We start from the raw sequence: 117,500 nt of genomic DNA, 5'->3' as shown, positions 1-117,500 counted from the left end.
TACTGTAGGATGACAGCAGTCAACCTTTTCTCAATAGGGGGGCGCCATTTCGACTTTGTAAAAATTCGTTCCCAAATTAAACTGCCTCGTACTCAATTCTTGCTCGTACAAGATGCATATTATTATTACTATTGGATAGAAAACACTCTCTAGTTTCTAAAACCGAGTAAAACAGAACTCATTTTGCAGCAAACTTCCTATCAGGAAGTGAGAAATCTGAAATCGGGCACTCTGTTCCAGGGTCAGTTTATTAATTTGCATGTAATCTATGGGTCGACATGCACTGCATACGCCTTCCCCTAGATGTCAGTAAGCAGTGAGAATTGGAATGGAGTGTCTAGGTAGATCTGAGGCCGTACAAAAGCTCTTGGAACCGGGGGTGCAATATTTTCAACGTTCGTCATGACGCGAGACAGACCTCAGGATTGCATTCTGAAAAGCTCTCGTTATAGGAGTTAGATTTATCCGGCTCTGATTTTATTCGATATAGGTGTTAAAAACATCATAATGTAGTTAATTGAAACCGAGTTATATCAGTTTATATCAGTATATTGCGATTTTCGGTATTTTGTTTGTGCTGCGTTATGGTGAGTTGGACACGTTTGCGCCACATGGCTAATGTTTGCTGCTAATTCCAAAGTTGAAGACGACAATCTACAACCGAGCAACGATTATTCTGGACAAAGGACAACTTGCACAAGATTCTGATTCAAGCTCATCAAATAGTAAGAACTATTTATGATGTTAATTCGTTGTTCTGTTGAAAAATTTTAAACTATTATTCCGCCATTAATTTCGGTGCGGTCTCGCTTTAACGCACGCTGTATGTCGTAGTAACGTTAATTTTAAAAATCTAACACAGCGGTTGCATTAAGAACTAATGTATCTTTCATTTGCTGTCCAACCTGTATTTTTTAGTCAAGTTTATGATTAGTTATTGATTAGATTAGGTTCCTCTCCCAAGATTTCTCCCGACATTTTGTTTGCAGTTTGGCTACTATTCTCATTGTATAACCATGATTTGTGCCGCTAAATATGCACATTTTCGAACAAACCATATACGTATTGTGTAATATGATGTTATAGGACTGTCATCTGATGAAGTTTTGAGAAGGTTAGTGAAAAATTTAATATCTTTTGCTGGTTTATTCGCTATCGCTAACGTGCATGAATCAATGCTGCTGTGTGGTTGGCTATTGTAGTAAGCTAATATAATGCTATATTGTGTTTTCGCTGTAAAACACTTAAAAAATCTGAAATATTGGCTGGATTCACAAGATGCTGGTCTTTCATTTGCTGTATGCTGTGTATTTTTCATAAATGTTTTATGATGAGTATTTAGGTAATTCACGTTGGTCTCTGTAGTTATTCTAGCTGCTTTGGTGAGATTTTGTGATGGTGGCTGCAATGTAAAACTATGATTTATACCTGAAATATGCACATTTTTCGAACAAAACATATGCTATACAATACATATGTTATCAGACTGTCATCTGATGAAGTTGTTTCTTGGTTAGTGACTATTTATATCTTTATTTGGTCGAATTTGTGATAGCTACCTATGCAGTAAAAAAATGGTGGAGAAAAAAAAGTTGGGTCTTTTGCTATCGTGGTTAGCTAATAGAAATACATATTGTGTCTTCCCTGTAAAACATTTTAAAAATCAGAAATGATGGCTGGATTCACAAGATGTGTATCTTTCATCTGGTGTCTTGGACTTGTGATCTCATGATATTTAGATGCTAGTATTTACTTGTGGCGCTATGCTAGGCTATGCTAGTCAGCTTTTTTACTGATGAGGGTGCTCCCGGATCCGGGATGAGTACCAAGTAAAAGTTAACCCTCTCACTCCCGAGACCCCAGCCGAAATCAGCATTTTCATTTATCTGAATGTCCAGCCTTTATATTTAGCCTCAAGATGAAGTGGTTTACCGTTTTATTCTCAGAACAACCAGGGATACAAGTAAAACACAAAACAATTTGACATCAAACAGTTGCATTCATGATCATTGGTTGACAATATGTCAATAAACAAAAGGTCAGCCAAAAACAAAAGCCTAATGAAAATGAAAATGTATTTATATGAATGCTGTAAGTACAGAAATTAAAATTAATTGATATGAATGCTGTAAGTACAGAAATATAAATAATTTATATGCATGCTGTAAGTACAGAAATATAAATAATTGATATGAATGCTGTAAGTACAAAAATAAAAAACCAACAAGTCAGTGACAACTGTGTGGAGTTTGTCACTGCAGCTACGTGAGGTTTTTACAGTATTATAGATGTACTATGATCTATGTAGAAGAACCCCTTACAGTATTATAGACACTATGTCCTGGGATCTACTATCATCTATGTAGAAGAACCCCTTACAGTATTATAGACACTATGTCCTGGGATTTACTATGATCTTCTATGTAGAAGAATCCCTTACTGTATTATAGACACTATGTCCTGGGATTTACTGTGATCTATGTAGAAGACCCCTTACAGTATTATAGACACTATGTCCTGGGATCTACTATGATCTATGTAGAAGAATCCCTTACTGTATTATAGACACTATGTCCTGGGATCTACTATGATCTATGTAGAAGAACCCCTTACAGTATTATAGACACTATGTCCTGGGATCTACTATGGTCTATGTAGAAGACCCCTTACAGTATTATAGACACTATGTCCTGGGATCTACTATGATCTATGTAGAAGAATCCCTTACTGTATTATAGACACTATGTCCTGGGATCTACTATGATCTATGTAGAAGACCCCTTACAGTATTATAGACACTATGTCCTGGGATCTACTATGATCTATGTAGAAGAACCCCTTACAGTATTATAGACACTATGTCCTGGGATCTACTATGATCTATGTAGAAGAACCCCTTACAGTATTATAGACACTATGTCCTGGGATCTACTATGATCTTCTATGTAGATTAACCCCTTACAGTATTATAGACACTATGTCCTGGGATCTACTATGATCTTCTATGTAGAAGAACCCCTTACAGTATTATAGACACTATGACCTGGGATTTACTATGATCTTCTATGTAGAAGAACCCCTTACAGTATTATAGACACTATGACCTGGGATTTACTATGATCTTCTATGTAGATTAACCCCTTACAGTATTATAGACACTATGTCCTGGGATCTACTATGATCCTCTGTGTAGAAGAATCCCTTACTGTATTATAGACACTATGTCCTGGGATCTACTATGATCTATGTAGAAGAACCCCTTACAGTATTATAGACACTATGTCCTGGGATCTACTATGATCTATGTAGAAGAACCCCTTACAGTATTATAGACACTATGTCCTGGGATTTACTATGATCTTCTATGTAGAAGAACCCCTTACAGTACTATAGACACTATGACCTGGGATTTACTATGATCTTCTATGTAGAAGGATCCCTTACAGTACTATAGACACTATGACCTGGGATTTACTGTGATCTATGTAGAAGAACCCCTTACTGTATTATAGACACTACAAACACCGCGGCTCTACAGATGCAGAAGAAATAGACAAATCCAATGGTACTACCCAGAAGCCTGTAGCTCAAACACACTATGTTTATTATAAGGGGTTAGAAGCGTGGGTTACGGTGGGGGTCGTTGGGTTAAAATATGGGATAGGAGAGCTGTAAGAGAACCATTTTGGAAGATAATTCGTGATGTGTTTGATACAGGTTCTTTAGCATTGTGTGTAGAAAATCTTCTGCTCTCTTCTTCTTTGTCTTCTTCTTTATCTTCTTCCTCTTCTTCATCTTCATCTTCTAACATAGGCCAGGCCCTGTTGTTACGTCATATCCCAGCAATAATGCCTTATATTACTGCTGGGAAGAAAACACTTGAATTTGCTCAGCTTGCTATTGGCCCAACATACTCCATGGCCATTTGCTCAATTTACCCCATGGTCATTGGCTCAACTTACCCCATGGTCATTGGCTCAATTTACCCCATGGTCATTGGCTCAACTTACCCCATGGTCATTGGCTCAATTTACCCCATGGTCATTGGCTCAATTTACCCCATGGCCATTGGCTCAATTTACCCCATGGTCATTGGCTCAATTTACCCCATGGTCATTGGCTCAATTTACCCCATGGTCATTGGCTCAACTTACCCCATGGTCATTGGCTCAATTTACCCCATGGTCATTGGCTCAATTTACCCCATGGCCATTGGCTCAATTTACCCCATGGTCATTGGCTCAATTTACCCCATGGTCATTGGCTCAATTTACCCCATGGTCATTGGCTCAACTTACCCCATGGTCATTGGCTCAATTTACCCCATGGTCATTGGCTCAATTTACCCCATGGTCATTGGCTCAACTTACCCCAGGGCAAACATTTTGACTATTTTAGCCAACACAGCTACAATGATGCACTTTCATGCTAGGTTTAGGACGTCATATTGAAGTTTATAGAGACCCCAACTGATGTACGGAACAATCATATATGTGCTTTGGTTTAGATACAAGCATCATGAAACCTCTAACACAATATATTTGTTTTTTTGGACATAACTTGCTTCCCAATTTTTTCCATGTGATTTCTTCCTTCATAGACTCCCTGAAATGATGACTTCTTCCTAATGATTCGTTTTTGGTGTATGGTTTCCTTGAAACAATACCTCAACTTACCCCACTGTCTCCTATGTACCAAGCCTGCTGGTTACAGTGGCCCCACTGGTATAGGCTTGTGTAGGTAACACCTTTATGTTGATACAGGTGGAGGTGAAACCTCACCTCAGTTGTGTTGTCACCTGTCATCCACCAGCTACTGATGCCAGACAACAAAACCCAGGCATGTAGGCTACATATAGCTCACTGTCTCTGTCTCCTTCTGCCTCTCACTCACTCTCTTTCTCTCTCTCTCTCCAACACACAAACACACACACACACACACACACACACACACACACACACACACACACACACACACACACACACACACACACACACACACACACACACACACACACACACACACACACACACACACACACAGTCATATAAATCCTTTTCCCATCGGCATGGTGTATCTATTGTGTCCTGCACCAGCCAGCCTCCCTTCACACAACTCAGCTCCATCCATCAGCCAGCCTCCCTTCACACAACAGCTCCATCCATCAGCCAGCCTCCCTTCACACAACTCAGCTCCATCCATCCATCAGCCAGCCTCGCTTCACACAACTCAGTATCCATCAGCCAGCCTCCCTTCACACAACTCAGCTCCATCCATCAGCCAGCCTCCCTTCACACAACTCAGCTCCATCCATCCATCCATCAGCCAGCCTCCCTTCACACAACTCAGTATCCATCAGCCCACCTCCCTTCACACAACTCAGCTCCATCCATCAGCCAGCCTCCCTTCACACAACTCAGCTCCATCCATCCATCAGCCAGCCTCCCTTCACACAACTCAACTCAGCTCCATCCATCCATCAGCCAGCCTCCCTTCACACAACTCAGCTCCATCCATCAGCCAGCCTCCCTTCACACAACTCAGCTCCATCCATCCATCAGCCAGCCTCCCTTCACACAACTCAACTCAGCTCCATCCATCAGCCAGCCTCCCTTCACACAACTCAGCTCCATCCATCAGCCCACCTCCCTTCACACAACTCAGCTCCATCCATCAGCCAGCCTCCCTTCACACCACTCAGATCCATCCATCAGCCAGCCTCCCTTCACACAACTCAGCTCCATCCATCAGCCAGCCTCCCTTCACACAACTCAGCTCCATCCATCAGCCAGCCTCTCTTCACACAACTCAGCTCCATCCATCAGCCAGCCTCCCTTCACACAACTCAGCTCCATCCATCAGCCAGCCTCCCTTCACACAACTCCGCTCCATTCATGTGTGCCTAACCCATTAACCTCAGTTTCCAGGTCCTGCCTGTCTGGCTCCATGATAAAGCATATGGGTTTTAGGCTGTTGTGCTGTCCCAAACTGATTCTACACACATCACTGGGAGGTAATAGCATGGAGATAAAGATGATGTAGATAGCTAGCTTTGTAACACACACACACATGCACACACACGCAAGCCGATGTATATGGCTAGCTCTGTAACAGACAGCACTGAGTATGAATGGGTTTTACAGTAATAGACAGCACTGAGTATGAATGGGTTTTACAGTAACAGACAGCACTGAGTATGAATGGGTTTTACAGTAATAGACAGCACTGAGTATGAATGGGTTTTACAGTAATAGACAGCACTGAGTATGAATGGGTTTTACAGTAATATACATCACTGAGTATGAATGGGTTTTACAGTAATAGACATCACTGAGTATGAATGGGTTTTACAATAACAGACAGCACTGAGTATGAATGGGTTTTACAGTAATAGACATCACTGAGTATGAATGTGTTTTACAATAACAGACAGCACTGAGTATGAATGGGTTTTACAGTAATATACATCACTGAGTATGAATGGGTTTTACAGTAATAGACAGCACTGAGTATGAATGGGTTTTACAGTAATAGACAGCACTGAGTATGAATGGGTTTTACAGTAATAGACATCACTGAGTATGAATGGGGTTTACAGTAATAGACATCACTGAGTATGAATGGGTTTCACAGTAATAGAAACTGCACTGAGTATGAATGGGTTTTACAGTAACATACATTGAACTGAGTATGAATGGATTTTACAGAAATAGACATCACGGGGTATGAATGGGTTTTACAGTAACAGACAGCACTGAGTATGAATGGGTTTTACAGTAACAGACACTGAACTGAGTATGGCTGGGTTTTACAGTAACAGACACTGAACTGAGTATGAATGGGTTTTACAGTAACAGACACTGAACTGAGTATGAATGAGTTTTACAGTAACAGACACTGAACTGAGTATGAATGGGTTTTCAGACTGTGAAAATTAAGGTTTGGTCTGAGTCCCAAATGGCACCCTATTCCCTATATAGCGCATTCCTTTGACCAGAGCCCTATGGGGGTGGCGCACTACATAGGGAATAGGGTGCCAATTGGGTTGTAGATTAGTCTACCAGCAGCTTCCAGACAAGACCAAAAGCTTGGTAATGTGCCGGCCAGTTGGCTGTCTATTTAGGAACAGATTGGAATGGAAGAGTGAGTTAGTCACTATCATTCATTGATGTTCAATATGTGCAGAATAGCATTCAGCATCATCACTGTCTGAAAGGGGAACCACGATGATGAGGAGGAAGAGCTTTAACTAATTCAGACCAGCTTCTGTCTCTTGGTTGCGTCGAACTGGTACTCTGAAGACCTCCCATTGGAGAACCCTTTTTGGTTACAGGTTGAACCCTTTTTGTTTCCATATAGATCGCTCTGTGGAAAGGGTTCTACATGGAACCAAAAGGGTTCTACCTTGAACAAAAAAGGGTTCTTCAAAGTGTTCACCTATGAGGACAGCCTTAAGAAATCCTTTAGGTTCTAGATAGCGCCTTCTTTTTTTTTAAGGTAGTGTCAGACAGGAAGGAATGGGGAGTAACAACACCAGCAGGGCGAGACAAAGCTTATCCAACCAATTGTATCCAGTATGAAGGTGCATTGTCTGTGGCCAAATCATGCCCTCCATGACGTGAGTGTGGAGGCATGTAGCGTAGCGCCAAACAGGAAGGAATGAGTTGAAACAACAGTGTCATTATGACAGCCAGCATGGCAACACAAAGCTAATCCAGCATGGACCCTTGAGGAGAGTGCTGTGTTCAACCATGCCCCAGTGCTTCCTGGGACCACAGACCTGCTGGTTTATTCATGGGGAGGGGGGGACTATGTGGAAGCCAGTGGGGGCAAGAGGATGAAGAGTGAGTGGGTGGAAGGAGAGAGAGAATGAGAATGAGTAAGAAGCGAAAGAGAGAGGGAGAGAGGAGAGGAAGGGGAAGGAGTAGAGAGAGAGGTAGTAGAGAGAGAGAGGTAGTAGAGAGAGAGAGAGAGAGAGGTGGGAGAGAGAGGGAGGTAGGAGAGAGAGCGAGAGGTGGGAGAGAGAGGGAGGTAGGAGAGAGAGAGAGAGGTGGGAGAGAGAGGGAGGTAGGAGAGAGAGAGAGAGGTGGGAGAGAGAGGGAGGTAGGAGAGAGAGAGGTGGGAGAGAGGGAGGTAGGAGAGAGAGAGGGAGGTAGGAGAGAGCGATGGAGACGGGGGGAGAGAGAGGGAGGTAGGAGAGAGAGGGAGGTGGGAGAGAGAGGGAGGTAGGAGAGAGAGAGAGAGAGAGAGAGAGATGGGAGAGAGAGGGAGGTAGGAGAGAGCGAGAGAGACGGGGGGAGGGGGATTAATAGGGGAACCACTTCGGACTGAAAACCTAGAGACTGACGTAAAAATGAGGGATAGTGAGCTGTGTGGTCCCCTGATAGTGTTCCCAGGCTGTGGTGAATGAGGCATGGATAAAACACAAGGGTTTAGAAGGTCACTGGATACATAATCAATGACTGGCTGCTTCACTTCCATAGGCAGCCAGCCAAGCAGGCCAGACCTACCCCAGATTCCTTTACTTATTCATCTAGTACTGAATGTTTATGGCAGATACATGGTAGTTATGGGATACATGTATACCATGGTAGTTATGGGATACATGTATAACATGGTAGTTATGGGATACATGTATAACATGGTAGTTATGGGATACATGTATAACATGGTAGTTATGGGATACATGTATGACATGGTAGTTATGGGATACATGGTAGTTATGGGATACATGTATAACATGGTAGTTATGGGATACATGTATAACATGGTAGTTATGGGATATATGTATAACATGGTAGTTATGGGATACATGTATAACATGGTAGTTATGGGATACATGTATAACATGGTAGTTATGGGATATATGTATGACATGGTAGTTATGGGATACATGTATGACATGGTAGTTATGGGATACATGGTAGTTATGGGATACATGTATAACATGGTAGTTATGGGATACATGTATAACATGGTAGTTATGGGATACATGTATAACATGGTAGTTATGGGATACATGTATGACATGGTAGTTATGGGATACATGGTAGTTATGGGATACATGTATAACATGGTAGTTATGGGATACATGAATAACATGGTAGTTATGGGATACATGTATAACATGGTAGTTATGGGATACATGGTAGTTATGGGATACCTGTATGACATGGTAGTTATGGGATACATGTATACCATGGTAGTTATGGGATACATGGTAGTTATGGGATACATGTATGACATGGTAGTTATGGGATACATGTATAACATGGTAGTTATGGGATACATGATAATATGGGATACATGTATAACATGGTAGTTATGGGATACATGTATAACATGGTAGTTATGGGATACATGTATGACATGGTAGTTATGGGATACATGATAATATGGGATACATGTATAACATGTATATGTGTATAACATGGTAGTTATGGGATACATGTATAACATGGTAGTTATGGGATACATGTATAACATGGTAGTTATGGGATACATGATAATATGGGATACATGTATAACATGGTAGTTATGGGATACATGTATGACATGGTAGTTATGGGATACATGTATAACATGGTAGTTATGGGATACATGTATAACATGGTAGTTATGGGATATATGTATGACATGGTAGTTATGGGATACATGTATAACATGGTAGTTATGGGATACATGGTAGTTATGGGATACATGTATGACATGGTAGTTATGGGATACATGTATAACATGGTAGTTATGGGATACATGATAATATGGGATACATGTATAACATGGTAGTTATGGGATACATGTATAACATGGTAGTTATGGGATACATGTATGACATGGTAGTTATGGGATACATGATAATATGGGATACATGTATAACATGTATATGTGTATAACATGGTAGTTATGGGATACATGTATAACATGGTAGTTATGGGATACATGGTAGTTATGTGATACATGTATAACATGGTAGTTATGGGATACATGGTAGTTATGTGATACATGTATAACATGGTAGTTATGGGATACATGTATAACATGGTAGTTATGGGATACATGGTAGTTATGTGATACATGTATAACATGGTAGTTATGGGATACATGGTAGTTATGTGATACATGTATAACATGGTAGTTATGGGATACATGAATAACATGGTAGTTATGGGATACATGTATAACATGGTAGTTATGGGATACATGGTAATATGGGATACATGTATAACATGGTAGTTATGGGATACATGTATAACATGGTAGTTATGGGATACATGGTAGTTATGGGATACATGTATAACATGGTAGTTATGGGATACATGTATAACATGGTAGTTATGGGATACATGTATAACATGGTAGTTATGGGATACATGTATAACATGGTAGTTATGGGATACATGGTAGTTATGGGATACATGTATAACATGGTAGTTATGGGATACATGGTAGTTATGGGATACATGTATAACATGGTAGTTATGGGATACATAATATATATATATTTTTATTACCTTTATTTAACTAGTTATAGGACCAACTCAGTGGCCTTGTGGTTAGAGTGCCCGCCCTGAGATTGGAAGGTTGGAAGTTTGTGCCCCTGTCATTTCAAAAGACTGTAATAATGTGACCCACTGCGTATCTGCTTGGCACTCAGCATTGAAGTACCACAAGAGCAGAAATACCAGAACTTACCTATGATGTTGCACAGTGATAGAAGTCAGCAAGTTGGAATTTTAGCCAAAGTAGGATATACTGTAAGTGGGAAATCTGAAGTGGGGACTACAGACTTTTTCTGTGTCAATGCCATGTGTTTCCCCTACGATATGACGTGCTAATATTTTTCAGTCTATGTTTCTTTTCAGGGTTGGGTGTTATTTTAATGTTACCACCCACCAGCAAGGCATTGTTTAATAATCAGAAACACCTGCAAAGTATTTCCTCTTCACTATCCATGACTGAGCTGAACCTAATAGCTTTTCGCTGTAGTTTACACCACGGAGCAAATTAAAATACAAGGTGTATGTCTTTGCACCTCCACATTTTTACCAGAAAATTAACTATCCATTGGGTCATTTGTAAATGTTCACTTATTTTTGAGCTAGTCTGTATAAAAAATGTAACATCTGACCATTTTATAAATGGTATATTTGCGTGGTATGATTACATTTTGCAACCCTGCTCCCACCGTCACCGAAAGATTAATGGTTTTAACCACTAAAGTCTTGCTTCACTGCTTTGATTGGTGCAGCTAAACCACAAGTGTCTATCCTGTAATGAACAGGCTCACGTGATATAAAATTCAAGGAACCGGTTTATCTATACTGAACAAAAATACAGGACCAGTCAAAAGTTTGGACACACAACTACTCATTCAAAGGTTTTTCTTTATTTTTACTATTTTCTACATTGTGGAATAATAGTGAAGACATAAAAACTATGAAATAACACATATGGAATCATGTAGTAACCAAAATAGTGTTAAACACATCAAAATATATTTCATATTTGCAATCTTCAAAGTAGCCACCATTTCCCTTGATGACAGCTTTGCACACTCTTGGCATTCTCTAAACCAGCTTCACCTGGAATGCTTTTCCAACAGTCTTTAAAGAGTTCCCACATATGCTGAGCACTTGTTGACTGCTTTTCCTTCACTCTGCGGTCCAACTCATCCCAAACCATCTTAATTCGGTTGAGGTCGGGTGATTGTGGAGGCCAGGTAAACTGACGCAGCACTCCATCACTCTCCTTCTTGGTCAAATAGCCGTTACACAGCCTGGAGGTGTGTTGGGTCATTGTCCTGTTGAAAAACAAATGATAATCCCGGATGGGATGGTGTATCGCAGTTTGGCGTCGTAACCGACTTCCGTGGGCAAATGCTCGCCTTCAATGGCAACTGGTACGCTGGAGAAGTGTGCTCTTCATGGATGAATCCCAGTTTCAACTGTACTGGGCAGATGGTGTTGTGTTGGCGAGCGGTTTGCTGATGTCAACGTTGCAAACAGAGTGCCCCACGGTGGCGGTGGGGTTATGGTATGGGTAGGCATAAGCTACGGACAATGAACAGAATTGCATTTTATCGATGGCAATTTGAATGCACAGAGATGCCGTGACAAGATCATGTGGTCCATTGTCGTGCCATTCATCCGCCACTATCTTTGAAATTGTTACGTGTTGTGTTTATTTTGTTGTTCAGTGTATTTTGTTGTGCTCTTGTTACATTTGTATTGGTGTTTCATGACTGATGCTCTCAGGTTGTTGTTAAAGTCATTGAAGCCTATCATTTCACTTCCCTTGTAAGAACCATGAGCACGGGTTGACTTGGCTTTGCTCTCCCGCAGCCAAAGCCTGCCAGCAGCCTACCTACCAAAGGTTGCCCTGTGTCCATTACGATGTAGAAAAATGCATGTATTTTATGGAAGATGCCAAAACTTTGGATATAACAATAGATGGCGAAGTCAAAGTTTACTGGTTTTCGTCTGAGGCGAAGATTTCACTAAATGCTTATGACAAATCCAGCTCCAGAACCAGAACCAGAACCAATTCCAGCTCCAGAACCAGATCCAATTCCAGCTCCAGAACCAGCTCCAGAACCAATTCCAGCTCCAGAACCAGCACCAGATCCAATTCCAGCACCAGAAACAATTCCAGCTCCAGAACCAGCACCAGAACCAGATCCAATTCCAACTCCAGAACCAGATCCAATTCCAGCTCCAGAACCAGATCCAATTCCAGCTCCAGAACCAGAACCAGCACCAGAACCAGCCACAGAGCCAACTGGCTTATGAATATGGTGTAGTTAAAGAAAACCCAGCAACAACAGAAAACATTAGCTAGCTAGATAAGGTTAGCATGAAAGCTACATAAGGTTAGCATGAAAGCTAGATAAGGTTAACATGAAAGCTAGATAAGGTTAGCATGAAAGCTAGATAAGGTTAGCATGAAAGCTAGATAAGGTTAGCATGAAAGCTAGATAAGGTTAGCATGAAAGATAGATAAGGTTAGCATGAAAACTAGATAAGGTTAGCATGAAAGATAGATAAGGTTAGCATGAAAGCTAGCTAAGGTTAGCTAGCTACGCTGACAGCTGTCAGTTCCCCTATTTTATTGATGTTCCTCCCCTCCACGTGGAAAGCACCATGACGATCTTTCCCACCCCCAATTCGTGAATATGTTTAAGTAGCCTGCATCATCGTTAAGAAACCGTTTTAACTAGTCTGCTAATATTGTTGCACTTGCTAAGTCTAGCGGTCTTAGGCCTAGTTAACTGGTCGGTAACCTGAATGAAAGTGTGCAGGGAGACAGCAACCTTACCTTAGGTCCAGGGACAGCTCTGTCTTGACTCCTTTGGGAAACCAAGAGGATACATCTGTTCAGATGGTGACGGAAACAAATAGATACAAAAAGGAAAACAACGAACAGGCATGCCTAAACTAAAGATACAAAAACAAACGAAAGGTCTCGTGGCCACCAAACCAATCAGCAGCCTCACGACTCGCAAGCCGCAACAACAACTGACGATAACCCTAATTGGCAGCACCGTAATGTGCTTATCCACCAGGCTCATCACCTAGACCTAGCACCTGCTGCCCCCTGGGGGACGGAGTGTGGAAGTGTTTCATGGATAGTGTGTTTGACTATGTCCTAACACTAACCTTCCCCAAGTTCCCCCATATCATGACAGTCATTCTTCGGAGGTGGAACTTAAACAAGCATTTCTGCTCTAGGGTAGGAATTACCTATAAATAGGGGTGGCATTGCCCTCTAGTGGGCACCTTTAAGGAGATAGATTGGGGGTATGGCCCTGCGATAGACTAGCGTGTTGTCCAGGGGTGTACTGGTACGTCAAGTGAATGATAGCATCAGTGAGTGATAGCATCCATCCTCACTCACTCACTCACTCACTCACTCACTCACTCACTCACTCACTCACTCACTCACTCACTCACTCACTCACTCACTCACTCACTCACTCACTCACTCACTCACTCACTCACTCACTCACTCACTCACTCACTCACTCACTCACACACACATATATAAACACATGTATACACACACACATATACACTTATACACACACACACATTTATATATATATATACACACACACATATACACTTATACACACACACACATATACACACACACACACATACACACACATATATAGTGGCTTGCGAAAGAATTCACCCCCTTGGCATTTTTTGGGGTCCATGGCCAGGAAACCTTAATCCCATTAAGAACTTGTGGTCAATCCTCAAGAGGTGGGTGGACAAACAAAACCCCACAAATTCTGACAAACTCCAAGCATTGATTATGCAAGAATGGGCTGCCATCAGTCAGGATGTGGCCCAGAAGTTAATTGACAGCATGCCAGGGCGGATTGCAGAGGTCTTGAAAAAGAAGTGGGTCAACACTGCAAATATTGACTCTTTGCATCAACTTCATGTAATTGTCAAAAAAAGCCTTTGACACTTGTAATTATGCTTGTAATTATACTTCAGTATTCCATAGTAACATCTGACAAAAATATCTAAAGACACTGAAGCAGCAAACTTTGTGGAAATTAATATTTGTTTAATTCTCAAAACTTTTGGCCAGGACTGTATACACATATACTCACACACACATACATATACACACATACATATACACACACACACACACACACACACACACACACACACACACACACACACACACACACACACACACACATCTTGCTGTAGTATATAACTACGATGCCTCTGTTATTATGAAGCAGGTTCCAAAAGTTGTGCTTTATGGGATTGTGTGTATGAGTGTGAGAGTGAGTGAGTGTGTGTGTGTGTGCTTCTGCACACTTCTGTAGGTTTCTTCATGTTTGTTGAGCAGGGAGGCAGATTGAAGTGTGTGAATAGCGAGACACTTGACAGGTGTTGTGAGGTTTGCAGCTGTGGGAGAGGAGAGCAGGCAACCTGTAATGAAAACGGAGTACAACGTGTTGGGAGAACTCGTGGTGGATGTTGTATAGATGTCTAACATTTTGAATATATTCTTGTGAAAGTGTTAAAATGCAGTGTTGTCTCTCTCTAGCCCAGTATGTGTTTACACCAGTTTCACTGAGACGAAAAAAAAAACCCTGATCAAACTGTTTACTAACTCTCCTCTCCTTCCCACTCTCTCTCTTATCCTCTCCTCTCTGCAGCTCTCTTCCCGTTGAGCAACATCAGTAGCTGTCACCTCCCTCTCTTCTCCCTCCCTCCCTCCATCCCTCTCTCCTTCCGTGAGGTCCTGTTAAGCCACTCCCACTGAACCCCTGACACCTCGTTGCCATGGAAAGCCTGAGCGAGCTCCAGAACCCGCTCTTGGACAAGAACAGCAAGCACGTCGTCAACGGTTACGGGGGCGACTTCCCTAACAACCAGTACCAGGAGAATATTATCAACTACTTCGTAACCGGCGGGAACGGAGAAGGAGGTGGAGGAGGTAACAGTAACAGCGGTGCGGTGGCCCACGTGGGACAAAACAACAGCAACGGCAAAATGAAAGCTCAACAACTCCTGGACGCCACCTCCCTCCATCTGGCCGTCGAGGCCTTCTACAGGCCTAACTTCATCCTGTACAAGGAGGAAGGGGGAGGAGGCGGCGGCGTCAAGGCCAAGGATTATAAGAGCGAGTGCTGCGAGACTACCTTCACAGAGAAGAAGGAGAAGGAGAGGGAGGCGTCTGTAGCAGTGGAGACCCCCGGAAGCACAGAGGACCCTCAGGCCAAGCTGCTAGAGGACGGAGACAACGTGAAGATACAGACTGTCTCCTATGAGGTGGAGGAGGAGGAGTATGTAGAGTATGAGGTAAGACCATAACCCTACTGTAGTTAATGTGATCATGATAGACAGTAGAGGTGGAGGTAAGACCAGAGCTATACTGTAGTTAATGTGATCATGATAGACAGTAGAGGTGGAGGTAAGACCATAACCCTACTGTAGTTAATGTGATCATGATAGACAGTAGAGGTGGAGGTAAGACCAGAGCTATACTGTAGTTAATGTGATCATGATAGACAGTAGAGGTGGAGGTAAGACCAGAGCTATACTGTAGTTAATGTGATCATGATAGAGAGTAGAGGTAGAGGTAAAACCAGAGCTATACTGTAGTTAATGTGATCATGATAGACAGTAGAGGAGGAGGTAAGACCAGAGCTATACTGTAGGTAATGTGATCATGATAGACAGTATGTAGAGTAAGAAGTAAGGACATACCTACACTCTACACTCATACCTACACTCATACCTACACTCATCATCCCATAGTTTATTTTAATGTCTATGAGACATTTGTTTGTCCCTTGCACCTGTAGTGTTATTGGATGTACTCACTGTGGCACTAGCAAATATTGTGGTGGCTGGGGGAACCAGTGGGATTGGTTAGGGTTTGGCCATAGTGCAGAGCACTGGGTTGGTAGTCCAGAGAACAGGGACTCTCTCACACACACTGACTGTATCTCTCTCTCTCTCACACACACACACTGACTGACGCTCTCTCTCTCTCTCACACACACACTGACTGACGCTCTCTCTCTCACACACACACACTGACTGACGCTCTCTCTCTCACACACACACACTGACTGACGCTCTCTCTCTCTCTCACACACACACTGACTGACGCTCTCTCTCTCTCTCTCTCTCACACACACTGACTAACTGTATCACTCTCTCTCTCTCTCACACACACACTGACTAACTGTATCTCTCTCTCACACACACACTGACTGACGCTCTCTCTCTCTCTCTCTCTCTCTCACACACACACACTGACTGACGCTCTCTCTCTCTCTCTCTCTCTCTCTCTCTCTCTCTCTCTCTCTCTCTCTCTCTCTCTCTCTCTCTCTCTCTCTCTCACACACACACACACTGACTAACTGTATCTCTCTCTCTCACACACACACACTGACTGACTGTATCTCTCTCTCTCTCACACACACACTGACTGACTACTGTCATGACGTTGGCCTGGGGGTAGGTTTATGACAGTCATAAATACCTCTTCCCCCCTTTTTAACTCTCTCTACCCTACTGATGTGAAATTTGAAAACCCCTTTGTTAACATAGAGATTCTGGGAACATCAGAAAGGTGGGGGGAAATGAACTATATTCTGGTAATCCGACCAATTGAACATATGCGGTGGTACTTAATGTATATTATGACAGTTCGGTTGTCATCTGGCACATTCTCATCAATGATAGAATGACATAAACTCTACAGTGGAAAGTCTACACATCAGAGTTATCGGATTCACATGGAGTTGTTGTTCAATTCAAATGTTTGAATATGAAATTATTCATGATGGCATGAAATGTGATTTTAGCTTCTAAAATGTGAGAATTGGGTTTTCATGAGTGAAGTAGGCCCGACTCAGTGGCCCGCCCACGTGAAGAGACATAGGTTGTAAATTATGAAACACACCCCTTTTCTCCCTCCACTATATAAGCCATTGACGAAAATGTAACCTCCTGTTCCAAGGATGTGAGGTCTGCAGCTTCTGCGTTAAAATGGACTAACATGTCAACTACAGAACTAAGCCAACATCAGCGTGAGCTTTGAACTCTTATTCACTATAGAAGTGATACCTCCTAGACGTTGAGTTAGCAACAGCAGCTGCAAACGTATATTAGGATAGGACAGACAGAGTATCCCGTCTACCACACAACGACGTTACTACAACGTACCCAATTGACCTGCAGAGACATTCTTCAAAGGACAAAGGACTCGGTTGGGCAACACGGCCTTCCATCTACCACCAACCTACCGAAGCGCAGCTCAGAGTAAATATTTATTGCATTTTCCTTTTCCAAATGGGCGGTAATTTAGAATGCATAAGATACTGTATTTATGATAGCACAGATTCGCCCTTTGTTCCTCAGTCTTCCCGCTCTTTCACTCAAACCCAGCCCTTTTTTTTGGTGTAACCAGCTGTCATATCTGTTCCGCCCACTAGGGACGTTTTCCTTTATGACGTAATTTGTAATCAAGGTATGATTCATTCTGTGTATATGTGATTCTGTGTGATTAGTTAGGTATTTAGTAAATAAATAATTAAACCCAATTTTGTATTGCTGATTCAACTTGTTAGCCAGGGTTCGTGAAGACAACCAAGAATTTACAACTTTCAGATGAGACTGAAATAAGGTGACGATTAATATTGACTGCTATTAATGTAAAATATTATTAGGTCTTTAAGAGTTTATTCGGAAGATAACAGCTCTATAAATATTATTTCGTGTTGCCCCGACTTTCTAGTTAATTACATTTACATGATTAGCTCAATCAGGTAATAGTTATTACGGAGAAGGGATTTTATAGAATAGCATGTCATATCACTTAATCCGGCATAGCCAAAGACACGACACTGTATCTCTCTCTCTCTCTCTCTCTCTCACACACTGACTGATTGTCTCTCTCTCACACACACTGACTGATTGTCTCTCTCCCTCACACACACTGACTGATTGTATCTCTCTCTCTCACACACATTGACTGACTGTATCTCTCTCTCACACACTGACTGACTGTATCTCTCTCTCACACACACACTGAACTTTGCTCAGTACTTTGTTGAAACATCTTTGGCAGCGATTGCAGCCTCAAGTCTTCTTGGGTATGACGCTACAAGATTGGCACACCTGTATTTGGGGAGTTTCTCCCATTCTTCTCTGCAGATCCTCTCAAACTCTGTCAGGTTGGATGGGGAGCATTGCTGCACAGCTATTTTCAGGTCTCTCCAGAGATGTTTGATCGGGTTCAAGTCCGGGCTCTGGCTGGGCCGCTCAAGGACATTCAGAGACGTTTCCTGAAGCCCCTCCTACATTGTCTTGGCTGTGAGCTTAGGGTCGTTGTCCTGTTGGAAGGTGAACCTTCGCCCCAGTCTGAGGTCCTGAGCACTCTGGAGCAGGTTTTCATCAAGGATCTCTCTGTACTTTGCTTCGTTCATCTTTCCCTCGATCCTGACTAGTCTCCCAGTCCCTGCCTCCAAAGAGTTCAATCTTGGTTTCATCAGACCAGAGAATCTTGTGTTTTCATGGTCTGAGAGTCTTTAGGTGCCTTTTGGTAAACTCCAAGCGGGCTGTCATGTGCCTTTTATTGGCTTCCGTCTGGCCACTCTACCATAAACACCTGATTGGTGGAGTGCTACAGAGATGGTTGTCCATCTGGAAGGTTCTACCATCTCCACAGAGGAACTCTAGAGCTCTGTCAGCTTGACCATCGGGTTCTTGGTCACCTCCCTGACCAAGGTCCTTCTCCCCCGATTGCTCAGTTTGGCCGGGCGGCCAGCTCTAGGAAGAGTCTTGGTGGTTCCAAACTTGGTGGAACCAAGTTTCTCCAATCAAGTTGTAGAAACATCTCAATGATGATCAATGGAAACAGGATGCACCTGAGCTCAATTTCGAGTCTCATAGCAAAGGGTCTAAAAAAATGTAAAAAAGAGTTTCTAATTTGTATAATTTTTTTTCTTTCTAAAACCTGTCATTATGGGGTATTGTGTTTAGATTGCATAGGAAATTGTTTTATTTAATCATTTTTCGAATAAGGCTGTAACATAAGAAAATGTGGAAAAAGTCAAAGGGCCTCAATACTTCCCGAAGGCAATGTAAGCAGGTTGTTGAATTTGTCAATCCGTCTGTCACGGATTCAGTCCATGGATTACCATTAATATTCTCAGTTTAGGCAGGGATTCTCTCTCTCTGCATACAGTCTAGACAGCGCTGTCGGGTTCCTACCCACACGTTTGTAGATCAACGACCGGCTCACCTTGTTGTACTGACATCCTCTACTCTATTTCACCTAGGTGAAGGAGGGATGTTAGGGGGATGGATAAAACCGGGGTCAATTAAGGATCTAATTCACCGTTTTGTGACATCATCAATATTATTCCTATTATTTTTCAACTTGGCACAGTCACAGGATGCCACCTTCTCCAAACAAGTCAGTTCGTCAAACGTATACCCTGCTAGAACTGCCCCGGTCAACTGTAAGTGCTGTTACTGTGAAGTGTAAACGTCTAGGAGCAACAACGGCTCAGCCTACCTCTTTGTTTGACATCATGGCAAAATCAAAAGAAATCGGAGACGTCAGAAATAAATTGTAGACCTTCACAAGTCTGGTTCATCCTTGGGAGCAATAAAAACGAGTCCTATATCGACATAACCTGAAAGGCCGCTCAGCAAGGAAGAAGCCACTGCTCCAAAACCTCCATAAAAAGCCAGACTACGGATTGCAATGGCACATGGGGACAAAGATTGTACTTTTTGGAGGAATGTCCTCTGGTCTGATGAAACAAAAATATAACTGTTTGGCCATAATGACAATTGTTATGTTTGGAGGAAAAAGGGGGAGGCATGCAACCCGAAGAACACCATCCCAACTGTGAAGCACGGGGGTGGCAGCATCATGTTGTAGGGGTGCTTTGCTGCAGGAGGGACTGGTGCACTTCACAAAATAGATGGCATCATGAGAAAGGAAAATTATGTGGATATATTGAAGCAACATCTCAAGACATCAGTCAGGAAGTTAAAGCTTGGTCGCAAATTAGTTTTCCAAATGGACAATGACCCCAACCATACTTCCAAAGTTGTGGCAAAATGGCTTAAGGACAACAAAGTCAAGGTATTGGAGTGGCCATCACAAAGCCCTGACCTCAATCCTATAGAAAATGTGTAGGCAGAACTGAAAAAGCGTGTGCAAGCAAGGAGGCCTACAAACCTGACTCAGTTACACCAGCTCTGTCAGGAGGAATGGGCCAAAACTCACCCAACTTATTGTGGGAAGCTTGTGGAAGGCTACCCAAAACGTTTGACCCAAGTTAAACAATTCCAAGGCAATGCTACCAAATACTAATTGAGTGTCTGTAAACTTCTGACCCACTGGGAATGTGATGAAAGAAATAAAAGCTGAATTAAATAATTCTCTATACATTTATTCTGACATTTCACATTCTTAAAATAAAGTGGTGATCCTATCTGACCTAAGACAGGGAATTTTTACTAGCATTAAATGTCATGAATTGTGAAAAAGGTCGTTTAAATGTATTTGGCTAAGGTGTATGTAAACTTCCGACTTCATCTGCATATACCTTCTATGCTTGCTTCGACGCAAGCAACACTGAACCATGCATGAGAGCACCAGCTGTTCCGAACATCTGTGTGAGCACTCTCTCCATAGCCGATGTAAGTAAGACCTTTAAACAGGTCAACATTCACAAGGCCGCAGGGCCAGATGGATTACCAGTATGCATACTCAGAGCACACGCTGACCAGCTAGAAAGTGTCTTCACTGACACTTTCAACCTCTCCCTGGCCCAGTCTGTAAAAGCTACATGTTTCAAGCTGACCACCATAGTCCATGTGCTTAAGAACGCCAAGGTATCCTGTCTTAATGACTATCGCCCCATAGCACAAACATCTGTAGTCATGACATTCTGTAGCCATGAAAGGCTGGTCATGACTCACATCAACATTATAATCCCAGACACCTTGGACCCACTCCAATTCGCATACTGCCCCAACAGATCCACAGATGACGCGATCTCTATTCAAGAAATGGAAGGCCGAGCACACCCCCATCCACATCGATGGGGCTGTAGTGGAGCAGGTCGACATCTTCAAGTTCCTCAGTGTCCATATCACTAAGGAAATATAATTGTTCAAATACACCAACTCAGGTGTGAAGAGGGCACAACAGCACCTCTTCCCCCTCAGGAGGCAGAAAATATTTGTCATGGGCTCCTTGGATCCTCAAAAAGTTGTACAGCCGCACCATTGAGAGCATCTTAACTGGCTGCATCACCGCCTGGTATGGAAACTAATTGGCATCTGACCGCAAGGCACTACAGAGGTTAGTGTTGATTGCCCAGTTCATCCCGAGGGCAAAGCTCCCTGCCATCCAGGACATCTATACCAGGCGGTGTCAGAGGAAGACAATAAAAATTGTCAAAGACTCCGGCCACCCAAGTCATAGACGGTTCTCTCTGCTACCACACTGCAAGCTGTACCGATGCACCAAGTTTGGAAGCCAAAGGATCCTGAATAGCTTCTAGCCCCCAGACCATTAGACTGCTAAATAGTCAGTCCTGGTAGCTATTAGTTAACTATTTAACTATCTGAATTGACCCTTTTTGCACTAACTCTTTTGATCACATACTCTTCTGCTGCTGTTTATTATCTATCCTGTTGCCTAGTCACTTTATCCCTACCTATATGTACATATCGACCTCAATTACCTCATACCCCTGCACATTGACTCGGTACTGATACCCTGTGTATATAGCCAACTTATTGTAACTCATTGTGTATTTATTGCTTGTGTTATAATCTTGTATTATCCAAAAATATATATATATATATATATATATTCTCTGCATTGTTGGGAAGGACCCGTAAGTAAGCATTTCACTGTTAGGCGAGAGAGAGAGAGAGAGAGAGAGAGAGAGAGAGAACAGACAGACAGACAGACAGACAGACAGACAGACAGACAGACAGACAGACAGACAGACAGACAGACAGACAGACAGACAGACAGACAGACAGACAGACAGACAGACAGACAGACAGACAGACAGACAGACAGACTAAAAGAAATAGCACAAAAGGATGAGAAAAGCTAAACATATCCTGTTAGTAAGAGACTGAATTGCTCCGTTGAAGGGTCCTCATCAGAGCACGATGGCCATGGTTTTCACCGTGATGAGTGTCTATCTTAGGAGGAAGTAGGGCACTAAAGTGGATCTACTTTCATCTCCGTAAAGATGATGATGAGACAGTTCACCATTAGCTTCATCTCTGTGTCTCAAATGGCACCCTATCCAGAGCCATGGTCAAAAGTAGTGCACTAGGTACAGAGATATAGGACCTTCATAAACATTTGTAAATTCCACTTTGAAATTTCAGACTTGATTTGCCCTAATGAAAAATGTATCAACCCCTGTAAAAAGTTGCATGAATTATATTCAACATAATTCACATTTCCTGTTGCTGCAGGAGACTTTTTTCCCGGCTGTAGCAAACTAGCTCAAATTAAGATACTACATCTGTAGGGAATAGGTTGCAATGTGTTATTCCAAGCAGGAAACTAGAGATGGCCGGAGACGGACAGGAATACATACTATAAGGCATTTGCCAATGTTTGGCTGGCATCACATGTACAGAATTAGAATGAAAAGAAGAATGGGATTCTTCTCCAGAATGGTTTTCCCACCGGCCACCCAATGGGGTTGTGTCTCAAAGGAATGTTCATGTACTGTAGAACACTGAGAAAGGATTCTAGAATTCAGTAAAATTATGTTCAGTTTCCAGATGGTACATCCAATATGGCCACTGGTCCACACACCACAGAATGTTACTTTGAACCTGGATGTTTGCTGTATTCTGATCCTGTGGCCATATGTACAGCACAGATGTAGGATCTTAATTTGAGCCAGTTTGCTACATCAGGAAATTAATCCTGCAGCAACAGGCAATGTGAATTATGATGTTGATTATAATTAATGGATATTTATGTAGGGTTTGATACATTTTTCCGAAGTGAAAATCAAGTTTTTCATTTCAAAATGGAAATTACCAACGTCAGAAGCCTTTTAACCCCTAAAATACACAACCTTTGTTTTTTGTTCCTGTTCTCCTCCAACAGGGTGATCAAATTAACATCTGTAGATGCACTGTTCTAGTGGCAGTAAGTCATAAGTCTTATCCCGTCAGTAGAGGATGCCTGGATATTTTTTTTAAATGCCTTCCTCACCATCTTGAATAAGCATGCCCCATTCAAGAAATTTAGAACCAGGAACAGATATAGCCCTTGGTTCTCTCCTGACCTGACTGCCCTTAACCAACAGAAAAACATCCTATGGCGTTCTGCATTAGCATCGAACAGCCCCCGTGATATGCAACTTTTCAGGGAAGCTAGGAACCAATATACACAGGCAGTTAGAAAAGCCAAGGCTAGCTTTTTCAAGCAGAAATTTGCTTCCTGCAACACAAACTCAAAAAAGTTCTGGGACACTGTAAAGTCCATGGAGAATAAGAACACCTCCTCCCAGCTTCCAACTGCACTGAAGATAGGAAACACTGTCACCACCGACAAATCCACTATAATTGAGAATTTCAATAAGCATTTTTCTACGGCTGGTCATGCTTTCCACCTGGCTACCCCTACCCCGGTCAACAGCACTGCACCCCCCACAGCAACTCGCCCAAGCCTTCCCCATTTCTCTTTCTCCCAAATACAGTCAGCTGATGTTCTGAAAGAGCTGCAAAATCTGGACCCTTACAAATCAGCCGGGCTAGATAATCTGGACCCTTTCTTTCTAAAACTATCTGCTGAAATTGTTGCCACCCCTATTACTAGCCTTTTCAACCTCTCTTTCGTGTCGTCTGAGATTCCCAAAGATTGGAAAGCAGCTGCGGTTATCCCCCTCTTCAAAGGGGGGGACACTCTTGACCCAAACAGCTACAGACCCATATCTATCCTACCCTGCCTTTCTAAGGTCTTCGAAAGCCAAGTTAACAAACAGATTACCGACCATTTCGAATCCCACCATACCTTCTCCGCTATGCAATCTGGTTTCAGAGCTGGTCATGGATGCACCTCAGCCACGCTCAAGGTCATAAACGATATCTTAACCGCCATCGATAGGAAACAATACTGTGCAGCCGTATTCATTGACCTGGCCAAGGCTTTTGACTCTGTCAATCACCACATCCTCATCGGCAGACTCGACAGCCTTGGTTTCTCTAATGATTGCCTCGCCTGGTTCACCAACTACTTCTCTGATCGAGTTCAGTGTGTCAAATCGGAGGGTCTGTTGTCCGGGCCTCTGGCAGTCTCTATGGGGGTGCCACAGGGTTCAATTCTTGGACCGACTCTCTTCTCTGTATACATCAATGATGTCGCTCTTGCTGCTGGTGAGTCTCTGATCCACCTCTACGCAGACGACACTATTCTGTATACTTCTGGCCCTTCTTTTGACACTGTGTTAACAACCCTCCAGGCGAGCTTCAATGCCATACAACTCTCCTTCCGTGGCCTCCAATTGCTCTTAAATACAAGTAAAACTAAATGCATGCTCTTCAACCGATCGCTGCCTGCACCTGCCCGCCTGTCCAACATCACTACTCTAGACGGCTTTGACTTAGAATATGTGGACAACTACAAATACCTAGGTGTCTGGTTAGACTGTAAACTCTCCTTCCAGACTCACATCAAACATCTCCAATCCAAAGTTAAATCTAGAATTGGCTTCCTATTCCGCAACAAAGCATCCTTCACTCATGCTGCCAAACATACCCTTGTAAAACTGACCATCCTACCAATCCTCGACTTCGGTGATGTCATTTACAAAATAGCCTCCAATACCCTACTCAATAAATTGGATGCAGTCTATCACAGTGCCATCCGTTTTGTCACCAAAGCCCCTTACACTACCCACCACTGCGACCTGTACACTCTCGTTGGCTGGCCCTCGCTTCATACTCGTCGCCAAACCCACTGGCTCCAGGTCATCTACAAGACCCTGCTAGGTAAAGTCCCCCCTTATCTCAGCTCGCTGGTCACCATGGCAGCACCTACCTGTAGCACGCGCTCCAGCAGGTATATCTCTCTGGTCACCCCCAAAACCAATTCTTCCTTTAGCCGCCTCTCCTTCCAGTTCTCTGCTGCCAATGACTGGAACGAACTACAAAAATCTCTGAAATTGGAAACACTTATCTCCCTCACTAGCTTTAAGCACCAGCTGTCAGAGCAGCTCATAGATTACTGCACCTGTACATAGCCCATCTATAATTTAGCCCAAACAACTACCTCTTTACCTACTGTATTCATTTATTTATTTTTGCTCCTTTGCACCCCATTATTTCTATCTCTACTTTGCACTTTCTTCCACTGCAAACCAACCATTCCAGTGTTTTTTTTACTTGCTATATTGTATTTACTTCGCCACCATGGCCTTTTTATATTTTTATTTATTTTTATATATATTTTGTTTGCCTTCACCTCCCTTATCTCACCTCACTTGCTCACATTGTATATAGACTTATTTTTTCACTGTATTATTGACTGTATGTTTGTTCTACTCCATGTGTAACTATGTGTTGTTGTATGTATCGAACTGCTTTGCTTTATCTTGGCCAGGTCGCAATTGTAAATGAGAACGTGTTCTCAATTTGCCTACATGGTTAAATAAAGGTGAAATAAAAAATAAAAAAAATAAGCTGTGGCCCTCTTTGATCTCCTATGAAACATTCAGAGAATTCCCAGATGTTTCTTAGAGTTACGTTTTCCTCCAGTACGGAACATTTCAGTCGGTCTGTTAAGGCTAGTGAAGGGAAGTGCTACAGTATACAGTGTATGTAGACACCTCTTCAAATTAGTGGATTGGGCTATTTCAGCCACCATCCATTGCTGACAGGTGTATATAATTGAGCACACAGCCATACAATCTTCATAGACAAACATTGTCAGCAGAATGGCCTTACTGAAGAGCTCAGTGACGTCTAGGAGCAACAACGGCTCGGCCGCAAAGTGGTAGGCCGCACAAGCTCGCAGAACGGGACCGCCGAGTGCTGAAGCTCGTAGTGTGTAAAAATTGCCTGTCCTCAGTTGCAACACTCACTACCTAGTTTCAAACAGCCTCTGGAAGCAACGTCAGTATAATAATTGTTTGTCGGGAACTTCATGAAATGGGTTTCCATGGCCAAGCAGCCTCACACAAGCCTAAGATCCTCATGCGCAATGCCAAGCGTCGGCTGGAGTGGTGTAAAGCTCACTGCCATTGGACTCTGGAGCAGCGGAAACACGTTCTCTGGAGTGATGAATCACGCTTCACCATCTGTCAGTCCGACAGAGGAATCTGGTTTTGGCAGATGCCAAGAGGAGGCTACATGCCCCAATGCATAGTGCCAACTGTAGAGTTTGGTGGAGGAGGAATAATGGTCTGGGGCTGTTTTTCATGGTTCGGGCTAGGCCCCTTAGTTCCAGTGAAGGGAAATCTTAACGCTACAGCATACAATGACATTCTAGACGATTCTGTGCTTCCAACTTTGTGGCAACCGTTTGGGGAAGGCCCTTTCCTGTTTCAGCATGACAATGCCCCCTTGCACAAAGCGAGGTGCATACAGAAATAGTTTGTTGAGATCGGTGTGGAAGAACTTGACTGGCCTGCACAGAACCCTGACCTCACCTCCATCGAACACCTCTGGGCTGAATTGGAACGACGACTACGAGCCAGGCCTAATCGCCCAACATCAGTGCCAGACCTCACTGACCTCACTGCTCCATTGTGACTGAATGGAAACACGTCCCCGCAGCAATGTGCCCACATCTAGTGGAAAGCCTTCCCAGAAGAATGGAGGCTGTTATAGCAGAAAAGGGGGGGACCAACTCCATATTAATACCCATGATTTTGGAATGAGATGTTGAAGGAGCAGGTGTCCACATACTTTTGGTCATGTAGTGTATTTGTCTGCCATCTGCCACATCGTATCTAATGCATTAAATTAGCATTTTTAGGCAGCTTTCAGATGTCCATTTCTTAGATGGAAATGTTTTATGTGTAGTGGGAATGCAGTGATCTTTTCATGGAAATGGCCCTGCTCCAACTCCAACCTCTTGCTCTTGGCAATTTCCAAAAAACACAGACACACTCCAATGCAGACTTCACCAGAGCATGATCAATACAGGATGCGTCCTAAATGACACCCTATTCCCTATTAATGGGCTATAGGGCTCTGGTCAAAAGGAGTACAGGAAATAGAGCGCCATTTTGGACACACCCACATAAATCCATTTTTGAAACAGATGCATTAAAAAGTAACTTTTCTCTGTTCTCTATTCTCTGGTGCAGTGTTGATCAGAACCGGTTTGGAAAGGGGGAAGAAATGGTACCGTTATCCATTCTGTCTCAATCTGTTCTCTATTCTCTGGTGCAGCGTTGATCATAACCGGTATGGAAAGGGGGAAGAAATGGTACCGTTATCCATTCTGTCTCAATCTGTTCTCTATTCTCTGGTGCAGTGTTGATCAGAACCGGTTTGGAAAGGGGGAAGAAATGGTACCGTTATCCATTCTGTCTCAATCTGTTCTCTATTCTCTGGTGCAGTGTTGATCAGAACCGGTTTGGAAAGGGGGAAGAAATGGTACCGTTATCCATTCTGTCTCAATCTGTTCTCTATTCTCTGTTGCAGCGTTGATCAGAACCGGTATGGAAAGGGGGAAGAAACGGTACCTTTATCCATTCTGTCTCAATCTGTTCTCTATTCTCTGGTGCAGTGTTGATCAGAACGGTATGGAAAGGGGGAAGAAATGGTACCTTTATCCATTCTGTCTCAGTCTAAAAGGGATGCAAATAGACCTGGCTTCTTCAGAAAATCTTGAATGTTCCTCGCTCCACTGCTCCCATTTCATTCCCTTATAGGCTAGCGAGACGTCCCAGGGAAATCTTTCAGGGATATCCCCCCCTCCTCCAGTTTTCATTTAGAAGCAAATGACAAACCAATCGTTCTGTACCAGTTGTAATCTCTCAAATAGTTTGGATTTGGCATCGAGAGGGACGGATCTGTTGCGTTTCAATGGCCTTCGTTTATTGGTAAAATGTCAATCAAATCAAATGTATTTTGTCACATGCGCCGAATACAACAGTTGCAGTAGACCTGTGAAATGCTTACTTACAAGCCCTTAACCAACAATGCAGTTCAAGAAATAGAGTTAAGAAAATATTTACTAAATAAACTAAAGTAAAAAGTAACATAATAAAATAACAATAACAAGCCTATATACAGTGGGTACCAGTACCTAGTCAATGTGCAGGGGGACAGGTTAGTCGAGGTAATTTCTACATGTAGGTAGGGGTAACACTTTGAGTGTTGGGTTTCTGTGTCTTCCTCGTAGATTAGTTGTAAGAGAACAATGCACTCAGGTTTTCCCAGATAGCAATAAGTAATATGCTTGATATTGAGGGCTGATACTGTCAGTGTAGCCTCCACTAGAAAGAGATTTGATCACAAAACGCTCTCCTTAACGCTCTCTTTTAACGCTCTCCTTAACGCTCTCTTTTAACGCTCTCCTTAACGCTCTCCTTAACGCTCTCCTTAACGCTCTCTTTTAACGCTCTCCTTAACGCTCTCCTTAACGCTCTCCTTAACGCTCTCTTTTAACGCTCTCCTTAACGCTCTCCTTAACGCTCTCTTTTAACTCTCTCCTTAACGCTCTCCTTAACGCTCTCTTTTAACGCTCTCCTTAACGCTCTCTTTTAACGCTCTCCTTAACGCTCTCCTTAACGCTCTCCTTAACGCTCTCCTTAACGCTCTCCTTAACGCTCTCTTTTAACTCTCTCCTTAACGCTCTCCTTAACGCTCTCTTTTAACGCTCTCCTTAACGCTCTCCTTAACGCTCTCTTCTGCAAATGCACTTTGCACTTTGCAAATTTCACATCAGATGCTAGTAAACAGTAGAAGTTAATTAACCTCACATGCATTCTCCATGCTTCACACAAACACTCCCATACGTTCTCATACAGCTGTCCCAAACACTCCCATACGTTCTCATACAGCTGTCCCAAACACTCCCACACGTTCTCATACAGCTGTCCCAAACACTCCCATACGTTCTCATACAGCTGTCCCAAACACTCCCACACGTTCTCATACAGCTGTCCCAAACACTCCCACACGTTCTCATACAGCTGTCCCAAACACTCCCACACGTTCTCATACAGCTGTCCCAAACACTCCCACACGTTCTCATACAGCTGTCCCAAACACTCCCACAAGGTCTCATACAGCTGTCCCAAACACTCCCACACGTTCTCATACAGCTGTCCCAAACACTCCCACACGTTCTCATACAGCTGTCCCAAACACTCCCACATGTTCTCATACAGCTGTCCCAAACACTCCCACACGTTCTCATACAGCTGTCCCAAACACTCCCATACGTTCTCATACAGCTGTCCCAAACACTCCCACACGTTCTCATACAGCTGTCCCAAACACTCCCATACGTTCTCATACAGCTGTCCCAAACACTACCACACGTTCTCATACAGCTGTCCCAAACACTCCCACAAGTTCTCATACAGCTGTCCCAAACACTCCCACACGTTCTCATACAGCTGTCCCAAACACTCCCACAAGTTCTCATACAGCTGTCCCAAACACTCCCTGCATATACAGCACATTAGTAAACAAACACTTCCTCTTTTCTTTGTTGGTAGTGTGTCATCTTTCAGCTCAAGTTCAGTGGTAGAAAAAGTACCTAAATGTCAAACTCGAGTAAAAGTAAAGATACCTTAATAGAAAATGACTCAAGTAAAAGTGGAAGTCACCCAGTAAAATACTACTTGAGTACAATTATAAAAGTATTTGGTTTTAAATATACTTAAGTATCGAAAGTAAAAGTATAAATCCCTTCAAATTCTTTATATTAAGCAAACCAGACGGCACAACTTTCTTGTTTTTTTAATTTACAGATTAAAACTCCAACACTCCAACACTCAGACATAATTTACAAACAAATTGTGTTTAGCAGTGGTGTAAAGTAATTAAGTAAAAATACATGAAAATACTACTTAAGTAGTTTTTTAGGGTATCTGTACTTTACTTTACTGTTTATATTTTTTACAACTTTTACTTTTACTTCAATACATTCCAAAATAAAATGATGTACTTTTTCTCTATACATTATCCCTGACACCCAAAAGTACAAGTACTTATTACATTTTGAATGCTTAGCAGGACAGGAAAATTGTCTAATTCACACACTTTTCAAGAACATCTCCGGTCATCCCTACTACCTCTGACCTGGCAGACTCACTGAACACATGCTTAGTTTCTAAATGATGTCAGAGTGTTGGCGCGAGCCCCTGGCTATCTATTTTAAAAAACAAGAAAATGCTACCGTCTGGTTTGCTTAATATAAGGAACTTTAAATGATTTATACTTTTACTTCTGATACTTCTATTTTAGCAATTACATTTACCTTTGATACTTAACTTCTTATGGCTGCAGGGGCAGTATTGAGTAACTTGGATAAAGGTGCCCATTTCAAACGGCCTCGTACTCAATTCTTGCTCGTACAATATGCATATTATTATTACTATTGGATAGAAAACACTCTCTAGTTTCTAAAACCGTTTGAATTATATCTGTGAGTAAAACAGAACTCATTTTGCAGCAAACTTCCTGATAGGAAGTGGAAAATCTGAAATCGATGCTCTGTTCTAGGGCCTGCCTATAAATGGTCTTCATATATATCAGTATACATGCAATTCATACACCTTCCACTAGATGTCAACAGGGAGTGAGAGAAGAAATGGAGTGTATAACTTGATCTGGGGTCGAATAAAAGCTCTTGGCATGACGTGACCCCAATTTCCTGTTTCCTGGAACGCACGAGAAGGGACCTGGTATTGCCTTCTGTAAAGCTGTCGTTATAGACGACTAATATCTCCGGCTTTGATTTTATTTGATACATGTGACAATATCATCGTAAAGTATGTTTTTTCAATATAGTTTTATTCGATTATTGAAATTTTTTCGGGACGTTAGGCGTGTTGCTTTGTCTGCGTATGTTCAGGAAGGAGAGCTTCGCGCCACTTTGCTAGCTTTCCGTGCTAATTGACTGGAGAAGAGGACATTCTAAATCCAAACAACGATTGTTCTGGACAAAGGACCCCTTGTACAACATTCTGATGGAAGATCAGCAAAAGTAGGACCCATTTTATGATGCTATTTCATATATCTGTCGAACATGTTGTACTAGTAGTTTGCGCCCAGATTTTGGGCACTCTCTCGCTATAACTAAACTGGATGTCGTAATGAAGATATTTTTAGAATTCTAACACAGCGATTGCATTAAGAACTAGTGTATCTATCATTTCCAATACAACATGTATTTTTTTAGTAATGTTTATGAATAGTTATTTGGTCAGAATATGTGAGTGTCATAAAAATATCCGGACGTTGTGGGAAAAAGATGCTACGTTAGCACAATGTATAACCACTGATTTCAGCTCTAAATATGCACATTTTCGAACAAAACATAAGTGTATGTATAACCTGATGTTATAGGACTGTCATCTGATGAAGCTTATCAAGGTTAGTCAAAAATTATATATCTTTTGCTGGTTTGTTACAATCGCTAACTTTTGCTGCTGGTAAATGGCTTGTGTTTCTGGCTATTGTGGTAAGCTAATATAATGCTATATTGTGTTTTCGCTGTAAAACACTTAAGAAATCGGAAATATTGGCTGGAATCACAAGATGCCTGTCTTTCATTTGCTGTACACCATATATTTTTCAGAAATGTTTTATGATGAGTATTTAGGTATTTGACGTTGGTGTCTGTAATTACTCTGGCTGCTTCGGTGCTATTTCTGACGGTAGCTGTGATGGTAGCTGCAATGTAAAACTGATTTATAGCTCAAATATGCACATTTTTCGAACAAAACATAGATTTATTGAATAACATGTTATAAGACTGTCATCTGATGAAGTTGTTTCTTGGTTAGTTTGGTTGGTTCTTGGTTAGTTAGGTTGGTTTTGTGCATGCTACCTGTGCTGTGAAAAATGTCTGTCCTTTTTTGTATTTGGTGGTGAGCTAACATAAATATACGTGGTGTTTTCACTGTAAAACATTTTAAAAATCGGACATGTTGGCTGGATTCACAAGATGTTTATCTTTCATATGCTGTATTGGACTTGTTAATGTGTGAAAGTTAAATATTTCAAAAAAATATATTTTGAATTTCGCGCCCTGCACTTGAAGTGGCTGTTGTCATATTGTGCCCGGCTTCGGGCTTGCAGCCCAAAGAATTAAGTATATTTAAAACCAAATGCTTTTACTCAAGTAGTATTTTACTAGGTGACTTTCACTTTTACTTGAATATGACACATGGGTACTTTTTCCACCACTGATGTCTAGGGAGTCCACCAGATCAGAGGCAGTAGGGATGAACAGGGAAATTCTCTTGATAAGTGCGTGAATTGGAAAATGTAACGAGTACTTTTGGGGTCAGGGAAAATGTATGAAGTAAACAGTATATTATTTTATTTAGGAATGTAGTGAAGAAAAAGTTTAATTTGTCAAAAATATCAAGTACCGTAATTTCCGGACTATAAGCCGCTACTTTTTCCCACGCTTTGAACCTAATTTATGGATTTTTTTCGCAAGATTCATGCCGCCAAAAAACTGTGCACCGTCACATAATGTGACGTAAATCGAGCGCGCTCAAACTTCCCATCATTCTGATTACGGTAGTCATTTTGTCACCCTCATCATGGCAAAGACACGAAGAAATGCATATGATGCAGCTTTCAAGTTGAAGGCGATCGATCTGGCTGTTGGAAAAGGAAATAGAGCTGCTGCACGGGAGCTTGGCCTTAATGAGTCGATGATAAGACGTTGGAAACAGCAGCGTGAGGAACTGACTCAGTGCAAAAAGACAACAAAAGCTTTCCGAGGGAAGAAAAGCAGATGGCCCGAACTAGAAAATGAGGCTTGGATGACAAGTGGGGAGAAATCCTTCAATAAAACGGGTCGCATGCGAAGAGCAACTTATGGTCAAGTCTGCCAGTGGGTCCTGACAGCGTGGAGCATTGTCAAAAAATCCACTATCATCAACGGGTTTCGAAAGGCTGGACTGCTGCGTATTGAAGAGGGCAGCATGAGCTCAGCGGGGAATTTGCCTCCGGATGAAAGTGACGAGAGCGACAATGAAAACGATCCAACATCGGATGAAGCAATTCTGAGGCTATTCAACTCTGACACCGAAGGAGATGACTTCAGTGGTTTCAGTGCACAGGAGGAAGATAGTGACCAATGACTTTCTTGGTAGGCTACTGTTTACTGCTATTTTTTTTATTTTTGTTACAAGCCGTGTTTCGTTAAAGCCTATTTATTTTTGTTACAAGCCGTGTTTCGTTTAAAGGCCTATTTATTTTTGTTACAAGCCGTGTTTCGTTTAAAAAGCCTATTTATTTTTGTTACAAGCCGTGTTTCGTTTAAAGGCTGTATAAAGTTCATTTGTTTCAATGTACCGGTAGGCACCTGCGGCTTATAGACATGTGCGGCTTATTTATGTACAAAATACATCTTTTTTTTAAATTCAGTGGGTGCGGCTTATATTCAGGTGCGCTTAATAGTCCAGAAATTACGGTACAGATACCCCCACAAAAATACTTTTTTACTTTAGTAATTTACACCACTGCTCAAGATGGCCAATCACTCAGCACAAGTTGGTGAGGGAGAAAGAGAGAATTAGGCAGATACCAGCTAAAAAAGCTGTTAAATTCTACAACCACCTAAAAGGAAGCGATTCCCAAACCTTCCATTACAAAGCCACCTACAGAGAGATGAACCTGGAGAAGAGTCCCCTAAGCAAGCTGGTCCTGGAGCTCTGTTCTCAAACACAAACAGACCCCACAGAACCCCAGGACAGCAACAGCAACACAATTAGACCCAACCAAATGATGAGAAAACTAAGAGATAATTAATTGACACATTGGAAAGAATTCACCAAAAAACAGAGCAAACTAAAATGCTATTTGGCCCTAAACAGAGAGTACACAGTGGCAGAAAAGCTGACCACTGTGACTGACCCAAAATTAAGGAACTCTGACTATGTACAGACTCAGTGAGCATAGCCTTGCAATTGAGAAAGGCCGCCGTAGGCAGACATGGCTCTCAAGAGACGACAGGCTATATGCACACCGCCCACAAAATGAGGTGGAAACTGAGCTGCACTTCTTAACCTCCTGACAAATGTATGACCATATTAGAGACACATATTTCTCTCAGATTACACAGACCCACAGTGTGCAATCACAGCAGCAAGATTTGTGACCTGTTGCCACAAGAAAAGAACAAACACCATTGTAAATACAACCCATATTTATGTTTATTTATTTTCCCTTTTGTACTTTAACTATTTGCACACCGTTATAACACTGTATATAATATGACATTTGAAATGTCTTTATTCCTTTGAAACTTTTGTGAGGGTAATATTTACTGTTCATTTTTTATTGTTTATTTCACTTTTGTATATTATCTATTTCACTTGCTTTGGCAATGTAAACATATATTTCCCATGGCAATAAAGCCCCTTGAATTGAATTAAATTGAAAGAGAGTCCTTCACTAAGCGGAAAACACGTAGAATAATTTCATATGGTCTAGTAAGCTCAAAATGCCCCGAAACACATATATTTTGTTTGGATCAAGTATCAAGAAAGACAATGTTTTGATCCAAACTAAACATTGTCAGGTCACAAAGTCTGACAACTATGACAACATTCCACAGAACAGTCAATTACCATGCAGCATTGCGTGATGTGTACTTGTGATGTGTTAAACGTCCTGGTCTGTCATTGCGTGATGTGTACTTGTGATGTGTTAAGAGTCCTGGTCTGTCATTGCGTGATGTGTACTTGTGATGTGTTAAGCGTCCTGGTCTGTCATTGCGTGATGTGTACTTGTGATGTGTTAAGCGTCCTGGTCTGTCATTGCGTGATGCGTACTTTTGATGTGTTAAGCGTCCTGGTCTGACATTGCGTGATGTGTACTTGTGATGTGTTAAGAGTCCTGGTCTGACATTGCGTGATGTGTACTTGTGATGTGTTAAGCGTCCTGGTCTGTCATTGCGTGATGCGTACTTTTGATGTGTTAAGCGTCCTGGTCTGACATTGCGTGATGTGTACTTGTGATGTGTTAAGCGTCCTGGTCTGTCATTGCGTGATGTGTACTTGTGATGTGTTAAGAGTCCTGGTCTGACATTGCGTGATGTGTACTTGTGATGTGTTAAGAGTCCTGTTCTGACATTGCGTGATGTGTACTTGTGATGTGTTAAGTGTCCTGGTCTGTCATTGCGTGATGTGCACTTGTGATGTGTTAAGCGTCCTGGTCTGTCATTGCGTGATGTGTACTTGTGATGTGTTAAGCGTCCTGGTCTGTCATTGCGTGATGTGTACTTGTGATGTGTTAGAGTCCTGGTCTGACATTGCGTGATGTGTACTTGTGATGTGTTAAGAGTCCTGGTCTGTCATTGCGTGATGTGTACTTGTGATGTGTTAAGCGTCCTGGTCTGTCATTGCGTGATGTGTACTTGTGATGTGTTAAGAGTCCTGGTCTGACATTGCGTGATGTGTACTTGTGATGTGTTAAGAGTCCTGGTCTGACATTGCGTGATGTGTACTTGTGATGTGTTAAGCGTCCTATTCTGACATTGCGTGATGTGTACTTGTGATGTGTTAAGAGTCCTGGTCTGACATTGCGTGATGTGTACTTGTGATGTGTTAAGAGTCCTGGTCTGACATTGCGTGATGTGTACTTGTGATGTGTTAAGAGTCCTATTCTGACATTGCGTGATGTGTACTTGTGATGTGTTAAGAGTCCTATTCTGACATTGCGTGATGTGTACTTGTGATGTGTTAAGCGTCCTGGTCTGTCATTGCGTGATGTGTACTTGTGATGTGTTAAGAGTCCTGGTCTGACATTGCGTGATGTGTACTTGTGATGTGTTAAGCGTCCTGGTCTGTCATTGCGTGATGTGTACTTGTGATATGTTAAGAGTCCTATTCTGACATTGCGTGATCCTCTCATATCCCTCCAGATCCTCTTTGATTCAAATCTTTTTTCGGTCTGTCGAAGACGGTAAATGAGCTACTTTTAATGTCACAGCCATCACCTAGAGGGCTCGTCATCTCATCTCTTGTCCTTGTTGATTTTGCTCTCTGATTGGCTGATGTGAATTTGTAATACGGCAGCTGATTGGTTGTGAATGTGACACATGTGTGATATGTGTCACGCTCTGACCTTAGAGAGCCTTTTTATTTCTCTATGTGGTTAGGTCAGGGTGTGATTTGGGTGGGCATTCTAGTTTGTCTATTTCTTTGTTGGCCGGGTATGGTTCCCAATCAGAGGCAGCTGTCTATCGTTGTCTTTGATTGGGGATCATACTTAGGCAGCCCGTTTTCCCACCTTCAGTTGTGGGATCTTGTTTGTGTGTAGTTGCTTTCTGCACTACGTCTGTTGATTGGCTGAGGTGAATGTGTAATACGTCTGTTGATTGGCCGAGGTCAATATGTAATACGTCTGTTGATTGGCCGAGGTGAATATGTAATACGTCTGTTGATTGGCTGAGGTGAATATGTAATATGTCTGTTGATTGGCTGAGGTGAATATGTAATATGTCTGTTGATTGGCTGAGGTGAATATGTAATACGTCTGTTGATTGGCTGAGGTGAATATGTAATACGTCTGTTGATTGGCTGAGGTGAATATGTAATATGTCTGTTGATTGGCTGAGGTGAATATGTAATACGTCTGTTGATTGGCTGAGGTGAATATGTAATATGTCTGTTGATTGGCTGAGGTGAATATGTAATATGTTAAATGCACGCACGACTCTAAGTGTCTTTGGATTAAAAGCGGCTGCCAGATGACATATATTATTATGTTGTTCATACAACTGATTGGTCTGTTCAGTCAGGTCTGATTGGTTATGCATGTGTAATATGGCTGTTGATTGGCTAAAGTGAATGTGTAATATGGCTGCCATGACAGGCCATATTCCATATAAAACACCACGGGCCAGCGGATAATCAATTACCTATCGAATTATTAATCAAGCGTTTCTCTGTAATGCCAAGGCAATTTCAGTAAGATGGATATTACACTACACTAATGGTACACGGCAGGGTTGTGTGTGTGTGTATGTGTGCACCCGTGTGTGTGTGTGCATGTGCGCCTGTGTGTGCGTGGTGTGTGTGTGTGTGTGTGTGTGTGTGTGTGTGTGTGTGTGTGTGTGTGTGTGTGTGTGTGTGTGTGTGTGTGTGTGTGTGTGTGTGTGTGTGTGTGTGTGTGTGTGTGTGTGTGTGTGTGTGTGTGTGTGTGTGTGTGTGAGAGAGGGACCTTACAGTAAACACACTAGGCAGAGCGGTGGAACTGCAGAATAGTGTTGAAATCCCAGGTGACATACATGACTGTTTATACTGTGAAGTCCTTCCTTTAGGTAACTACACTGTTAAAATGAAGTATTTTGTAAACACTTAAACGAGTGGAAACTGAGCTGCTGCCTACGTTAACCTCTACAGGATCGATGTCACCCCCGCGCGGGACTGTTGAGCTAATGTTATATATCAAATCAAATCAAAATGTGATTAGCGTGAGGTTGTAAGTAACAAGAACATTTCCCAGGACATAGACATATCTGATATGGGCAGAAAGCTTCAATTCTTGTTAACCTGTTTGGCGTGCAAGCCCGACGTCGGTACACTTATGACAACAGCCACTTCAAGTGCAGGGCGCGAAATTCAAAATATTTTTTTTTTTAATATTTAACTTTCACACATTAACAAGTCCAATACAGCATATGAAAGGTACACATCTTGTGAATCCAGCCAACATGTCCGATTTTTAAAATGTTTTACAGGGAAGACAAAATATGTAAATCTATTAGCTAACCACGTTAGCAAAAGACTCCACTTTTATTACTCCATCAGTTTTTGACTCCATCAGTAGCTATCACAAATTCGGCCAAATAAAGATATAAATAGCCACTAACCAAGAAACAACCTCATCAGATGACAGTCTGATAACATATTTATTGTATAGCATATGTTTTTTTCGAAAAATTTGCATATTTCAGGTATAAATCATAGTTTACATTGCAGCTACATTCAGAAATTGCACCGAAAGCAGCCATAATATTTACAGACACCAACGTCAAATACTTAATTACTCATCATAAAACATTTCTGAAAAATACATAGTGTACAGCAAATGAAAGACAGGCATCTTGTGATGCCAGACAATATTTCCGATTTATTAAGTGTTTTCCAGCGAAAACAAAATGTAGCGTTATATTAGCTTAGCACAATAGCCAGAAACACTTGGGCGCCGGCGACTACGACAGATATATGAAACAACATCATAAAATGGGTCTTACTTTTGCTGATCTTTCATCAGAATGTTGAACAAGGTGTCCTTTGTCCAGATGAGTCGTTGTTTGGATTCAGAATGGCAACTTTCTCTCTCCATTTAGCAAGCGCGCTAGCCGGGTTGCACGGATCTCTCCATGTAAACAAACGGAAGAGAACGGAACACAGCAAAACTCCCGAAAAAATTTCAATAATCTGATGAAACTATATTGAAAAAACATACTTTACGATGATATGGTGACATGTATCAAATAAAATCAAAGCCGGAAATAATAGTCGCCTATAACGTCAGCAAAACAAAAGGCAACCCCACTGTCCAAATGGCGTTCTTCAGAGTACCGGAAATGGGGTACACGTCATTCCAAGAGGATTTATTCCATCCCAGATCGAGATAATCACCTCATTTCTTCTCTCACAGCCTTCTTGACACCCAGAGGAAGGTGTATGACGTGCATGTATACTAATAGCTCTTGTGCCCATTTATAGGCAGGAAGAGGAAGAGAGCATCGATTTCAGACTTTGAACTTCCGGGTCAGGAAAAGTGCTGCAGAATGAGTTCTGTTTCACTCAGAGAAATAATTCAAACGGTTTTAGAAACTAGAGAGTGTTTTCTATCCAATAGTAATAATAATATGCATATTGTACGAGCAAGAATTGAGTACGAGGCCGTTTGAAATGGACACATTTTATCAGGCTACTCAATACTGCCCCTTGCAGCCATAAGAAGTTTTAATCTAACTGCACTGTTCAATTTACAAGGAACATTTGCTGGAGTTTTGAAACACATGGGTGTAAAGGGGTTATGAGATATGACATGGTGTGTTGTAACACCACTTAATCAAGAGTTGTGCAACACCTTGCCAGGGACTGGGAACACTAAACCAGGAAATGGTTGAAAACACTAGTATGGTGCTTCGAGTCCTGTTGAGTGCAAAATTAGAATCCTTCTTCTAGAGTGCCCAAGCACTGTAAAGGGTAGTCTCTCCTCGTATTGTGTTCCCTGCTCCGATACGATGTGTTGTGTTCCCTGCTCTGATACGGTGTGTTGTGTTCCCTGCTCTGATACGATGTGTTGTGTTCCCTGCTCTGAGACGATGTGTTGTGTTCCCTGCTCTGAGAAGATGTGTTGTGTTCCCTGCTCTGATACGATGTGTTGTGTTCCCTGCTCTGATACGGTGTGTTGTGTTCCCTGCTCTGAGACGATGTGTTGTGTTCCCTGCTCTGAGACGATGTGTTGTGTTCCCTGCTCTGAGACGATGTGTTGTGTTCCCTGCTCTGATATGGTGTGTTGTGTTCCCTGCTCTGAGACGATGTGTTGTGTTCCCTGCTCTGATACGATGTGTTGTGTTCCCTGCTCTGATACGATGTGTTGTGTTCCCTGCTCTGATACGATGTGTTGATAAACTCCTCATAGATAATTCCAAAAGGTCATATTTATAGTATTATGCTCAAACAGAGGACACGAGAAAGTATAGTTTTGTGAAAATACTAATTAATACATTTGTCCAGGATAATTAATAATGAGTACAACATAACTGTTTTAACTTCTCTAGGATAGGGGGCAGCATTTTCACGTTTCACGTTTCACGTTGCCCAGAGTAAACTGGGCTCATCCCAGATGCTAATATATGCATATTATTAGTATTGGATAGAAAACACTCTGAAGTTTCTAAAACTGTTTGAATCATGTCTGTGACTATTACAGAACTTATTTGGCAGGCAAAACCCCGAGGACAAACCATTCAGATTTTTTTGTTGTTGAGGTCACTCTCTTTTCAAACGGTTTTCATTGAGAATCAAGATTTCTAAGGGATTTTCCTGCAGTTCCAATCGCTTCCACTGGATGTCAACAGTCTTTAGAAATTGGTTGAGGTTTTTCCTTTGAGAAATGAAGAAGTAGCCATGTTCAGAATGAGGCTCCAGTGAAGTGTACTCTTTGTTAGAGGCGCGTGACCAGAAAGCATGCTACACATTGTTTTCCTCCGGTATTGAACACAGATCATCCAGTCTTCAATTTTATTGATTATTTACTTTAAAAAATACCTAAAGTTGTATTACAAAAGTAGTTTGAAATGTTTGGACAAAGCTTATAGGTAACTTTTGAAAAATTTTGTGGTCACGTTGTGCAAGTTGGAACCGGTGTTTTTCTGGATCAAACGCGCCAAATAAATGGACATTTTGGATAAATATCGACGGAATTAATCGAACAAAAGGACAATTTGTGATGTTTATGGGACATATTGGAGTGCCAACAGAAGAAGCTCGTCAAAGGTAATGCATGAATTATATCTTTATTTCTGCGTTTTGTGTCGCGGCGGGAGGGTTGAAATATGATGGTCTGTGATTGTTAGCTGGGGTGCTATCCTCAGATAATAGCATCGTTTGCTTTCGCCGTAAAGCACTTTTGAAATCTGACACGTTGGCTGGATTCACAACAAGTGTAGCTTTAATTTGGTATATTGAATGTGTGATTTCATGAAAGTTTAATTTTTATAGTAATTTATTTGAATTTGGCGCTCTGCATTTTCACTGGATGTTGGCCAGGTGGGACGCTACCGTCCCACATATCCCAGAGAGACAAAATAATAAGACATTATTTTGAAGATTCAAATGCTTCATCTTTTCTTTGCAAATGATCAAATAATAACATTAACGTGTACAGGTCTTTCACATTTTTAAAGATCTGAAAGGTAAGTATCATATTCTTCAATATCAACAGAAATATATTATTATATTTCACATTCATGGAAAAACAAAAAATGCAAACAGGAAGTTTCGGTACAATTTTATAAATGCGGATAATTTGTTCGTTCGGAATGGTGTGATCTTTTTGTGTCAGTAAAATTAATTATGCGAGAAATGGCGACGGAAACGCCAAACACCATTGTATATCATATCAGGCTGTATATATCATATCAAATGAAATAAAATCTAATTGTATTGGTCAGTACACATATTCAGCAGATGTTTTTGGTCACATACACATATTTAGCAGATGTTTTTGCAGGTGTAGCGAAATACTTGCGTTTCTAGCTCCAACAGTTCAGTAATATCTAACAATTCACAACAATTAACAAATCTAAAAGTAAAATAATTTGAATTAAGAAATATATAAATATTAGGACGAGCGATGTCGGAATGGCATTGACTAAAATACATTAGAATAGAATACAGTATATACATATGAAATGAGTAAAGCAGAACGTAAACATTATTAAAGTGACTAGTGATTAGATGTCTATGTATAGAGGGCAGCAGTCTCTAAGGTGCAGGGTTGAGTAACATTATTAAAGTGACTAGTGATTAGATGTCTATGTATAGAGGGCAGCAGTCTCTAAGGTGCAGGGTTGAGTAACATTATTAAAGTGACTAGTGATTAGATGTCTATGTACATAGGGCAGCAGTCTCTAAGGTGCAGGGTTGAGTAACATTATTAAAGTGACTAGTGATTAGATGTCTATGTATAGAGGGCAGCAGTCTCTAAGGTGCAGGGTTGAGTAACCGGGTGGTAGCCGGCTAGTTATGGCTATTTAACAAGTCTGATGGCCTTGAGATAGAAGCTGTTTTTCAGTCTCTCGGCCTCAGTTTGATGCACCTGTACTGACCTCGCCTTCTGGATGACAGCGTGGTGAACAGGACGTGGCTCGGGTGGTTGATGTCCTTGATCTTTTTGGCCTTCCTGTGACATCGGGTGCTGTAGGTGTCCCAGAGGGCAGGCAGTGTGCTGTTGCGCCTTCTTCACCACACTGTCTGTGTTGGTGGACCATTTCAGACTGTCAGTGATGTGTACGTCCTGGAACTTGAAGCTTTTCACCTTCTCCACTTTGGACCTGTCGATTTCCTGAAGTCCATGATCAGCTCCTTCATTTTGTTGACGTTGATGGAGTGGTTATTTTCCTGGCACCACTCTGCCAGGGCCATCACCTCCTCCCTGTAGGCTGTCTCATCATTGTTGGTAATCAGGCCTACTATGGTTGTGTTGTCTGCAAACTTGATGATTGAGTTGGAGGCGTGCATGGCCACGCAGTCATGGGTGAACAGGGAGTACAGGAGGAGGCTGAGTACGGACCCTTGTGGGGCGGAGTGGAGGTGTTGTTTCCTACCTTCACCACCTGGGGGCGGCATGTCAGGAAGTCCAGGACCCAGTTGCACAGTGCAGGGTTCAGACCCAGGGCCTCGAGCTTAATGATGAGCTTGGAGGGTACTATGGTGTTAAATCCTGAGCTATAGTCGATGAACAGCATTCTTACATAGGTATTCCTCTTATCCAGATGGAATAGGGCAGTGTGCAGTGTGATGGCGATTGCATCGTCTGTGGACCTGTTAGGGCGGTATGTAAACTGTAGTGGGTCTAGGGTGGCCGGTAAGGTGGAGGTGATATGATCCTTAACTAGTCTCTCGAAGCACTTCATGATGACAGAAATGAGTGCTACGGGGCGATAGCCATTTAGTTCAGTTATCTTTGTTGTATTGGGTACAAGAACACTGGTAGACATCTTGAAGCAAGTGGGGACAGCAGACTGGGATAGGGAGAGATTGAATATGTCCATAAAAACTCACAACAGACTGTATATATCATATCAGACTTCATATGTCTTATCAGACTGTATATATCATATCAGACTGTATATATCATATCAGACTGTATATATCATATCAGGCTGCATATATCATATCACACCTTACATTTCCAAACAGCATTACCCTCCAACTGATCCATTAACCAAAAGCACAATGTCATCTTGTGACTATTGCACTGGGTCAGAACAACCCAATACTCCAGAGAATAAAAAACATTCATAATGTGACCAGCAGTGACAAATGAATCAAATCAAATTGTATCCGTCAAATGCTTCATAAACAACAGGTGTACAGGTATATTAACAGTGAAATGCTTTCTGATGGGCCCAACCATGCAGAGACAAATAAAATAGAGACATAATAGAGAAGTAAAACACTTGATAATAAAAAATAAAACAATGAACTAAGTATAACTTGTCTATACAGTGCATATATAAAGTGTTCAGACCCCTTTTACGTGTTCCATATTTTGTTACGTTACAGCCTTATTCTAAAATGGATTAAATCGTTTTTTTTTGTTGGCATCAATCTATATCAATACCCCATAATGACATCACAATACCCCATAATGACATCACAATACCCAATAATGACGAAGCAAAAAACTGTTAAAACGGAAATATCGTATTCAGATCCTTTACTGATTACTTTATTGAAGCTCCTTTATCAGTGATTACAGCCTCAATTCTTCTTGGGTATGATGCTACAAGCTTGCCACACCTGTATTTGGGGAGTTTCTCTTCCGAGGAGCGTTGTCATGTGCTCTTCACGACTGTGTTGTTGTTTGTAGACCATGATAGATTCTTAGTGATGTGGACACCGAGGAACTTGAAGTTCGCGACCCGCTCTACTACAGCCCCGACAATGTGAGTGGGGGAGTGATCGGCCCTGTGTTTCCTGTAGTCCACGTTGAGGGAGAGGATGTTGTCCTGGCACCACACTGCCAGGTCTCTGACTTCCTCGCTATAGGCTGTCTCATTGTCATCGGTGATCAGGCCTTCCACCGTTGTGTAATCAGCAAATTTAATAATGATCGTTGGTGAACAGGGAGTACAGGAGGGGCCCCCGTGTTTAGGGTCAGTGTGGCAGATGTGTTGTTGCCTATCCTTACCAGCTGGGGGCGGTCTGTTAGGTAGTCCAGGATCCAGTTGCAGAGGGAGCTGTTCATTCCCAGGTTCCTTAGCTTAGTGATTAGCTTGGAGGGCACTATGGTGTTGAACGCTGAGCTGTAGTCAGTGAACCACATGTTCACATAGGTGTTCCTCTTGTTCAGGTGGGAAAGGGCAGTGCGGAGTGCAATATAGATTGCATCATCTGTGGATCTGTTGGAGCGGTATGCGAATTGGAGTAGGTCCAGGGTGTCTGGGATGATGGTGTTGATTTGACCCATGACCTGCCTTTCAAATCATGTCATGGCTACAGATGTGATTGCTACGGGGCGATAGTCATTTAGAGTTACCTTGGCTTTCTTGGGCAGAGGGACTATGGTGGTCTGTTTGAAGGTATTACAGACTGGGTCAGGCAGAAGATTGAAAATGTCAGTGAAGACACTTGCCAGATGGTCAGCGGATGCTCTGAGTATGCATCCTGGTAATCCACCTGGCCCTGCGGCTTTGTGATGTTAACCTTTTTAAAGGTCTTACTCACATCGGCTACGGAGAGTGTGATCACAGTTGTCCGGAACAGCTGGTGCTCTCATGCATGGATCAGTGTTGCTTGCCTCGAAGCAAGCATAGAAAGCATTTTGCTCATCTGGCAGGGTCATGTCACTGGGAAGCTCGCCGCTGTTTATATCTGTCCTGTTTCAGTGGGTAACCTGTACGTATGTTTTTTTTCGTATCCCAACTCCACCTGAGACACCCTTGGAGAGTGGGGTCACGGCCATGGATCAGCCATTATTGACAGCAACCCTGGACCAATTAGGCGTAAGTGCCTTGCTCAAGGGCAGATTGGCTAACCTCTAGGGTATCTGCCGCCTGCACACTTGTCAGTGTGTGTGTGCGTGTGCCTCTGACTCCGTCGCTCTCGCTGTGTCTTTCTCTGTGTCTCTCGGTCTGTGTCTCTGTCTCTCTCTGTGTCTCTCAGTCTGTGTCTCTGTCTCTCTCTGTGTCTCTCAGTCTGTGTCTCTCCCTCTCTCTTTCTCTCTGTGTCTCTCCCTCTGTGTCTCTCTGTGTCTCTGTCTCGCTCTGTGTCTCTGTCTCTCTCTGTGTCTCTCTCTGTCTCTCTCTGTGTCTCTCTGTCTCTCTCTGTGCCTTTGTCTCTCTCTATGTCTCTGTCGCTCTCTCTGTCTTTGTCTCTCTCTGTGTCTCTGTCTCTCTCTGTGTCTTTGTCTCTCTCTGTGTCTCTTTCTCTCTCTGTGTCTCTCTATGTCTCTGTCTATCTCTCTGTGTCTTTCTCTGTGTCTGTCTCTTTCTGTGCCTCTGTCTCTCTCTGTCTCTGTCGCTCTCTCTGTCTCTCTCTGTGTCTCTGTCTCTCTCTGTGTCTCTGTCTCTATCTCTGTCTCTCTCTGTCTCTGTCGCTCTCTCTGTCTCTCTCTCTGTGTCTCTGTGTCTCTCTCTGTCTCTGCAAGTATAAAGCTATCCGACATGTCTTAGCCTCAGATTTCTCATATCTCTCACCTCATATGTTAATGTGCATATATTTTCTGTATCTGTTGATTAAGTAGTGGGGGGGGGGGGGGGGGGGGGGGTTGTATTGAGAAACATTAATTACGGTGTAAAAACAGACTGTCAAGTAGCAGGTTGTGAAGTATCATTACTCATATTATATGAGATACATACACCATTTACCTAGAGAGACAGCTGTCTAAGCATCGATCACCTGGAAAAACATTTACATAGAGAGACAGCTGTCTAGGCATCGATCATTTGGAACATGAGAAGTGTTATAAAGAACATTGAGGTGAGAGACTGTGACACAGAGTGCAACAGGGAAGGAGAGGAGAAAAAAGTGATAGAGAACCAGACTGAGAGGTGGGAGACGGAGAGGTGGGAGATGCAGAGTGGAAAGGGGGAGAGGAGGAGGGAAAGAGAGGAGAGAGTTATATAGTGAAAAGAGGAAGATAAGTAGGAGGGAGCAGAGAGAGGAGGAGGGAAGGGGATGAGGGAGTCACAGAGTGGAAAGAGGGAGAGGAGGAGAGAGAGGAGGAGGGGAAGAGAGAGTTGAGGAGGGGAGGAGAGTCACAGAGTGGAAAGAGGGGTAGGAGGAGGGAAGGAAGGGGGGGTGAGAGTCATAGAGTGGAAAGGGGGAGAGGAGGAGGAGGGAAGGGGAGGAGGGAGTTACAGAGTGGAAAGAGGAGGAGGGAAGGGGAGGAAAGAGTCACAGAGAGGGGAGAGGAGGAGGGAAGGGGAGGAAAGAGTCACAGAGAGGAAAGAGGAGGAGGGAAGGGGAGGAGACAGTCACAGAGTGGAAAGAGGGAGAGGAGGAGAGTCGCAGAGTGGAAAGAGGGAGAGGAGGAGGGAAGGAGAGAGTCACAGAGTGGAAAGAGGGAGAGGAGGAGAGTCACAGAGTGGAAAGAGGGAGAGGAGGAGGGAGCTATGGAGCGACAGAGGCGGAAGGAAGGAGGAAAGATCAACAGTGGAACGAGGCAGGGAGGGAAACGAGGATGAAGTAAAGAGTGAAGGAGGGAGGGAAAGAAAGTAGTGATGGGGAAAAATGCCGTATTGTTACATATCGCAATAGTATTTTGGACAATATTATATTGATATTTGACTCCAAGTATCGATTTGTAAGAAAACAGATACAATACAAAACAATAAGTCATTCTTCATACCCCTTCAGGATAGATATTAATAAGGTATTTGAGGAAGATACATTTTATTCAGACCCCTGGACTTTTTCCACATTTTGTTACGTTACAGCCTTATTCAAAAATGTATAAAATACTTTTTTCCCCCCCACATCAATCTACACACAATACGCTATAATGACAAAGCAAAAACAGAATTTATATTTTTGGGGGTAATTTATTAAACATAAATTTACATAAGTATTCAGACCCCCTCACATTCTTCTCTGCAGATCCTCTCAAACTCTGTCAGGTTGGATGGGGAGCGTTGCTGCACAGCTATTTCTAGGTCTCTCCAAAGATGTTCGATCGGGTTCAAGTCCGGGCTCTGGCTGGGCTACTCAAGGTCATTCAGAGAATTATCCTGAAGCCACTCTTGTGTTGTCTTGGCTGTGTGCTTAGGATCGTTGTCCTGTTGGGTGGTGAACCTTCATCCTATTCTGAGCACTCTGGAGCAGGTTTCCATCAAGGATCTCTCTGTACTTATCTCCGTTCATCTTTGCCTCGATCCTGACTAGTCTCCCAGTCCCTGCCATAGACAAACATCCCCACAGCATGATGCTGCCACCACCATGCTTCACCGTAGGGATGGTGCCAGGTTTCCTCCAGATGTGACGCTTGGCATTTAGGCCAAAGAGTACAATCTTGGTTTCATCAGACCAGATTATCTTGTTTCTCATGGTCTGAGAGTCTTTCGGTGCATTTTGTCAAACTTCTAGCGGGCCGTTGTGCCTTTTACTGAGGAGAGGCATCCATCTGACTACTCTACCATGAAGACCTGATTGATGGGAGACCATCTCCACAGAGGAACTCTAAAGCTCTCTCAGAGTGACTATCGGGTTCTTGGTCACCTCCTTGACCAAGAATGACGGAGACCACTGTGTTCTTGGGGACCTTCAAAGATGCATAATTGTTTTGGAACCCTTCCCCAGATCTGTGCCTCGACACAATCCTGTCTCAGAGTTCTATGGACAATTCCTTCGACCTCATGGCTTGGTTTTTGCTCTGAAATGCACTGTCAACGGTGGGACCTTATATAGACAGGTGTGTGTGCCTTTCCACATCATGTCCAATCAATTGAATTTACCACAGGTGGACTCCAATCAAGTTGAAGAAACATCTCAAGGATGATCAATGGAAACAGGATTCACATGAGCTCAATTTCGATTCTAATCGCAAAGGGTCTGAATACTTATGTAAATAAGGTATTTCTGTTTTTAAGTTTTATTCATTTGAAACTATTTCTGAAAACAGGTTTTCAGTTCGTTATTATGGGGTATTGTGTGTAGATTGCTGAGGATCTTTTTATATATATAATCCATTTTAGAACAAGGCTGTAATGTAACAAAATGTGTGGAAAAAGTCAAAGGGTCTGAATACTTTCCAAAGGCACTTATTGGTAGCATTAGCTGGCTCTCGTTGGCTGTATATATTTATTGGTAGCATTAGCTGGCTCTCGTTGGCTGTATATATTTATTGGTAGCATTAGCTGGCTCTCGTTGGCTGTATATATTTATTGGTAGCATTAGCTGGCTCTCGTTGGCTGTATATATTTATCGGTAGCATTAGCTGGCTCTCGTTGGATGTATATATTTATTGGTAGCATTAGCTGGCTCTCGTTGGCTGTATATATTTATTGGTAGCATTAGCTGGCTCTCGTTGGCTGTATATATTTATCGGTAGCATTAGCTGGCTCTCGTTGGCTGTATATATTTATCGGTAGCATTAGCTGGCTCTCGTTGGCTGTATATATTTATCGGTAGCATTAACTGGCTCTCGTTGGCTGTATATATTTATTGGTAGCATTAGCTGGCTCTCGTTGGGTGTATATATTTATCGGTAGCATTAGCTGGCTCTCGTTGGCTGTATATATTTATCGGTAGCATTAGCTGGCTCTCGTTGGCTGTATATATTTATCGGTAGCATTAGCTGGCTCTCGTTGGCTGTATATATTTATCGGTAGCATTAGCTGGCTCTCGTTGGCTGTATATATTTATCGGTAGCATTAGCTGGCTCTCGTTGGCTGTATATATTTATCGGTAGCATTAGCTGGCTCTCGTTGGCTGTATATATTTATTGGTAGCATTAGCTGGCTCTCGTTGGGTGTATATATTTATCGGTAGCATTAGCTGGCTCTCGTTGGCTGTATATATTTATCGGTAGCATTAGCTGGCTCTCGTTGGCTGTATATATTTATCGGTAGCATTAGCTGGCTCTCGTTGGCTGTATATATTTATCGGTAGCATTAGCTGGCTCTCGTTGGCTGTATATATTTATCGGTAGCATTAGCTGGCTCTCGTTGGCTGTATATATTTATCGGTAGCATTAGCTGGCTCTCGTTGGCTGTATATATTTATTGGTAGCATTAGCTGGCTCTCGTTGGCTGTATATATTTATTGGTAGCATTAGCTGGCTCTCGTTGGCTGTATATATTTATCGGTAGCATTAGCTGGCTCTCGTTGGCTGTATATATTTATCGGTAGCATTAGCTGGCTCTCGTTGGCTGTATATATTTATTGGTAGCATTAGCTGGCTCTCGTTGGCTGTATATATTTATTGGTAGCATTAGCTGGCTCTCGTTGGCTGTATATATTTATCGGTAGCATTAGCTGGCTCTCGTTGGCTGTATATATTTATTGGTAGCATTAGCTGGCTCTCGTTGGGTGTATATATTTATCGGTAGCATTAGCTGGCTCTCGTTGGCTGTATATATTTATCGGTAGCATTAGCTGGCTCTCGTTGGCTGTATATATTTATCGGTAGCATTAGCTGGCTCTCGTTGGCTGTATATATTTATCGGTAGCATTAGCTGGCTCTCGTTGGCTGTATATATTTATCGGTAGCATTAGCTGGCTCTCGTTGGCTGTATATATTTATCGGTAGCATTAGCTGGCTCTCGTTGGCTGTATATATTTATTGGTAGCATTAGCTGGCTCTCGTTGGCTGTATATATTTATCGGTAGCATTAGCTGGCTCTCGTTGGCTGTATATATTTATCGGTAGCATTAGCTGGCTCTCGTTGGCTGTATATATTTATCGGTAGCATTAGCTGGCTCTCGTTGGCTGTATATATTTATTGGTAGCATTAGCTGGCTCTCGTTGGCTGTATATATTTATTGGTAGCATTAGCTGGCTCTCGTTGGCTGTATATATTTATCGGTAGCATTAGCTGGCTCTCGTTGGCTGTACCTGTGCCAAAACTACGCTATTTTTAATCATATAGTTTTTTTCTTAAGAAAAAATAAATAAATTGTGAGCCAACATGTTTTAAGCACTTTAATTTCCCCATGACTGATCAAAACAAATGTTCTCATGATCTCTCTTGTATCTCTGCAGCAGACATGTAGTTAGAAATATGTTTGGAACATCGAATCCCAAAACATATAGAATCGTGAGAATTGCAATACATATCATATTGGCACCTAAGTATTGTGATCATATTGTATTGTGAGGTCCCTGGCCTAAAAGAAAATAGTGGGTCGTCTCATGTCACCCACGCCGTGGAGGCAATTTGGCAACATAAATTACCCAGACCTTTCACTGTTTCTGCTGTCATGGCGATGGAATAGAGCCATCTATTACTCTGTGGTTACTTGTCAGGACGCTAGCTACACCGCGTGACAGTGAACTGGGTGGGTGTCTGTCTGCATGTGTGTGTGCAGGATGTTATCTCTCTCTCTTGTCTCTCTATATCTGGTCTCTCTCTCTCTCTCTCTCTCTCCTCTCTCCTCTCTCCTCTCTCTCCTCTCTCTCCTCTCTCTCCTCTCTCTCTCTCTCCTCTCTCTCTCTCTGTCCTCTATCTCTCTCTGTCCTCTATCTCTCTCCTCTCTCTCTCTCTCTACTGTAGAAATAAATGAAAAGTATAGATCATCTCGGCTGGGTTATATTGTGTTAAGAAATTCATAAAGCACAGATGGAACTCAGGCGGTTAAAAAGATTTTGACTGTATATCCCTCAACCTCGTGTCTGTTTGTGTAGGACAATCAGAGGGTCTTGCCCTTCAATGACTGGCTGTGGTTTTATGATAAAACACTTAGACTTATTTGCTAATTACCTCTTCCTCTCCTCTCCCTCCTTCCACTCTCTGTATCTCTCTCTCTCTCTCACACACACACACACACACACACACACACGCACGCACGCACGCACACACACACACACACACACACACACACACACACACACACACACACACACACACACACACACACACACACACACACACACACACACACACACACACACACACACACACACACACACACACACACACACACACACACACACACACACACACACACACACACACACACACACACACACACACACACACACACACACACACACACACACACACTCTCTTTTCATTGCCTCTCTCTATATCCCCCTTGTCTTTGTTACATCCTCCCTTCCCACAGGGTTGGGCTCAATTCAGATATTGAATTCAGAATGCCTAATCAATTCTTGATTTTGAAGTAGTAAACAGAATTGAAATATGAATTTGTATTAAGGGAAATAGAATTGAATGCAATGAAATCCAAATGCTTCTTCTATTCTATATTAGGTATAGTCTATACAAATCTACAGTTGAAGTCGGAAGTTAACATACACTTAGGTTGTAGTCATTAAAACTCGTTTTTCAATCACTCCACAAATATAATATAATATAATATAATAATGGTTGTCGATATAATATAATGGCATTGGTTCTCAAGAAAATAGAATTAGCTATTGTAAGCACTTAGGTTAAAAGTGTATGTGAATATTGTTTCCGGAGAAAAGTGATATAAAATTTGGTATCTGAAAGTTGTGACCTGTCAGAGTCAATGAAACTCTCGTGTTCTACGACTGAGTGGAATATCTTTGAATTGCACCGAATTATAAATTATATTTCCTGTCACTCAAACTCAAAAAAATTCAAATTCTACGTCCTGTGGAGTGTGGCCAATTTCAATTTTGAATTTCAACTCATGAGTTGAATGGGAGTCAATTCCAAAATTCCGAATTGAGCGCAACCCTTGCTATATAGTGCATTATGGGCCATGGCCTGAAGTAGCGTATTATATAGGACATAGGGTTCCATTTGGAACAGATACACACTATATTTTAATCCTCGTATTATGTTGCAGGTAAATTTGACTCATTTCCACGTTTGAGTTTCCCGAAATATTAGTTAACCTCTTTTTTCTCCATGAAATGAAATAACTTTTCCTCATTTAGGGCCATGAACCTAACTTTAAAATGCGGATACACTGATGTGTTGTGGAATGTCTGTGTAAATTTTGTATACAAAACATGGATGTTGTGTGTCATTTTGACCCGGGGGTTTTCATGTGTATAGATATTTGCACAGGTCCAAAATAAACAACTGTCTCTGATGTTTTTTTAGTTTTGACTGCTTCTGGATGCACTTTTGTAATTACGTTTGGGTGAAAGTGAGCTTCCCCAAGCTTCTCCTTCTCAGTGCTAAGCAGCAGATTTCTGACACGGACACTCAAAATGAGCTCCAAACAGAAAATGCTTGTTTGTGAGAAAGGAAATATGTTTAACAAAATAGTTAAATACACTGCTCAAAAAAATAAAGGGAACACTTAAACAACACAATATAACTCCAAGTCAATCACACTTCTGTGAAATCAAACTGTCCACTTAGGAAGCAACACTGATTGACAATAAATTGCACATGCTGTTGTGCAAATGGAATAGACAAAAGGTGGAAATTATAGGCAATTAGCAAGACACCCCCAATAAAGGAGTGGTTCTGCAGGTGGTGACCACAGACCACTTCTCAGTTCCTATGCTTCCTGGCTGATGTTTTGGTCACTTTTGAATGCTGGCGGTGCTTTCACTCTAGTGGTAGCATGAGACGGAGTCTACAACCCACACAAGTGGCTCAGGTAGTGCAGCTCATCCAGGATGGCACATCAATGCGAGCTGTGGCAAGAAGGTTTGCTGTGTCTGTCAGTGTATTGTCCAGAGCATGGAGGCGCTACCAGGAGACAGGCCAGTACATCAGGAGATGTGGAGGAGGCCGTAGGAGGGCAACAACCCAGCAGCGGGACCGCTACCTCCGCCTTTGTGCAAGGAGGAGCACTGCCAGAGCCCTGCAAAATGACCTCCAGCAGGCCACAAATGTGCATGTGTCTGCTCAAATGGTCAGAAACAGACTCCATGAGGGTGGTATGAGGGCCCGACGTCCACAGATGGGGGTTGTGCTTACAGCCCAACACCGTGCAGGACGTTTGGCATTTGCCAGAGAACACCAAGATTGGCAAATTCGCCACTGGCTCCCTGTGCTCTTCACAGATGAAAGCAGGTTCACACTGAGCACATGAGCACGTGACAGACGTGACAGAGTCTGGAGACGCCGTGGAGAACGTTCTGCTGCCTGCAACATCCTCCAGCATGACCGGTTTGGCGGTGGGTCAGTCATGGTGTGGGGTGGCATTTCTTTGTGGGGCCGCACAGCCCTCCATGTGCTCGCCAGAGGTAGCCTGACTGCCATTAGGTACCGAGATGAGATCCTCAGACCCCTTGTGAGACCATATGCTGACACATGCACATTTGTGGCCTGCTGGAGGTCATTTTGCAGGGCTCTGGCAGTGCAACTCCTTGCACAAAGGCGGAGGTAGCGGTCCTGCTGCTGGGTTGTTGCCCTCCTACGGCCTCCTCCACCTCTCCTGATGTACTGGCCTGTCTCCTGGTAGCGCCTCCATGCTCTGGACACTACGCTGACAGACACAGCAAACCTTCTTGTATATACAGAATAATTCTGAGAATTAAAAATATAAACTGTGGTGCCACAGCTCGCATTGATGTGCCATCCTGGATGAGCTGCACTACCTGAGCCACTTGTGTGGGTTGTAGACTCCGTCTCATGCTACCACTAGAGTGAAAGCACCGCCAGCATTCAAAAGTGACCAAAACATCAGCCAGGAAGCATAGGAACTGAGAAGTGGTCTGTGGTCACCACCTGCAGAACCACTCCTTTATTGGGGGTGTCTTGCTAATTGCCTATAATTTCCACCTTTTGTCTATTCTATTTGCACAACAGCATGTGCAATTTATTGTCAATCAGTGTTGCTTCCTAAGTGGACAGTTTGATTTCACAGAAGTGTGATTGACTTGGAGTTACATTGTGTTGTTTAAGTGTTCCCTTTATTTTTTTGAGCAGTGTATATAGTTTTGAAATCAAATGTTCTTATATTTCTTCTTTCTGAAAGGTCTGACAAGACAAAATCTAGTTTTGGCTGTTTTTACTTTGACTGTCTTGAGTGTGTTTAAATTAAAAATGTGCGGGTCAATCTGACCCACAATGGATGTCGTTTCTTTCTCAGCAATGCACAAGGTTTAATGTCGCTCCTGTGATGATGGAAATGAAAAATGAAAATCCTTGCATCATAAATCCCCAATCCCCAGTTCCCAGCTACAGTACAAAGGACTTCTGTAATGACTAGGAGTTATAGTTCAGGTATACATCACACAGTCATATAACTGGTATTCTGGCACAGGACATTGCTTGTCTCTTCCCTAGAGGATTGGGGATTTAATATGAGGATATTGGATGTAAAATGTTTTTGGCTCTGGCCAAAAAGTATTGTCATTTCAGATTCACCCTATATGACCCTGCAATGTCAGTGAAGGGTGAACTGTCCCTTTAACAGTGTATCTTTGCTCCTGTAATGTGGGTGTACTGTCCCTTTAACAGTGTATCCTTCCTCCTGTAATGTGGGTGAACTGTCCCTTTAACAGTGTATCTTTCCTCCTGTAATATGGGTGAACTATCCCTTTAACAGTGTATCTTTCCTCCTGTAATGTGGGTGAACTTTCCTTTTAATAGTGTATCTTTCCTCCTGTAATGTGGGTGAACTTTCCCTTTAATAGTGTATCTTTCCTCCTGTAATGTGGGTGAACTATCCCTTTAACAATGTATCTTTCCTCCTGTAATATGGGTGAACTATCCCTTTAACAGTGTATCTTTCCTCCTGTAATGTGGGTGAACTTTCCCTTTAATAGTGTATCTTTCCTCCTGTAATGTGGGTGAACTTTCCCTTTAATAGTGTATCTTTCCTCCTGTAATGTGGGTGAACTATCCCTTTAACAATGTATCTTTCCTCCTGTAATGTGGGTGAACTGACAGAGATGGCGCTGCAGTGGATAGCAGCTGTTTTCGGGCTTGCAATTTTGTGTGTTTTTTTAAACGCTAATCGTAATTTTCTTTGTACATAATATACCTGCCATAATTTCCTATGACTGAAAACAGCTTCCGTATATCAGAACAGTGATTACTAACCTCAATTTGGACAAACATTTCTACTTCAACAAGTTGGCAGCTCCGGACGTTCTGCTTTCTCTGGAACAGAAGCCCTGATCCCCGGGATTCAAAAGAGAAAGCGGCGGCGAAAGAGACGCAGGCGAGCCGGAACCCTGATCAGACTACGTCGGTGAGCAAATTGTCCTCTGTTCTATTGGCGAACGTGTAATCACTGGAGAACAAACTGGATATCCTATCTACAACAGCTACGTTTCTCAAGAGTAGTGGCTGAACGAGGACATGGATTTGCATCTCAATGGTTTTTCTATGCATCGTCGGCGTGTCTCGAGGTTGGTGATTTTAATACAAGGAAACTGACATCCGTTTTACCTCATTTTTTACCAGCACGTCACCCGAGCAAATAGAGGTGACAAAATACTAGATCACCTTTAGTCCAAACACAGAAACACGTACAAGGTACACGTACTTTACCCCTGCCTATATGTACATAGCTACCTCAATTACCTGGTACCCCTCCACATGGACTCAGTACTGGTACTTCCTGTATATAGCCATGTTATTACCTCGTACCCCTGTACATCGACTCAGTACTGGTACTCCCTGTATATAGCCGTGTTATTACCTCGTACCCCTGCACATCGACTCAGTACTGGTACTTCCTGTATATAGCCGTGTTATTACCTCGTACCCCTGCACATCGACTCAGTACAGGTACTTCCTGTATATAGCCGTGTTATTACCTCGTACCCCTACACATCGACTCAGTACTGGTACTCCCTGTATATAGCCGTGTTATTACCTGGTACCCCTGCACATCGACTCAGTACTGGTACTTCCTGTATATAGCCGTGTTATTACCTGGTACCCCTGCACATCGACTCAGTACAGGTACTTCCTGTATATAGCCGTGTTATTACCTGGTACCCCTGCACATCGACTCAGTACAGGTACTTCCTGTATATAGCCGTGTTATTACCTGGTACCCCTGCACATCGACTCAGTACAGGTACTTCCTGTATATAGCCGTGTTATTACCTGGTACCCCTGCACATCGACTCAGTACAGGTACTTCCTGTATATAGCCGTGTTATTACCTGGTACCCCTGCACATCGACTCAGTACAGGTACTTCCTGTATATAGCCGTGTTATTACCTGGTACCCCTGCACATCGACTCAGTACAGGTACTTCCTGTATATAGCCGTGTTATTACCTGGTACCCCTGCACATCGACTCAGTACAGGTACTTCCTGTATATAGCCGTGTTATTTTTACTAGTTATTGTAATTTGTTGTGTATTTATTCCTCTTGTCACTATTTCTATTTGTATTGTATATTTCTGTCCTTTTTCTTTCTCTCAGCATTGTTGTAAAAGGACCCATCAGTAAGCATTTCACTGTTAGTCTACACCTGTTGTTTACCAAGCGTGTGAAAAATAAAATCTGATTTTAGTATTTGATTGAACAATCGCTTTAACTTCAAACTTGAATAACTATGTAATGTTGATTTAACTATCGCTTTAACTATAACAATGAGAGACCCCTGACAGTTTCTCTCTCTCCCCTCCTCCCCCCTGACAGATGGACTGCTCCAGTGACAGTGAGGACAACTTCATCATGTTATAAACAGTATGTGAACTGTAATGGTGGTGAACTAATATTTACAGTGTTTGTCTCTTTTCAGACGGACTGCTCCAGCGACAGCGAGAGTGAAGATAACTTCATAGTGATCCCACCCAGAGACCACCTGGGCCTGGCCATCTTCTCCATGCTCTGCTGTTTCTGGCCCCTGGGCATCGCTGCTTTCTACTTCTCCCAGGGGGTAAGCAGGACACACACACACTAACATACACACACACACACACACACACTCTGTGTACCTGTTATACACCACCTTTCCTGGGGTTACAGTTTCCTATTTTATCGCTTTGGTACTATTTTCACAAGTATGCGGTGAATTTTCAAAAACTCTCAGTACAAAAAAACTACAAACTGGTAACAGTTGTAACGCAGCCAGTCTTACATTCAAAACCTTTGATTTTACAAAAACAAAATGTTGGTAGACATCGTTCACACCCATTGATCCAAAATATACGTTTACTGTGAAATATAAATCAGTACATTTGGTTTAAATCACCCGAAACACTACATAATGAAATGTTCTCTATTTAGTTATATTAACACCTTAATCTATTAACAAATCCAATGTTTCAAAATTGTCCTTTGAATGTAGTATGCTACAATACTGTAAATTACAGTACATTACACTGTTTTCACATTAGGTCATACACTTGCACTACCCATTAAAGTTGACTGAACATCAACATTCCATAATTGACGACGCATTTCACAATGTAATCAAATTAAAGAAAGAATGTTTTAGCAGGCAGTAGTTTTCATCAAGCCTGTCTTGAGCACTTGGCCATAGGTTCTGGTCGAATTCTGGGGGGGGGGGGGAAAGTTTGGCACTGCGAATCCAATCCTGAAAGAGGTCTTGATTGAAATCATTGCATCCCTCGTCCATGGCCTGAAGGAGGGTGGTACGCTCATGGGGATGGCAATCATACAGCTTCCACCTCTATTGCAATCGTGTATTGTATTTTAAAAGTATTGTATTGTACTTATGTATTGTAGTGGCCATGTACGTGGCTCAGTTCGTAACAGCATGGCACTAGCAACATCAGAGTTGTGGGTTCATTTCTCAGTGGGATCTCGTACCAAAATGCTTGGACTGTTGTCACTTTGGATAAAAGTGTCTGCTACGTAAATGGCATATATTAAGGTATTACTGGACTGTATTGGCCTATATTACAGTATTACTGGACTGTATTGGCCTATTTTATGGTATTACTGGACTGTATTGGCCTATTTTATGATATTACTGTACTGTATTGGCCAACTCAATTTTAGTAAAGCATACTTTTTATGTTTCTACTTTACAGACATACATTTTCATTATGTAGTTCTCAAAATCTATCTGCGATTTATTTAGAATTCAAGGCACACTTAACCAGCATGGCTACCACAGCATTCTGCAGTGATACGCCATTGCATCTGGTTTGCACTTGGTGGGACTATCATTTGTTTTTCAACAGGACAATGACCCAACGCACCTCCGGTCTGTCTTTGGCCTATTCGACCAAGAAGGAGAGTGATGGAGTGCTGCATCAGATGATCTGGCCTCCACAATCACCCGAACTCAACCCAATTGAGATGGTTTGGGATGAGTTGGACCGCCGAGTGAAGGAAAAGCAGTCAACAAGTGCTCAGAATATGTGGGAACTCTTTCAAGACTGTTGGAAAAGCATTCCAGGTGAAGCTGGTTGAGAGAATCCCAAGAGTGTGCAAAGCTGTCAAAGGCAAAGGGTGGCTACTTTGAAGAATCTAAAATCCAAAATATATTTTGATTTGTTGAAATGATTCCATATGTGTTATTTCATGGTTTTGATGTCTTCACTATTATTCTACAATATACAAATAAAGAAAAACTCTTGAATGAGTAGGTGTTTTCAATCTTTTGATTGGTAATGTAGGTATTCCTATTGTTCAGGTGGGTGAGGGCAATGTGGAGTGCAATCGAGATTGCGTCATATGTGGATCTGTATGCGAATTGGAATGGGTCTAAGGTGACTGGGATGATCGTGTTGATGTGAGCCATGACCAGCCTTTCAAAGCATTTCATGGCTAAGGATGTGAGTGCTACGGGGCGATAGTCATTTAGGTAGGTTACCTTGGTGTTCTTGGGGAACGGGGACTATGGCGGTCTGTAACGGTTTTCCTCCTCCTCTTCGTCCGAAGAGGAGGAGTAGGGATTTGACCAAAACGCAGCGTTGTGATACGACATGACTTTTATTTAAACAAGACGAAAACTAAACAAACTTGAGAATTTACAAAATAACAAAACGACGTAGACAGACCTGAACATGGAACTTACATAACTACACGAAGAACTCACAAACAGGAACAGACTACATCAAACGAACGAACAAACGAAACAGTCCCGTGTGGTGCGCAGACACAGACACGGAAGACAATCACCCACAAACAAACAGTGTGAACAGCCAACCTATATATGGTTCTCAATCAGAGGAAAACGTCAAACACCTGTCCCTGATTGAGAACCATATAAGGCTAATTACAAGTGACCTAAACATAGAAACACAAAACATAGAATGCCCACCCCAACTCACGCCCTGACCAACTAAACACATACAAAAATAACATAAAACAGGTCAGGAACGTGACAGAACCCCCCCCTCAAGGTGCGAACTCCGGACGCACCACCAAAAGTCTAGGGGAGGGTCTGGGTGGGCATCTGTCCACGGTGGCGGCTCAGGCTCTGGGCGTGGTTCCCATCCCACCATAATAAATCCCCGCTTCTTTATCCCCCTCACAATGACCACCCTCCAAATAACCCCACCTAAATTAAGGGGCATCACCAGGATAAGGAGCAGCACCGGAATGAGGGGCAACACCAGAATGAGGGGCAACACCAGAATGAGGGGCAACACCAGAATGAGGGGCAACACCAGAATGACTGGCGGATCCTGGCTGGCTGGCTCTGGCGGATCCTGGCTGGCTGGCTCTGGCGGATCCTGGCTGGCTGGCTCTGGCGGATCCTGGCTGGATGATGGCTTAATGCTGGATGACGGCTCTGGTTGGTCATGGCTGGATGACGGCTCTGGCTGGTCATGGCTGGATGACGGCTCTGGCTGGTCATGGCTCGCTGACGGCTCTGGCTGGTCATGGCTCGCTGACGGCTCTGGCTGGTCATGGCTCGCTGACGGCTCTGGCTGGTCATGGCTCGCTGACGGCTCTGGCTGGTCATGGCTCGCTGACGGCTCTGGCTGGTCATGGCTCGCTGACGGCTCTGGCTGGTCCTGGCTCGCTGACGGCTTTGGCTGGTCATGGCTCGCTGACGGCTCTGGCTGGTCATGGCTCGCTGACGGCTCTGGCTGGTCATGGCTCGCTGACGGCTCTGGCTGGTCATGGCTCGCTGACGGCTCTGGCTGGTCCTGGCTCGCTGACGGCTTTGGCTGGTCATGGCTCGCTGACGGCTCTGGCTGGTCATGGCTCGCTGACAGCTCTGGCTGGTCATGGCTCGCTGACGGCTCTGGCTGGTCATGGCTCGCTGACGGCTCTGGCTGATCCTGTCTGGCGGAAGGCTCTGGCTGATCCTGTCTGGCGGAAGGCTCTGGCTGATCCTGTCTGGCGGAAGGCTCTGGCTGATCCTGTCTGGCGGAAGGCTTTGGCTGCTCCTGTCTGGCGGAAGGCTCTAGCGGCTCCTGTCTGGCGGAAGGCTCTAGCGGCTCCTGTCTGGCGGAAGGCTCTAGCGGCTCCTGTCTGGCGGACGGCTCTGTAGGCTCATGGCAGACGGGCGGCTTTGCAGGCTCATGGCAGACGGGCGGCTTTGAAGGCTCAGTACCGACGGGCGGCTTTGAAGGCTCAATACAGACGGGCAGTTCATGCGGCGCTTGGCAGACGGACAGTTCAGACGGCGTTGGGCAGACGGGCAGTTCAGGCGCCGTTGGGCAGACGGGCAGTTCAGGCGCCGCTGGGCAGACGGCAGACTCTGGCCGGCTGAGACGCACTGTAGGCCTGGTGCGTGGTACCGGAACTGGAGGTACCGGGCTAAAGACACGCACCTTCAGGCTAGTGCGGGGAACAACAACAGGGCACACTGGACTCTCAAAGCGTACTATAGGCCTGGTGCGTGGTACCGGCACTGGTGGTACCGGGCTGAGGGCACGCACATCAGGGCGAGTACGGGGAGAAGGAACAGTGCGTACAGGGCTCTGGAGACGCCCTGGAAGCCTGGTGCGTGGTGCCGGAACTGGAGGTACCGGGCTAAGGACACGCACCTTCAGGCTAGTGCGGGGAACAACAACAGGGCACACTGGACTCTCGATGCGCACTATAGGCCTGGTGCGTGGTACCGGAACTGGAGGTACCGGGCTGAGGGCACACACCTCAGGGCGAGTGCGGGGAGAAGGAACAGTGCGTACAGGGCTCTGGAGACGCACAGGAGGCTTGGTGCGTGGTGCCGGGATTGGAGGCACTGGGCTGGAGACACGTACCATAGGGCTAGTGCGTGGAGGAGGAACAGGGCTCTGGATACGCACTGGAAGCCTGGTGCGTGGTGTAGGCACTGGTGGTACTGGGCTGGAGCGGGGAGGTGGCGCCGGAAATACCGGACCGTGCAGGCGTACTGGCTCCCTTGAGCACTGAGCCTGCCCAACCTTACCTGGTTGTATGCTCCCCGTCGCCTGACCAGTGCGGGGAGGTGGAATAACCCGCACCGGGCTATGTAGGCGAACCGGGGACACCATGCGTAAGGCTGGTGCCATGTAAGCCGGCCCGAGGAGACGCACTGGTGGCCAGATGTGTAGAGCCGGCTTCATGACATCCGGCTCAACGCTCAATCTAGCCCGGCCGATACGTGGAGCTGGAATGTACCGAACCGGGCTATGCACACGTACAGGAGACACCATGCGCTCTACTGCGTAACACGGTGTCTGCCCGTACTCTCGCTCTCCACGGTAAGTACAGGGAGTGGGCGCAGGTCTCCTACCTGACTTCGCCACTCTCCCTTTAAGCCACCCCCCAAGAAATTTTTGGGTAGTACTCACGGGCTTCCAGCCTTGCTTCCGTGCTGCCTCCTCATATCGCCGCCTCTCTGCTTTCGCTGCCTCCAGCTCAGCTTTGGGGCGGCGATATTCTCCTGGTTGAGCCCAGGGTCCTTTTCCGTCCAATATTTCCTCCCATGTCCACGAGTCCTGGTTTCTTTGTTGCGCTCTCCCACGCCGCTTGGTCTTTGGTTGGTGGGTGATTCTGTAACGGTTTTCCTCCTCCTCTTCGTCCGAAGAGGAGGAGTAGGGATTTGACCAAAACGCAGCGTTGTGATACGACATGACTTTTATTTAAACAAGACGAAAACTAAACAAACTTGAGAATTTACAAAATAACAAAACGACGTACAGACCTGAACATGGAACTTACATAACTACACGAAGAACACACGAACAGGAACAGACTACATCAAACGAACGAACAAACGAAACAGTCCCGTGTGGTGCGCAGACACAGACGGAAGACGGAAGACAATCACCCACAAACAAACAGTGTGAACAGCCAACCTATATATGGTTCTCAATCAGAGGAAAACGTCAAACACCTGTCCCTGATTGAGAACCATATAAGGCTAATTACAAGTGACCTAAACATAGAAACACAAAACATAGAATGCCCACCCCAACTCACGCCCTGACCAACTAAACACATACAAAAATAACATAAAACAGGTCAGGAACGTGACACGGTCTGCTTGAAACAAGTTAGTATTATAGATATTACAGGGATAGGTTGAAAATGTAATTGAAGACACTTGCCAGCTGGTCAGCGCATGCTCTGAGTACGTGACCTGGTATTCTGTCTGGCCCCACGGCCTTTGCGAATGTTAACCTATTTTAAGGTCTTACCGCATGATCACAGAGCCGTCTGGAACAGCTGGTGCTTTCATGCATGGTTCAGTATTGTTTGCTTCGTTTAGCTCATCTGGTAATTATGCGTCGCTGTGCAGCTCGCGGCTGGGTTTCCTTTTGTAAACTGTGATAATGTGCAAGCCCTGCCACATCCGTCGAGTGTCAGAGCCGGCGTAGTAGGATCTTAATCCTGTCTTGACACTTTGCCTGTTTTATGGCTAGTCCAAGTTTTTAGCGGGATATCTTATAAGCGTCCGTATTATTGTCCAGCTCCTTGAAAGCAGCAGCTCTAGCCTTTAACTCAGTGCGGATGTTGCTTGTAATCCATGGCTTCTGGTTGGGATATATGTGCGGTCACTGTGGGGAAGACGTCATCGATGCACTTGTTATTGAAGCCGGTGACTGATGTGGTAACCTCCTCAATGTTATCAGATGAATCCCGGAACATATTCCAGTCTGTGCTCGCAAAACCGTCCTGTAGCTTTGGGAAAGTGGGAAACCTGGTCAGTTGTACAACTGAATGCCTTCAGCTGAAATGTGTCTTCCGCATTTAACCCAACCAACCCCTCTGAATCAGAGAGGTGCGGGGGGCTGTCTTAATCGACATCCACGTTTTTGGTGCCCAGGGAACAGTGGGTTAACTGCCTTGCTCAGAACGACAGATTTTTACCTTTACAGCTCGGGGATTCGATCCAGCAACCTTTCGTTTACTGGCCCAACGCTTTAACCACTAGGCTACCTGCTTAGAATTCTGATAAAATAATTTAAATGTTGAAAGATAATGATGAAATAATTCCACTCTGAAACCTTATAATTGTATGAAATTGATTAGAATCATAAAATTATAATCTGATGATGTGTGTAACTAGGACGTCCTCGTGAATAAACACTTTGACTATTGTAAACTGAGAAATCTGTCTGTTTCATTTAAACCAGAATCTTACAAACTCTGGGTTGCAGACTGAGTAGATTAATTTAAGTTTTTGAACATTGATAACAAAATTCTCATAACAAATTCACTTCATTGGACCACTTCCGTATTGAGCGTGTCACTGGTACTTCCGGTTTGAGTTTTTGCTTGTAAGAATGAATCAGGAAGATATAGAGTTATGGTCATATTTGCGGGGGGTGGGGCGGGGCTTTGTGTGTGTTTCTGTGTGTGGAGTGAAGGTGGTGTAGTTTTTTGGGGGTAAAACAGATTTCAGTTTTCCTGCATTGGAGAAACAGAAGAAGTTCCCTGCATTAATATTCAACGGCCACTAGGAGCGCTGCCTCTGGATGAGCATGTTCTTGTTTGCTTATGGCCCTATACAGCTCGTTGAGTGCGGGCTTAGTGCCAACATCGGATTGTGGTGGTAAATAGACCACTACGAAAAATATTGATGAAAACTCTCCTGGTAAATAGTATGGTCTGCCGCTTATCATGAGGTATTCTAACTAGTAGACCAACGAGTTTACATGTAAAATCAATAGGTTTACTAAATGTTTAACTAATTAACAGCATCAATTGAGAGCAGTCAGACTATGTAATAGTTAAATGTCTTTTAACAAAAGAGAAGAGAATCATATTACAAATAATGTGAGTATTGCATTTCAAAAGACAATTACTTTTTACGAACATGTATTGCAATGTGAAACGTTTTTCTAGATGAAACACTGATTTAAGTTTGGTGAAAAAAGTGCCAGGTTTCCTCCAGACGTGATGCTTGGCATTCAGGCCAAAGAGTTCAATCTTGGTTTCTTCAGACCAGAGAATCTTTCGGTGCCTTTTGCCGAACTCCAAGCGGGCTGTCATGTGCCTTTTACTGAGGAGTGTTTTTTGTCTGGCCACTCTACCAATAAGGCCTGGTTGGTGGAGTGCTGCAGAGATGGTTGTCCTTCTGGAAGGTTCTCCCATTTCCACAGAGGAACTCTGGAGCTCTGTCAGAGTGACCATCAGCTTCTTGGTCACCTCCCTGACCAAGGCCCTTCTCCCCTGATTGCTCAGCTGTAGGAAGAGTCTTGGTGTTCCCAAACTTCTTCCATTTTTAAGAATGATATAGGCCACTTTGTTCTTGGGGACCTTCAATGCTGCAGAACATTTGTGGTACCCTTCCCCAGGTCTGTGCCTCAACACAATCCTGTCTCGGAGCTCCACGGACAATTCCTTCGAACTCATGACGTGGTTTCTGCTCTGACATGCAGTCAAGTGTAAATTATACCTAAATAAGATAATTCTGTTTATATTTTGTATAAATTAGCAAAAATGTCAAGAAACCTGTTTGCTTTGTCGTTATGGGGTATTGTGTATAGATTGATGAGAAAAAAGTAATTTAATCCATTTTAGAAGAAGGCTGGCTGTAAGGTAACAAAATGTGGAAAAAGTCAAAGGGTCTGAATACTTTCTGAATGTACTGTGTAATTGCACCAAAGTAATTTTAAAAAACACGCAACACACCTGTCAATACCTGGACACATCAGTGCTTTCTAATTCTCAGGGCTATAACACACACCCAGTGGTGTAAAGTACTTAAGTAAAACTACTTTAAAGTACTACTTTAATAGTTTTTGTACTTTACTTTAATATTCATATTTTTGCCAACTTTTACTTCACTACATTCCTAAAGAAAATAATGTACTTTTTCCTCCATACATTTTCCCAGACACCCACATGTACTCGGTACATTTTGACATGAAAATGGTCCAATTCACACACTTATCAAGAGAACATCCCGGGGCATCCCTACTGCCTCTAATCTGGCAGACTCAAATGCTTTGTTTGTAAATTATGTCTGAGTGTTGGAGTGTACCCCTGGCTATCCGTCAATAAAAATGAATGAAAAATGGTGCCATCTGGTTTGTTTAATATAAGGAATTTTAAATGATTTGTACTTTTACTTTTAATACTTAAGTACATTTTAGCAATTCCGTTTACTTTTGATACTTAAGTATAGTTAAAAACAAATATTTTTAGACTGTTACTCAAGTGGTGTTTTACTGGGTAACTTTCACTTGAGTTATTTTGTATTAAGGTATCTATACTTTTACTCAAGATTGGACAATTTAGTACTTTTTCCTCCACTGCACACACTTGTCACTACCTGGACACATCAGTGCTTTTTACTTCTCAGGGTGTTGATGGCCAAGTCCATCTCAAGTGTGAAGTCTTATTAACGAAGGCTAAACATCCAGTCTCCTCATCTGTTTGTGTGACCACGGATCTTGGCAGGCAGACAGAACTTGGCTGTCTGTGAATTATCTTAGCAGCTTATTTAGTTCTTCCTAAGTAATTATAGGATATTATCTAGTCTAATGATTAGAGATGGCTGATTCCTTCAGCCTGTCAATCTACTGTGAGTGAAGCAGCAGGAGAGGGGCATGGCAGGAGAAGGGCATTTTTTCACCTCTACATGATCGGTGGGACCCCGCGGGACGGTTGAGCTAATGTAGACTAATGCGATTAGCGTGAGGTTGTAAGTAACAAGAACATTTCCCAGGACATAGACATATCTGATATTGGCAGAAAGCTTAAATTCTTGTTAATCTAACTGCACTGTCCAATTTATAGTAACTATTACAGTGAAAGAATACCATGCTGTTGTTTGAGGAGAGTGCACAGTTATGAACTTGAACAGTTATTAATAAACCAATGAGGCACATTTGGGCAGTCTTGATACAACATTTTGAAGAGAAATACAATGGTTTATTGGATCAGTCTACAACATTTCACATACACTGCTGCCATCTAGTGGCCAAAATCTAAATTGTGCCTCGGCTGGAATAATACATTATGGCCTTTCTTTTGCATTTCAAAGACGGTACAAAAAAACACGTTTTTTTCTTTGTATTATTTTTTACCAGATCTAATGTGTTATATTCTCCTACATTCATTTCACATTTCCACAAACTTCAAAGTGTTTCCTTTCAAATGGTATCTTACCTGTTTCAATACGCAGAGACAATATCCCTGATCTTACCTGTTTCAATACGCAGAGACAATATCCCTGATCTTACCTGTTTCAATACGCAGAGACAATATCCCTGATCTAACCTGTTTCAATACGCAGAGACAATATCCCTGACCTTACCTCTTTCAATACGCAGAGACAATATCCCTGATCTTACCTGTTTCAATACGCAGAGACAATATCCTGATCTGACCTGTTTCAATACGCAGAGGCAATATCCCTGATCTTACCTGTTTCAATACGCAGAGACAATACCCCTGATCTTCCCTGTTTCAATATGCAGAGGCAATATCCCTGATCTTACCTGTTTCAATACACAGAGGCAATATCCCTGATCTTACCTGTTTCAATACGCAGAGACAATATCCCTGATCTAACCTGTTTCAATACACAGAGACAATACCCCTGATCTGACCTGTTTCAATACGCAGAGGCAATATCCCTGATCTTACCTGTTTCAATACGCAGAGGCAATATCCCTGATCTAACCTGTTTCAATACGCAGAGACAATATCCCTGATCTTACCTGTCTCAATACGCAGAGACAATACCCCTGATCTGACCTGTTTCAATACGCAGAGACAATACCCCTGATCTTCCCTGTGCACATAGCGATCTCTTGTTTTTAGGTAGGTTATACATAATATATCTCTCATACACTAATTCATAATTTAGCTCATACACTATAGCTCAGCAAACAAAAGGTTCTCATTTTGGGTTAATGATTAATCCCCTCCACCCATTTTTGTTTTCATATTGCATCAACTGTTATGTTTTAATCATGTCTATGTCAACCTTAATTTGGTTTTCGTACAGATGTTCACAGTCAGACTGTTGGAAAAAGGTCAGACATTTCAGTTGCCCAGGCTCCCCCTTATGGATAAATCCCATAGAACAACTGTATTAGCTAGTCTGGCAGTCGGCATATCCAACAGTCTATTCCAAAGTCTCACCATACACGCCTTCCATCTCACCTCACAGGGTTCCCAGCCCGTGTCCCCTGTTATTGCAAATATAGGTGCAAACTTGTGGACACCTAAAATAATAAATAACCTACTGCTCTGTTATGGACGTGTTCGTTTTAGAGATACCGCTTAGCATCCCACGCTCCTGCTAAATAATCAAATCAAAGTTTATTTGTCACGTGCGCCGAATACAACAGGTGTAGACCTTAAAGTGAAATGCTTACTTACAGGCTCTAACCAATAGTGCAAAAAAAGGTATTAGGTCCAGATCAGGACACACGCATGTCTGATACAGTTTTAGAATACGTAGCATAATCAATATCTCGTCTGTCTCAGGGCTGTCTCAGGGCTGTCTCAGGACTAGCTCAGGACTAGCTCAGGGCTGTCTCAGGGCTGTCTCAGGACTGTCTCAGGACTAGCTCAGGGCTGTCTCAGGACTAGCTCAGGGCTGTCTCAGGACTAGCTCAGGGCTGTCTCAGGACTAGCTCAGGGCTGTCTCAGGGCTGTCTCAGGGCTGTCTCAGGGCTGTCTCAGGGCTGCCTCAGGGCTGTCTCAGGACTAGCTCAGGGCTAGCTCAGGGCTGTCTCAGGGCTGTCTCAGGGCTGTCTCAGGGCTGCCTCAGGACTAGCTCAGGGCTGCCTCAGGGATGCCTCAGGACTAGCTCAGGGCTGTCTCAGGGCTGTCTCAGGACTGTCTCAGGACTGTCTCAGGGCTGTCTCAGGGCTGTCTCAGGGCTGTCTCAGGGCTGTCTCAGGGCTGCCACAGGACTAGCTCAGGGCTGTCTCAGGGCTGTCTCAGGGCTGTCTCAGGGCTCTCAGGGCTGCCTCAGGACTAGCTCAGGGCTGCCTCAGGACTAGCTCAGGGCTGCCTCAGGGCTGTCTCAGGGCTGTCTCAGGGCTGTCTCAGGGCTAGCTCAGGACTGGCTCAGGGCTGCCTCAGGGCTAGCTTCATCCATATTCCATTGGAGAGAGAATGGCCCTCGGCAGTAGGCTAATTGAACACATACAATACACCCTCGCCATCAAAGTGCTCTGAACGATTATAATATGACTGCATGATCAATAACTGTAGCCGGGTACGCAGATAACATAGTGTGTGTGTGTGTTTGTGTGTGTGTGTGTGTGTGTGTGTGTGTGTGTGTGTGTGTGTGTGTGTGTGTGTGTGTGTGTGTGTGTGTGTGTGTGTGTGTGTGTGTGTGTGTGTGTGTGTGTGTGTGTGTGTGCATATGTATGACTGCATCATCAATACCTAGTCAGGGATGCAGATCACAAACTAACCTCAGGCAGCCACAGAGACCCAATAATAAATGGATGATAGAATCTCTATGCACATGGTCTTCAAGAGGTGAACGTCTATACAACATAGATCACTAGAGACGTGGGCTGGTCTAATGCAATACAAATCTGTGTGTTCAACTGGAGAGGCTGAAATGCAACAATACAATCTACCTGCAGTGAAGCCTCTTAACATTTACGTTACATTCATTCATCTAGCAGACACTCCCAAACTAGAGCAACCCACAGGAGCAACCAGGGTCAAACACCCCCCCCCCCCCCCCCCCCCAGGGGCACATCGACAGATCTCCCACCATGTCGAATCGGGAACCCGAACCAGCGACCTCTCAACCATCGGCCCAAGCACCAACCGCCAGGCCACCAAGCCATCCAAGACCCACCCCTCCCAACGAAAAACCTCCCCATCTAATCCCCACCCCCAAATCTCCCAACAACGCTTTTTCTAGGGTCAATTTTAGATTAGATTAATGTTGTGCTTTTTCAGTCATTCCTGAACCTGAAACCAGAAACAGGCTCCCTGAGGGAAACACCAGAACAAATTGTCTATTCATTCTGTATTCTCACAGCAAAATCTGCGATGATTGTATGCCCTAAATATTCAACATTTTGTCGGTGGAAAGAATTCTGTACAACAATTTGAGCTGAAAAGCACAAAGTCTTGAATCCATATATCAACTCATACACCCAGTGCCATGGAATCAGTACATCAAAAATCTATTCCCAGCTATTTTGCAATCTGTATGGCACAGCCATGGTGTTGGTATCCTCAATGAAATGGTCAAATATACAGACAACAAATTCCAATTGGCTATACTAAAACTCTAACATCATCCATAGCTCTGGCATCTTTCCCAATATTAGGAACCAAGGACTGATCACCCCAATCCACAAAAGTGGAGACAAATTTGACCCCAATACCTACCGTGGGATATGCTTCAACAGCAACCTTGGGAAAATCCTCTGCATTATCATTAACAGCAGACTCGTACATTTCCTCAGTGAAAACAATGTACTGCGAAAATGTCAAATTGGCTTTTTACCAAAATATTGTACGACAGACCACGTATTCACCCTGCACACCCTAATTGAAAAACAAGCAAACCAAAACAAAGACAAAATATTCTAATGCTTTGTTGATTTCAAAAAAGCCTTCGACTCGATTTGGCATGAGGGTCCGCTATACAAATAGCGGGGTGAGACAGGGATGTAGCTTAAGCCCCACCCTCTTTCACATATATATCAACGAATTGGCAAGGGCACTAGAACAGTCTGCAGCACCCGGCCTCACCCTACTAGAATCTGAAGTCAAATGTTTACGGTTTGCTGATGATCTGGTGCTTCTGTCACCAACCAAAGAGGGCCTACAGCAGCACCTAGATATTCTGCACAGATTCTGCCAGACCTGGGCCCTGACAGTAAATCTCAGTAAGACCAAAATAATGGTGTTCCAAAAAAGGTCTAGTCGCCAGGACCACAAATACAAATTCCATCTAGACACCGTTGCCCTAGAGCACACAAAACGATACATACCTTGGCCTAAACTTCAGCGCCACAGGTAACTTCCACAAAGCTGTGAACGATCTGAGAGACAAGGCAAGAAGGGCATTCTATGCAATCAAAAGGAACATAAAATTCAACATACCAATTAGGATCGGGCTAAAAATACTTGAATCAGTTATAGAACCCATTGCCCTTTATAGTTGTGAGGTCTGGGGTCTGCTCACCAACCAAGAATTCACAAAATGGGACAAACACCAAATTGAGACTCTCTATGCAGAATTCTGCAAAAAATATCCTATGTGTACAACGTAAAACACCAAATATTGCATGCAGAGAAGAATTAGGCCGATACCCGCTAATGATCAAAATCCAGAAAAGAGACGTTAACCTCTAACGCCTACCAAACCCGGATCCGGGATCCCCCCCAACACAAAAGCTGACTAGCATAGCCTAGCCTAAAGTTACAGGGATATCATAAAAAAAAATGTTCATGAAATTACAAGTCCAAGACACCAAATGAAAGATACAGATCTTGTGATTCAAGCCATCATCTCTGATTTGTAAAATGTTTTACAGGGAAGACACAATATGTAAATCTATTAGCTAACCACTGTTAGCAAAAGACAACAATTTTCTTACTCCACCATTTTCTTACTGCATCAGTAGCTATCACCAATTCGGCCAAATAAAGATATTGATAGCCACTAACCAAGAAAAAACCTCATCAGATGACAGTCTGATAACATATTTATGGTATAGGATAGGTTTTGTTAGAAAAATGTGCATATTTCAGGTATAAATCATAGTTTACAATTGCACCCACCATCACAACTCGACTAGAATAAATACACAGAGCAACGTGTATTACCTAATTACTAATCATAAAACATTTCTTAAAAATACACAGCTCACAGCTATGGAAAGACACAGATCTTGTGAATTCAGACAATTTTTCAGATGTTCTAAGTGTTTTACAGCGAAAACACAATAAATCGTTATATTAGCATACCACATGTGCAAACGTTACCAGAGCATTGATTCTAGCCAAAGAGAGCGATAACGTAATCATCGCCAAAATATATTAATTTTTTCACTAACCTTCTCAGAATTCTTCAGATGACACTCCTGTAACATCATATTACAACATACATATAGAGTTTGTTCGAAAATGTGCATATTTAGCCACCAAAATCATGGTTAGACAATGAGAAAAGTAGCCCAGCTGGTCAGAAAATGTCGTGCGCCATATTAGACAGTGATCTAGTCTTATACATAAATACTCATAAACTTGACTAAAAAATACAGGGTGGACAGCGATTGATAGACAATTTAATTCTTAATACAATCGCTGAATTACATTTTTTAAATTATCCTTACTTTTCAATACAGGTTGCGCCAAGCGAAGCTATACCAAACAAAATGGCGGCATAAGCGTTTAACATTTTTCGACAGAAACACGATTTATCATCATAAATTGTTCTTACTATGAGCTGTTCTTCCATCAGAATCTTGGGCAATGAATCCTTTCTCCGGTCTAATCGTCTTTTGGTCGAAAGATCTCCTCTTGTCCGGTCGAAACGGTCACTAACGTTCACCATGCACTCGAAAAGTGCCCAGCGCTTCAAAGTGTATTACACAGAAATGCCATAAAATCGCCCTAAACGGATATAAATTGCTATAAAACGGTTCAAATTAACTACCTTATGATGTTTTTAACACCTATAACGAGTAAAAACATGACCGGAGAAATATTACTGGCTAAACAACCGCTTGGAAGGAGGCAAGTCCGACGTCCTTCGTGCGTCAGGCGCAGGCAGCAAAAGAAAGCTACTTCCGGTATTTCGTGTTTTATACAGGCCCTGATTGCGCAATCGACTCCATTCAAAGCGTCACCACGTACTGACATCCAGAGGAAGACGTAGGCAGTGTCTGTTTCTCCATAGCATTTACAGGGACATTACAACCGACCTGGGAACAGGGGCCAAGATGTCTGAAATCTCACTCCCTGTCATGAAAAGTGCTGTAGAAGGAGTTCTGTTTCACTCAGAGACAGAATTCCAACGGCTATAGAAACTAGAGAGTGTTTTCTATCCAATAATAATAATAATATGCATATTGTACGAGCAAGAATTGAGTAGGAAGCCGTTTAATCTGTAGAGCAAATTATGCTAATGCGAAACAGCACCCCCTATAGTGGCAAGAAGTTAAATTCTACATCCACCTAAAAGGAAGCGTTTCCAAAACCTTCCATAACAAAGCCATCACCTACAGAGAGATGAACCTGGAGAAGAGTCCCCTAAGCAAGCTGGTCCTGGGGCTTTGTTCACAAACACAAACAGACCCCACAGAGCCCCAGGAGAGCAACACAATTAGATCCAACCAAATAATGAGAAAACAAAAAGATAATTACTTGACACATTGGAAAGACTTAACAAAAAAACAGAGCAAACTAGAATGCTATTTGGCCCTAAACAGAGAGTACACAGTGGCAGAATACCTGACCACTGTGACTGACCCAATCTTAAGGAAAGCTTTGACTATGTACAGATTTAGTGAGCATAGCCTTGCTATTGAGAAAGGCCGCCGTAGGCAGACCTGGCTCTCAAGAGAAGACAGGCTATGTGCACACTGCCCACAAAATGAGGTGGAATCTGAGCAGCACTTCCTAACCTCCTGTCAAATGTATGACCATATTAGAAACACATATTTCCCTCAGATTACACAGATCCACAAAGAATTTGAAAACAAACCCGATTTTGATTATCTCCCATATCTACTGGGTGAAATACCACAGTGTGCCATCACAGCAGCAATATTTGTGACCTGTTGCCACAAGAAAAGGGCAACCATTGAAGAACAAAACACCATTGTAAATTCAACCCATATTTATGTTTATTTGTTTTCCCTTTTGTACTTTAACATTACAACACTGTATATATACATAATATGACATTTGTAATGTCTCTATTCTTTTTGAACTTCTGTGAGGGTAATGTTTACTGTTCATTTTTATTGTTTATTTCACTTTTGTACATTATCTACTTCACTTGCTTTGACAATATTAACATATCTTTCCCAAGCCAATAAAGCCCCTTGAATTGAATTGAAAGAAGAGAGAGAGGGAGATAAGAAAGAGAGAGAGGGAAAGAAGAGAGAGAGGGAGAGAAAAGAAAGAGGAGAGAGGGAGAGATGAGAAGAAAAGTGAGAACGTGAGAAAGAGAGAGGGAGAGAAAAGAGAGCTTAAGAGAAGAGAGAGGAGAGAGAAGAGGAGAGAAAGAGAGAGAGACAGGTGAAATCTCTACAACACACGTAAACAATAGTAACACACTTGATATAATAACTGTAGTGTGAGGGTTGGAGCTACAGTACCTATGTATCTGTGACTAGTAGCTCTAAGTATTATGTATCTGTGACTAGTAGCTCTAAGTATTATGTATCTGTGACTAGTAGCCCTAAATATGATGTATCTGTGACTAGTAGCTCTAAGTATTATGTATCTGTGACTAGTAGCCTTAAGTATTATGTATCTGTGACTAGTAGCCCTAAGAGAGCAACATCCATGCCAATATTTCCACCCTCAGCCCGGCGTCAAGCCAGCTACAACTTGTGTAAAAACTTCAGACTCCTTTAATCCAAATAACTTTAGAGCTACGGTATGAATGACTTGTCCCTACAGTGTAGGGAGAGAGAGAGACAGAAAGAGAGAGAGGGACAGGTGTTGGAGAGAGAGAGACTATTTAACTTTAGTAACTTTTAAAGTTTATTCTAAGGTTTGAATCACCATCCCCTCACTGCTCTGTACACATATAGAGACGGATAATACAGCGACCAGAGTATCCGAGTCTGAGATGATCCCTTCTTATAGACTCTGATGGTTATTTAATCAATGCAGTGATGCATTGAAATCTCTCTCTCTCTCTTTCTCTCTCTCTCTCTCTCTCTCTCTCTCTCTCTCTCTCAATTCAATTCAATTCAATTCAATTGACTTTATTGACATGGCAAGTTCATTATTACTTACATTGTCAAAGTATACATATCGAAAAATATAAATTAAATATATATGTATATATATACAAAATATATATATATTTATATATAAATAAATGGTGGGACCAACAGCAATAATAACAGTAGTAGTGGACATGGGATTACCATTAACAACAACTACAACAACAATATTAATCAGAACAACAATAAATTAAAGCAACAGTAGTAGACCAGTGTCAATATGACTTGAGAAGACATATGACCTGGTATGAAAGACAAAACAAAACTAAGCTAAATGGGAAATATTATCAACATTACTTTGCATTTTTCACTGGCTGTCCCTCAGGTTGTGGCAGGAGGACACATATTTGGCTGCCAAAACTTTTTTTTTTTTTTATATATAACTATTTTATAGTTTCAAATTCTTTGTATTGAGTTATAATTTTGGGAAAGAAATATGCTCTTAGGTCTGAGTATTTGTCACAGTGTAGTAGGAAATGCACCTCTGTCTCTACCTCTCCCCTGGAGCAGAGTGAGCACTCTCTCTCTCTCTCTCTCTACATCTCTCTCTCTCTCTCTCTCTACATCTCTCTCTCTCTACATCTCTCTCTCTCTCTCTCTACATCTCTCTCTCTCTCTCTCTACATCTCTCTCTCTCTACATCTCTCTCTCTCTACATCTCTCTCTCTCTACATCTCTCTCTCTCTACATCTCTCTCTACAACTCTCTCTACAACTCTCTCTCTATCCACATCTCTCTGTCCTATATCTCCCTCTACAACTCTCTCTCTATCCACATCTCTCTGTCCTATATCTCCCTTCTCTCTCTCTCTCTCTCTCTCTCTCTCTCTCTCATGCTTCAGCACTTTACTTCTCAAAAGGATTCAAGGAAAAATTAGAACATTGTAGTTACTCATAGAGGTACTCTTATTCACTAGTCACACACACTGTACTAGACAATATACACACTGTACTAGACAATATACACACTAGACAATATACACACTCTACTAGACAATATACACACTGTACTAGACAATATACACACTATATTAGACAATATACACAATGTACCCACACTCTAATATACAATGTACAGTACACACACTGTAATACACAGTGTACACACACAATGTACACACAATGTACACACACAGGTAATGTCATACACAGGTATGCATACTGTTATACACACACACACACACACTCCGTCCATTCACTACGTCCCTCTAAGCCTGACACTCAGCACTGTAAGTCTGTCCACAGGGAGACCAGCCTCACGCTGCAACATAATTATGAATTTGAAGCCAAGCTACGGATTGATTAATCAATTACATGCTGTTTAATAAACGGCTTCAATAAAGAAATTCAATTAGGGGCCTTTATTGTTTGGGTCCACTGCCCTTCAACATTGATCAGTCGCCTGTCTGTCTCTGTGTGTGTGTCTGTGTGTGTGTGTTTGTGTCTGTGTGTGTTTGTGTCTGTGTGTGTTTGTGTCTGCGTGTGTATGTGTCTGTGTGTGTGTGTGTGTGTGTGTGTGTTTGTGTCTGTGTGTGTGTGTGTTTGTGTCTGTGTGTGTTTGTGTCTGCGTGTGTATGTGTCTGTGTCTGTGTGTGTGTGTGTGTGTGTGTGTGTGTGTGTGTGTGTGTGTGTGTGTGTGTGTGTGTGTGTGTGTGTGTGTGTGTGTGTGTGTGTGTGTGTGTGTGTGTGTGTGTGTGTTTGTGTCTGTGTGTGTGTGTGTTTGTGTCTGTGTGTGTATGTGTATGTGTTTGTGTCTGTGTGTGTATGTGTTTGTGTCTGTGTGTGTCTGTGTGTGTGTGTGTGTTTGTGTCTGTGTGTGTATGTGTGTGTGTGTATGTGTTTGTGTCTGTGTGTGTATGTGTTTGTGTCTGTGTGTGTATGTGTTTGTGTCTGTGTGTGTTTGTGTCTGTGTGTGTATGTGTTTGTGTCTGTGTGTGTATTTAGACCAAATAAAGATATCTGCTGTCACATTAAAACTCTGTCTAAAAACCCCTTGAGTCTATTGGTCGCACCGGTGCGTCAATCCCTATCAGAATTCATCAGTTTCGCCTCCCGAGTGGCACAGCGGTCTAAGGCACTGCATTGCAGTGTTGCGGTGTCACTATAGCCTGGGGTTTGAGATTGACAGGACAGAATTTGGCCAAAATTGACCTCAGATTTTTTTATGACCCCAGTTTTTGACTATATCAGTAAATTTGAGTGACATTCATTTTCCTCAGCAAAATCAGTTGCCCACAACTTTCACTTTCTATGCCAGGGTTTATAGGAAAATGGAACTATGAGCTTCAGTAGCATCACATCTGTTGCCATGACCTAATGACCTAATGTTACCTCATAATAAATCAACAGAACACAGTTACCTGACAGGCTTTAGTTCTCCAGCGTGATAATTCATTGTTTCCATCCTTACACATTATTCACTGACTGCATTATCAGGGCTAACACATTATTTACTGACTGCATTATCAGGGCTAACACATTATTTACTGACTGCATTATCAGGGCTAACACATTATTCACTGACTGCATTATCAGGGCTAACACATTATTCACTGACTACATTATCAGGGCTAACATTATTTACTGACTGCATTATCATGGCTAACACATTACTCACTGACTGCATTATTGGGGCTAACACATTATTCACTGACTGCATTATCAGGGCTAACACATTATTCACTGACTGCATTATCAGGGCTAACACATTATTTACTGACTGCATTATCAGGGCTAACACATTATTCACTGACTGTATTATCAGGGCTAACATATTATTTACTGACTGCATTATCAGGGCTAACACATTATTTACTGACTGCATTATCAGGGCTAACACATTATTCACTGACTGCATTATCAGGGCTAACACATTATTTACTGACTGCATTATCAGGGCTAACACATTATTTACTGACTGCATTATCAGGGCTAACACATTATTTACTGACTGCATTATCAGGGCTAACACATGATTTACTGACTACATTATCAGGGCTAACACATTATTTACTGACTGCATTATCAGGGCTAACACATTATTTACTGACTGCATTATCAGGGCTAACACATTATTTACTGACTGCATTATCAGGGCTAACATTATTCACTGACTGCATTATCAGGGCTAACACATTGTTTACTGACTCCATTAATCAGGGCTAAGACATTATTTACTGACTGCATTATCAGGGCTAACACATTATTCACTGACTGCATTATCAGGGCTAACACATTCACTGACTGCATTATCCGGGCTAACACATTATTCACTGACTGCATTATCAGGTCTAACACATTATTCACTGACTGCATTATCAGGACTAACACATTATTCACTGACTGCATTATCAGTGCTAACACTTTTGTCTCATACATCAAATGTATTGAGAGCCAGAAGACCTAACTCCACTTGTATTGGTCAGTGAGCACTACACCCGACGCAGCTAATAGGAAGAACATAAGAGTCATGAAAGGAGCGTGTGTATTTTACTAATAAAACAGATGGCATACAAAATCAAACCAACCCCCCCCCCCCCCCCCATCACCAAAAAAAATAATTAAATACTCAAAAGTATGGTTCTAAAACACAAATGAAAAGCTCAATTTTAGACAGCCAACTAACTCCACTGACGGAAGTGAAGGTAAAGCATTTATTTTCAGCTTCGCTGTTCAGGAAGGGAATTCTAACTAACGTGGGTATTTTATTTTAAAAGGACAAGGTAGGTTATTTCATACACAACTGTCTGCTGGAAGAGTAACGGTTAGCTAACAAATAAATCATTTTAGCCTCTTTGTCGCATCCCAAATGGCACCCTATTCCCTACATGGTGCACATACTGTAGGACGCTGGTCAAAAGTAGTGCACTATAAAGGGATTATGGTGACATTTGGGACACATACAGGAGGTTCAAATTAGTGTTAGCTAATCGTTACTCTTCCATGTGTAAATACTCGAGCAGACAGTTGCGTGTGAAATAACCTACCTGTCCTTTAAAAATAAAATGCTCATGTTTTTCAATGCAATTGAATTGGCTATTAAGAATGAAAAACATAATTATTTATGAAAACATGTTTAGTTTGCCTAGAAATCTCTTGAAACATGCAGAATAAGAAGTCTCCGTTTGTTTTCAAAAGGATTCATTGTTTAGGAGTCGTTCATCACTCCAGTAGGAGTCGTTCATCACTCCAGTAGGAGTCGTTCATCACTCCAGTAGGAGTCGTTCATCACTCCAGTAGGAGTCGTTCATCACTCCAGTAGGAGTCGTTCATCACTCCAGTAGGAGTCGTTCATCACTCCAGTAGGAGTCGTTCATCACTCCAGTAGGAGTCTTCAGAAAACTCACCTGCAGATGTACATGTTTAAAGGAGTTGAAAATGAATGACACATCCAAAATCATCGTTCGTCATTCTCAAAATATCTTAAAACATGTTTTCTTCAGAATAACTGGCAGGATTTTACTGACAGACAGCTAGCTATTCATGGTTCAGGTAAGAGTCGCTCCAAGAGGAATCGGTGTTTTCTCCATCACCTCTCAGAAAACTCACTAGTCATGTCAAAGTATTTCGCTGAAAATGAATGCAACGTCAGTAGACATCGTTCATTGTTCACCAATCTATTCTCTGGCTTCTATTTGAGACTGACCCTTCAGGTAACAGCTCAGATAAAGAAAACACCAGGTAGCCTAAGGGTTGGGTTAAATGCAGAAGACACATTTCAGTTGAAGGCATTCAGTTGTTGTACAACTGACTAGGTTATTTTTCCCTTTCTTAATAGAGATAAAGATGACACCAACAGGAAGTGTCTTAACAGGGCGTTGGGTCACCACGAGCCAAAACAGCTTCAGGGTGCCTTGGCATAGATTCTACAAGTGTCTGGAACACAATAGGAGGGATGCAATACTGACAATCTAACATTCTAACATTCTATGTTCTGTCAGTCTAACATTCTAACATTCTATGTTCTGTCAGTCTAACATTCTAACATTCTATGTGTTCTGTCTGTCTAACATTCCATGTTTTCTGACAGTCTAACGTTCTAACATTCTATGTTCTGTCAGTCTAACATTCTACATTCCATGTGTTCTGTCTGTCTAACATTCCATGTGTTCTGACCGTCTAACATTCCATGTGTTCTGACAGTCTAACATTCCATGTGTTCTGACATTCTAACATTCTATGTGTTCTGACAGTCTAACATTCTATGTGTTCTGACAGTCTAACATTCCATGTGTTCTGTCTGTCTAACATTCTATGTGTTCTGTCTGTCTAACATTCTATGTGTTCTGACAGTCTAACATTCCATGTGTTCTGACATTCTAACATTCCATGTGTTCTGACAGTCTAACATTCTATGTGTTCTGACATTATAACATTCTATGTGTTCTGACAGTCTAACATTCTTTGTGTTCTGTCAGTCTAACGTTCTAACATTCTATGTGTTCTGTCTGTCTAACATTCTATGTGTTCTGACAGTCTAACATTCCATGTGTTCTGTCAGTCTAACGTTCTAACATTCTATGTGTTCTGTCTGTCTAACATTCTATGTGTTCTGACAGTCTAACATTCCATGTGTTCTGACATTATAACATTCTATGTGTTCTGACAGTCTAACATTCTATGTGTTCTGTCGGTCTAACGTTCTAACATTCTATGTGTTCTGACAGTCTAACATTCCATGTGTTCTGACAGTCTAACATTCTATGTGTTCTGACAGTCTAACATTCTATGTGTTCTGACAGTCTAACATTCCATGTGTTCTGACAGTCTAACATTCCATGTGTTCTGACATTATAACATCCTATGTGTTCTGACAGTCTAACAATCTATGTGTTCTGTCAGTCTAACGTTCTAACATTCTATGTGTTCTGACAGTCTAGCGTTCTAACATTCTATGTGTTCTGTCTGTCTAACATTCTAACATTCTATGTGTTCTGTCTGTCTAACATTCTAAGTGTTCTGTCAGTTTAACGTTCTAACATTCTATGTGTTCTGACAGTCTAACGTTCTAACATTCTATGTGTTCTGACAGTTTAACATTCTATGTGTTCTGTCAGTCTAACGTTCTATGTGTTCTGACAGTCTAACATTCTATGTGTTCTGACAGTCTAACATTCTATGTGTTCTATGTGTTCTGTCTAACATCCCATGTGTTCTGACAGTCTAACATTCTATGTGTTCTGTCAGTCTAACATTCTATGTGTTCTGTCAGTCTAACATTCTATGTGTTCTGTCTGTCTAACATTCTATGTGTTCTGTCTGTCTAACATTCTATGTGTTCTGACAGTCTAACATTCTATGTGTTCTGTCAGTCTAACATTCTATGTGTTCTGTCTGTCTAACATTCTATGTGTTCTGACAGTCTAACATTCTATGTGTTCTGACAGTCTAACATTCTATGTGTTCTGACAGTCTAACATTCTAACATTCCATGTGTTCTGACAGTCTAACATTCTATGTGTTCTGTCAGTCTAACATTATATGTGTTCTGTCTGTCTAACATTCTAACATTCTATGTGTTCTGTCTGTCTAACGTTCTAACATTCTATGTGTTCTGTCTGTCTAACATTCTAACATTTTATGTGTTCTGTCTGTCTAACATTCTATGTGTTCTGACTGTCTAACATTCTAACATTCTATGTTCTGTCAGTCTAACATTCTACATTCTATGTGTTCTGTCTGTCTAACATTCCATGTGTTCTGACAGTCTAACATTCTATGTGTTCTGACAGTCTAACATTCTAACATTCTATTTGTTCTGACAGTCTAACATTATAACATTCTATGTGTTCTGACCGTCTAACATTCTAACATGATATGTGTTCTGTCAGTCTAACATTCTAACATTATATTTGTTCTGACAGTCTAACATTCTAACATTCTATGTGTTCTGTCAGTCTAACGTTCTAACATTCCATGTGTTCTGACAGTCTAACATTCTATGTGTTCTGTCAGTCTAACATTCTAACATTCTATGTGTTCTGTCTGTCTAACGTTCTAACATTATATGTGTTCTGTCTGTCTAACATTCTAACATTCTATGTGTTCTGTCTTTCTAACGTTCTAACATTCTATGTGTTCTGTCTGTCTAACATTCTAACATTCTATGTGTTCTGTCTGTCTAACATTCTATGTGTTCTGACAGTCTAACATTCTAACATTCTATGTTCTGTCAGTCTAACATTCTACAGTATATGTGTTCTGTCTGTCTAACATTCCATGTGTTCTGACAGTCTAACATTCTATGTGTTCTGACAGTCTAACATTCTATGTGTGCTGACTGTCTAACATTCTAAGTGTTCTGTCAGTCTAACATTCTAACATTATATTTGTTCTGACAGTCTAACATTCTAACATTCGATGTGTTTTGACATTCTAACATTCTATGTGTTCTGTCAGTCTAACATTCTACGTTGATGGTGATGGAAAACACTGTCTCAGGCGCCACTCCAGAATCTCCTAGAAGTGTTCAATTGGGTTGAGATCTGGTAACTGAGACGGCCATGGCATATGGTTTATATCGTTTTCGTGCTCATCAAATCATTCAGTGACCGCTCGTGCCCTGCGGATTGGGGCCATTGTCATCCTATGGGCACATAGCCATGGTAGCCAAAAGAATGGGCAAGCTTTTTTATACATTTTTATGCTAAGCATAATGGGATGTTAATTGCTTAGGAATTGCTCAGGAACCACAGCTGTGTGAAAGCACCTGCTTTCAATATACCTTGTATCCTTTATTTACTCAAGTGTTTCCTTTATTTTGGCAGTTACACAAGGCTTGACTACTCCTAATTGCCCGTTTTAAAATCTTATGTCCCAAGACTTGTTTAGTCCTAACTACCATTTCCACATGTCTTACATCATATGACAAGACTCCTAACTGCCATTTTTCAAACCCACAATCCACGATGAGCTTTTCCACAGTTCTATTGTGTTTCCAAGGCGATATCTCACTCATCTCTCTCTCCTCTGTTCCCTTCTTCCAGACCAGTAAGGCGGTGACGAAGGGTGACTTCCCGCTGGCGAGCATCGCATCCCGGAGGGCGCTGTTCCTTGCGGCCCTTTCCATCACCATCGGGACAGGGGTCTACGTTGGGGTGGTGGTGGCCCTCATCGCCTACCTCTCCAAGCCTGGACACGTATAGCAGCGCCTGACCTCCGGACCAGACCACCGGGGAAAAGCAGGACAACTAGGAACTGTCTCTTCCTGGAATGGAACTTTTTGGGGACATATTCCTCCTTCTCCCTCCATCCCTCCATCCCTCCGTTCTTCTCCTGGACAACCAGAGGAACCACAGAAGAGGAAAGGAAGGATGAACCACCACTCTCAATGAACACGGCTAATGCCAGGGGTTAGAACTGCCCCTCTCCGGAACATAACAGCGCTCCTGACAATGGAAACAGTTTTTGGGGCATGTTCCTCTGTCTTTCTCTCTCTCATCCATACATCTGTCTATCCTCCCCCTTTAGCTTCCCTACGGGTGGTCCCGTGTCAGCAAAGATTAGATGAACAGACTGAGAAGGGCAAGGCAGGAAGGGAGGAGGAGGAGGAGAGCAAGTTGAAACCAGGACAGACTGAAAACAGACATATTTCTCTGGGAAAAGTTACCTGAGTGAAGTTGAAGAGAATTTAGTTCTGCCATTCCGCTGTTCTGCTCCGTTGTCTTCACCCCCCTGTAGGGTGTTTGAACTTTGCTGTGTTCAACATTCTACAAACCATTACAGAAACAGAGACAGACAGGGGAGGGAACAGACATGGAAAAACTTGGACGCCAATTACTGAGACTTTAGGGAATGGAGGAACTTCAAGGGGCCCCAGTGTCTGGAGCACTCACTGAAAATATAAGCTGAAACACTAAAAACCTTGAGTTCTCTGTGTCATCTGAACTTCTAAACAGGGTTTGAAAATGTAGACTATTTGGATCCCCTGCTACTGACTGACTACCCCTTTTTTTGAATATACCATCAAATGCTTCTTCAATTGGCCTGGTTTTAGGCCTAACGCTGGGTGGTTCTCTGTCAACATGAAGACCCTCGTCTGAGATCCTTTTAGACTAGAGAGAGAGAGAGAGAGAGAGACAGAGAGCCCTCTTCCCACTGATGGGGTAGTCATGTAACAGGTCCTTATTGCTTTCTGACTTTCAGAACTTGAAAGTCAGATCAAACATTTCTGTCTATCCCAAAGGCATGTTTTCATCTTAATAAAGGAGACTATCTGGGCTATTGTCAACAAACTCAGAACTGTTAGTCACTGTTTGTTGACATGACAACAAGAAAGCAAAGCTGCCAAACATTGACAGATCTCACAATTCTAGCTTTAATTAATAACATAATTATTGTGTGTGTGTGTTTTTCTAACTGAACAAACTGTGTTGGCAGAAATTGAATGATCTAAATTCAAAGGGAGAGAAAAAGCTAATTTCCTGCTCTCTGCAGTTGAACTGGACAGACACTGGGGAGAGATGTACAGTGCTGAAGTGGTTTCCCCTCCCTAAAGCGGCATCAATATCAGTCCATCAAAGAGAAACGTCATAGGATCTACCTAATAATGTCTTGTTTTGGTCCGTTAGGGTTCTGCCTTACCTCCATACATCCAAGCTAGTGTTTCTATGTGGTTCCCCCCTCTTACTTTCTAAGGTACCTTCACTGAACCCTGCCTGAAGGTGTATTCAGATCTACTGGCTTGGCCGAACAGTCCTCGAACAGTCCTCGAACAGTCCCCGAACAGTCCTCGAACAGTCCTCGAACAGTCCCCGAACAGTCCTCGAACAGTCCTTGAACAGTCCCCGAACAGTCCTCGAACACTGGATACTTAGTAGTAGACAGAAGTGTATTTCTTTTGATGTTTCCAGTTTTCCAGTGTTACAGCAGAGGTGTCCGCACATCCGGTTCAGTTCCTCTTAGTCTTTTTCACTCAGAAAGAAAAGGGCTTAACATAAATTGTAACAAAATGCAGAAAGAACTAAAATATATGAAGGTACCAGTCAAAAGTTTGGACACACCTACTCATTCCAGGGTTTTTCTTTATTTTGACTATTTTCTATATTGTAGAATAATAGTGAAGACATCAGAACTATGAACTAACTCATATGGAATCATGTAGAAACCAAAAAAAGTGTTAAATAAATTAAAATATATTTAATATTTGAGATTCTTCAAAGTAGCCGCCCTTTGCCTTGATGACAGCTTTGCTCTCTTGGCATTCACTCAGCGTTTCTCAAATATTGAACGTGTTTTGGCAATAGCTTTTTAACCATCTATATAATATACAGCGCCTTCGGAAAGTATTCAGACCCCTTGACTTTTGCCACATTTTGTTAGGTTACAGCCTTATTCTAAAATAGATTTTTTTTTTTATTGCATCAATCTACACACAATACCCCACAATGACAAAGCAAAAACATGTTTTTAGAAATGTTTGCGAATTTATAAAGAAATAAAAAAACGGAAATATTACATTTACATAAGTATTCAGACTCTTTACTCAGTACTTTGTTGAAGCACCTTTGGCAGCGATTACAGCCTCAAGTCTTCTTGGATATGACGCTACAAGCTTGCCACACCTGTATTTGAGGAGTTTCTCACATTCTTTCCTGCAGATCCTCTCAAGCTCTGTCAGGTTGAATGGGGAGCGTTGCTGCACAGCTATTTTCAGGTCAAACCAACAATGTTCGATAAGGTTTAAGTACGGGCTCTGGCTGTGCCACTCAAGGACATTCAGAGACTTGTACCGAAGCCACTCCTGAGTTGTCTTGGCTGTGTGCTTAAAGTCGTTGTCCTGTTGGAAGGTGAACCTTCACCCCAGTCTGAGGTCCTGAGAGCTCTGGAAAAGGTTTTCATCATGGATCTCTCTGTTCATCTTTGCCTCGATCGTCTTTGCCTCGACCATAGGGATTGTGCCAGGTTTCCTCCAGATATGACAATTGGCATTCAGGCCAAAGAGTTCAATCTTGGTGTTATCAGACCTGAGAATCTTGTTTCTCATGGTCTGAGAGTCTTTAGGTGCCTTTTGGCAAACTCCAAGTGGACTGTCATGTGCCTTTTACTGAGGAGTGGCTTCCATCTGGCCACTCTACCGTAAAGGCCTGATTGGTGGAGTGCTGCAGAGATGGTTGTCCTTCTGGAAGGTTCTCTCATCTCTAGAGCTCTGTAAGAGTGATCATCAGGTTCTTGGTCACCTCCTTGACCAAGCCCCATCTCCCCTGATTGCTCAGTTTGGCCAATCAGCCAGCTCTAGGACGAGTCTTGGTGGTTTCAAACATCTTCCATTTATGAATGATGGAGGCCACTGTGTTCTTGGGGACCTTCAATGCTGCAGAAATGTTTTGGTACCCTTCCCCAGATCTGTGCCTCGACACAATCCTGTCTCGGAGCTCTATGGACAATTCCTTCGAACTCATGGCTTGGTTTTTGCTCTGACATGCCCTGTCAACTGTGGGCCCTTATATAGACAGGTGTGTGCCTTTCCAAATCATGTCCAATCCAATTGAATTTACCACAGGTGGACTCCAATCACGTTGTAGAAACATCTCAAGGATGATCAATGGAAACAGGATGCACCTGAGCTCAATTTCGTGTCTCATAGAAAAGGGTCTGAATACTTATGTAAATAAGGTATTTCTGTTTTGAATATTTTATAAAATTGCAAAAAAAAATTAAAACCTGTTTTCACTTTGTCGTTATGGGGTATTGTGTGTAGATTGATGAGGATGTTTTATTTTATTTAATCAATTTTATAATAAGGCTGTAACGTAACAAAATGTGGAAATAGTCAAGGGGTCTGAAAACTTTCCGAAGGCGCTGTGTATGAGTTGGACTGCAGAGTGACGGAAAAGCAGCCAACAAGTGTTCAGAATATGTGGGAACTCCTTCAAGACTTTTGGAAAGGCATTCCAGGTGACAACCTCATGAAGCTGGTTGAGAGAATGCCAAGAGTGAGCAAAGCTGTCATCAAGGCAAACGTTGGCTACCTTGAAGAATCTCAAATATAAAATATATTTTGATTTGTTTAACACTGCTTTGGTTACTACATGATTCCATATGTGTTATTTCATAGTTTTGATATCTTCACTATTGTTCTACAATGTAGAAAATAGTAAAAATAAAGAAAAACCCTTGAATGAGTGGGATGTGTCCAAACTTTTGTCTGTTACTATATACATACGTTTATATATATACATACGTGTATACGTTTAAAAAAGTTTGGGGTCACTTAGAAATGTCCTTGTTTTTGAAAGAAAAGCACATTTTTGTCCATTAAAATAACATCAAATTGATCAGAAATACAGTGTAGACATTGTTAATGTTGTAAATGACTATTGTAGCTGGAAACGGCAGATTATTTTATGGAATATCTACATAGGCGTACAGAGGCCTATTATCAGCAACCATCACTCCTGGGTTCCAATGGCACGTTGTGTTAGCTAATCCAAGTTCATAATTTTAAAAGGTTAATTGATCATTAGAAAACACTTTTGCAATTATGTTAGCACACCTGAAAAATGTCATCCTGATTTTAGAAGCAATAAAACTGGCCTTCTTTAGACTAGTTGAGTATCTGGAGCATCAGCATTTGTGGGTTCGATTACAGGCTCAAAATGGCTAGAAACAAAAAACTTCTGAAACTCGTCAGTCTATTCTTGTTCTGAGAAATGAAGGCTATTCCATGCGAGAAATTGCCAAGAAACTGAAGATCTCGTACAACGCTGTGTTCTACTCCCTTCACAGAACATTGCAAACTGGCTCTAACCAGAATAGAAAGAGGAGTGGGAGGCCCCGGTGCACAACTGAGCAAGAGGACAAGTACATTAGAGTGTCTAGTTTGAGAAACAGATGCTTCACAAGTCCTCAACTGGCAGCTTCGTTAAATAGTACCCGCAAAACACCAGTCTCAATGTCAACAGTGAAGAGGCAACTCCGGGATGCTGGCCTTCTAGGCAGAGTTGCAAAGAAAAATACATATCTCAGACTGGCCAATAAAAAGAAAAGATGGGCAAAATAACACAGATGACGGACAGAGGAAGATTGGAAAAAAGTGTTATGGACAGACGAATCTAAGTTTGAGGTGTTCGGATCACAAAGAAGAACATTTGTGAGACTCAGAAAAGATGCTGAAGGAGTGAACCATCTTTCAAGCAAGATAATGTGCTGGTCTGGGGGTGCTTTGGTGGTGGTAAAGTGGGAGATTTGTACAGGGTAAAAGGGATCTTGAAGAAGGAAGGCTGTCTCTTTATTTTGCATCATCATGCCATACCCTGTGGACGGCGCTTAATTGGAGCCAATTTCCTCCTAAAACAAGACAATGACCCAAAGCACAGCTCCAAACTATGAAATAACTATTTAGGGAAGAAGCAGTCAGCTGGTGTTCTGTCTATAATGGAATGGCCAGCACAGTCACCGGATCTCAACCATATTGAGCTGTTGTGGGAGCAGCTTGACCGTATGGTACGTAAGAAGTGCCCATCAAGCCAATCCAACTTGTGGGAGGTGCTTCAGGAAGCATGGTGTGAAATCTCTTCAGATTACCTCAACAAATTGACAACTAGAATGCCAAAGGTCTTCAAGGCTGTAATTGCTGCAAATGGAGGATTCTTTGACGAAAGCAAAGTTTCAAGGACACAATTACTATTTCAATTAAAAATCATTATTTATAACCTTGTTGTCACGCCCTGGCCTTAGTATTCTTTGTTTTATTTATTATTTTAGTTAGGTCAGGGTGTGACATGGGGAATGTTTGTGTTTTGTCGTTTTGGGTGGTTATATGGTAAAGGGGGTGTTGGGTGTAGTGTATGAGTTTGTGTTGAGTGAATGTTTCTAGGTATGTCTATGGTTGAGTGAATGTGTCTAGGTATGTCTATGGTTGCCTGAGTGGTTCTCAATCAGAGACAGATGTCTTTCATTTGTCTCTGATTGGGAGCCATATTTAAGGCAGCCATGGGCATCATGCATTTGTGGGTAATTGTCTATGTCTAAGTGTTTAGTGTCAGCACTTATGTTTGATTAGCTTCACGGTCGTCTGTTTTGTTGTTTTGTTTAGTTGTATAGTGTTCGTGTCGTTTTCGTCTTCTTTCTTTAATAAAGAAGATGTACTTTCCACACGCTGAATTTTGGTCCTCACTCTCTTCGCAAGACGATCGTGACACTTGTTGACCTTCTTGACTATATTTCCTATTCATTTTGCAACTCATTTTATGTCCTTGTTTTCATGGAAAACAGCTTGACCGTATGGTACGTAAGAAGTGCCATGCATTAGTTTTCATGGAAAACAAGAACATTTCTAACGGACTCCAAACTTTTGAACGTGTGTATATATATAATATCCCCCTCAGTCCTATAGCTATTTACCTGATGTAACTTCAAGACTTTATCATCCAATTATTGTTCTCTAAAACTGTCCTCTGCTCTAGTCTGCGTCCCAAATATCCCCTATGTAGTGCACTACTTTTGACCAGGGCACATAGGGCTCCGGCCAAATGTAGTGCTATACAAAAGGAATAGGGTGCCGTTTGCGACGCAGTCGTAAACTCAACTTCATAGTGTCCCTGTGGTCTAACTCAGTGTTGTGGTACAACACAGACAACTATTCAATACTATACATTCCCAGGACCCAGGTAGAGTGTGGGCAGTGAAGCACTGCAACCCAACTCTATACACTTACAGCTCTCTCTCTCTCTCTCCCTCACCCTCCCTCCCTCCCTTCCTCCCACCCTCACCCTCACCCTAACTCTCTCATCCTCCCTCCCTCACCCTCCCTCCCACCCTCCCTTCCTCCCACCCTCACCCTCTACCTCCCTCCATCTCCCTAACTCCCTCCCTCACCCTCTCCCTAATTCCCCCCCTCTCTCCCTCCTTTCCTCACCCACCCTTCCTCCCACCCTCACCCTCTACCTCCCTCTCTCTCCCTAACTCCCTCCCCTCCTTTCTTCCCCCACTTCCTCCCCCCCCCTTCCTCTCTCCCTCTCCCCCCCTCTCTCGTCATGCATTAGTCATACCTGACATTTATCAGTCACAATTATCTCCCTATAATGGTTTTCTCTGTAAGAGAGAATCAGCATCTCTCTAGACTAGAGCATAGCCCAACAAAGTAGCCAACAACCTACAACCCAATACATTTCAAATCTGGCCTGTTGGCCAGTTTTCCAGTTGTGGGTTGTTACAGTCGAGTGTAATGATGTGAAAAGAACTGCCATTTGCCTGTCCGTAGCGCTCAGATAACAAAACATTTGGTATTTGTCCCAAATGGCACCCTATTCTCTATGGGCCCTGATCAAAAGTGGTGCACTATGTAGGCAACGGGGTTCTACTTGGGATGCATCCCTTGGAGATATAAAGAGGAAAGACAATTTCAGTCCACTAATGAAGACGAACCATGTCGACTTGGCTCCTGAGGGAAATGGTTGGGAAGTTGTTTTGCTATAATGGCTACCATTAAAACTCATTTAATAGCAGCTGTAGGCAGTGGCAGTTATTTTAACAGCAGCAGTTGGCGGCCATCTTGTTTTCCAACTGCTATGGGCATTGTCTCGCCAGTTGGGCCCACCAAGCTAATTTTGTCTGACCATTATCAAAAGACAAAACAGAGAGACTTCTTCACTAGGCTAGACACTGAGGCCATGCGCGCACACACACACACATTAGACAGACACTAGACAGACACACTAGACAGACACACATTAGACACACACTAGACAGACACATTAGACACACAAACACACACTTACACACACTAGAAGCAGGCAGAAGGTGGATGGCAGACCCAGATAACAGCACATTATGGCTTAATTGATTTGCTAGTGTTTTTGGCCATTAGCACATTCACTACCCAATGAACTGAACCCCCCTTGCGGTTTAGACCTGGTTACTTCCTGTTCCTGTTAGAGGATCCACCCGTGACCCCTTTTACAGTGTGTCCCCATGGCAACCGTTTGGCCCCACCAGTTTGTGGCAGAGCTATCGATTAAGATATGTGTCTCTTCGTCCATTGGATTCGTTCCCATCACCGTTATAAAATGTTGGTGCTTGCATATGTTATGCTGATGAATAACACTGTAAACTACTTCTGAGAGTTGGTGTTATGTGTTCTTATGTGTTTGTCACAGTGTTCATATTAGGACAATCATCTCCTCCTGAGACTGAGGCTGGCCTAATTATATATATATATATATGTCCGTATATATACACACCCGTTCCCGGTATATATATATACATACACACCGGGAACGGGTGTGTATATATACGGACATATATATATATATATATAATATATATATATATACAGTATTTTTGTTTGTTTGTTTACCTTTTTGAGAGAAAACATGTTTTATTTCTGATACAGCTGATGAATGCTTTGTGTTCTGTTCTGTAGCGTTGTCAGTCAAAGTGTTTTATCGAGTCTGTTGTTCTGTTCAATACGGTTTGACATTTAATGTTGATGCTGATGTTTCTCCCAACTTTAAACCTGATAGGCTGATGATCTCCGTCTACGTAACAATGCTCATTCTGATAAACGTATGGTTTCTGTGAACGTAACTATGACGTTTTAACAGGATGTTTCTGAGCGTTCTTCAACACCAGGGTGGTTGTGCTTCTCTAGGTATTGTGATATTCTGGAGAAAAAAAATACAACCAAATTTGATTTAGAATTGACTTTATGTTTGGGATATTCCCTACTTTCTGTATGTCTTGTGTGAGAAGACAATGTAAATAATGCTAATATAAAAATGTTCTGGGATGTAATGTAAAATAAAAACTACAGGAGAAAAATGACTTTTCTTTTCTTCAATCTTGAATTATTATTATTTTTTCTCTGTGGTTTGTATGCAGATTTCTGTTGTTAGACAACTATGCATATAGTGTCTTTTGTGACCTCAGTGAATCCAGAATATTTTCAAAAACAAAGCCAACCTTCGAACACAAAATACAAAAGATGGTTGTGTTTGGCTAAGTGCTTTGTGAGCCTGCGATTTGGTGCTTGCACTGCCCGGCTTCCACAAGGAAGTGTACATAATTAACTTGTTCATGACGAGAGAAAAGGTCATTAATTGGTCTATTGATCCTGAATCCATTAGCATGCATCCCAGAGAGTACCTACCGACCCAGTGACAAGTCACAGACATACCTCACTACCCACCCACCCACTTACAAATGACAGACATACCTCACTACCCCACCCACCCACTTACAAGTCACAGCCATACCTCACTACCCCACCCACCCACTTACAAGTCACAGACATACCTCACTACTCCACCCACTTACAAATCACAGACATACCTCACTACTCCACCCACTTACAAATCACAGACATACCTCACTACCCCACCCACCCACTTACAAGTCACAGACATACCTCACTACCCCACCCACTTACAAGTCACAGCCATACCTCACTACCCCACCCACCCACTTACAAGTCACAGACATACCTCACTACTCCACCCACTTACAAATCACAGACATACCTCACTACCCCACCCACCCACTTACAAGTCACAGACATACCTCACTACCCCACCCACTTACAAATCACAGACATACCTCACTACCCCACCCACCCACTTACAAGTCACAGACATACCTCACTACTCCACCCACTTACAAATCACAGACATACCTCACTACCCCACCCACCCACTTACAAATGACAGACATACCTCACGACCCCACCGACCCACTTACAAATCCCAGACATACCTCACTACCCCACCCACCCACTTACAAATGACAGACATACCTCACTACCCCACCCACCCACTTACAAATCACAGACATACCTCACTACCCCACCGACCCACTTACAACTCACAGACATACCTCACTACCCCACCCACCCACTTACAAATGACAGACATACCTCACTACCCCACCCACTTACAAATCACAGACATACCTCACTACCCCACCCACCCACTTACAAATCACAGACATACCTCACTACCCCACCCACCCACTTACAAGTCACAGCCATACCTCACTACCCCACCCACTTACAAATCACAGACATACCTCACTACCCCACCCACCCACTTGCAAATCACAGACATACCTCACTACCCCACCCACCCACTTACAAGTCACAGACATACCTCACTACCCCACCCACCCACTTACAAGTCACAGACATACCTCACTACCCCACCCACCCACTTACAAATCACAGACATACCTCACCACTAAGTGTATCTTATTTAACTTCAATTTGCAGTGTGGACAAGTTACAATTACTTTTCTTGACTTGCCATGTATGTTGGGACCAGGTGATATCATTATTGTATGTACTATGTGTAGGCTGTGTAGACTCGCTGTGAGTAACTAAGGGAACGGCATCAACGATACTCATTTAGAGCCAGCCAAACACAACAAGGCATACATTGAAGAAAGACAGAAACATCTACGATCAAATCGATTACATAACTGTACATGTAAACCCAGGCTTACTGCTCAAGCAGGCAAATTTGTCCAAATAAGATTCCCTCATTGTGCGCAATTAACTAACTCACGTGCAAATGGATGCTAATTAACGCTATGCTAACATCGGTGCGGTAGTTGGTCATATAAAGACATACCACTGCACTGGTATAACAGGAATATTACAAAGTACATTATGCATAATGACAGTCTCACTTATTTCCATGGTTTATATTTTTATCCATGTAGACTAGGTTCGATTAAGATTCGCTTTCGTTGACGTCGATACCTTCGACGTTTACCTCAAATTGGGTGACGTTGAAGGAGACGGGAAGGGTTCGGGTTAAACGCCTTTGACTCCGCCCACATTGAGCCCGCCCCCCCCGACATTTGACTCCGCCCACAGTGAGCCCGGCACCGAAATGCACACTGCAGTCAGGGGCTTCTCGTGATATTAACCTACCCTGTGACCCCAGCCTATAGCCTTTAACAGACAGTGAATAATGCATGCTGGGTATTATGGTAAAACCCTTCCTCTCTATCCAGGGCATGCCAAATGGCACCCTATTCCATTAATAGTGCCCTACTTTTGATCAGGCCCCATAGGACTCTGGTCAAAAGTAGTGCACTATGTAGGGAACAGGATGCCATTTGGAACGTATGCCATGTCTCTACTGGGAGTCTAAAGGAATCTAAAAGGAACTAGTCGCTCTGCTACGCCCATCGCCCTGCATCTCCTTGCCCTGAGAGGGTTTGCTTAGCACGGTAACACTAAGGCTTTCCTGCTTTCTTTAAATCCTCAGCTTTTATCCCATCTTTGACACACAGGATTTCAGGGAGGGAGGGAGGGAGGGAGGGAGGGAGGGAGGGAGGGAGGAGAGAGAAATACCTGAAAGAGAGCATTTTCTCCTAAACCCTGGGGAGGGCCTCAAATACCTCTGTAAAGATGTATTTATCAACTGAGGGATAACAGAGAAAAATGAATGTACACACACAACACACACACACACACACACACACACACACACACACACACACTAATACACACACACACACACACACACACACACACACACACACACACACACACACACACACACACACACACACACACACACACACACACACACACACACACACAGTGAATAGGGAAGAAAACACTATGATGAGATAGTCCAAACGAGTATGCATTCATCTACTGCAATTCAGAGTCAGCAGGTAGTAGTCAACAGGTAGTAGTCAGCAGGTAGTAGTCAGCAGGTAGCAGTCAACAGGTAGCAGACAGCAGGTAGCAGTCAACAGGTAGTAGTCAGCAGGTAGTAGTCAGCAGGTAGTAGTCAGCAGGTAGTAGTCAACATGTAGTAGTCAGCAGGTAGTAGTCAGCAGGTAGTAGTCAGCAGGTAGTAGTCAGCATGTAGCAGTCAGCATGTAGCAGTCAGCATGTAGTAGTCAGCATGTAGTAGTCAGCAGGTAGTAGTCAGCAGGTAGTAGTCAGCAGGTAGCAGACAGCAGGTAGTAGTCAGCAGGTAGTAGTCAGCAGGTAGTAGTCAGCAGGTAGTAGTCAGCAGGTAGTAGTCAGCATGTAGCAGTCAGCAGGTAGTAGTCAGCAGGTAGTAGTCAACAGGTAGCAGACAGCAGGTAGTAGTCAGCAGGTAGCAGTCAGCAGGTAGTAGTCAGCAGGTAGTAGTCAGCAGGTAGTAATCAGCAGGTAGTAGTCAGCAGGTAGTAGTCAGCAGGTAGTAGTCAGCAGGTAGCAGGTAGCAGTCAGCAGGTAGTAGTCAGCAGGTAGCAGTCAGCAGGTAGTAGTCAGCAGGTAGCAGTCAGCAGGTAGTAGTCAGCAGGTAGTAGTCAGCAGGTAGTAGTCAGCAGGTAGCAGTCAACAGGTAGTAGTCAGCATGTAGCAGTCAGCAGGTAGTAGTCAGCAGGTAGCAGTCAGCAGGTAGTAGTCAGCAGGTAGCAGTCAGCATGTAGCAGGTAGCAGTCAGCAGGTAGCAGGTAGCAGTCAGCAGGTAGTAGTCAGCAGGTAGTAGTCAGCAGGTAGTAGTCAGCAGGTAGCAGTCAGCAGGTAGTAGTCAGCAGGTAGCAGTCAGCAGGTAGTAGTCAGCAGGTAGCAGTCAGCAGGTAGTAGTCAGCAGGTAGCAGTCAGCAGGTAGTAGTCAGCAGGTAGCAGTCAGCAGGTAGCAGTCAACAGGTAGTAGTCAGCATGTAGCAGTCAGCATGTAGAAGTCAGCAGGTAGCAGTCAGCAGGTAGCAGTCAGCAGGTAGTAGTCAGCAGGTAGCAGTCAGCAGGTAGTAGTCAGCAGGTAGCAGTCAACAGGTAGCAGTCAGCAGGTAGTAATCAACAGGTAGTAATCAACAGGTAGTAATCAACAGGTAGTAATCAACAGGTAGTAATCAACAGGTAGTAATCAACATGTAGCAGTCAGCAGGTAGTAGTCAGCAGGTAGCAGGTAGTAGTCAACAGGTAGTAGTCAGCAGGTAGCAGGTAGTAGTCAACAGGTAGCAGTCAGCAGGTAGCAGTCAACAGGTAGCAGTCAGCAGGTAGCAGTCAACAGGTAGTAGTCAGCAGGTAGTAGTCAGCAGGTAGTAGTCAGCAGGTAGTAGTCAGCAGGTAGCAGGTAGTAGTCAGCAGGTAGTAGTCAGCAGGTAGCAGGTAGTAGTCAACAGGTAGCAGTCAGCAGGTAGCAGTCAACAGGTAGCAGTCAGCAGGTAGCAGTCAACAGGTAGTAGTCAGCAGGTAGTAGTCAGCAGGTAGTAGTCAGCAGGTAGTAGTCAGCAGGTAGTAGTCAACAGGTAGCAGTCAGCAGGTAGTAGTCAGCAGGTAGCAGTCAGCAGGTAGTAGTCAACAGGTAGCAGTCAGCAGGTAGCAGTCAGCAGGTAGCAGTCAGCAGGTAGCAGTCAACAGGTAGCAGTCAGCAGGAAGCAGTCAGCAGGTAGCAGTCAGCAGGTAGTAGTCAGCAGGTAGTAGTCAACAGGTAGCAGTCAGCAGGTAGTAGTCAGCGGCTAGCAGTCAGCAGGTAGTAGTCAGCAGGTAGCAGTCAGCAGGTAGCAGTCAGCAGGTAGCAGTCAACAGGTAGCAGTCAGCAGGAAGCAGTCAGCAGGTAGCAGTCAGCAGGTAGTAGTCAGCAGGTAGTAGTCAACAGGTAGCAGTCAGCAGGTAGTAGTCAGCAGGTAGCAGTCAGCAGGTAGTAGTCAGCAGGTAGCAGTCAGCAGGGAGCAGTCAGCAGGTAGCAGTCAGCAGGTAGCAGTCAACAGGTAGCAGTCAGCAGGTAGCAGTCAGCAGGTAGCAGTCAGCAGGTAGTAGTCAGCAGGTAGTAGTCAACAGGTAGCAGTCAGCAGGTAGTAGTCAGCAGGTAGCAGTCAGCAGGTAGTAGTCAGCAGGTAGCAGTCAGCATTTAGCAGTCAGCAGGTAGCAGTCAGCAGGTAGCAGTCAGCAGGTAGCAGTCAGCAGGTCAGCAGGTATCAGTCAGCAGGTATCAGTCAGCAGGTATCAGTCAGCAGGTATCAGTCAGCAGGTATCAGTCAGCAGGTATCAGTCAGCAGGTATCAGTCAGCAGTCAGCAGGTATCAGTCAGCAGGTATCAGTCAGCAGGTATCAGTCAGCAGGTATCAGTCAGCAGGTATCAGTCAGCAGTCAGCAGGTATCAGTCAGCAGGTATCAGTCAGCAGGTAGTAGTCAGCAGGTAGCAGTCAGCAGGTAGCAGTCAGCAGGTAGTAGTCAGCAGGTAGCGGTCAGCAGGTAGTAGTCAGCAGGTAGTAGTCAGCAGGTAGTAGTCAGCAGGTAGCAGTCAGCAGGTAGTAGTCAGCATGTAGCAGTCAGCAGGTAGTAGTCAGCAGGTAGCAGTCAGCAGGTAGTAGTCAGCATGTAGCAGTCAGCAGGTAGTAGTCAGCAGGTAGCAGTCAGCAGGTAGCAGTCAGCAGGTAGCAGTCAGCAGGTAGTAGTCAGCAGGTAGCAGTCAGCAGGTAGCAGTCAGCAGGTCGCATTCAGCAGGTAGCAGTCAGCATGTAGCAGTCAGCAGGTAGTAGTCAGCAGGTAGTAGTCAGCATGTAGCAGTCAGCAGGTAGTAGTCAGCAGGTAGCAGTCAGCAGGTAGCAGTCAGCAGGTAGAAGTCAGCAGGTAGCAGTCAGCAGGTAGCAGTCAGCAGGTAGCAGTCAGCAGGTAGTAGTCAGCAGGTAGCAGTCAGCAGGTAGCAGTCAGCAGGTAGAAGTCAGCAGGTAGTAGTCAGCAGGTAGCAGTCAGCAGGTAGTAGTCAGCAGGTAGCAGTCAGCAGGTAGCAGTCAGCAGGTAGCAGTCAGCAGGTAGTAGTCAGCAGGTAGCAGTCAGCAGGTAGCAGTCAGCAGGTAGCAGTCAGCAGGTCGCATTCAGCAGGTAGCAGTCAGCAGGTAGTAGTCAACAGGTAGCAGTCAGCAGGTAGCAGTCAGCAGGTAGTAGTCAGCAGGTAGCAGTCAGCATGTAGCAGTCAGCAGGTCGCATTCAACAGGTAGCAGTCAGTATGTAGCAGTCAGCATGTAGCAGTCAGCAGGTAGCAGTCAGCAGGTAGCAGTCAGCAGGTAGCAGTCAGCAGGTAGTAGTCAACAGGTAGCAGTCAGCAGGTAGCAGTCTGCATGTAGCAGTCAGCAGGTAGCAGTCAGCAGGTAGCAGTCAGCAGGTAGTAGTCAGCAGGTAGTAGTCAGCAGGTAGTAGTCAGCAGGTAGCAGTCTGCATGTAGCAGTCAGCAGGTAGCAGTCAGCAGGTAGCAGTCAGCAGGTAGTAGTCAGCAGGTAGTAGTCAGCAGGTAGTAGTCAGCAGGTAGCAGTCTGCATGTAGCAGTCAGCAGGTAGCAGTCAGCAGGTAGCAGTCAGCAGGTAGTAGTCAGCAGGTAGTAGTCAACAGGTAGCAGTCAGCAGGTAGCAGTCAGCAGGTAGCAGTCAGCAGTCAGCAGGTAGTAGTCAGCAGGTAGCAGTCAGCAGGTAGCAGTCAGCAGGTAGTAGTCAGCAGGTAGCAGTCAGCAGGTAGCAGTCAGCAGGTAGCAGTCAGCAGGTAGCAGTCAGCAGGTAGCAGTCAGCATGTAGCAGTCAGCAGGTAGCAGTCAGCAGGTAGTAGTCAGCATGTAGAAGTCAGCAGGTAGCAGTCAGCAGGTAGCAGTCAGCAGGTAGCAGTCAGCATGTAGTATTCAGCAGGTAGTAGTCAACAGGTAGAAGTCAGCAGGTAGCAGTCAGCAGGTAGTAGTCAGCAGGTAGCAGTCAGCAGGTAGCAGTCAGCATGTAGTATTCAGCAGGTAGTAGTCAACAGGTAGAAGTCAGCAGGTAGCAGTCAGCAGGTAGTAATCAACAGGTAGTAGTCAGCAGGTAGCAGGTAGTAGTCAGCAGGTAGTAGTCAGCAGGTAGCAGTCAGCAGGTAGTAGTCAGCAGGTAGTAGTCAGCAGGTAGTAGTCAGCAGGTAGAAATCAGCAGGTAGCAGTCAGCAGGTAGCAGTCAGCAGGTAGTAGTCAGCAGGTAGTAGTCAGCAGGTAGCAGTCAGTAGGTAGTAGTCAGCAGGTAGTAGTCAGCAGGTAGCAGTCAGCAGGTAGCGGTCAGCAGGTAGCAGTCAGCAGGTAGAAGTCAGCAGGTAGCAGTCAGCAGGTAGCAGTCAGCAGGTAGCAGTCAGCAGGTAGAAGTCAGCATGAAGCAGTCAGCAGGTAGCAGTCAGCAGGTAGCAGTCAGCAGGTAGCAGTCAGCATGTAGCAGTCAACAGGTAGCAGTCAGCAGGTAGTAGTCAGCATGTAGAAGTCAGCAGGTAGCAGTCAGCAGGTAGCAGTCAGCAGGTAGTAGTCAGCATGTAGAAGTCAGCAGGTAGCAGTCAGCAGGTAGCAGTCAGCAGGTAGCAGTCAGCAGGTAGCAGTCAGCATGTAGTAGTCAGCAGGTAGTAGTCAACAGGTAGCAGTCAGCGGCTAGCAGTCAGCAGGTAGTAGTCAGCAGGTAGTAGTCAACAGGTAGCAGTCAACAGGTAGCAGTCAGCAGGTAGCAGACAGCAGGTAGTAGTCAGCAGGTAGTAGTCAGCAGGTAGCAGTCAGCAGGTAGTAGTCAGCAGGTAGTAGTCAGCAGGTAGCAGTCAGCAGGTAGTAGTCAGCAGGTAGCAGTCAGCAGGTAGTAGTCAGCAGGTAGAAGTCAGCAGGTAGTAGTCAGCAGGTAGCAGTCAGCAGGTAGTAGTCAGCAGGTAGCAGTCAGCAGGTAGTAGTCAACAGGTAGCAGTCAGCAGGTAGCAGTCAGCAGGTAGCAGGTAGTAGTCAGTAGTCAGCAGGTAGCAGTCAGCAGGTAGTAGTCAACAGGTAGCAGTCAGCATGTAGAAGTCAGCAGGTAGCAGTCATGCATTATAGAGACTATAGTCTTGGATTTAGCCATAGCAGTCTTTGTGGGAAAACATCTATAAACACTGCATTTCATATGCCAACATTCCAACAAGCTCTCACAGATTCACTGCAGAATGTGACGTTTGTGTGTGAACGTAAAATTGTCATGTTTAGACATTGATTTAAAGTTAAGGGTTAAGTTTTAGGATAGAGTTAAAAAAACAAATAAAAAACAAGTGCCTTGCATTGGGATTGAACATGCGACCCTCAGAGCCAAAGAGCAAATACGCCACCCCCGTCCACGACGCCCTAGCAAAACCCAAGCCTAGCTGATGGTAATAGCGCCACTTGCCTGTAGCAGCTGGTTTTGAAGGCATCTCGATGTCCTGAGGACCTTGACGGACGTCAAATTTGGAAGTGAATCCTGAGCGACCTGGCTGAACATGCAACCCTTTAGCAATATGAATGAACCTGTTAGGTAATGAACAGTAAAGCAACTAACATCAACACGGCTCATTATGGCTGTGAATTTGCTGTTGATGCTACAAGGGGACAGAGAGAATTAGACACAAGAACAAACTTGAACATGAGGAAAATAATAGGAAACCCAGCACAGAATACAACCAATTAGCATGCAGTTCTGATCTCTGCTAGTGTGTACGTTGTTGGAAAATAACATTAAATTATGTTGTTGTTTTGTGTTCAATTACCACATCATGATGTTTTAATGCACAGTGTACTGCTGTGTTAATGAGTTCTCCTCTCTCTACACTCACAAACAAACACAAAAGGCTCAAGCAGATACGCACACAGATACATGCAGGCAGGATACACGCACAAAGACACTGGGATCAACCTGTCCCCTGTGGACACAAAAACCTCTATCAAAACATGAGCTGGTGAGGAAAATAATCCTCTTTTTACTCCATATCTTCTTTTTTTCTCTGTGTGCAGATTTGTCTGTCTAGTATACATGTATGCTCCAAGTCCAGTGAATATTTTCTGTCAGTTTCCCAAATGGCACCCTATTCCCTATATAGGGCAACTGGTCAAAATGGCACCCTATTCCCTATATAGGGCAACTGGTCAAAATGGCACCCTATTCCTTTTATAGGGCAACTGGTCAAAATGGCACCCTATTCCCTATATATTGGGCAACTGGTCAAACGTAGTGCACTATTAATAGGTAATAGGGTGCCGTTTGTGATGCAGTCTATGTCACGCAGGTCGATGAAATTCAAGGAAGCCATTCAAGACAAGATGATGAGATGGAAAGAGAGAAGGAGAAACAGAAAATGACATGGAAAGAGAGAAGGAGAAACAGAAAATGACATGGAAAGAGAGAAGGAGAAACAGAAAATGACATGGAAAGAGAGAAGGAGAAACAGAAGATGACATGGAAAGAGAGAAGGAGAAACAGAAAATGACATGGAAAGAGAGAAGGAGAAACAGAAAATGACATGGAAAGAGAGAAGGAGAAACAGAAGATGACATGGAAAGAGAGAAGGAGAAACAGAAGATGACATGGAAAGAGAGAAGGAGAAACAGAAGATGACATGGAAAGGAAATGGAAATCAGCTTTAAAGTCCCCCAGCGTGTCAACAGCCACAGCGTCTATCTAAAGCCTAGTTCAGATACAACAGCCGACACGAGATAAAACTAGCTAATTTTAGAACGATGTGTTGTACTGTACACACTGACTGAAAACGATTCAGATCAGGAAGAAGAGACATGCGTTTCAGACCGTTTCCACAGTAACGGTTACTCTTTACAAGGATGTGATGAAACTTTGCCACTTGTTTTTAGCAATGTGTTGTAGTAAACGAGTTTCATGAAATACTTGCACCAGAAACAAGGCAAGCTAGGCTAGCTACATTCAGAATAAAAAGCTACGTGCAGAAAAAAAAAGCGAACTAGCTCTTTGCTTGGCTAGCTAGCTAGCTGCTTGGCTGAACACAGAACATTAGCACACTGTTCTCCGATTAGCTAAATGGATCAGTCTCATCAAAAAAAAACTTTAGCGAAAAGATGTTGAATCTTGGAAACTCACAGCCTGTATTGGCGACCCCGACGACAGATCGTACGTGTCTGAACTGGGCTTAACTCTCTCAGATCGTACATATCTGAACTGGGCTTAACTCTCTCAGATCGCACGTGTCTGAACTGGGCTTAACTCTCTCAGATCGCACGTGTCTGAACTGGGCTTAACTCTCTCAGATCGTAAGTATCTGAACTGGGCTTAACTCTCTCAGATCGTACGTGTCTGAACTGGGCTTAACTCTCTCAGATCGTACGTATCTGAACTGGGCTTAACTCTCTCAGGTACGTACGTATCTGAACTGGGCTTAACTCTCTCAGATCGTACGTATCTGAACTGGGCTTAACTCTCTCAGATCGTACGTGTCTGAACTGGGCTTAACTCTCTCAGATCGTACGTGTCTGAACTGGGCTTAACTCTCTCAGATCGTACGTATCTGAACTGGGCTTAACTCTCTCAGATCGTACGTATCTGAACTGGGCTTAACTCTCTCAGATCGTACGTGTCTGAACTGGGCTTAACTCTCTCAGATCGTACGTGTCTGAACTGGGCTTAACTCTCTCAGATCGTACGTGTCTGAACTGGGCTTAACTCTCTCAGATCGTACGTGTCTGAACTGGGCTTAACTCTCTCAGATCGTACGTGTCTGAACTGGGCTTAACTCTCTCAGATCGTACGTATCTGAACTGGGCTTAACTCTCTCAGATCGTACGTATCTGAACTGGGCTTAACTCTCTCAGATCGTACGTATCTGAACTGGGCTTAACTCTCTCAGATCGTACGTGTCTGAACTGGGCTTAACTCTCTCAGATCGTACGTGTCTGAACTGGGCTTAACTCTCTCAGATCGTACGTGTCTGAACTTGGCTTAACTCTCTCAGATCGTACGTGTCTGAACTGGGCTTAACTCTCTCAGATCGTACGTGTCTGAACTGGGCTTAACTCTCTCAGATCGTACGTGTCTGAACTGGGCTTAACTCTCTCAGATCGTACGTGTCTGAACTGGGCTTAACTCTCTCAGATCGTACGTATCTGAACTGGGCTTAACTCTCTCAGATCGTACGTATCTGAACTGGGCTTAACTCTCTCAGATCGTACGTATCTGAACTGGGCTTAACTCTCTCAGATCGTACGTATCTGAACTGGGCTTAACTCTCTCAGATCGTACGTATCTGAACTGGGCTTAACTCTCTCAGATCGTACGTATCTGAACTGGGCTTAACTCTCTCAGATCGTACGTATCTGAACTGGGCTTAACTCTCTCAGATCGTACGTGTCTGAACTGGGCTTAACTCTCTCATCATCTGCCTATAAAACAAAGGATGATATTCAGAGCAAAAAATGTCCCCAGTGCAGATGATTGTGTGTGTATGTGGCTCTCTACCTGTATAGATTGTATAGCGTACAGTACCAGTCAAAAGTTTGGACACACCTACTCATTCAAAGGGTGTTTCTTTATTTCTACATTGTAGAATAATAGTGAAGACATCAAAACTATGAAATAACACATATGGAGTCATGTACTAAACAAAAAAAAAGTATATTTTAGATTCTTCAACGTAGCCACCCTTTGCCTTGATGACAGCTTTGTACACTCTAGGCATTCTCTCAACCAGCTTCATGAGGAATGCTTTTCCAACAGGCTTGAAGGAGTTCCCACATATGCTGAGCACTTGTTGGCTGCTTTTCCTTCACTCTGCGGTCCAACTCATTCTAAACCATCTCAATTTGGTTGAGGTCGGGGGATTGTGGAGGCCAGGTCATCTGATGCTACACTCCATCACTCCTTATTCTATACCTATATAGACTGTATACCTTATGTCTGCATATTATAAAATGCTACAGCTATTCTTGTTTTGTTGCAGAATGTGCTTTCAATTTGAATATCAGCAAGAACTCTCATTGTGTTGCATTTTGTCCCTGGAGACGGATTTGGGGAAAATATGACTATTTTAAAACATGTGGAGAATAAGAAATGTCTGCCTCTGCAGAATCTATCTAGCCCAGCTAATGAGACCTATTCCCAGACAGCAACCCCCCCCCCCCCCCCCCCCACACACACACACACACACACACACCCACACCCACACATACACACACACACACACAGACGTAGTACCAGACAGCTTACTCAATAGACGCAGCAATGCAGTGGGTACACCAGCCATTAATTCTAACGATACACCTTTGCACCCGTCCAGTTTACAGTGTCGGTTGGGACACCTCCTCCTCACCTCTCAGTTTTTCCTCTAGCATTAGGCCTAGTTGTTTCTCCAGGCTGGTCACGAGAAATAGCTGTCGATTTCCTGGACGGTTGAAATGGTCCTGAGGACATTAATATATGCCTTCGTTCGTTACCAAAAAAACAATGGCACAGCACTGGGCTCAAACTCACAGTGCTCAGAGCCAGAGCACTGTATTAGACCACTGCACCACGGCAGTTCATAATTCTCTAGCAAGCAGGGAGAGTACTTGATGATACTTAAAAAGGGGATTTTCACCCTGGCTCTGCCATGACATATAGTCATTACTATATTAACAACATGACATTTTTTATCATAAAAAAATTACAATTATCCAAACCACAAGCTAGAACTATCACATTTTTATTTCACTGGTGGAATCAGGAAGTTTCGACTCCCTGTGTATTCGTCCGGTAGTCATAGCGAATGCCGTAACCGCTGGTTACAGGAGGCGTACCCACAAACAAATAATGGTGACCAACACACAGTAATCTCATAAATTCTGTAGTCAAGATTGTTTTGAAAGTGTTTGTCATTCACTAATGTTTGTCATTATGCCCGTGTGGTGTTCTGTGCCTGGCTGTGCTAATTATAAACATGTGTAAAAATGTGTTACCTTTCATCGTTCTACCTACAAGAAATTCAAGTGATTTGTTACCATCAATTTCTTCTACTTCACAACAAAATGGAAAATTCCCAATTAGAGGTGACCTAATGTTAGCTAGCTAGCTAACGTTACAGTCCTGTATTGAACTCTGAAAGACATCAACTAAATCATATCGCTATCTTTTGGTATACACACTGTCAATCGATTTAGCTTATGCCATGGTAGTCACTGCTGGACTGGTAGCTACCTTCAGCAGAGTCAACATGTTTGTCTGTTCGTTCTATCTTTGACTGACGTTAGCAAACGTAAGCTGGCTAATATTACTCTTATTTGGTATCTCAAATTGGTAGCTATCTATTCCACCCTTGTCTGGAAAACACTAAAAATAGAATTGTCGATATAGCTAACTCACTCTCTGTTTGTGTGTTGGTAGCAATGATGAATGTATTTAAATCATCTATGGTTGGTTAGTTAGTTAACCAGCCAGTCTCAGCTGGCATGCAATCTTGCTGCCAATTTAGTGACACTAGTTTGCTAAAAAATAAGCTGACTATATTGAAATGTCCATGTTAGGTATGCTACGCTAGCCAGTCTAATAGAGATCAATACAATCAGTGGGGAGGTTAAATGGTGTATTGTGATGTGTTTTGTTGTAGGTGGTACAGAATCTGCTTCCAACACCTAGCTCTGCACAAGGTGAAGGTAAGTTGGCCAAAATATTTACAAGCTGACGGCAAAGATAGCCCCATTTACAGTAAGCATGGTATAAAGATGAATTGGGTAGTGTTTGTATGGTTTGTGTTATGAGGTTACAGGTGGTTAGAGGTAGCCTGAGGACCACAGAGTACCTTCCAGACCACGTCATCAATTTAGTCTTACCCCTCTTCTCTTTTCACCTTTTCTCTTTGTAAAACTCTGGTGTCATTCCACAGTGCCCTGCTGAAAAGTACCCCAAAGCGGGGTCATTTTGGTTACACAAGCATGAGGGAGAGGACACACCTTGTGGTTATGAAGCACTACGAGATTGTGGGGCAGAAACCAGCAAGGGACACTGAATGGTATAACATCAAGACTACAACAGTAATGACACAACATTACTTCTCTCTGCAAATTCTCAAAACACAATATAAAGACACGTCGACAACATTCCCCTGCGAAGGGCTACTATTGACAAGAATGATCTGTCAAAAAGTCAGTGGGCCGAGGGAGGTTTAAAGACAGTACTTTAAGATGAAGAAGGGGTTTTTGGTTGTGCAGAGTTGTGCTTAGACAGTAAATGTGTTGGTGACATTTCTCCTCAACCTCCCATACTCAACAATTCATACTGTGTAAGAACTACCTTCCTAAGACTTTTCACACCTGCTTTAGCCCCCCCCCCCCCCCCCCCCCCCCCACAGTCATATACTTGTTTCGCTAGCTAGTTAGCTAAATTAGCAAACTGAAAAATAATTAGATCCCCACTGTACACAGTAGTTTGTTAGTCAGTAATACACAATATGAGTTTCAGTAGCTACACTAAACTTAGCTAGTTGGCTTGCAGGAAAAATAACTTACGTTGCTACGGACCGTATTTGTAATCTACCCTCTCGGTGCTTGCATCGGCAGGAGCTGACCTTCTAACGTGAGCTAAATCCAACTCTTTGTTTGAAACTCTCTTCGCTATATATTCCGGTTGAAACATGTATGGTTGAATGTCACCGTGTAGCTAAACAGATGCTCCATCGTCAAAATTCGTGTTGATGAGAGGAATCACTTGAAGCCATTGCATCTGGTCAGTTTTTTTCTGTTTTAGCCGAAGGATTGTTGTTAGTGTCCGTCTCCTTTTTCAAAAAAGTCTGCCTTGGGGGAGGGACGTGGGCCAGAGCACGAAGCACCGCCCAACACAAGTTGTAGTCTTTCAGAGACTGGAAGACATGTGTCTGCTTGTATATTTAACAATGAATCTGCAGATAGGAACATAGCTGAAAGACATCCAATGGCCCTATTGAACAAGGACAGCCATATCTACACCCACACACAAAAAACATATAGTGCGATCAGTATAACATAGAGGCTTCGTGAAATACCACAATGCACTGGAAGATCTGCCTTCCTCCTAAGGGAATTTACGTGTGAAACGTCTGGCTGTCCTAGAAATGCCTCAGACCTGATGAAAACAGGCCACATTCCCCCAGGGTGACATTGTTGTTTTGTTTTAAGCCTTCCCCAAACCATAGCCCTAACCTTAATCACCCGGAATTAATACCTAAACTTAACCCTTTGAGTTGTTTACGATTTAACCCTTTAACCACTCGGAATTAACCCTGAATTAACCCTGTTGAATTCTACTATGTGTAACTTCAGTGTACAACCCCTGCTCTCTCTGTCTCTCTGTCTCTCATTCTCTGTCTCTCTGTCTCTCATTCTCCGTCTCTCTGTCTCTCATTCTCCGTCTCTCATTCTCCGTCTCTCATTCTCCGTCTCTCTGTCTCTCATTCTCCGTCTCTCTGTCTCTCATTCTCCGTCTCTCTGTCTCTCATTCTCCGTCTCTCTGTCTCTCATTCTCTGTCTCTCATTCTCCGTCTCTCTGTCTCTCATTCTCCGTCTCTCTGTCTCTCTGTCTCTCATTCTCTGTCTCTCTGTCTATCATTCTCCGTCTCTCTGTCTCTCTGTCTATCATTCTCCGTCTCTCTGTCTCTCATTCTCCTCACCGAGCCCAGCTGGGTGGGCATATCACTTTCACCTTTCCATTGGCAGTTTGATCAGTCCCTCTTTGTGCTTGGCATTATCAGAACATGGTCGTGTAGAGGATCTGGTGAATCAAATAGCACTTGTAGTGATGACAATGAAATTGGGGCATTTGTTGGGAACGGCCTGGTTGTTTCTGCACTCTGATTGTCGGGTTATCGTTTTTCATACCCACCCTAATTACCTTCTAAATCACACCCATCATTTTATGGCTTCTTAATGCCTGTTTCTGCAGTGTGGTTGAGTTTCAGTTTACTTCAGGCAGAGTTTTGTATTTTCTTAGAGAACTTGTCACTGTCGTGATAGTTTTCTCCTCAGCTGGCTGATTTATTAAAAGACAATTAATTTGTTCTATGATTAGGAAGCAGACTTAATGACTCCATCATCATTAGCCTGCCTGTGATTACTGTCTGATTGTCTTCTCTGGAGTCACATTAGGACATGAAAGACTGGAGGAGTAGATGGAAGGATATATCTCATGGAGTCATTGTCTTGTCTGTGTAATTACACTGCGTTCCTCATTTATGATTTCTGAAGAGCCTGCAGCGTGCGCCAGGTTTTTCTACCAAACCAGCCCAATACTGGACCACCTGATTCAACTAATTAGGGTTTTAATTGATTACTTGATAAGCTAAATCAGATGCGTGCTTGTGCTGGCCTGGGACTAAAACCTGCCTGCACACACTACCACACTCCACATGCTGTTCTCCCAGCATTCTCCTCTACAGGTCTGAGTGAATTTCTCTGTTATCACACAACAGTAGTGAGTGTGATCAGATAAAAAGAGTCTGTCTGTCTGTCTGTCTGTCTGTCTGTCTGTCTGTCTGTCTGTCTGTCTGTCTGTCTGTCTGTCTGTCTGTCTGTCTGTCTGTCTGTCTGTCTGTCTGTCTGTGACTCGGGGAGAGAGGCTGGGACTGGGGAACAGTGGGAGAGAGGGAGAGAGAGGCTGGGACTGAGGGAGAGAGGGGGAGAGAGGCTGGGACTGGGGAACAGTGGGAGAGAGGGAGAGAGAGGCTGGGACTGAGGGAGAGAGGGGGAGAGAGGCTGGGACTGGGGAACAGTGGGAGAGAGGGAGAGAGAGGCTGGGACTGAGGGAGAGAGGGGGAGAGAGGCTGGGACTGGGGAACAGTGGGAGAGAGGGAGAGAGAGGCTGGGACTGAGGGAGAGAGGGGGAGAGAGGCTGGAACTGGGGAACAGTGGGAGAGAGGGAGAGAGAGGCTGGGACTGAGGGAGAGAGGGGGAGAGAGGCTGGGACTGGGGAACAGTGGGAGAGAGGGAGAGAGAGGCTGGGACTGAGGGAGAGAGGGGGAGAGAGGCTGGGACTGGGGAACAGTTGGAGAGAGGGAGAGAGAGGCTGGGACTGAGGGAGAGAGGGGGAGAGAGGCTGGAACTGGGGGACTGAGGGAGAGAGGGGGAGAGATGCTGGAACAGTGTGCAGGGACACACCTTCAGGTAATGGAGAGTAGAGTAGAGAGAGGAGGAGTAAGAGAGTGAGAAAAAAGAAGAGGGATTGAGAAGATGGCAGATGAAAACAGATGGCAGATGAAAACAGATGGCAGATGAAAACAGATGGCAGATGATAACAGATGGCAGATGAAAACAGATGGCAGATGAAAACAGATGGCAGATGAAAACAGATGGCAGATGAAAACAGATGGCAGATGAAAACAGATGGCAGATGAAAACAGATGGCAGATGAAAACAGATGGCAGATAAACAGATGGCAGATGAAAACAGATGGCAGATGAAAACAGATGGCAGATAAACAGATGGCAGATGAAAACAGATGGCAGATGAAAACAGATGGCAGATGAAAACAGATGGCAGATGAAAACAGATGGCAGATGATAACAGATGGCAGATGATAACAGATGGCAGATGAAAACAGATGGCAGATGATAACAGATGGCAGATGAAAACAGATGGCAGATGAAAACAGATGGCAGATGAAAACAGATGGCAGATGAAAACAGATGGCAGATGAAAACAGATGGCAGATGAAAACAGATGGCAGATTAAAACCGACGGCAGATGATAACAGATGGCAGATAAACAGATGGCAGATGAAAACAGATGGCAGATGAAAACAGATGGCAGATGATAACAGACGGCAGATTAAAACCGACGGCAGATGATAACAGATGGCAGATGAAAACAGATGGCAGATGAAAACAGATGGCAGATGATAACAGATGGCAGATGAAAACAGATGGCAGATGGCAGATGAAAACAGATGGCAGATGAAAACAGATGGCAGATGATAACAGATGGCAGATGATAACAGATGGCAGATAAACAGATGGCAGATAAACAGATGGCAGATAAACAGATGGCAGATAAACAGATGGCAGATAAACAGATGGCAGATGAAAACAGATGGCAGATGATAACAGATGGCAGATGATAACAGATGGCAGATGAAAACAGATGGCAGATGATAACAGATGGCAGATAAACAGATGGCAGATAAACAGATGGCAGATAAACAGATGGCAGATAAACAGATGGCAGATAAACAGATGGCAGATGATAACAGATGGCAGATAAACAGATGGCAGATAAACAGATGGCAGATGAAAACAGATGGCAGATGAAAACAGATGGCAGATGATAACAGATGGCAGATAAACAGATGGCAGATAAACAGATGGCAGATGATAACAGATGGCAGATAAACAGATGGCAGATAAACAGATGGCAGATGAAAACAGATGGCAGATGAAAACAGATGGCAGATGATAACAGACGGCAGATTAAAACCGACGGCAGATGATAACAGATGGCAGATGAAAACAGATGGCAGATGAAAACAGATGGCAGATGAAAACAGATGGCAGATGAAAACAGATGGCAGATGAAAACAGATGGCAGATGAAAACAGATGGCAGATGATATAACAGATGGCAGATGAAAACAGATGGCAGATAACAGATGGCAGATAAACAGATGGCAGATAAACAGATGGCAGATGATAACAGATGGCAGATGAAAACAGATGGCAGATGAAAACAGACGGCAGATGAAAACAGACTGGCAGATGATAACAGATGGCAGATGAAAACAGATGGCAGATGATCTAACAGTCATGTTGGGCTGAGTCATAACGGCCATGGTGGGCTGGCTGAGTCTTAACAGCCATGGTGGGCTGGCTGAGTCATAACAGTCATGGTGGGCTGAGTCATAACCGTCATGGTGGGCTGAGTCATAACCGTCATGGTGGGCTGAGTCATAACAGCCATGGCTGGCTGAGTCATAACGGCCATGGTGGGCTGGCTGAGTCATAACAGTCATGGTGGGCTGAGTCATAACAGCCATGGTGGACTGAGTCATAACAGCCATGGTGGACTGAGCCATAACAGTCAACGTGGGCTGAGCCATGACAGTCATGGTGGGCTGCACCATAACAGTCATGGTGGGCTGAGCCATAACAGTCATGGTGGGCTGAGTCATAACAGTCATGGTGGGCTGGCTGAGTCATAACAGTCATGGTGGGCTGGCTGAGTCATAACAGACATGATGGGCTGGCTGAGTCATAACAGTCATGGTGGGCTGAGTCATAACAGTCATGGTGGGCTGGCTGAGTCATAACAGTCATGGTGGACTGAGTCATAACAGTCATGGTGGGCTGGCTGAGTCATAACAGTCGTGGTGGGCTGGCTGAGTCATAACAGTCATGGTGGACTGAGTCATAACAGTCATGGTGGGCTGGCTGAGTCATACCAGTCATGGTGGGCTGGCTGAGTCATAACAACCATGGTGGGCTGGCTGAGTCATAACAGTCATGGTGGACTGAGTCATAACAGCCATGGTGGACTGAGCCATGACAGTCAACGTGGGCTGAGCCATGACAGTCATGGTGGGCTGAGTCATAACAGTCATGGTGGGCTGAGCCATAACAGTCATGGTGGGCTGAGTCATACCAGCCATGGTGGGCTGGCTGAGTCATAACAGTCATGGTGGACTGAGCCATAACAGTCATGGTGGGCTGAGTCATAACAGTCATGGTGGGCTGAGTCATAACAGTCATGGTGGGCTGGCTGAGCCATAACGGTCATGGTGGGCTTCTTCATTCAGAAGGACTCCTGTCAAACTACATCTGAGCTGAATGATTGTCCCCTTCCAGCATTGTCTCTCATCAAAGAGCCACATTCACTTATTTCAATCCAGCTCTTTTAACAAGTGCATTCATCCAGACTACTATCAAAGCCTTCTGTATCATATTCCACACTATTGTCCTGTTTCTAAAACAGTCGGAAGGGTATTATTTACAAAGACACTGAGCCATCCCTCATCTCTACTATCGCTGGAAGAGGATAGGCTTACACTCGTGGAAGAAAAAAGTGCCATCTAAAACATAAATGGGTTCTTCGGCTGTCCCCATAGAAGAACCCTTAAATTTACTCCAGTGGGCTAAATCAGTCAAGCAGACTGTTTCTTGGAAGACTTAAAAACACATTTACTTTGAAACAGAAGTACACATCACACACACATGGTTATGGGCTTTAAATAAATAAAGAACCTGTATCATGTCAGATATAGAGTTGAAATTAATTTAATTATGAGTTTGCATCCCAATATTACAGAATACTGAAATATAACAAAACTGTTAGACATAGAAACATCATGCTTTCGGCAGTTTTTTAAAGTAATGTTTATTAATTATGAAATTCTGACATTTGTTAATAACATTCCACCTATGATGGCACTAGGTCATTTGACTGAAGGAAACGTTTATAGAACCCTTTTTGGTTCCAGGTAGAAACTCTTTGGGGTTCCATGCAGAACCCTTACCACAGAGGGTTCTAGATGGAACCCCTAAAAGGGTTCTACCTGGAACCAAAAAAGGGTTCTACCTATTGGAACCGTTTTTTCTAAGAGTGTTGATTTGTCACTGTCTAGTGTCATAAACCTGGTGTGGCCCTGGCGTCGTCAACAATAGCCTTCAGAGAGAGAGATGTTAACATATGTTTCCCATGCCAATAATGCCCCTTAAATTGAAATTGAGAGATAGAGTTGTGACTGTGTGTGTGTGTGGTGAATGATGCTGGTTTACCATTGGATGGGACTGTAGTTGTGACCCGTAATTGACTGGTCAATAGGGGACAGAGAGACAACAAAGGAGTCAGCCGGCTGGCAGTAAATCACTAGCTTAGAGGTCCTCAAAATGTCACCTCCTCCCCTCTTTCTCTCTAATACTGTCATCTCCTCCCCTCTCTCTCTCTAATACTGTGATCTCCTCCCCTCTCTCTCTCTCTAATACTGTCATCTCCTCCCCTATCTCTCTCTAATACTGTCATCTCCTCCTCTCTCTCTCTCTAATACTGTCATCTCCTCCCCTCTCTCTCTCTCTAATACTGTCATCTCCCCTTCTCTCTCTCTATAATACTGTCATCTCCTCCTCTCTCTCTCTCTCTAATACTGTCATCTCCTCCCCTCTCTCTCTCTATAATACTGTCATCTCCTCCCCTCTCTCTCTCTAATACTGTCATCTCCTCTCCTCTCTCTCTCTCTAATAATGTCATCTCCTCCCCATCTCTCTCTCTAATACAGTCATCTCCTCCCCTCTCTCTTAATACTGTCATCTCCTCCCCTCTCTCTCTCTAATACTGTCATCTCCTCTCCTCTCTCTCTCTCTAATACTGTCATCTCCTCCCTTCTCTCTCTCTCTAATACTGTCATCTCCTCCCCTCTCTCTTTCTAATACAGTCATCTCCTCCCCATCTCTCTCTCTAATACAGTCATCTCCTCCCCTCTCTCTCTCAATAATACTGTCATCTCCTCCCCTCTCTCTCTCTAATACTGTCATCTCCTCTCCTCTCTCTCTCTCTAATACTGTCATCTCCTCCCTTTTCTCTCTCTCTAATACTGTCATCTCCTCCCCTCTCTCTTTCTAATACAGTCATCTCCTCCCCTCTCTCTCTCTAATACTGTCATCTCCTCCTTCTCTCTCTCTCTAATACTGTCATCTCCTCCCCCCTCTCTCTAATACTGTCATCTCCTCCCTTCTCTCTCTCTCTAATACTGTCATCTCTCCCCTAACTCTCTCTCTAATACTGTCATCTCCTCCCCTCTCTCTCTCTCTAATACTGTCATCTCCGTCCCTATCTCTCTCTCTAATACTGTCATCTCCTCCCCTTTCTCTCTCTCTAATACTGTCATCTCCTCCCCTCTCTCTCTAATACTGTCATCTCCTCCCCTCTCTCTCTCTAATACTGTCATCTCCTCTCCTCTCTCTCTCTCTAATACTGTCATCTCCTCCCTTCTCTCTCTCTCTAATACTGTCATCTCCTCCCCTCTCTCTTTCGAATACAGTCATCTCCTCCCCTCTCTCTCTCTAATACTGTCATCTCCTCCCTTCTCTCTCTCTCTAATACTGTCATCTCCTCCCCCCTCTCTCTCTAATACTGTCATCTCCTCCCTTCTCTCTCTCTCTAATACTGTCATCTCCTCCCCTCTCTCTCTCTCTCTAATACTGTCATCTCCTCCCCTATCTCTCTCTCTAATACTGTCATCTCCTCCCCTAACTCTCTCTCTAATACTGTCATCTCCTCCCCTCTCTCTCTCTCTAATACAGTCATCTCCTCCACTCTCTTTCTGTCTCTAATACTGTCATCTCCTCCCTTCTCTCTCTCTAATACTGTCATCTCCTACCCTATCTCTCTCTCTAATACTGTCATCTCCGTCCCTATCTCTCTCTCTAATACTGTCATCTCCTCCCCTTTCTCTCTCTCTAATACTGTCATCTCCTCCCCTCTCTCTCTCTAATACTGTCATCTCCTCCCCTATCTCTCTCTAATACAGTCATCTCCTCCCCTCTCTCTCTCTAATACTGTCATCTCCTCCCCTATCTCTCTCTAATACAGTCATCTCCTCCCCTCTCTCTCTCTAATACTGTCATCTCCTCCCCTATCTCTCTCTCTAATACTGTCAGCTCCTCCCCTTTCTCTCTCTCTAATACAGTCATCTCCTCACCTCTCTCTCTCTAATACAGTCATCTCCTCCACTCTCTCTCTCTAATACAGTCATCTCCTCCTCTCTCTCTCTCTCTAATAATGTCATCTCCTCCCCTATCTCTCTCTCTAATACTGTCATCTCCTCCCCTTTCTCTCTCTTTAATACAGTCATCTCCTCCCCTCTCTCTCTCTAATACTGTCATCTCCTCCCCTATCTCTCTCTCTAATACTGTCATCTCCTCCCCTTTCTCTCTCTCTAGTACAGTCATCTCCTCCCCTCTCTCTCTCTAATACTGTCATCTCCTCCCCTCTCTCTCTCTAATACTGTCATCTCCTCCCCTCTCTCTCTCTCTAATACAGTCATCTCCTCCCTTCTCTCTCTCTTTAATACTGTCATCTCCTCCCCCCTCTCTCTCTCTAATACTGTCATCTTCTCCCCCCTCTCTCTCTAATACTGTCATCTCCTCCTCTCTCTCTCTCTCTCTCTCTCTCTAATACTGTCATCTCCTCCCCCCTCTCTCTCTCTAATACAGTCATTTCCTCCCTTCTCTCTCTCTAATACTGTCATCTCCCCTTCTCTCTCTCTATAATACCGTCATCTCCTCCCCTCTCTCTCTCTCTAATACAGTCATCTCCTCCCTTCTCTCTCTCTCTAATACTGTCATCTCCTCCCTTCTCTCTCTCTAATGCTGTCATCTCCCCTTCTCTCTCTCTATAATACTGTCATCTCCTCCCCTCTCTCTCTCTCTAATACAGTCATCTCCTCCCTTCTCTCTCTCTCTAATACTGTCATCTCCTCCCCTCTCTCTCTCTAATGCTGTCATCTCCCCTTCTCTCTCTCTATAATACTGTCATCTCCTCCCCTCTCTCTCTCTCTAATACAGTCATCTCCTCTCTTCTCTCTCTCTATAATACTGTCATCTCCTCCCCTCTCTCTCTCTCTAATACAGTCAACTCCTCCCTTCTCTCTCTCTATAATACTGTCATCTCCTCCCCCCCCTCTCTCTCTCTCTAATACTGTCATCTCCTCCCCTCTCTCTCTCTTTAATACTGTCATCTCCTCCCCTATCTCTCTCTCTAATACTGTCATCTCCTACCCTATCTCTCTCTATAATACTGTCATCTCCTCCCCACTCTCTCTAATACAGTCATCTCCTCCTCTCTCTCTCTCTCTAATACTGTCATCTCCTCCCCTATCTCTCTCTTTAATACTGTCATCTCCTCCCCTCTCTCTCTCTCTAATACTGTCATCTCCTCCCCTCTCTCTCTCTTTAATACTGTCATCTCCCCTTCTCTCTCTCTCTAATACTGTCATCTCCTCCCCTCTCTCTCTCTAATACTGTCATCTCCTCCCCTCTCTCTCTCTAATACTGTCATCTCCTCCCCTCTCTCTCTCTCTAATACTGTCATCTCCTCCCCTCTCTCTCTCTAATACTGTCATCTCCTCCCCTCTCTCTCTCTCTAATACTGTCATCTCCTCCCCTCTCTCTCTCTAATACCGTCATCTCCTCCCTTCTCTCTCTCTAATACTGTCATCTCCTCCCCTCTCTCTCTCTCTCTAATACGGTCATCTCCTCACCTCTCTTTCTCTCTAATACTGTCATCTCCTCCTCTCTCTCTCTCGAATACTGTCATCTCCTCCCCTATCTCTCTCTCTAATACTGTCATCTCCTCCCCCCTCTCTCTCTCTAATACTGTCATCTCCTCCCCTCTCTCTCTCTCTAATCCTGTCATCTCCTCCCCTCTCTCTCTCTAATACTGTCATATCCTCCCCTCTCTCTCTCTCTAATACTGTCATCTCCTCCCCTATCTCTCTCTCTAATACTGTCATCTCCTCCCCTCTCTCTCTCTCTAATACTGTCATCTCCTCACCTCTCTTTCTCTCTAATACTGTCATCTCCTCCTCTCTCTCTCTCTAATACAGTCATCTCCTCCCCTCTCTCTCTCTATAATACTGTCATCTCCTCCCCTCTCTCTCTCTCTCTCTAATACAGTCATCTCCTCCCCTCTCTCTCTCTAATACCGTCATCTCCTCCCCTTTCTCTCTCTTTAATACAGTCATCTCCTCCCCTCTCTCTCTCTAATACTGTCATCTCCTCCCCTATCTCTTTCTCTAATACTGTCATCTCCTCCCCTTTCTCTCTCTCTAGTACAGTCATCTCCTCCCCTCTCTCTCTCTAATACTGTCATCTCCTCACCTCTCTCTCTCTAATACTGTCATCTCCTCCCCTCTCTCTCTCTCTAATACAGTCATCTCCTCCCTTCTCTCTCTCTTTAATACTGTAATCTCCTCCCCTCTCTCTCTCTAATACTGTCATCTTCTCCCCTCTCTCTCTCTAATACTGTCATCTCCTCCTCTCTCTCTCTCTAATACTGTCATCTCCCCTTCTCTCTCTCTATAATACTGTCATCTCCTCCCCCTCTCTCTCTCTAATACAGTCATTTCCTCCCTTCTCTCTCTCTAATACTGTCATCTCCCCTTCTCTCTCTCTATAATACCGTCATCTCCTCCCCTCTCTCTCTCTCTCTCTCTAATACAGTCATCTCCTCCCTTCTCTCTCTCTCTAATACTGTCATCTCCTCCCCTCTCTCTCTCTCTAATACTGTCATCTCCTCCCCTCTCTCTCTCTAATACTGTCATCTCCTCCCCTCTCTCTCTCTCTAATATTGTCATCTCCTCCCTTCTCTCTCTCTCTAATACTGTCATCTCCTCCCCTCTCTCTCTCTCTAATACTGTCATCTCCTCCTCTCTCTCTCTAATACTGTCATCTCCTCCCCTCTCTCTCTCTCTAATATTGTCATCTCCTCCCCTCTCTCTCTCTCTAATACTGTCATCTCCTCCCCTCTCTCTCTCTAATACTGTCATATCCTCCCCTCTCTCTCTCTCTAATAATGTCATCTCCTCCCCTCTCTCGCTCTAATACCGTCATCTCCTCCCCTCTCTCTCTCTAATACTGTCATCTCCTCCCCTCTCTCTCTCTCTCTAATACTGTCATCTCCTCCCCTCTCTCTCTCTCTCTCTAATACTGTCATCTCCTCCCCTCTCTCTCTCTCTAATACTGTCATCTCCTCCCCTCTCTCTCTCTAATACTGTCATCTCCTCCCCTCTCTCTCTCTCTCTAATACTGTCATCTCCTCCCCTCTCTCTCTAATACTGTCATCTCCTCCCCTCTCTCTCTCTATAATACTGTCATCTCTCCCCCCCCTCTCTCTCTCTCTCTCTCTCTCTCTCTCTCCAATACTGTCATCTCCCCCCCCCTCTCTCTCTCTCTCTCTCTCTCCAATACTGTCATTTTCTCCAGTCTCTTTCTCTGTAATACTGTCTTCTCCTCCCCTCCTTTTCCCTCTAACATTGTCTTCTCCTCCCTTCCTTTTCCCTCTAACCTTGTCTTCTCAAGTTATACATTAATTTCATGCTG

The 117,500-nt window shown here is 43.3% G+C and overlaps 1 protein-coding gene across 1 annotated transcript; it reads left to right on the top strand.

Moving 5' to 3' along the window:
• Nucleotides 1-15,317: 15,317 nt before the first annotated feature.
• On the top strand, nucleotides 15,318-82,945 carry syndig1l (synapse differentiation inducing 1-like). The gene is made up of 3 exons (XM_038962633.1): nucleotides 15,318-15,836; nucleotides 57,291-57,428; nucleotides 82,787-82,945. The coding sequence occupies exons 1-3, from the start codon at nucleotides 15,318-15,320 to the stop codon at nucleotides 82,943-82,945; spliced, it is 816 nt and encodes a 271-aa protein (XP_038818561.1).
• Nucleotides 82,946-117,500: the final 34,555 nt, after the last annotated feature.

Source organism: Salvelinus namaycush, chromosome 24, assembly GCF_016432855.1.
Source record: "Salvelinus namaycush isolate Seneca chromosome 24, SaNama_1.0, whole genome shotgun sequence".
Taxonomy (NCBI): Eukaryota; Metazoa; Chordata; class Actinopteri; order Salmoniformes; family Salmonidae; genus Salvelinus; species Salvelinus namaycush.
The sequence above is the reverse complement of the archived record's forward strand: the minus strand, read 5'-3'. Positions and strand labels throughout refer to the sequence as shown.

Coding starts and splice junctions, on each gene's coding strand:
- syndig1l (XM_038962633.1), top strand. CDS start 15,318: ATGGAAAGCCTGAGCGAGCTCCAGAACCCGCTCTTGGACAAGAACAGC. Junction 15,837..57,290: donor AGGAGTATGTAGAGTATGAG/GTAAGACCATAA, acceptor GTCTCTTTTCAG/ACGGACTGCTCCAGCGACAG. Junction 57,429..82,786: donor CTTTCTACTTCTCCCAGGGG/GTAAGCAGGACA, acceptor CCCTTCTTCCAG/ACCAGTAAGGCGGTGACGAA.